Source organism: Arvicola amphibius, chromosome 3 (assembly GCF_903992535.2).
Source record: "Arvicola amphibius chromosome 3, mArvAmp1.2, whole genome shotgun sequence".
NCBI lineage: Eukaryota > Metazoa > Chordata > Mammalia > Rodentia > Cricetidae > Arvicola > Arvicola amphibius.
The window spans coordinates 153,226,407-153,370,585 of NC_052049.1; the positions used below are offsets into that span (position 1 = coordinate 153,226,407).

At 39.3% G+C, this 144,179-nt stretch overlaps 1 long non-coding RNA gene across 1 annotated transcript; it reads right to left on the minus strand.

Moving 5' to 3' along the window:
* Nucleotides 1-42,626: 42,626 nt before the first annotated feature.
* On the minus strand, nucleotides 42,627-100,253 carry LOC119809949. The gene is made up of 3 exons (XR_005284702.1): nucleotides 100,141-100,253; nucleotides 44,226-44,400; nucleotides 42,627-43,073 (listed from the first exon to the last, which is right to left on the minus strand). It is a non-coding gene; the product is annotated as an uncharacterized LOC119809949 (long non-coding RNA).
* Nucleotides 100,254-144,179: the final 43,926 nt, after the last annotated feature.

Sequence of the window (144,179 nt, forward strand, 5' to 3'; positions counted from 1 at the left end):
TCATCGTGGTCACAAGGGCAGGGGGCGTGGGCTGTGGGGTAGAGGGCATTTGGAATTCTAGGTCACCTAGTCAAACACACCGGGTAGAGTCAACTTAGTAAAAAAAAAAAAAAAATCGACCCATGGCCTTTGGTATGTGGCAAATGCCAGGCCCAACCTGCTACAACAGTGCTTAGCATATCAACACTTGGGGCTGAGGGTGTAATTCAGGTTAAAAAGGGCTGCCTTGCATGCACAAGGCCCTGGGTCCTATCTCTAGCATCAGATAAAGTGGACATGGCAGTACAATACTGTAAGGTCGATACTGGAGGGGTACAGGCAGAGGGATAAGAAGTTCAAGGCCATCTTCAACTATATAGTTGGTTTGAGGTCTGTTTGGGCTCCAGGGGACTGTTTCAGAAGTAAAGCTGTACCAAGCATGTTCAAGGGACTGTGCTCATCTGTGGGAGCACACAAAAGCACTCCACCTTTCAGAGGACTTCCCATGCATTTGAAGAACAGGGTCAAATCATGTCAAAAGATGAACGCTGTAGTTCCCAACATCGCAGCAAGGCTGCAGGTCCAAATGATGGTGAATGCATAGGCTTCAAGGCAAGGCAGGCTGCCAGGATGTAGGCTGGTTAATTAGACTACTCAGACATGAACTTACACTCCAGCTAAACAGAGTTCAGAAGGCCATGCTGTCAAGATTCTGAAAAGAGAAGAAAAAAAAGGGAAGAACTTGGGAGGCAGTGACCTGTCTGTGATAGCACAATGACTAATGGTTCCTCAGAGGGACTCAGGACTTGGACTCTGCCTCCTCCATGTGACTGGCAAGTTATTTAATCTCTCTGCACCCAGTTCGACCAAGAATAGAATAGGAATGGTGATAATCAGCATAGACTCTTGGGAGAATCCAGCCACGCTCTTCTTTCTTTCTCTCTGACATGCCAGTAAGCTTTTCAACACACAACCTCAAAGGGCAACCATTCATATATAATTATCCATGTATGCATAATTAAGGAAGTTTTATGTTTTGATGGCAAAGATCTACAGACAAATATATTTCCTAGCTTCAACTCTATCATAATTTTTTTCTTTTCTTTAAGTGAGAATTTCAAACATGCTTATAATGCATGCTGATTGACCTCTCTACTCTCCCATCCAATTTATAAACAGATTTTTTTTAACTCTATCATTCTTTTTATAAATCTTTCTTATGTTTTCTAAAGATTTACTTGTATTCTTTTTAAGGGTGTTTGTGTGTTTTTTTTTTTGTGTGTGTGTGGTATGCGTTTATGTGTGTGTTCATCTATTTGTGTGTGTCTATCTGTGGGTGGGTATGTACACAGAAGCACAGGCTCCTGTGGAGATGAGAGGCATTGGATCTCTATGGAGCTGGAGTTATAGGAGGTTGTAAGGTACCTAATCTAAATACTGGCGACCAAACTCGGGTCTTCTGCAAGTGCAGCATCCACTCTTAACTATTGAGCCATCTCTCAATCCCAAGGTTATATTTCGTTTTGGCTTTGTTTTGCTTTATTGTGAAGTTTTACTAGATCATTGCCATTGGTTCATACCAATTCCACAGAGGAGGTTTCAAACTGACACTTGTTTCTCATTTTCCCTGATCCACAGTGTGTTTTAAGGATGCAGTGTGGCAAACTCTGAGGTAGAAAGACTGTCTTGCAAAGATTGACTGCAAGACCACCTTCCTTCCTGGGTTTTCCTTTTGAACACAAAGAACTATTAAAATTACCTCCAGTTGCATTCATTACTCCTTCCCAGCCTTTAGCTGCTTTTTACTTACTGAACCAAGAAAATCTAGGAGTTCTTAATGTTAACTGTGAAGATAACTTGAGGATTTAGTTCTTTTAGACCTAACGTAGAGGTCTCTACCACCATAGCACTAAGACAAATTGGAAGTTAGCTAGCACTTTTGTTCAGGCCAAGGCATGCCCATCCCATGAACCAAACTAGATACGCCTGTAACAGTATGACCTACGAAGGAAGAGATCTACCTACACAGCCACTTCCACAAAGAGGCCACCACTCTAGAGTCTTGGCTCAGTGAAGTAGTATTGCCATACTTTAGGAGGCAGGAATAAAATGTTTCTAATTTGGCATGATTAACAATATGGTGTAAAAAGGGGGGAGGGGTACAAAGAGTTGAAGCTGAATGTGCCCACTCTGTATGTTTCCAAAGTAATGTTTGCAACGCAGGAATCCCAGATCCCAGAAACAGGAAGACAACCGGATGGGGGATGGGAGCAGGCCTAGATGATAGTGCCTCTAGACTAGTTAATGGGAAGATTATGCCTTGTGTCTCTCTTAATGAGACAGGAAATTGAAAGAGCCTGGTGATGAAGTGCCGATGAGGTGCCCTGCTACAGATCGTTACTTACCGCCTTTCATTCACTAAAGTATAAATAATCAAAATGATACATAAATTTAATTGCCAGTGTCATGTAGTTATTTTTGAGGAACAGCCACAAATCTGAGATGTAGTATTTAACACACAGCTCAGGCTGCCTTCTCAGACTAAACACATAGTGTGTTCTCCAGGCTGTAATTTTATAAAAACAAAATGTCTTTAGAGAGAGGACGAGCTAGTACTGTTGCTTTAAAAGTCCCTTTAAAGAAAGCTGCCTTACTCTGAAACCGAATTAAGACATGGGGCATCTAATGTGTTCTGCTGGCTAGCCTTGATTTGCCCCAAGATGCGTGTTATGATCATCATTCCATTGTCCTCTTACAGGAACTTGTGGCTTCTACTCAACTGACTCTCTGACAACAGAAGTATGCAGACATTTGAAGCCTGGAACCTTTTATATTCTTTCAAATTAACCAAACGCTAAAGGCCAAAGGCCCTTTTGCACTATCTATTGAAGCTTACTGTACCAGCACTTAAGCATATCTGTATAAGAGCTCCTTTAAAAGATAAAGCAAAAATAAAATTTAGGAAGCAAGCATTATTTTACATATTTACAGATCTCTGGAGTGTCTGGATTACTAAGAGGGACTAGACTCTCTGATCCACATTCTGTCCATCCTACTGTGATGTGTTGTATTTTCTACTTGATGTATATGGAGCATATCCAACCTCACACAAATAGGAAAGGAACAAAGGGCAAAGTTTTCAATGCTTTTCTCAGGAACTTATGGGTGATGTTCTGCCATTCTACCAGAGCCCAGCAAGTGGTCGCCTCTGTAAGATTAGTTACAATGAGGAATCTGAATTACCTTTAATGAAGGTTTTGGACTCTTTCTTATCCTAAAATTCATTGGTCTGTCATGTATTTTAAGTGAATCTTTTGCCCATGATTTTAATAAGACTATGCATGTAGAATTTGTACTTGTTCTGTAATATCCAAAAAGTTCATACAGATCTGAGGCTACAGCATCACTGTAAGGTCTTAACATACAGGGAGCTTTTGAGCTACTGGAGATGGCTGCAAATTTTCAAAACTTATGGCCTTCTCTTTAAGCATGCATTCTTACACTGATAATTAATATGATGGGTTATTTTCATTGCAGAGACTGGTTCACTTTTCATTTTTTGAGAAAATGAGTAAAGTATTAATGTCCATGGTTTGATAATCAGGTAGTTTTCCAGATAAAAATGGAATTATGTGAAAAAATGGGGCTAGTAAGATGACAATCTAGAACTTCCCACAGGAAATAACTACCATACCCTGGTACAGCACAAGAGAGGTTTATATGCCCAAGGAAAAGAGGATAAAAGTGATGAACACACATGGGTGAAGGAAATAAATGTAGTAACTATTTTGTCACTTGACCAAAGTTACGAGGAGATTTAGCCATTTTATTTTTGTCTATGTATCTATTGTGTATTTTATTATATTGAGTAGTAAACTACAGTCTGGAACTACTGCCTGAGCTGTGGCCAAGGTGCCGGTAATTTCCAACCATGTATGCAGCTTTTGCTTTCCTGGGAGAAAGTGAAGCAGTGTGGAATTTAGGATATGCAGAGAGTTAGAGCTTGAAATTACCAAGGAAATGTGTCAGGATACCACAGCAGTCCAAGAACAGCTTGAGACTGCTCGTTATAGAATATTTCCATAAAATTTTCAAGCTAAAATGTTTTGAAAATTAAATATAAAGAGCAAGAATATCTAGATGTGTACCAGCAACTAAGAGCTTTTTTTTTTCACTTGAATATACTTTTATTTAGATCAACACTTACAGCATGATAGACTTTCACAAATTACTACCATGAAGCACATAATATTTAAAATATGTTGCTGTTCACAACTTGAGTATAGCATTATTACTGTTTGATACTAGGCTCAAAGACGACATTTTGATTCCTCAGCTTTGGGATGTTTACTGACGTCAATGTGATTGTCTAGTCATGCAGAGGAGAGAAATTCAAAAGCAGTTTCCTTTTCTTCTGCCAGTTCCTTTGCAGTCAGGTCCATTAAATCTCAGATTGCTCTTAAACTCGGTGTAACTGCTGATGATGTAAAGAATGTCATTATCTGGGGAAATCACTCATCAACTCAGTATCCAGATGTCAATCATGCCAAGATGAAGTTGCAAGGAAAGGAAGTTGGTGTGTATGAAGCCCTGAAAGATGACAGCTGGCTCAAGGGAGAGTTCATCACAACTAAGAGCTTTTTATCACTGTTTTGTAGTGCTAACATGTACCACAAAGCATTTCAGTCAATGGTAGACCACACTGAAGTTAGTTGTCCCTGAAGCTCATAGTGATGGTTAAAAACTCCTATTGCCCAGTGACATCATAGCCATCTTACTGTCTTACTGGGATGCTTCCCTTGCATCCTCATGATGCTAGTGTAGACTGGCACCATACCATACTGGCATACCTACCATACTGGCAGACATATGAAAATATATCACTCACAGTTATTTATATAACACTCAGTGGGTGGAGTGGTTTGCATATTTATTGTATTATTCCCATTTATCATTATTCCTACTTATTTTTAATAAGCTAAGTTAAACTTACAGCAGCCTCATAACCTCCTTGTCAATTGTACCCCTGGATGTCATCAAGAAGTCACAGTGAATGGCTGCTTATACAGGGCCTGCACAGGTATAATCCAGATGGGGTCCAGGTGCTAAGAAGGGGAAATGAATACAAGCCCCCATCTCTAACCCAGAATGTCTCTACCGTGAACAACTGCTTACAAAGGAAAAATTAGTTTTCTCCAATAGTGTCTGTCTTAGGGTTTCTATTGCTGTGAAGAGATACCATGATGATAAAAACTCTTCTAAAGGAAAACATTTTATTAGAGCTGACTTACAATTCAGAAATTTAGTCCATTATCATCATGGTGGGAAACATGGTGGCACACAGGCAGACATGGTGCTGGAGAGGTAGCTGAGAGTTCTACATCCAGATGAGCAGGCAGCAAGATGAGCAAGACAGTGGGCCTGGCTTGAGCACTTGAAGCTTCAAGGCCCCCCCCCCCACTTCAACAAGGCCACACCTCCTAATAGAGTCACTTGTGATGAGCCTATGAGGGCCATTTTCAGTCAAATCACCAAAGTCTCACTGGGTATTCAAACCATACATAAGAATAGGCTCCATAGCCATCAGTAAATGGGCAACACAAAATGAACTCAGTGATATTTTTGTAATTTTTTGTCTCATATTGCTTTGGACATTTTTTTAATCTTATGACTCTTTTGCTTGTATATTATGAGGGTTTTTGATGTAGTATTTTTATGGATTTTGTTTAGTGTGTGTGTGTTTCTTATACTTTTCCTTTTGTTTTTGTTGTTATTCTACATACAAAAAACATACCTTAACATCAAAGATAGACATTACCTCAGGTCAAAGGGTTGGAAAAAGATATTCTAAACAAATGAACCAAGAAGCAAGCTTGTCTGGCCATTTTGAAATCCCCAAATGGACTTCAAACCAAAATTAATCAAAATATATGAGAATGACATGACATATTTATCAAAAGAAAAGCATTCACCAAGATGACATTTCAATTCTTAACATCTATGCCCCAAACATAAGGGCAGCCACTTGACTACTGTATCTTAAATCACATATTGATTCTTTCACACTGATAGTGGGAGACTTTAATACTCCAAGTTCACCAACAGAAAGGTGATCCAGAACAAAGCTAAACAGAGAAATGTTGAAACTAACAGACGTTATAAACTAAAGGGATCTAACAGATATTTACCAAACATTTTACCCAAATACAAAAGAATATACCGTCTTCTTATCACTTCATGGAACTTTCTCCAAAATTGACCACATAATCAGACACAAGGCAAGTCCCAACAGATAAAAGAAAACTGAAATAACTCTCTACATCCTATCAGATCATCACTGGTTAAAGCTGAATCATCAACAGTGACAGAAAGTTTACAAACTCATGGAAACTTAATAGCTCTCTACATGATGGAAAATGGGTCAAGACAGAAATAAAGAAGGAAATTAAAGTCTTTCTTGAATTCAATGAAAATGAATACACAGCATACCAAATGGGACACAATGACAGTGGCACTAAGAGGAAGTTCATAGCACTAAGTGCCTACATTAAAAACAAGTTTAGATATTCTCATACTAACAACTTAACAGCATACCTGAAAGTTCTGGAACAAAATAGTAAAGTCAATAGGAGTAGACAGCAGTAAATAATCAACCTGAGGGCTGAAATAAACAAAATAGAAAGAATAATACAAATAATCAATAAAACAAAGAGTTGGTTATTTGAGAAAATCAACAAGATAGGCAAGCTCTTACCAAACTAACTAAAATGTGGAGAAAGAAATACAAATTTATAAAATGAAAAGGGGATCATCACAAGACACCAAGGAAATTCAGAGAATTATAAGGATACACTTTAAAAACCTATATCTCACCCAGTTAGAAAAGTTAAAATAAATGAATAATTTTCTTCATGGGTACCATTGACAAAAGTTAATTCAAGATCAAGTAAACAATTTAAATAGACCTATAACCCCTAGTTAAAAAGAAACCATTAAAAATATTCCAGTTCCTCCAACAAAGTCCAGGGCCAGATGGTTTTAGCACAGAATTCTATCTGACTTTCAGACTTTCAAAAATGAGCTAAGTCCAATACTCCTCAAATTATTCCACAAAACAGAAACAGAAGGAATATTGCCCAATTTATTTTATGAGGCCACAGTTACCTGATTCTAAACTACATAAAGACTCAACAAAAAAGAGAATTACAGACCAATTTCCCTTATGAATATAGATGTGAAAATACTCAATAAAATACTTGCACACTGAATTCAAGAGCAAATCTAAAAGTTTAACCATCATGATGTAGTAGACTTCATCTTAGAGATTCAGGGATAGTTTGAGATACAAAATCAGTAAATGTGACAGGCAGTGGTGACACAAGCCTTTAATTCCAGCACTTTGGGAGGCAGAGGTAGGTGGATCTCAACAAGTTTGAGGCAAACATAGTCAACAAAGCAAGTTCTAGGACAGCCAGAAGTATTACACAGAGAAACCCTGCCTCAAAAAACCAGCTCCCCTAAAAATATCAGTAAATGTAATCAACCACATAAATAAACTGAATTAAAAAAAAACCCCACTATCATGTCATTAGATGCTGAACAAGCCTTTGACAAAATCCAAGACCCCTTCATGATAAAAATCCTGGAGATATTAGGGATACTAGGGACATGCTTAAGCATAATGAAGGGAATTTACTCTAGGACTATAGCCAACATCAAATTAAATGAAGGGAAACTCAAACCAATTCCACTAAAATTAGGAACAAGACAAGATTTTTCACTGTCTTAATATTTATTCATTATAGTACTTGAATTTCTACCTAGAGCAATAAGGCAACTGATGGAGACTGGTGGATACAAATTGGAAAGGAAGAAATAAAAGCATTGTTATTTGTAAAAGTTATGACAGTATACATAAACAGCTGTTGATGTGAGACATGATTGCTCCTGGTAACACCAATCTACTCCCTGAGAAGGTGTTGGGCATCAGAGACAGTCCATATGGAACTTTTCCTCTTCTTGGCAAAATGGCCTGTTGGGCAAAGAACTGCCCCTGTCTCAGCTGCTGACAGCAAACACGTTGTCCATTCTGGATGAGCAGGGCACAGGAAAAGCAATTGCTGAACCTTGCCAAGACAGGGTAGGACAGTCTTTCAAAAGTTTCTGCTTCTGAAAATGGTTTGCCAAATATTCTAGGCTTGTAGCCAAAAGTGGATGCCCAACATTGCAGAAAAACATTGGGTAACTATCTGGGAAGTCTTCTGTCTTTGTCACTTCTTGCATTTACTCAGGTAATATTATTTTCCTTCTCAGGTCTTTGATGGGGTTAAAAACTAGATTATCATTTTTACTATCCTCTCATATCTTAACTAAGAGCATATCAGGTACTAGATTCAGATTCTTCAGGATAGGAAAGATATAATTTGCCATTCACCTATGACCTGGATATTTATTGTGTGTTTCTTACTTGACATTGCTGTTGTTGGTTGTAGTTCCAATTTTGCTTATATAATTATCCTTTCTTTCTCCTAGACAATACTTGATGGTCATTCTTACTGAACACAGTTTTGTATTAGGTTTACAACCTTCTTATTTAGACAAAAAGGGGAAGTGTAGTGGGTATTTGCTCTATCTATGACCTTGGGTTATCTATCCTGATAGAGGTGGTTTTCTTGTCTGCCTACATGACCTCTTATAAGGAAGAAGGAAGATGGTCTTTCTTCTTTGGTGGTGACGACAGGGTCAAGCGGTGTGAAGCAGCATGTGATTGGTCCCCAACTTTTCAAGGACGCTGCAACTGGATGTATTTACCATATCCTGTATTCAAGAATGTAATTCCCCCTTTCATATCTTAATAAATGCTTGACACCCCCTTAAACAGATGCATGTGAATTTCTCATAACAAATTGCCCCAAAAGGTCTAGTAGGTAACTCTAACAACTGATAATCACCTTTAACAAAGTGGCTAGATACAATAATAACTCAAAAAATTCACTAGCCTTCTTATGTATAAATGCCTATATAATGGCAAGTGGACTGAAAAAAAATATAGGAAGCAACACCATTCAAAATAGCCTCAAATAATATAAAATATTTTGGAGTGATTCTTATCAATCAATGAAAGACTTATATAATGAAAACTTCCAAGACTTTGAATAAAGAAGGTGAAGAAGTTATCAGAATATGGAAAGATATCTCATGCTTATAGACCTGTCAGGTTAGCATAGTAAAAATGGTCATTCTACAAAAAAACAATCTATAGATTCAATGCAATACCCACTAAAATTCCAAAAAAAAAAAAAAAATCTTTACAGACGTTGAAAGAGCAATTCTCAACTTTGTATGGAAAAACAAAAAATTCAGTACAGCTAAAACAATCCTGAACAATATAAAAACCTGCTGGAAGTATCACCAACCCCAATTTTAAGTTATACTACAGAGCTATAGAAATAAAAAAATATATATGGTATTAACATAAAAATAGACATGTTGATCAATGGAATCAAATTGAAGACCCACATATAAATTTACTTGATGGACATCTGATTCTTCATAAAGAAGTCAGACATTTACTCTGGAAAAAGAAAGAAAGCATCTTCAAAGAATGGTGCTGGTCAAACTGAATGTCTGTATGTAGAAGGATGCAAATATATATGATTTGGGAAGTCCTTCTGTATATGTGTTACATTTGTTGATGATGAATAAAACTGTTTTGGTCAGTGGCTTAGCAGAGTAAACCTAGGTGTGATATCCAAACAGAAATATAGAAAGAGAGTAGGCAGAGTCAGGTAGATGCCATGTGACTGCTGAAGGAGAAAGACATGAGAACCTAACCAGTAAGCCACAGCCTCATGGCAATATACAAATTAATAGAAATAGGTTAATTTAAGATGTAAGAACTAGCTAGACATACTCCTGAGCCTTCAGGTAAACAGTGTCGTAATTAATATAGTTTCTATGTGATTATTCAGTCTGGGCAGTCAGAAAACGAATGTGAAACCTCCATCTACAAAATGGTGTGCAAGCATTTGGACTAACTCACATGGCCTGCCACCTACTTTAATACGGGTGTTTGTATGCCTACTCAGGGTCAGGGGGAACATAGCTGAGAAGATGGCAGTGCGGCTCAGCACTCCTAGCCTGGGAAAGCAGAGGGATTGAGTCTGCTAGGCATGCGTGGATTCCCACTGCCATACACAGAGTTATTTCCAGGCTGCACAATGTGTTACATGGCAGATTTAGCTTTTACTCAGACCAGTAAGCCATGACATCATGGCAATACACAAATTAATAGATATGGGTTAATTTAAGATGCAAGAGCTAGAAAGACATATCCTGAGCCATCAGAAAAACAGTGTTGTAATTAATATAGTTTCTGTGTGATTATTCAGCCTGGATGGCCAGGAAACCAATACACAGTGTCCATTTACATATATCTACATATTACCCTGCACAAAAATCAAGTCCAAGTGTCAAAGGCTTCAACGTAAAATCAGACACACTGATAAAAGAGAAAGTGGAGAAAATCCTTGAGCACATTAGCATAGGAGACAACATTGTGAACAGAATGCCAATAGTGCAGGCACTAAGATCAAGAATTAATAAATGGGACCTCATGCTTCTATAAGGCAAAGGATGCTATCAATTAAACAAAGTCACAGCCTACAGAATTGGAGACAGTTTTTTAACAATTCCACATCTGATAGATTTTTTAATAACTCCACATATATATATATATATATATATATATATATATATATATCCAAAATATATAAAGAACTCAAGAAATTAGAAATCAAAGAAACCCAAATAATCCAATTTAAAAATGGAGTATAGATCTAAACAAATAATTCTCAATAGAGGAATCTCAAAAATCTGAGAAACCCTTAAAGAAATGGTCAACATCCTTAGTCATCAGAGAAATTCAAATCAAAACTACTTTCAGGTTCCATCTTACACTTGTCAGAATGACTAAGATCATTAATTCAAGTGAAAGCTCATGCTGGCAGGATGTAGAGCAAGAGAAACATTCCTCCATTGCTAGTGGAAGTGCATTTATAGAAATCAATATGGTGGTTCCTCAGTACTCAAGATAGGTGTCTTATCTAGTCATCATCAAAGAGGCTTCCTCTGGAAGAAGATAGAAGCAGATGTAGAGACCCACAGCCAGAAATTATGTGGGGAGAGTCTAAATAAAGGTCTCCATCAAATCAGATCAGGAAAACCCCTGTAGAGGGAAAGGAAAGACAGTAGTGCTCAGAGGTGTTGAAGGGCACAAGGAGAACATGGTGCACTGAGTCTACTACGCAGGCCTCATACAGTCTCACAGAGTCTGAAGCAGCAAGCATACATCCTGCTTGGATGTGCATCAGGTCCTCTTAGCATATATTATGGCTGTTTTCTTGGCGGTTTTGTTTGACTCATAACAGTGGGAACCAGTGTGTCTCTGAATCTTTTTGTTTGTTCTTAGGACTCGTTTTCTTCAATTGGGTTGCCTTGTTCAGCCTCAATATGAGAACTTTTACCTAATATTATTGTTTCTTATTTTATTGTGTTCAATTGTTGTCTCTTCAAGGCCTGCTCCTTTCTCAATAGAAATAGAGAAGGAATGGGTCTGGGGGGAAGGGGAGTTGTGGGGTAGTTGGGAGGAATAGAGGGTGGGGTAACTGTGGTCAATATGTATTGTATGAGAGAACAATCTGTTTTCAATAGAAAAAAGAGAAAGAACAAAATCAGTATTTTTTTAAAAAGACGTTACAGTGAATGGTACATCATTTACATAAACTACTCAAGTTTATGCAAATATGTCATGACACTCACACAGTTATTAAGTAACTCACACTATAAATCCAACAAAAATATCTAGATACAGAAATGACATATTCCCAAACTAAAGCCTTGTCTTCTTGCCTCAGACCTTGCAACTGTACGATGGAAATAGTAACTACATGTAAAACATCTCATTTTTCCACCATTGCAAGCTTTCGCTGAGAACGTTTATGACTAATTCATGTGAAGGTAATTATTATGCTTTTTGTGTTAAAAATACAACTGCCCAGGGTGTGGTGGGGTACGCCTATAACAAGAGACTGAGACAGGAAGATTGTGATGCTGTTAGTTCAAGACCAGACTGCAGCACATGGAGAATTCTAATAAGTTTGGGTTAAAGAGTGGAACTCCTCAAAAATAGTTATATCTTAGTATTTCATGTATGTATTTTATATGTAGATGTATATATGTATTTATGCAAATGCACATAAATGTATCTTTTTTTTAATGTCCTACCATTGCAAAGCAGTCTGATAGTTTCTTTTTTGAAAGACGTTTTAAAAGAAAGTTGATTGTGGCAGAGCAAGATTTGAAATGAAATGTGAAAAGCCTTAAAATTAACACCTGCTACATTTTTATCTGTAGACAAAGGACAGGGCCAGCTCCTGGAATTTGTTCAGGGTGATTGACTGTCTCGGGATGATGAAAGTCACCAAGAAGAAGGCTGGGAGTTTCATTATGTGACTTAAGACTTTAATGATTGAATCACATAAGGTGTTGCTCTTGACATGCTTTGACATTTTCCTTTATTAGAAATATTTTCAAAGAGCAGAGGAACACTAGCATTAGCAAAAATATTTAATTTTGCCAAATATTACTCTGAGTGTCAGCTGGCACGGGATGAGCCACTGCTCAGTGTGAATTCCTAACCCTGAATGCAGGCTTTGAGATAGAGCCAAGTTTCACAGACTTCAAAAAAGGGTTGCCTTTCTTCTGGCGTGAACTTTAAGAAATGCCTCTGCCGGTGTTTACCCAGTTTTAGAGGGGCTCCATGGTTTATGATCAGGTTAGCCTCATTTCCTCCCAGGGCCTGACTCCCAAGTCCACATGTGGAAATGGTCTCCGTTCCAGAGCAGCAAGTGTGAAGCACTGCTTCGGGAGAAAGAAGTCAGACCCTAATGAAAGACAGCCAAGCTAAGGGAAACCAGGTTCCAAATGAAATCCTATTGAGCATGTTTAGTGATTTTAAAAAAAGATATGAGTTATTATATTTTAGCGATATTTGAAAATAAATTCTCCCATGCCCACTCACCTGAACCTAAGAAAACATCAATATGAGCTTCAGGCAACGATGTCATATTAAAAATGAAAACGTAGGATGCAGAGAGATGTGAAAACAATGGCCACATCACCTTCTATTTTTCTGCTGTGTACTTCTGAGATGCCATTCATCTTGAAATTGATACAAAAGAAAGGACTGACAAAACTCTCAGGAGCTGAAAAGAACCATATCAGGAACAGGGAATGTGGCTCACCTGATAGAGTATTTATCCAGTATACATACGAACTGGTGTTTCATCCTTAGCACTGCATAAAATTGGGTACACTGCACAGCTGGCAATACCAGGACACTTGAAGAAGAAACAGGGAAATCAAAAAGACAAGATCAGTTTTCGGTACAAGTTCAAGGCCAACCAGGCCTACATAAGACCTTGTCTCAAAGCAAAACCAAATACAAAAAAAAGAAGAAAAAAGCCACCAAGAATGGGAACATGAACATGGAAGATGACCTGTGCTTTATCTAATTAGATTATGGATGCTGACCTAATGGCATTTAAGTTGGACAGAACAATATGATGAAGACATGTGTGCTATGATTACCATTGGCCAGAAAAACTGGTAAGAATGGATCTGTTTCAACCCAAGCTATCCACCAAGGAGTCTTACTATGTGTTTATCACATGCCTGCTGCTGTGTCAGCATCTAAGCCTGGGTGACAATATTCATCCTGACAATGTTATAATTTATGCAATAAAAACAGAGTACACACAGAGGATGACATCCTAGGAAACAAGGTCAGCAGCAGCCAGGAGTTTCTTGGCTGTGGCAAGGGAAGATTATGAAGCAATTGCTATGCACCTGAGCATCATCAGCAACTGTGGATCTTCAAATTCACACACAAAGGCAAGTTAAGGAAGGTGTCAGTGAGCAGAGAGAGCTCAGGATTGAGAGTCATTGATTAGGAGAAAGTTCAGAGGACTGCAACCTGCCTCGTGCTGAAAGAGGTGATGCCATTCTTGCTTAGACTCTACAGTCCCTTTGAGTCCAAGTTGACCCTGGTAGAAAGGGACAGCTGGAAGCAGTATTTCACTTTTCTGACTTTCAGAACATTTCTTGCAGTCTAGTATCTGGGGTGCTGCCCATGTTTGTTTTTGCACCTCCTTGTGCTTCACAGCAACCCTGCATTCTGTAGGCCAAGGCCAGAGAAAGCATGAGAGGCAAGTTCCAATGGCTGACAGTGCCAGACTCTGGATATAAAGAGACATCGCTCTTGTCCCCTCTCTTTCTATCTTGGCAACAAGGAAAGAAATTTCTCTGCAATGTCATATTTGAAATTCTGCCTAGCTTTCACTAAAGATAAGAGAGTTTCCAGTCCTAGAAGCTTTGGGAGGACACAATATCTGAGAACACAAGGCACGCTGGGTGGCTAGTTCATCATCTATTTATGTGGTTCTCGTAAGTGCTAACCCCTCACTATCATTTTTCCTCCACTGTTGGGCCTCTGCACATTCCAATCGTGGCTGTATTTAAAAGAAGTAAAAGGAAGAAGAAAAAATAAACCTTGAGATTAGTTGGTCAAGTAAGAGAAATGGTTAGGCTTTCCAGTAAATGAGAAAAAAAGAAGATATTGGGAAAAAAGACTATTTGAACACATCTGTCTTCATGTTCCACATCAGAGATGTGACGTTATTACAGAAAACCACAAACCCTTTGCAGGGGTCTTTGCGAGCTGGGCTTCAGCAGTCTAGTGTTGTTACCTACCACATAAGCCCTGCTGTAGTTCTTGAGACATTGTGCATACTGTCTCCTGAACCTGGACTTGATTCACCTGGAAAAACTAAAACAAAAGCAGTCTTATTGTTGCTCTTGAAGAACAATTTTGTAAAAGTCAAAATGAATATGATAGCAAAAAGGTTTCCTTAGAACTAAAATGTGGGATGTCAACATCTATATCGTCAAATATGTTGATAGCTATCTCTACAAGGTCCTTAATATCTCTGCTGTTAGTATATTATGCCGTGTGTGTGTGTGTGTGTGTGTGTGTGTGTGTGTGTGTGTGTGTGTGTGATGCAAGTTACCTGGAGAATAGAGAAAAAAGAACAACAGAACTATGGGTAATCCAAAGCCTCAGTCCTATAACTCCTAATCCATCCACATCCGTTTTCAGCCACTGCTGAGAAACTTCAAATACCTACCATTCTAGCCCTTAAGAAGATGTTATCATCTCTTAGAGGTCTCACAAATGCCCTTCAGTTAAAAGCAAATCTCATAGTCACAGCTGTCCAGACCCACGGCTGTAACATTCATCTGACATTTATTGTATACTGAGTACATGATCAGACATTATTCAAATGTGGAGAAAGTAAAGGTGAAATATGAACTTATAGTGTTGAACAAAACCATTTTGAAAATAAAATGATACCTACATGGCCTTCCACTGATAGGTCTCACTGGCACTATAAGAGTTTGGTGGCAAGACCCCTGATACCTAGAGCTGAAAAGTTTGGAAGCTTTTCTTGAAAAAGAAATAATCCTTCTTTAAGAATTGTTGGTGGTTTTGTTGTTGAGATTTTTTGTTTTTTTTGTCTTTGTTTTTTGGGTTTGTGTGTGTGTGTGTGTGTGTGTGTGTGTGTTTGGATTTTTTTGTCAGATGAATCGAGTCCAGGTTCAAGAGACAGCATATACAATACACAAGGTTATATGAGTACAGCAAAATATGTACGGCATGTTACAAGACCATACTGTTGAGAAAGCATAGCTTCCTAAGACCTCTGAGAAGAGACTGGAACTCTGCTGTAATAAGGTCACATCTGTGACTTTATGCCATTGAGTACATAGATGGAAATATTCCATTCTTTGTGTTTTATAAAGATCTTTGCAAAAATTCTATGCAGAATAATTGCTGGAGGAAGGAGAATATAGAGGTGATTTGAGGAAGCCAGAAGGTAAATGAGACTTGGACTATGACATCCATGATCAAGAGATACAGATATGAGAAGATGAGACTTAGGACAGAATTGTAGGGTCATGTCACACTCTGGATTGAGGCACCAAGACTGAGGGTGAGGGAAAGCTTACATGACACCCAGTAAATGATTTTGTGAGTTTGGAGAACCACCAATTCTAGAAAGTCTCTTGTAGACTTGTTTCTTTTTAGAATTGCTTTCTATAACCAAATCTCTATTGTGGAGCTGGTACCTAGTAAGGGGCACCCACTGGAAACTAATTAGCACTTTAATTGCATGCATACTAATTAAAAACATGGAGTGAATGAGACAGTTTGGACTTTAAACCTCAAACATATGATCAGTGATGTAGGTGGTGTAGGAAAGAGTGGGGTCACAAAAGTCAAGGGAGAAAGGAGGGTTAAGAAGGCAGACATGCAAGCCAGGGGGTGGTGGTGCACGCCTTTAATCCCAACACTTGGGAGGCAGAGGCAGGTAGATTTCAGTGAGTTTGAGGCCAGCCTGGTCTGCAAGAGCTAGTTCCAGGACAGACTCCAAACCTACAGAGAAACCCTGTCTCAAAAACACAAAAAAAAGAAAAACAAAAAAGAAAAAGAAGAAGAAAAGAAGGCAAACATGCTCAACAGTGTTCCATGCAGAAGGTGTGCAGTCAGAAGATAAAATCTGGAATCTCTACACAATAGTCTCATTGGAATGATAATGGCAGAAGTCAGCATGTGAGTTTACAAAAAATGATTGAAAGACCAGGCATACTATAAATGTGAGTATAGCATCTATCTCCTCTATGCGAACAGCTCTCACATTTTAGTGATTTAACCCAATCCAGATTTAATCTTAATTGTGCAACATGGCCCAGCGCTCATGAGAATGACTGCTGATTACAGTCCTGAAGGGTCCCAAGCCAATGAAGAATCATTTTAGCAAACCACTTTGCAGCTGCTTCAGTAAGAGAAAGAAATTGTTGTGCACTTCACAGTGCCTGCCTAGTCACTATCATTTTCCTAGTCAAGGCAAGTCCACCTTAAAACTGCTCAAGATTGTTCCATACACCAAGCTGGCCCCTGATTAAACTATTTGCCTACATGAGTCCATTATATTTAAGTAAATATAAACTATTTTCCAATATGTGAAGGGGTACACTGCAGTACCCCCAGCATATGCCCCAAACTGGATAGTACTGAACCCTGCATGTATCCTATCCTTTTTCTCCACATACACAAATTTACAGTAAAGTTTATTTTTAATTAAGCACAGTAAAGTTAGTAACAATAAAACAAAAAGATTACAATAAAATACAGTAGTAAGCTGTATACATCTAGCATCTCTTTCAAAATATCTTAAATGGTGGATTCACCCTTCCTATGAGATAATATAGGTCAGACAAAATGAGATGAAATTGGGACAAAGGCATTGGGACATAGCACTAAGCTGCTAATGCTGTATATTCAAGTGCCACTCAAAGACAAGCGTGCACTATCCCAACAGTCAACCTGACAGCTTCAAAGTGACTGGTGGGTGCGTAATGCATACCATGTGGACTTGCTGCTGAAGGAGTGATTCACATACAAGGAAAATTGGAACGAGATGCTGTAAGAATTTCTTAACACTACTCAAAATGGCACGCAACTTAAAACTTTTGAATTATTTCTGGAATCTTCCATTTAGTATTTCTTGACTGTGGTCTGCCATGAGATAGAAACCACAGCAAGTGAACTATGGATAATAGAAAACAAGTGGATTTACTCATGTTTCCATTATTGGCTGAGTTTTGTGTGATCTGTCCTTGATTCTAAAGGGCAGGAACATCCCCACCTGTGTCCTTTCTTTATGGGGTCAGCTGGCAGTAAGGATGGGCAGTAAGCCCATGATGCTCACAGAGCAGTTGGTGTCTCTGAGAAAAGACATTTCAGCCAAAGTTTTAGGGGGCTCAACACCCTATCCCCCAAGCACACAGAGTGATTTGTATGAGGGTTTATAAAGAGAATTTCAAACTGTGTCTTCCCCCCAGGACTAAAATGACAGAAGTTGAGCAGCAGTGGCCCTGCTCTTATGGAAACGTCACTCCTTTACAGACACCATGGTAATGGTGATTATTTGCTTTCTGGGACTTGCCCAAGCCTGCCAAGTTCTCACTTTGAAAGCTTGTAGAAGAATCCACCACAGATTTGTACACTCATTTCCATATGTAGAGAAGTTGCTACTGAGAGTTAAAGCCTCCTCAAGGAAGCTCTTGACAGATGTGTTTATCATGCCTGCTTCTCAGTTTTGCCTTTCATTCTCTTGTCCGGCCCTCCAGTACCTTCACCATTCGCAAGCATGTAGCCTCACTTGGTTCACGCCACAGTGTGCTCTGTAGGATACGTGTGCTAGCTGGTGCCCATGTTAGAAACAGAAAACTGGGTCCATTCCATCTGATCTACAAAGCTGAGCAGCCACAGATATGCAGACTCTGGATGAGTCTGAAAGGAAAACAGGTGTGCATGCATTCTGGTAAGGATTTCCATTATGCTCATAGCTGAAAATTTAGATTCAGTCATTAAATTTTTGAGCCAGGCGGAGTCACAAAACCACCCACACACAAAATAAATAGGTCAGACAAACCGGGGGGGGGGGGACTTTTTGAATAAAAAGGAGACTTTGTCAAGAGAAGTGTTTAATGAGACCATGAGTGGGACAGAAAAGACAGTTTAGGATTAGGGAAAAGCTAAGCCACTGCCCTTTGGGTGTGTCCTGAGTCAAAGTGTCTTTGCTTCTGACCCACTGAATCTACTAAATCTTTTTCATTCAGGTATGAAAACGCAGTTTTGTGTCCTGTAAGTTTAAACTCTGGATTCGGGGTAGAAGCTTCACAGCCAAATGGTTATCATAAATAATTTCCCTCTGGTGTTGCTTCCAGTTAACACTTACCCATTTAGAGTCAGCACAATGATCCGGCATGTGGTAAGCTACAAAAGAGGGGAAGTAGAGTGGGCCCTCGTGATCAGAAAGCCTGCTTTCACTCAAGAATTGTCATCTGTGACTCTTTAGTAACCATATGCAGCCAATAATATCAGCTCCCTGGCTTGAGGTGATCCTACTGCAGAACAGTATGGAATGTGGCTGAAGGCAACAGGCTCTATGCCCTTCCTGGGCGCAGGCTGGGCTCAGTAAATTCCTGACAATGAGTTCTGCTTTTCCCCATCCTTTTCTTAATTTTTCTCCCTACTTCTTGCTTTCACATTTTCTTACCTTTCCTTTCGCTCTGACAAGCTTTAGTTCTGTTAATGAGTTTCAGAACTCCTAGGTTGTCAATAGACCCAGCTACTATCATTGGATTTTGGAGAAGATGATCTGAAGTGGAGAACCTATGAGGGCAGATACCAGGGGTACCTTTCCTGACCTACCCTGACCTTCCCTGACCTTCCGAAAAGATGATAGGAAATGGAGAACCCATGCGAGCAAATATCAAGGGTAGCTTGGCAGAACAAAGCACTCAATAAATGTGACAAGAAGTGTTTAATATATTGTCTATAGTTACAAACATCTCTCAAGTTTTCAGGTGAAATCGTTTATGAACATTGCCAAGGTACTCTGATCTCCCTCCCCATCTAGCCCCCTTCTCCCAACCTTCCTCAAGCACATGAGAATTCTGCTTGTGGAGTATCATGACTCAGACTATTTCCAACTACTGGTCCACTCAATGAAACCAAAGGAAAGAAGTAGAAATAGAACCAGGAAATTGTTTGGATGTCCCAAACTCACTCAAAACAGATTAAACAAGCTGTCGCTTGTTGTTTTTCCGACATTTTCCACAGAAGCTCGAAAATCGCAGGACTGAGAGAAAGAGGCAGAAACATGCAATCAGAAATCTGTGGGAAAGAGGAATGTGAGTTCGCATTACTGCACTACTGCTCAGAACTGTTGTGAGAGAGTGGGTCCAAAGAGCGACAGGAGGAGGCTCTCGGACACTGTTCTGTAAGATGCGGTAGATATTTCCTAATTCTGCCTGATGTTCTGAGGTATCACTCCAAGTTCCAGTGGCCAGTAGCCCACTCAAGGCAAGTTAATAGCTACTCACAAAGCCCTACTGTGACTAATAAAGCCCTCGGACCCATTATTCAATTTGTTTGTTCCATGACGTATTTTGACTTTAGACACTGACATACAAAATAACCTACTATGAACTCAGACTGCTATTTTAAATTTGAGGCTACTTTTGCCAAAGCCGCAGGATTATAGAGAAAACTCATCATTAGAAGAAGAAGCATGCCACACTTCAAGTCACTTGAGACACCCAGTCTTCTACTACCTTGAAGCTCTGCACAAACAGAAATAGGAGCTGTATTTCCGGGTAGGGTCCTCAGAAATGCATGCTACCCTCCCACTTGAATCAACACGAAAGCCAACCACATAGGACACACACCTGCAATGTCTTAACATCCTAACCTGTAAAACTGTATCTCATTCTGTTTACAAAAAAAAAAAAAAAAAAAATGGAGTGGCCTACACCTTTAATCTCAGCACTCAGAGGCAGAGGTAGGTGGGATATCTGTAAAATGGAGCCAGCATGATCTACAGAGTGAGTTCCAGGAAAGCCAGGGCTACACAGAAAAACCTTGTCTCAATAAATAAATAAATAAGAATTTAACTTACCATTACAATCCCAATTTGTGTTTTGTGAAATACTTTTGTTTGATTGTTTTTACTGTTTTACCACTGCATATTAACACTGGTAGTCAAGACATTTTTCCCCCCAGTTCCTGTATTAGCGCAAGAGTAGCCATGAGATCCTGCCCTTAAGAAGTTAGTATTTTACAAGGAAAGAGAGTTCAGAAAGAGAATACTGTAAATGGTTGATCCAAGACCAATGTAACCCTCCTATTCAACTTTAGATAGACCTTTTAAATCCAGGAGTGGCAAAATTTCCTCACTCATTAGCACACGCAGAAATCTCAAAATACCAATAGACAACAAGACAAGAAGTAATTATGAAGACAAAAACTGGAAACCAAATTTAATGTTCTTCTCGTAACCATAATTTAATAAGAAAAAATTTTAAAGGAATAAAATAATCTGTAGATTAAAATGCCAAATATCTCCTATATTATCAGTTCTTATACAAATAAATGTGTTCTAAAACAAAAAATAATTTTTAGAAAACACATGAGCTGATTGATCTTCTCTGTCATCCAAACTACTTAGTGGGAAAAGAGCATGAATGGTTACTTTCTGCCTTCCTGCAGTTTGCTTTTTAAGGGAGTTTCCTGGTTTTGTTGATGTGAAAAATCCCAAGTTTTCTCTCCTAAGTCAATGTTTATTTTTTTGGAAGTTTCAAAAGCTAATGATTTTGTTGTTGAAACTATTTATGTTTATAACTTAGTAGAGAAAAAAGATCATGAGAAATTTCCCATCTCATTAAGGCACCGAGTAAACAAGGGGAATTAGTAATAGTCGAAGGGGTATAATTATCTAAACAAGGGCCTAATTTAATCCTGAAACAAACTTTAAAATACATATTATTATCTTCATGTAGAATAGCAGAAAATGACCTTTTCATGGACATAAACTAATGTGCCATGGGCTCCCAGCAAGTGGTCAGTGGGGCCTGAACGTGGATGCCCTGCTCACCACCCTATACAGCCTTATCAGGCTAAATCTGCATTTTCCCATGGTGCTGAATTACTGATCCCCACCCCCAAGAGACAAATAGTTATGTTAGCAGTAAGGAGGTGCCTCAGAAGAGCTAAGTGAAGTTTCTTACAGATCCGAAGACTCAGATTTGCATATGTGAGTCATAAAGTCTGTCAGAAGCAAAACTGTGGAGCTGGCAGACACCGTCTTGACAGCCTCCACCCTGTTTCCCCCTGAGGCGCTCTGACAGCCTGTAGATGCCTGGCTCCTTCAGCAGCCCAAGTCGCTCCTGCCTTCCTTTGCCTCCTGTACAACAGACTACTTTGTATCATAATTACCTGTGTGTCCTCACCAAAACTTCCAGGAGACTAGAAGTGTAAGATATTGAGAGTCTCACTTCCATCTTCCTTGTTGTACTGAGCTCAAAAGAACATGCTCAGCTAAGAGTTAGAGAATAAATTTGTGAACACTGACTGCACCTAGCTCACTCTCTTCCCCTAACTAAAATATCTAAGCCCTGCATTTTTTGCTATACAGTTCTCTGAGATTTGCTTCTTAATGTGACAAATTAACAACACATTCTGTTAGCTCATAAGGAGATGGTTGGCTGACCCTTTCAGATCTTATAAAGCAGTATTATTGTGTATGTGAAGAAGTACACTCAAGACTAAGTACCCAATCTTGCCTTGTGCCCACCGGGCTACTTTACTTGTGGGTAGAATATTGATAAAAATGAATATGAAACAAAAAAAATCCTTCTGGGCAATCCAACACATCAGTACACACTGAGCACTGGTTAACAGCACTAAAAGGAGGGAACTCGAGGTTACACCCTTAGTTGTCATTTTGTTTAGCTCTCAAAGTGAACCTTGAGTCAGGTGTTATTTTTCTGAAAAGGAAGGGGTGCAGAGATATGTTACCCCACTGACAGACATGAACCAATGATCCAGAAGGATTCTACTTCGGCCTGGCAGCAACTTTCTTATTGCCTGAGCTCTCCCCGGCTCAAGGTTGTTGTCTAGACAGCAGCTGGAGGACTGGAGACTTATTACAAGGAAAGTTGGCCGCAAATTAGCGCTGTGAACTTTCTCAAGGTGACAGAAAGGAAGAACCTTGAGATAGAAGAGAAACAAAACTCATGTGGGAAACAATTGCAAAAGCTTTGGCTACGATCCCATTTGCTACCTCATCAGGAACACCCTTCCCCGTGCCATAGAGAGCCTTCACCAGGGTTCCAGGATGGTCCTCGAACCTACACCCGCTGCAGAAATGCAGACACGGATGGCCCTATAGCAGTAACTTCAGGAACGACCGCATTTGGTAAAGTCACATCAAGGTATTTGGATTCTGGTTTAAAATTGCAATACAAGCATCCAAAGCCAAAAGAAGCTTGATTGGTTGTGTAGGGGTAGAAAGACAGACCATAGAAGAGAGGAGAAGCCTCCTGTCTAAAAATAACCATGTTACTCTGGTAGCTCTTTAATCAGTTTCTCAGATTTCTCGGTGTCTAAGGTTGTCATGATGACGATGATTGCGGGAGAATTATATGGGACGATGTATATAAATCACACAGCAGTGGTTCCGTGAATTACCGCTCCCTTTTTGAATACTGACAATCAGTTCCACGCTCACTAAGAGGCATTCACACTGAACAGCCTCAGTTATTTTCTGGTACCCAAATACTGAAAGCTGGACTCGGTGTGGAAGGAAGTTCAATCTCCTGTGATTACCTTGTGGGTATGAAGACCAGAGAGCTCTGAACACAGTCAGGGCGACTAGGAGCTGTTTAATCACAGGCTGAGAAGCTGCTGGGTATCAGCCTGGCAGTGAAAGTCCAGTGCTTTGGCAAGGCCCGGCTCACTTTTTGGAAATACATTATTTCCTTTATGACTGAAAATAATAATGTGTTCTTTTTCCATAATCTGGAAAATATTTTTCAACCTTTTTTATGTATTCGTTTACATATTTAGTCCTGTATTTGGGAATATAGAATGCAGGAACTCGCACATACTAGGCAAAGGCTCCACCACTCGGCTAAAGTTCCACCCTTCATACCACTTCTCTTTCTTTTTTTATTTTTTATTTTGAGACAGTTTCTAAATTTTCCAAACAGGGTTTAAACTCATGTTCCTCTTGCTTCAGCATCCTGAGTAGCCAGAATAATAGAACTGTACCATTGGATCCTACTTCTTTCTTTTATAATTAGTGTATTGATCTCAAACAAATGAATTTTGCTATGATACTTTCATGCAAGTACCAGGATGCACTAGAATGATGTTTGAATGATCTTTAAAAAAATAAAAATAAAGAAGACTGAAAATTATTCCAAATCCCAATATTAACACTGGGTTTGTGCCCTAATCTTTCTCTCGTGTCCTGGGATCTCAGTGCATGTATGTGCTTATAAATATAGAGCACATCCAATTTTTTCTGTGTATCATGCATAAAAATGTTATAGCATGCAAGTTACATAAACACTTTTGACAATTAAACATTTAAAAGTTTTATGAAGCAACGTTTGAATTTATTTTAAGATTTCAGCATTGGTATTAAAAAGAGGAGAGGGACAGCCTGAGCAAGCATAAGCTTCTCAAGATAGACGTCCAGACATTCTTCCGAACTATGACTTCCAAGTGTTGTCTCCTGTTATTTTTATGACTTTGTCATTTCAGTAAATGAAACATTAAATGGAACTTAATTGTCTTTAATGTGATTTAAATAACAGCAATTAATGCCCTTTGCATAAGATTTTATGCATAATTCTGATAATTCTCTAAAATAACTTCATTTCCTATGACATTTTTTTTAATTTGCTGAAAAAATACAATATGCAAGTTCATAGATTTGGTACATATTTTAATATTATCTTTTAACATACCAATTTTGATTACTTTACTCCAATCTACAGCTAAGTGTTATCATAAATACTTTATTATCATAAAGGTCTACTAGCTTACTATGTTGAAAGGAAATCTCTGCTAAATTAATACTGCTGTATGCTTCTTTTCTCATATATGACTTCAAGTGTCTTCATGTATGTTTTGAAATTTTTAAAATCTTTTACATTTTAGAGCACTCTCTAAGCTCATGATTTTTCCGTGATTCAACTGGTCTTTACCAAAAAATACCAAATGCTTTGGAAGAGTTCTGGAGACATATAAGGCATAAATCATTTTCCATTACACACATTGTAAAACGTTCCTTATTTATCAAACTTTAAGACTTTTTCTTATAGGATTTTAATATTTAACATACATATATTGAGACTTTTTTTTTGGTCAGATTGACCAACCTTTCAAACACTAAAAGAAAAAAATAATATTTACTCAAAATAAATAACTTTAAAAGGTACAATGTTGAAGGAGAGGCGGGGCTGTGTCCTGCCACCCAGCTAGCTTTACACCTGAAATAATTACATGGAAACTGTATTCATTTAAACACTGCCTGGCCCATTAGTTTCAGCCTCTTATTGGTTAATTCTCACATCTTGCTTTAACCCATATTTAGTAATCTATGTAGCATTACGAGGTGGTCGCTTACCAGGAGAGATCTTAACCTGCCTCCTTCTTGGAGAGGAGAAGCACAGCGACTGGCTATGGCTACTGCCTGAAGCGTCTGCCTCACTTGCCTCTTCCCAGCATTCTGTTCTGTCTACTCCACCCACCTATGTTCTAACCTATCGGGCCAAGCAGTTTCTTTATTAATTAACCAATGAAATCATCAGATATATAGAAGACACACCTACATCAGTACAAAAGCATGCACTTCAGTGACTGTAAGATGTAGATGAAACACCCTCATCCCACATGACTAAAAATTGTATCTAACTTCATCGAGGATAGTCTTCAAGATGCTATCTTCTGAAGTATGGCCATCAAGATACTTTCTTCTGAGGTACAGTCTGAATGGTCACAAAGAAATATATCTGTGGCCGGGCGGTGGTGGCGCACGCCTTTAATCCCAGCACTCGGGAGGCAGAGGCAGGCGGATCTCTGTGAGTTCGAGACCAGCCTGGTCTACAAGAGCTAGTTCCAGGACAGGCTCCAAAGCCGCAGAGAAACCCTGTCTCGAAAAACCAAAAAAAAAAAAAAAAAAAAAAAGAAAGAAAGAAATATATCTGTGGAAGGAAAATAATAAATATTTACAGTTCTGGTATAAGAAAATTAAAGGTGAGGGCAAAATTAAAAAAAAAAATTAGATGACTAGCACATTCTTATAGCGAGGGTACATTTTACCAGAATGACAGAAGCAAAAGTACAAGTTGAAGGGTCGAAGGTTAAAAACTGCTCCAGGGTAGACAGAGCTGTCACCTGGGGCCATGGAGACATCCCAGCCTGCACCAGCCACTGGCCATGTTGGGAATCCATGTCCCTACCATAGTCAGAGACTGTGTTGATGTTCTTGGTTCCTGTTACCATTGTGCTGTGCAGAAACCAGGGTTCTGGACTGAAACCTGAGGCCATGCTGGTATCCAAAAATCATGCTGTTGCCATGACCATGCAGAACTGAGTATCCTGTGGAACAACCCAGGGCTTTGATGACAACCAAACCTGAGGTTCAGCCTGAGGCCATATCTGGGTCCATGGCCCTGTTGTAGCCATGGTCTGTGTTGATACCATAGACCATCAGAGACCTGGCAGAAGCCCAAAATCTGGGCCACCAAATGGACTCATGCTGTTGTCGAAGGGACACCTTGTAGCTGGGATAACCAGAGTGAACAACTGGGATAATTTTAGCCTGAGAGACATGTGCCATCACCTGGTGCCATGGTGACATTCAGGCCCAGGATGCTCTTAAGGACCATGTCTGGGCCTGTGTTTCTACTATAACGTGGCCATGATATCCATGGCCCACATTGCCATGAAAGACCACAAGAACCAACCTCTGCTTTCCCATCCCTAACTCTGGACCACCATCTGTGGCCATGCAAGACAAGTCGCTGCTGGGACCATGCCAACCTCAGTAGCCTGCTCTGCCACCTGTGGTCATTGTGTTGTCCAGGCCCAAACTTCTGCTGAGGGCCATATCTGGGTCTGTGGTTCCATTGCAGTCATGGTCTGCAACGATGTCCAAGCCCCAGGTTACCACTTGTAGTGAGAAACGACAGGGCTGTGTCCCACCACCCGCCGGCCGCTGGCTAGCTTTACACCCGAAATAATTACACGGAAACTGTATTCATTTAAACACTGCCTGGCCCATAGTTTCAGCCTCTTATTGGTTAATTCTCACATCTTCCTTTAACCCATATTTAGTAATCTGGGTAGCACCACGAGGTGTGGCTTACCAGGAGAGATCTTAACCTGCGTCCATCTCGGAGAGGAGCAGCATGGAGACTCACTATGGCGAATGCCTGAAGCGTCTCCCCAACTCTACTTCCTTGTTCCCACAATTCTGTTCTGTCTACTCCACCTACCTAATTTTCTCTTAAAGGGCCAAGGCAGTTTTCTTTATTAATAATGAAAGTAACACATAAACACTCCTCCATCAACCACTGAAGGCAACATAGATGCTCAGATCTGGGTCCCAGCCCAGGAAAGCTGGTCCTGCCCCAATAAGTAAGCTATTCTCCCATACTTTGGAAAGCTTGCCCCCCCCCAGTAACCATGGGGAACAGAGGGCAAGCTCCACCCCTTATCTGAGAAAACTAATAAGGTACGAGAGGCCTGAACCAACCAACTCAGCTGCCACCCAGGAACCAATCCAGGGCTTGGAGTTGGCACTTGTCAATATCTACACCATCTACAAACAGCTGGGGTGCTTGAAGGGACTGCGGAACTACAGCCTAACTCTGAGCAACAGCCTGATATTGGAGAAGAATGTCAGTGGGGGTTCAGTTTTGATGGTGTCTCAAAACCAGAGGTCTTGAACCTGACCAATAACTCATTAAACAATGAACCTTTGTAAATTATGCTATTTGGACAAAAGGATGTACTGCATGGCACAGTAGCTTTCAGTTCCACTAAGATGAATGAAGAAGCAGTGGAGAGGTGGGGAAGATGGAGAAGTAAAGTGGCTTTCCTTCCTTTTCTTTTTAAAATTGTTGCTTATCTTTATCTTATTTTTATTCTTTTTAACTTTCATTTTGCTGGGCACTACAAGAATGAAGGGCAGATACAGCGAGACTTGTAGGTAAGTGGGAGGTGCATTATGTGAAATTGCCAAAGAATCGATTTTAAAAAGTGATCAAAAATATATAAATACATATGCAAGCAAAAAAATCAAAACAAAATCAACAGGACCATAATATTGAAGTACAGAAATCAGCACTTTGTCTGACAGCTCAGGTGAGCAAACAAGAGAACAAAAGCACAATTGACCAAATTTATTAGCCATAAGAAATGTATTAATTCTGCAACCAAAGAAATAAACAAATCCATTGTCTTCATATAACCATCCTTTCTGTGTGTGCGTTTGTGTGTGTGTGTGTGTGTGTGTGTGTGTGTACATGTGCTAGGGTTAAGACTAGTATTAACACTAGGATTGTAAGTAAGATTTGCTGTAGGATTAGGGTAAGGTTAGAGCCAGAGCTACATAGAGAGACCCTATTTTTTTAACTTTCAAAGAAAGCATTGTTACAAATTGTGTAGTTCTTAACATCATATAAAAATAACAAAATAACACAAAAAGTGTTTGGATTTTTTAAATCAAATGCATTTATAACAACCCATACCAAAACCAAATATAAAATCAAAGCTTGATTTATAAGTTAGATCAAATTATTGCACAAGTAAAAATTGTAGATGTTAAATATTTTAATTGATAGCTTATTGTAGTAACCAATAGACAAATTTTAATATTGACTTTGTGCCTCAAATGATAATTTGGGGAGGTTTTATATGTTCATAAGTTCAGTAAATATCTACACTGTCAAAGTTGGTGGAGAAAGCAACAAACAGGATTAGACTATACTCATGGGCATGGAATGCCAAGGGGAAAGCTATCAGTGGTTTCTATTCTGTTCTGTATAGTGTGTACTTCCATCCACAACAGGAATGGATGACAACACATAGATTAGTAAATGAAAAGGAGGAAATAGTTAAAAGATTTTAAGAGCAAAAAAATTTTCTTGTTTTCTTCTTTCTACACCATTCCCAGGGTCAGGACAATATTAGATATATAGTGAATGGGATAAAGGTTGGGTCTTTCTTCATCCCTCACTGTCTCCTGGATAGTGTTATTGTGATGAAATGCCTTGAAGGTTAGGGGATGTCTTTTTAGGAAATAACAGAGAAGCCCAACATGATAGAGAGCTGGGCAAGGCCACAGGGAGCAGCTAGCTACTTACGGAAGCCTCGTGAACGTGTCTTCACAGGTGACAGGGAAAGGTGTGCTCACATTCCTTTCTAACTAGTTTTTGACAGCATACAGGGTAGGAAGCCATTCAAGGGGAACCATAATTAAAGAAGAAAGAAAGTACATTCAACTTAGATGGAGTTAAGATGAGTTTTCTGGTTACTTTGGAAATCCAGAAAGGATTCAGACAGATAGTAAAAGTAGCATCAATTGGTGCAACCATGCCACAGAACTGTATGCAGGGCTGGGTGCCATCTTATAAATCAGAGGGGGGAACCTAGGAATGAGGAGGGTTTCGGAACTCATTCTACATGGAAAAGTTAATGTTTTGCCTATAGAAAAAATAAAATAAAGATAACTCTGGTCTGAGGACTTGGTATCTGTGAATGTTTGAGAGGTGTCCATAACTTTATTACTTAATGAAAGCAAACAAGGAAGAAAATGGTGCAATTTAAAATTACAGGGTGACTGAGTTTCCTTCCAAAGTAAGGAATATTCTAGTAACTCTACAGTCAGAGGGTCACTTTGGGGAACCAACGAGATCCCGTCACTAGAAGAACCCAAGCAGAAACTGGTAAAGATTATCTAATTTTCTATAAGAAACTTTTTTTTCATGTCATCTCTTCTTTCACATACTGAATCTTTCATTTTCAAATTTTATTGAAGATATGGTAGATCCAGATCTATCTTAGGGACTCGGAAGAGAAAGAATAAAATACGACCTGGTGACATGGAGATGGTAAAGACTGTCTGCTAGAAGAACAAACACAAAGTCAACCTTGTCCCAAATTAGATAGCTTGGCATCAGAAACAACGCTGAGAGAAGGGAAATTGGAATTATACTCAAGGATTCTCACACCAGACTCACAGAACCTAGCTTTCCTCTGCACTGCACAGACCACAGAGACTTTCAGTGAAGGACCAAGCCAAGAAAGAACGCTATGTTCAGGAAGTATTTCTGACAAATTTTCAGCACTGGGATCTTTGGTAAGGTATCCTCCTGAGCCCCATAGTATCAGCATATCAATAAATACCCAAGCATTTAAATGCTGGTAGCCATGGAAGAGGCTGAAACAAATGTATAGACAGACTTTCAGAAGATGTGAAGATGGCCATGGAGCTTATACTCATAACTGGGTACCTTAATAACAACATTTGTATGGGTGCAAATGGAAAACATTCTTCATGGATGGTTATCCATGGAGTAGTATGAGGAAGGTGTTCTATATGTTCCAGCATTTACTGCATAAAAATAACTGGGACAGAAAGAAAATAACTTTGTTTCAGTTATTGACTAAAATATTGGGCCAATGATAGACAGTTATATGTCAGTGTGGCATAAGTTAAAGTCATTGATGAGGAGGGAACCTCAAATAAGAAAGTGCCTCCCTAAGATCAGGTTGTAGGCAACTTTGTAACACATTTTCTTAATGGTCTATGGACAAGTGCAGAGCCCAGTGTGGGTAGTGCCATCCTAGGGCTAGTGGTACTGGGTTCTATAAGACAGCAGTCTGAGTAAGCCAGGAATCAGCACTCCTCCAAGGCTTCTTCATCAGCTCCTTCCTCTAGATTCCTGCCTTACTTGGGTTCCTGTCCTTTCTTCAGTGATGAAGAGGGAGAAATAATATGTAAACCAAATAAATCCTTCCTCCTCAACTTGCTTTTATTTTGGTGTTTCATCCCAAGAATAGTAACCCTAACAAAGACAAGTGGGTGCCAGGAGTGGCATATTACTGTGACATACCTGACTATGTTGTTTTGGGGAGGATTATGGAAGGACTTTGGAACTTTGGACTAGAAAAACCATTAAATATTGAGAGCTCAGTGAGTTATTCTTTAGGAGCTTGGAATATAAGATTGTTGCAAGGCATGCAGATGATGGAAGTTGGGTTATGAAGTTTCAGAGGGAAGCCAATACCCTACTGGCCCACTTGTGTGACCAATTTGTGCTGTCTAGTCAGCCAGAGCTGAAGAATCAACTCTGGTTAGCAAGAGACCAGAACCACTTTGTCTTACTGGGACATTTGATGCTGGTCAGTTTGAGTTGAGAAATTAGTGGTGATTAAGAAGAGACTAGCATCACTGAGGTGAAATCTGGGAAGTACTTCTAGAGAGTCAGCACACAAAAGCTATGTTCCAGAAGTGGTCAAGGTGTACCTCACACTGGTGGTGGGACTTGGTAGTGTAGAAGTCATCCAGGTGGTACTGGTTTTGAAAGCATGATGGGGTGATGAAGAGAAGATGAGGCTTGGCACTGTACGAGATCAGGAGAAGTCACTAGTTAAGGTTCAGCCTCAGTAGCAGGTCCAGGACTGAAGGGGCCACGCAGAGAAGTTTTGACTTGGCAGCACAAAGAGAATCTAAAAGAGGCTATTGGTGAAAAGGCAGCCCAGTTATAGCAGAGACCCCAGCATTTTGGAAATGACATTACCAGGCCTTGACCACCATGAGCAGTATCAGTGGTGCATGAGAGCTTGTCGGAGCTTAGAAGACAAATTCTGCAGAGATCAGAGCTAGAGAAGTAACCCAAGCTCTTTGGATAAGCCCAGAAGATCATGAGTAGATCCCAGATGTTGGACATTGTGTTATTTACATTGTTGGAGTTGTGGTTTTGCTTTGATCTGACTGTTACTGTGCCCTTGTTCTTCTTTCTTGAAGTAAAAAAAGTAATTAATTTATTTCTTATTTTATAGGATCCCATAGTTGAGAGATGTTTAACTTTTAAAAAAAAAATAGGTGAGATGCTATAGTTTTACAGAGAATTTGGATTTCAAAAAGAGACTGGATGTTTTTGAAGAGACAACTTTCAATGTGATTGAACTTGTAAAGAATGTGGGACTTTTAAAATCATTTCAGTTTTTAATGTGAGATATTGAGGGTGAATGAGAAAGGAAAGTTTAAGGCTTAACAGTGGTGTTTGTGTGTCAAATTGACAAGGGGACCTCGTGCTGGACAGTTTTATGTCAACTTGACACCAGCTAAAGTCATCTGTGATGAGGAAACCTCAATTAAGAAAATGCCTCTCTAAGATTGTGCTGTAGCAAGCGTGTAAGGCACTTTCTTAATTGGTGATTGGTGGGGGGAGGGCTCAGCCCATTGTGGGTGGGCTAACTCCTGAGTCACTGATCCTGGGTTATATAAAAAAGCAGGCTGAGCAAGCCATGAAGAGCAAGTCAGTAAGCAGCACTCCTCCATGGCTTCTGCATCAGCTCCTTCCTCTAGATTCCTGCCATGTTTGAGTTCCTGTCCTGACTTTTTGTGATGATGAACTGTGATTGGGAAGTATAAGATAAATAAATCCTTTTCTTCTCAACTTGCTTTTGGTCATGGTGTCCCATGACAGCAATAATTAGTCTAACTAAAGCAGATGCTGACATGGTATCAGTGCACTTCAGAGGGATGTTAGAAGATGGAATGAGAATTGTGTTGACCAAAGAGTAGCTGTTCATGCAAGGCCTGTTCCCTTCTCCCAGAGTGTTCTATACATCACTTTTCTCCCAAGTAAGGTAATATAATCACATTGCTGGAGTTGTGACCATTCTCCAAGGATCCAAGGATATGATTCATGTTTGGTTGATGACAAAAATGAACCCCTTCCTTCTGAGTACCTATTCTCTTCCATCACATATTCCCAAGCCTACCTGTACTGTTCCTTGAGAACCCTGATAATCAGTTCTCAAATAATGTTTATTCCTTTCTTTCCCCATTCTTCTGCCTGTAAAAGTAACACTGTAGCTCTTCTATTTAGCTCACTTCATTGGATTCTACCCTGAAAACACTTGCTGTCTTTATGCAGTACAGAGTTCTGATGCCTGAAGTCAGTCACACAATACACATCTATGGAGGTGTTAGGCAGCTAATCAAAGCTTGAGCCCACCAATAAGGATCAGGGGCTTCCTGTATATGGCCCTCACCACAACTGCACCTCAGACCCCAACTCAAGTGCTGACCTTCCTTCTTGTAAACATACGGGCTCCTGCCTGCATGTTCAGAAAGCGTTCTTGCTTTCATCATAGTTCCAGATTTGAAGGGAACAGCATGTTACCAACTTTGGAAGACATATTAGTCCAGTTTGCTGAGGCTATGATTAATTTTATCTGGTATCAATTATTGGGCAACTACCACATTAAGATGCAGGCACATCTTTTCCTGTAAGTACTGGGTGTGACTGAAGACATAAGCCTGAATTATTTCTAAACATGACTAGCATTTTGGAAGCTTGTTCTTGATTACAAAAATTATCAGCTCAAGGAAGAGTCTTGCCAGGTTGGCACCTGTTCTACTGACTAGACTATTCTTCCCTCACCCCCCCAATAGCTTTTAATTTAGGCTTCACACCACACCTTTCATTTCATAATGATTTGAAACAATGATGATATCATTAGGAGAGTGAAAGAAAGAAAGCTGTCTGCGGTAGTCCCGACTTTTCAAAAGCAGAAAGAACGAAGAAATTTTTACTCAACCTCTAGGAAAGTGGAAAGGCAAGATGTCCACTCAGGCAGACTTGGTCTTCTTGCTAGATCACCAGCTTCTCATTCCTGCAAAATGTTTTCCAAGAAGGTTTATCTCCTGTCTCTTGAGCATGACATCTCTGCTTGTTGGAGGAGAGCTGTGACATAGTAATTCAGAGACGTTCTACTCTTAATGCCCAGGGCTCAGGATGTATCAGATGCCTGACACTATGCTGGGTGATTTACACGAATTATCCCACATGACATAGCTGATATCATTATGTTTATTTTACACGTAGGAAAACTACAGTCTAGAAAGATGACATCACTGATAAAATACAGAGCAAGGATCATGAGGTCACCCTGAATTGAGAGTTACCTTCTTAATTGTGGTCCTCAGCTTTGATGGATAGAAGTGATTTTTTGCAAGCCAGAATTGCTAAGCACCTTATGGTCTGCTTAGTATGCAATCCTTCTTCTCCTTCTGTTAAAATCTAGGCTAGAATATGTCGACAAACAGAGTATATTGTGTTTATAGTTCACCTTGTAGACTCCCCAGACAGAAAGTTCTCATGAATCCATACAAATATACAGATTTTAGACAGCTCTGTCTTTGGGGGGCAAATGTAGATCAACACATGGCCTCACAACATTACTTGTACATATGAGTTAATGTAATTGCCAACATTTTGCTATTTTTAATAATTCCAGTAAATTTTTCTGCCTTCTCAAAAGGTATCAGATACTGGTGCTCAAAAATATGCTGCATGAAGCCCATTCTTGGAATGAATGAATGTTGCCCTTTCTATGGTACCCCTCTTTTAAAGCACAGTTATCTCCAGCACAGTAACACATTGAGTCATGAATAGTTTTAAGCAAGTAGTTTTATCATAGTTTTCCGTTCCCATGAACTAAGAAACCCTTGAGGAATGCATGAATCTCTCATTCCAGAACAAAAACATCCAATATGTGAGTAGAACTTGTTTCTGACCAGGGAATGAGGATCTACACTGAACGTCATGCATAGGGTAACAATGCTTCTGGTTTAGGGCACAGACAATGGTTTCTATGTGCTAACACAAAAACTATATTCTTGATGTAATTTTAATATACGAGTAAATTTATAAAGGGTGGTCTTAGATTCTACTCCTTATGGTTGTTTTTTTTGTAATAGAACATACCAGGGTATTACTTAAGCTTTCCTGGTGAATACAATGACAGAACTAGGCTGCTGCTTCTGGAGATGTGGAGTAGATCCACTGTCCCCCGACCCTTTCACTGAGTACAATGAAAGCATTGACATTATATATGTAAATATATGTATAACAAATCTGGAAAGTGGAAGTGGGAAGTCAGAATGGTAGAAAAAATTAGGTTCAAAAAGCAACACAGCATTGCACTTCTCAATTTCCTTTTTGATTTGTATATCCCAAAATAGAAGCTAAAAAAAGAGTGAGCTGCATAGGAATTCTAATGGGTGGGAAGAACACCAGTCTTTATCTCTAGCCAGAAGACCAGGAACTATAGCCTAGATAGAGAAATTTCTTTCACGCAATGTTTGCTCTCTTCCAGGCTATGTTGCAGTCTCCCAAGTCCCTCCCCGATGATGGCATCAGAGATGGCTGGCTAGGTACTTTCATTCCCAATGGAAGTAATGAGCCTCTAAGCCCACAAAGGATCTCTAGTGACTTCCTTGGAAGCAAAGTTGACATTTCCTTTAACTCTCCAAGATGCTCCCCCAGCCATTGGCAGGGGTCAGAGAAAGCAGGTAGAGAGTCAATTATTTCACCTTGTCCACAGTCAGTGAGGCTGGCACTACAGAGTCCCTGGAGACCTCATGAAGAGCACAAGGCTACATCTCCCCGTGGTGATGGGAACCATACTAAGTACCAATACCTGATGACTGTGACATATGAAATTGCACTGCCACCTGATAACATAAAATGTGATTTTCCTCATGGAACAGTATCAGAAATGAGAGAAAAGATACAAGATTCAGAGTATTGCAACAATTCTGAAAAGGACCAGCTCTCAATGGAACATTTTTTTTCATTATACCAGCAACTGAAGAGATAGCTAATGAAATGAAAGATGCAGTTACTAGATTCATCCTAAAGAAAACAAGTACCCAAGCAAACAGCAAGACAGAAAGTGATGAGAGACATCCAAGATGAGCAAGCAAGAAATTAGAAACACTGGGCAGCAGAAGACATCGGGAGCTGTGGCTCTAAAACACAAAGGAGCACTGGTGTCCCTAGAGTTGTGGAAGGGACAGGTGTGAGTGGGGCCTCAGAAAAAGCACTTGGAATAACTATGGCTGAAAGATTCTCAAATTAGACAAGAGCCACAATGTGAAGATTTGGAAATTGATCAAAATCGTGAGCAAAATAAAGCCAACGAAATCCACATCAAGACATACCATAGCCTTTTGAAAACTAAATACAAAAGGCTCAGGGGAAAATGTCACCATTGATGAGAAAAGAAATTCAAATGCTTATGGATTTATTTTTTTCAGAAATCAGAAAGGCCAGAAATAAGCACAATGTCCAAAATCTCTTAAAGAAAATAAATCATCGTTTTGAGTTGTATGCTGTTATCTTTTCCTGTGGAGATATAAACAAATACCTGTTCATCCGAAACTAGCACCAGTGACAGAACAAAGAACATTCTCACCGAAGTTCAACTGGGTGAGAACACTAAATCCATTTGGCTCTTTTCTTTGTGTGGGTGTGCACACATGTGCATGCTTGTGTGTGTGTGTTGTATGTTTGTGTGTTGTGTGTGTTTGTGTGTTGTGTGTGTTTGTGTGTGTGTGTGTGTTCAGAGAACAGTTACTGAGTTAACTGGAGCCAGCTAACTCAGATCACCAGGCTTGTGCTGCACATACCTTTACCATCTCATAGGTTCTTATTGGGTTTTCTTACAGAGCATGGTAAGGAATGTTTAGGTCAATGCAAAATTGCAACTCTAACCTCAAGGGAACCAAAGAAAGTTTTTTTCATGGCCCAAGAACACAGATTTGGGTCACCCCAAATTCCATGTTACAATGTGGCGATAGTTTCATGAACTATTTAAAGTAACAGAATGAGGAAAGTCATAAATCATGGAACATTACAAATCCATTTGCAGTATCAGGTGTGTTCTTACAGCAAAGTATAGAACTCTCAGCTATAGGCCTCAGATGCTCTGATGACATCCTTAGTCTTTGGTTAGTGGAAGCTCATGTTACATGCCAAGGACTTCACCAGTTAGTCACAAGGATATTAGGACAGACACAGAAGTGGGCAAGGAATGACTATTGAGGGGGCTAAAGCTAAGCCAAGATAAACTGAAACGAAGTTCTTAGATGTGCATCCTTCCAACCTTAGTGTCATCATGATACTCATTAGCTTTAAAGAATGCTCAGTGGAAAGTGATATCTCTTTAAGGATAAATATCCCACTAATGTCATCATTCTGCCAGTCAGTGATAGATCATAGATCTGCCCCACCCTCATCAAACTTTTTTAATTAAAATATAATTTCATCATTTTCCATCCCTTGCCCATTTAAGACACTTGTCACTCTAAGAGTCTAGATCCCCCACAGCCTGAAGAAATCCAGACCATAACTCCCTGCAGCATTCTCTGGTGGCAGATTTAAGAAGTCACAACATGCTGTGCTTTAACAGTTCAGTGTCTGGCTCCTCCATGCTCTTTGTCATGTAGGCTATGCTATGCTGAGCTAAATGAGATGGTGTGGAACTTCTACCACTCTCTGAAAGGTTCTAAATGCCAAATATTTTTCATTGTTTTGGAGATGCCCCTAAGGGCTCTTCTCTGGGTCTCAGCCAGCAGTCCTCTCCATGGTGACTTCCTTTCTTTTATTTCCACCTATCTATTTTTTATTTTTTCCCATTTTTTTATTAAAAATTTCCATCTCCTCCCCTCCTCCGCCCACTTCCCTCCCCTCCCTTCCACCCATACCCCCACTCTGCCCCTCTCCAAGCCAAAGAGCCATCAGGGTTCCCTTCACTATGTTACGTCCAAGGTCCTCCCAGCTCCCCCTAAGTCCAGAAAGGTGAGCAACCAAACTGACAAGGCTCACAGTGAGCCCGTCCATGCTGTAGAGTTCATGCTCATCACCGTTGTCCTTGGTTTCTCAGTCCTCCTCCACCGTCAGCCTCATTCAGAGAGTCCGGTTTGGTCCCCTGTTCCATCAGTCCCATGCCAACTGGACCTGGTGGTCTCCCGTTAGATCTGTCCCACCGTCTCAATGGGTACACGCACTCCTCACGGTCCTGACTTCCTTGCTCATGATCTCCCTCCTTGGCTTAAAAGCAGGAATACAGTGGTAGCTATGTCTACAGTAATGTTAATGGAGCTTTCGATACTCCCTTGTAGATAGAGGAAGGAAGGAAGAGAGACCATCGCCTGATGTTCTACCTACTGTCTCTGCCCCATCCCTCAGACGCGAATGCTCTTGGCAAATGAAATAGTACAAATGAAGCAAAGGGTTAACTGAAAGAGGGACTCCATGATGAGTTTCCGTGAGGTTGTCATCCACGAAGGGATGAAGTTTTGAAATGTTGCAGCAGTTTGGGGGTCACCAAAACTCCTGTAAGTGTGAACAAAAACTCTTTTAGGTGGGGGACTGCACCTTACAGTGAACCTTCTAACTGATTGGAACCTCAGTGATGGTGGGAAGCTATGGCTGTTACACAGAGAAACCCTATCTCGAAAAAAAAAAAAAACAAAACAAAGAAACAGAACCCAAACATAAAAGAAACTGAATTTAACTTTTATTTAATTTCTAAAAGAAAGAAAATCCAAATCAAGACTTTGTGCTGGAGAATTTTATAAATTAGGTTTCAATTCTACAACTCCTTCCTAGAAAACATGACCGTCCTCATCACCTCCCTTCTATGAGAGAGTATAAGTAGGCAACAGACAGTTGTGATCTTTGTGAACAGGCACAACAGAACTCCTGAAAAATGGTGGCAGTTTGACTTGGAGAATAGTCGGCAAATCCATTGAGCTCCTTTTTGTTGGAAAAGAGTGGTTGGCAAAAAAAAAAAAAACCCAAAAAACAAAAAACCATGTTCATCATGAATCCTAGAGCAGAAGTCACAGCCTAGATTTCTTGTCACTGCTATTCTTGACAGTGAGTTTTGGCTACAAGTCTTGTCTGTGTTGTCTCTGGTGGGATAAGAGTTACAGAGTCTAGACTTTTCAAAATAACATTTGTAGTAGTTTTCCTCAAATTCTAGGGTTTTAAAGCTGCTAATTTCCCAGGCCCTGTTTCTGGCTGTGCCTTTGTAAATGGCTGGGCCATACAGCTTGTTATTTCGCTGATGGAGCACACTTACCATTTCCTGACCTCCCCACACACTCGATGCAGTGCATTGTTCGGGAATTGTTTCTCTTTGCTTGCGTTGCAAGGATTAAGAGCATTATAGCTTAATCCCTTTGATGCACCCAAACCATTCTTAAATCAAATGTTTTCCTATTAAATTTCTTACTGGGGATCAATTCGTTGACACTGTAGCAACAGAAGCAGGAAATTCTGATTAATTACAGAACTTTTGACTCCATGAATCTTTAAAATATCTAATAACAAAAGGCACTTATACAAATCTGCAAGGTTATTAAACATTTCATGTAATTTGAAATAAGTAACTTCAAAGCTTTTGGGTAGAAATAGTGAAGGGAAGGACATGAGCACTACAGACCGGAGGAGCCAGTGTTTGAGAATTCATGTGGATGAAAGGCTCAAATCACAAGCACTTTTCTAACTCAAAAACCAATTCCTATTAGAAAATCAGCACACACTTGGTCGCCTATGATTCTTGAAATGGAGAATATGAGTTTATAAATTTAATTATGCATTCAAGTCAGAAGCACCAATGTTGCCACCAGGTTTACAGCTTCGACTTACAGAGGCCAAAATATAATAAACTGTCGAAGAGGGAGGCTGTCTGTTCATCATATCTGCTTTTACTAGGTGGGTTACACTGATCAGTCTCTGGGTAACCATAGAGATGAGAGAGGGCTTCCCTTTTGTTCCCCTTTGTTCCCAGTGCTCATGAAGACACCCACATCAGACATATATAACACAGACAAATGAATGACATTTTTCTCTTTATGTTCTACAAAGAATGGCTTAAATCAGAGCAAGGCTAACTGCCAACATCTCAGTTAGTCTTGTACACACTGGGAATTGTGTGTCTCGTGAATATTACAGCAACAAGTAGTAACATAAGAATTAGAATCACACGAAGTCCACAAGAAGGAATTTGTGTTTCTACATTTGAAAACCAGAATTTGTTCACTTGTAAACCTCATAACCTACTTGTGTTGTTTTTCTCACTGTAATCTTGTTATAATATCATTTCATTTCTGAAAAGGATTGGTTTTACTTACGATGACTTTTTATTTTATGAGCTTCTTTTCTTACACTCTGGGAGCAGGTTGATTTCACCAGACTTGTTTTATAGTCCGATCTAAAGAAGAGCAGCCAAGCTGGAGCCTTTATAGCTGCTTTAGTACAAAGCCCTATGTTAAATGAAATGAGAATGTTCCATCATTCCAGGACACAAAGTCACAGTCCTTAGAAATAAATTCAGCTAGGCAAGACTTAGCTCCACTTCCATGTATGCAGTAAGATAGAACTCTGAAATTTGAGAAGACGAAATTGCTCCAAAAGACACCACCTGTCAATCCGGTATAAAAATCGCCATTTCTGCCTCTCTGTGTCCCCCACAGACAGACTCTACTCAAGATTATCTAGGCATTCAAACATAGTAAAACTCATTTCTCTGTTTACTTGAAAATTTTGAAAATTTTATCCATAAATATACTGTATTTTTATCATTTTCATTTCTTCAACTCTTCCCATGTCCCTCCACTCTCTCTAAAAGTAAGTCTCTTCTTTTATTACTATTATTGTAACACATACATACATACATACAACCTATTAAGTCTATTACTGTTGTTCATAGGTACATATGTTTAAGGCTGACCATTAGTGATGAGAAAATTTATCAGACAGCTTGTTTTTGGGAAAAAGTTTTGGCTCTCCTTCCTCGACAGCAATTGATGAGTACCTACCCTCATTGTCTGGGGAGTGGAGTGTTTCTGAAATTTCCCCTGTCTGAATTGGCTTGCTACCTGGTATAGATATTGTGCAGATCTTGTTTAGAAAAGCATACTTTTGAGATTTCATGAATGCAGTGCCTTTGTCATGTCTAAAAGGCACTGTCTTACAGCAGGTGTTCTGGCCCTCTGATGTTTTAACCCTTTTGCACCTCTTTGATAATGCTTCCTGAGCCTTAGATACAGGGGTTGTGTTGTAGGTATACCAGTTTGGGCTGAGCACTCCACAGTCACCTACTCTGCATTTTGACCAACTATGGATCTCTATGACAAACTCTGTCTGCCACAAAAGAAGCTTCTTTCATGAAGGATGCAAGCTATACTTTAACTGTTGGTGTGAGGATAAAGATTTAAATACAGTTAGAAGCTATATATAAGTAGGAAAATAGCAGTATTACATTGTCCATTAGTGTCTTCTGATCTTTTCAGGGATACATAATTGGCTAGGTTTACAGTACTAAGGTATGACAACCACTCTCCTATTGAGTGGTCCTTAGGTTTAATTAGACAGCAGTTGGTTATCCCCGAGGTGTAAGTGCCACTATTGCACCCTTGGGAATATCTTGCTGAGTTGGTCATTGTTGGTGTTTGTTGAGTGGGGAACTATTGTTACTTTTCTCCTTAGTCAGCTTGTATATCATATTCAGATACTATGAGAGCTAGCCCCCAGGGAGGAGGATTCTAGAATATTACCAGCTCAAATCCTTCCAGGAGTGTATCCAATGTGTATGTTGTCTTCAAAAATATAGTTTTACCTTCACGCTCTGACTGATACTGGCCAAAATTCCCATTACTTTGACCATAGATTTCTTAGGACTGAAGCTGTACACACCCTTAAAATAAGGCACATATATGGAAGCTTAAGAATATTTCTTTAGGAAGTCTAAATAATCGGGCTTTTCATCCTTATTTCTTAAGAGTTTTCCCTGGTTCTGCTTGCTGTATTTAAAATGGGAAAGAAGCATTTCATCATTTGCTTCTTTGAAACTGTTGCAATTTCCTTATAATGTATAACAGAAATCATGAATTTGCGGACAAGGAGACAGGTAAATAGGTAAATACTTGTAAACCTGTGAAATCTTCTTTATCAGATGATAACTAACATGTGTCTATGTGAAGATAGGCCCTGTCGAAAGAAATGTTACTTCCAGGAAAACAAAGACAACTGCTTGCATATCCCCACACAAAGCCTGTCTGACTAGCGTATTAAATTAAGTGATAAGCAGTGTCACCACCGTGTGACTGTTGTGCCTCGCAGTTCATTGTTAATGCGCCCTCCATACCTCATCCGACTACCATCAACACTCTCGTCCGTGGTTAGCTTACATGAAAACTAACAGGCGGCACTCCAGTTATCCTCAGAGAATTGTGTTGCCTTCGTCCACCACTTGTTTTATCTTTGCATTCTCTGCGCCTACATAATTGGCATTATGCTGAAAGAAACCACATCAGACAAACAGAAAGAATAAATGCCGAACACGGAGCTCAAGTTTATTGACAGGTGCTGTAGCAAGGTTTCTCTTCTGCTTGCTTCACCTGTTCCTTTCAGCTAGCCTATTACATCAATAACACCATGATGCCAATTTTACAGATAAGAGAACTGAGGTCGGAGTTGCATAGTGCTGAAGCAGGAGATTCCATGACTCCAAAGTCCATGTTTTTAAACCAAACATCTATACTTACAGTAGCACAAGTGAGTCAGGGACTTGAGGGTTCTTCGATAGGGAGAGGTACTGGAGGCAGGTAATGATTAACATGGGAAAACAGATCTTAGGCCCTCAGCAAGGCTCTGAACAGCCATCCTAGGAAAGGTGGTGGGGAAGCCTAGGGCTGGGGAAGCCTAGGGTTTGTGTGAAGGGCCATCTGATAAGCAGTGTGACAGCATTCAGGCTGCTGCTCTGCCACGACTCCTTTCTCTTTCTTTCTTCCTTCCTTACTCCTCTGGTTCCTACACAAGTTCCAACTAGGAACATGCAACATGAATGTGGGAAAAAGTTTTTTGCATATATTTTATTTATTTGAAAAAGGTGTGATTTTTCTCTACCTCTCACCCCAATCTGGAGTGTCTAGACTCTATCAAGTTGGGAATAAAAAAAAAAAAAAAAAAAAAAAAAAAAGGCCTGCAAACTTCAGTCACAAGAAGAAAAGAAGAAAAGGACTTATCTGCTTAGTGCCACAACATGCACACATTCTTGCAGGTGTGTCTAACCTGCAGCTCATGGGTCACGCGCATCCCAACACAGCTGTTGTACATTGATAGATTATGTTGGATCAATATCAGAAGTTTGGACAAAACTGTGCCTTGAGTCAAAGAGGTGAGGGCCCCGTATGGTAGGACTTTCTCTCTGAAGGAAAAGACTTGTCAAATGGGTAAGTTGCTGTATGGTGAGGGGTGGGTGTGTTACATGGTAAGGGGTGGGTGTGTCATATGGTGAGGGGTGGGTGTTTTTTATGATGAGGCTTTCTCTCTGAAGAAAGAGGCTGAGCAAATCCAAGGATGAAGCCCAGCTCCACAGTACTTCAAAATCCAGAGCAGGGCACTTCTGGTATCATCTTGACTTGAAACTTGTGGGAAATCTGTTTTGCCCATGCCTTCAATAAAAGCAAAAAAAAACAAAAACAAAAACCTTTATTCATTTTATTCATGTATTTTACGTTTATGAGTGTTCTGTCTTCATGCACACCAGAAAAAGGAATCTGATCCCATTACAGACAGTTGTGAGCCACCACGTGGTTGTTGGGAAATGAACTCAGGACCTCTAGAAGAGTAGTCAAGTGCTCTTAGCAATTGAGTCATCTCTCAAGCCCCCAGAGGACATTTCCTAATGTCACTCTATGATAAGGAATTTATGTATCAATATACATTAGTTTGGCTTAGTTTGGCTAAGCCATGCAAAATAGATATTTGTATAAGCCTGATCCTGGAAGGGCAATGTTTTGGATGACAGTAACACTTTAATCAAGAGATTTTCAGCAATGCAGATTACTTTCCATTTGAGAAAACCTCGGCAGAAAAGAGAGACCTTTTATGAGGAATGAAGTCTTCTTTCAGGATGTCTATGGTCTTGCACTGCAGCTCTTGTGTGGGTCTCTGGGATCTCAGACCCATCTTGCTGATTTTGGACCTCCACAGTTGTAGTAGGGGGCCATTTGTTCATTTCCCAGCTACCTAGACTCCCAAAATAATCACACAGAAACTATATTATTTAAATCACTGCTTGGCCAATCACTTAACTGTATTGATGTCAGCTAGCTCTTACATCAAGTATTTGCCCATTTCCAGTATTTTATAATTTACGAGCCTCATGGCCTGCCAGCAAGGTTCCAGCATGTCTGCCTCTGGCAGTGGCTCCATGGCTTCCCTCTAACTCTGCCTCCTTTCTCTCAGCATTCAGTTTAGTTTTCTCCACCTACCTCTATTCTGCTCTGCACAGGCCCAAGACAGTTTCTTTATTAACCAATGGTATTCACAGCATCAGAGGGAAATCCCACATCACACAGTCACAATGACCATTGAAATTGTGGGATATTAAACAATCTCCAACTATGTTTCTCTCTCTCTCTTTTTCTGTACTGGGGAAGGTGGCAGGCATGAGCCATCTTTTCTGTATATAGAGTATTTGAATTTGGTTGGCTTCAAACAGCATGGGTTTGATGCCACTTTTCTGAATGCTGGTTTTGCCGCAGACAGAGTAACTTTTGAACCATGACTTGTCTTATCTGCAGTTGTATTTGTTTGTTTACTTTTGCAGGTGAACATTAAGGCTTGAAGACACCTTCGGAAAGAAACAGGCACGAATATTGTCAGAGACAGAAGCTGTCACCCATCGTCTTCCTTGTCAGCTGTATGGTACTAGTCTCAATGCCTTGTGTTTGGAGGGTACTGGGTCATGTTTGTTGAGAGACTCCCAAAGAAGGGCTAGGGCGAAAGCATACACTATTTTTGACTTTCGATATAAAATCTAATAAATCTTATTGTATGACAAATAATAAATATACAAACAATCAATTTCTTAATAAATATACAAATAATAAATAAATATATAAATAATAAATACAAATGAATAAATATACAAATTATTAATTTATTTGTATACAAATAATCATTAAAGTATAATCACTTTTTAACCCTAAAAGTTCAATATTTCCGTTGTTTCCATTGCATTATTTTTGCTCCAATCTGATTCCTTTATAAAAATCTTTATTTAAGTAAATAAATACCTGCAACAAATGAGTAGAAATAAAGACACTTTAGTCAAATTGGAAAACTTAGGTCAAGTTTGTACTGCTTTGAATTTCACAAAGGAAAATAGATGCTGATATGTACATTTTTAAGAGATTAAAAAACATAAATACATATCTTGATGTCAAAATTCTTTCTCACCCCCCGCCATTCCCTTCACTTTCCATGACTTCTTCACTGCCAGCTATCTTTTTTCATTTTTTATTTTTTGGAAAATGAGTGGATGACTTATCCAATGGGGAGTTGACTCTGGATAACACGTTACTTTAGGAGGCAGATGAAATAAATTGGAAGACTAAAAGACTACATAATCACATCAGTGTACAAAAGTGCTCTTCCTACAGATGCCAGAATGACCCTTTAGATTATGCAGTTCCTAGAAGCATCAATTCAACATTCATACATATGGTTCCGCATGAAATCTTGGTAGCCATTTTGCATGTATTCACTGGACCTCCGTGGTTGTTTTCAGATAAATGATCAGCAGATTATAGTGCCATTTCACTGGAGAATCACAAATAATAGCTGGAAGAATGAATGTATCAAAACCAAACTTGAGAAACAGTGAGAAAAAAGGCCTAGCCAAACCAGAACTGGTGGTTCTCAACCTTCCTAATGCTGTAAACCTTTTTAATACAGTTTCTCATACTGTGGTAACCCCAACCATAAAATTATTTCATTGCTATGACTACAGCATAGCTGTAATTTTGCTACTTTTATGAATCATAATGTAAATACCTGATATGCAGGATATCTGATATGTGACCCCAAACTGAGAACCACTTAGAATTGCCTTAGAATGTAAGGGAAATGGGAAAGGAATGCAGAATGAAAGAGAAGGCAAGAAAGTAGAAGTGTGGCTGGGTAGTTGGATTTCAACCAGATAAGCTCGAAAGCTTAAACTCAAACATCAACTAAGTTTAAGAAGCTGAAATCAAATTATTCATTGTTTCAGGTGAATCATGTAACCAGTACTCTCAGCCAGAGGATGTCCTAGACGGTTGGCCTGTGTCACCAAAGAAAACAGAAATCTGTGATCTCTTAAATACTGTAATCCACTAAGGAAAGGTACAGCAAACAATTAATGAAATCAATCAGTTAATTACACAGTTATAGACTAATTCAGATTTAAGGTAGGAGGATTATACCAGAGAAGATTCTTCAGTCATGTTATCCAGTTATGCTGGGGCATGGCCTTAAAAATGAAGATTACCTAAATATCAATAATGCACTAGAAATTAGATGAAGCAAAGCAGTGAACAGAAGCTATTTTGCAGCAACTCACTAAAGGAATTGTATTGGCACTGTGCAAAAAGAACTGCTCACATTTCTCATCTAAATTAAATAAAATATTTGCTCTGCATATAGTGCCAGGGAAGTAACATTTCAGAGAATGGATTGCCTTTGTGTTTCTTTACCAAACATTACTACTAAGACTATAAAGATATAAGAATTCCACTTGGGGGCAAAAGCAAGGTCAAAGTCCTCTAGAAACAGCCCTCTCTCATCATCAGCCACGTGACTGGTACTATTATCCATATTTTACAGGTGGGGACATTTAAGTCCAAAGAATGTTTATGACTGAACAGTGAGTCAGCGTTGGGAATTACAGAAAAATGCTTGTGCTGGGCAGCGTGCAGAATGACTTCATCTTCTGTGGGTTTGGCCATGGAAGAAGTTAAATTCTCTAAGAGATTTTGTGAACTTGACTTTCTTTATTATTATCCCTCTTCCTGTCTATCTTTTCCCCAAAGACCTGGTTACTGAGAAAATTCCTGTAGCTCCCAGGATGACTGCAGAGACTGTGGAAACACTCGATGGTATGTGTAATGTTCCAGGATGCAACTTCCTCGTTAAGGGATCCAGGAAAAGACTGCAAGTTGCTGAAGAGTGAGCGCTGTTTCACCTCCTAAGGCCTTTACAGTAAGTCCCTAATGTTGTTTCGCTTTCCAGTTCCAAGTATCTGTGCTAATCTATGTTTGGCAAGTGCCAGAGATGTTGGTAACAAGGAGTGGTCCTTTAACTTTGGAATTCAAGATGAAGTTGGAAAATTTTTATCAAAGAAGGGCAAAGTTCTTTGGGTCATCCTGTGACAAACTTTAGAAGTTGTGGCCCAAAGAGTGCAGCCGAGTGTTTACTTTATATTACTTAACCATTTTTGAAAATCTTCCAAGTTCCTTCATACTGAACTTCAGCAGGATATTGTGTTAATCAGCTCCTAAATGTTAATGTGGCCCTGCCAAACTGGTTTCCTAGAAACTTGCATTTGTGTTACCTAGCTAGTTTTTCGTGTAAGAGATAAAGATAAATGTGCACAGCTGTTAACCCACTTTGTCTCATGGACTATTAAGTTCACACATTTACACAAACACACACACACACACACACACACACACACACACACACGATCGCATGTCACAGCCTAATTGCCCAAGGACAAAGTTCACTCTGTATTCAAATGTTCTTCACTCTCCAACTTTTTAATTTTTCCACTAGTCTTTCCACGAACTAGCTCTCCTTCTCTTGACAGGTGTCAAAATCAGAGCTAAAACAAACTGAAAACCAGGAACTCAAGAAAAGCAACAAAGCCTATTTCCTATCTCTGTCATCTTTGTCTCTTTGTCTCTGACCTGAATCCTAAAAGCAAATCCACAGCATCATCAGAGGAAATCAAGTTCGCTTGGGCTGGGGCCAGTTTTGATGAATGCTTGGGTGTGCATTCTTAGGTGAGAAGAGCTCCAGAGAAAGGCCACAAACTCGAGGTGACCTGAGCGCTAGATCATCTAGTTGGAGACTAAAAACATGTGCTCGGCGGTGGCTGTGGAGAATGTGGCTGCCTCATTTCTCAGTTGGATGGCAGTGAGGTGCCCTACATACCGGTCTTCAGGACAGCGGTGCAAGGTCACCAGAAAGAAACTTTAGCTGGTGAGACAGCTGGAGCTCAGTCTGTCCAGGAAACTGGTAACAGGGTGACATCAGCTGGACTCTGGGAGCACTGAGGGCTCCCATTTGGCGCCCAGAAACACTTTCAAGGTGTTAATTGTGATTTATGATGCCGTCTGTGTTTTGGATGTGGGTTACCTTAGAAATCGGTTATAGCTAGAGTTCCCGAATTTCCACTCGAGACACCGAGAAGCAACCCCCTCCCATGTGGAGCCGAGGTGACAGGAACTGAAGGCTGCCTTAATCTGACAGAATCTTACTTGGTAAGCGAGAACTTTTCCCTTTCTGGCTCCCCATACTGAACAGAAGAAAATGCAAATGTGCAAAGAAACCTTGTAAAAATGTCAGCGCTGGTGTTTGAAACCTGTAGGTGCTGAGACAGTTGAAAGTCCAGTTTTGAAAAGTATGGCTATGAATTCTTCAATGTGTTTGTGTAAGACTCCTGTTTATGACCCACATGCTGCGCAGTTTCATATATCTTAGCTCATACAGTCAAGCCATTTTTATTTTACTGGCACCTTCCCAGAAGCTATACAACACGTGAATAAGGTGCCCACGCCAGTAAGTGCACTGTGTTTCAGACATGCCTGCTATTCACACCAGGGTTTGAAGAATAATTTGGCTAATTTTGTTCTTAACTCCTCAGTGGCACTGACTTAACTAAAAAGCATTCTTGTGTCTCTCTGCTCTATCCAAATGACTCATTTATTACTTCGATTTTTTTTCCAAAACCTTCTGAAACAGTTGGTGTCTTGCACTCCTTAGAACTGACAGCATCTTCTGAGTTCAGTGCCCTGCCTTTCAGTGCTCGAGGATGTTTGGAAACTGTTCTACAACATTTCTTCCACCTGAAAAATTGTTTCCCTAACTTTTTTTCTCCTCCACCAAAAGGAAGCAACTGCTGAGTGTTTAAGCAGCTTGGCCAAGACCACTGAACAAAGCAATTACAGAGGCCAGACCAGTAGAGGCTTTTTTTTGTATGTACCTCTCTACCAACCAATTACCCTACATCTTACTTGCAAAAGATGCTAACCTCAGGAGATAAACTAACTTGTCATTCCTGTTCAAACATGTTGCTGGAGCACATGTATGAGGAGACCATATGAAAGAACAAGAAACCAAGAGCAAAAGCCAATTCCAGATGAAGTCCAAGTTAAAGTACGTGGCTGCTTCTCATCAGGCGGTTACTGACAGCCTCCGATGATTCTGCCCTGTTATTAAAGGCAGTAAACTGCTGTGCTCGTGCACCACGAAGAGCAGCAGTTACTTGTCCCCTTTCATAAGCGCCTCAGGAGAGTCACCAGCATGAAAAGTAAAGTTTGTCAGCAAGACCTAACCACTTAATTGCCCAAGTAACCGTCCGTCTCCCATCTAGGCCTCATTGGTGAAGATGGAGGAAGTGGCTCACCAAGAGGACTGTAATCTGTAAGCTACCATCACTAAGCATGTTGATGTGTTGTAACACCAAGAGAGGATAAGGGCCAAGATACAGACGTGGGGAAACGCATTTAATAAGGGCTGTGTTAGACACTGCCTTTGTCTTTCTGTAAAATGACTCAGACTTATTTATAACATTGGGTATGTATTTGGAGAAAGGAGATGGGGATCTGGGGGAAGAAGAAAAAGAAAAAAGAAAGAAAAAGAAAGTAGGGCCAAGGATGTTTAATTCCATTAGATTGATTGACATTATTTGCATAGTCTTGACCACAGGACTATGAATCTGTTACACAGACATACACACACCACCACCACCACCACCCCACACATGAGTAATTAAACCCATGCTCCAGGTATCAAGACAGCTGCTGTAGCTTCACATCTGGCCTCTGTGAGGCACCTACAGTGGAGCATACGGGGGAGACTCCACAGCCCACACTGGAAACTGATCACTAGAATTATGCAAAAATTAAGCTAGTGTGAAATGGCACATGGTTGTACATCAGCCAGTCTGACTGCCAGCTGTGGCCCCAACAGCTTTTCGTTGCCAGTGTTAAACTCTGGAGCATATAAGTGTGAGCTTTTATGAGTAAGTCAATTTTGAAAACAACAACAACAACAACAAAAAGAAACCCTTAACTGCTATGCCACTTAATCTTGTTCGTAATTATGAAAACTTGGCCTTAGTTCAGGCTTGTTTCCAACTTGCTCTTATAACTTAAAGTAACCCATTACTTAAATTAAATAGATTACTTAAAGTAATCTGTTGTGTGTCATGTGCCACCCACCTTGCTTCTTTTGTGTCTCCGTGTCTCTCTCGAGCACCCAGATTCCTCCTGTCAGTTTCTCCTCCAGAAGTTCCACCTATACCTCCTGCCTAGCTTTCGGTCATTCAGATTTTTGTTATACCAATCACAGAAATACATCTTCACAGAGTGTACAAATGTCCCTCAACCTTTCCCCCTTTCTGTCTAAATAAGAAAGAAAGGTTTTCCTTGGAAGGGGGAATAGAAAAAAATCTCCTGAGAAAACTGAGAGCATGGGGGTAGGAGAGAAGGGACAGCAAGGAAGGAAGAAGGGGAGGGGGGAGAACTTGAGGCAATGGGATAGTCAAGACGGGGGAAGGACAGAGACAGGGAGCAAGGATAGAAATATCTTGATTGAGGAAGCCATTATGGTCTAGCAAGAAATATGACACTAGAGAAATTCCCAGGAATTCACAAGGATGATGCCAGCTAAGACCCTAAGCAATAGTGGAAAGAATGTCTGAACTGGCCTTGCCCTGTAGTCAGATTCATGAATATCGTAAATGTCACCATAGAATCTTCATCCAGCAATTGATGGAAGCAGAGGCAGAGACCCGCAGTGGAGAACTGAACTGGGCTGAGCTCTCAAAGTCTAGTGGAAGAGTGGAAGGAGTGAGAATATGAGCAGAGAGGCCAAGACCATGATGGAGATATTCACTGGAACAGCTTACAGGAGCTAATGGGAGCTCACCAACTCCAGCCTGACAGGGAAGGAACCAGCATAGGACCAAACAAGGCCCTCTGAATGTGGGTGACAGTTGTATGTCTGGGGCAGACTGTGGGGTCACTGGCTGTGGGACCAGGATTTATCCCTACTGCTTGTTCTGACTTTTTGGAACCCATTGTCTTTGGAGGGATAGCTTGTTCAGTCTAGATATAGTTGGGAGGGCCTTGGTCCTTCCTCAAAGCAATATGCTAGACTTTGTTGACTTACCATGGGAAGCCTTACCTTCTCTGAAGAGTAGATGGGAGATGGGTGAGGGAAGATAGAGGGGGGAGGAGGGGAGGAAGTGGGAACTTGGTATGTAAAATAAGACAAGGTTGTTTTTAAAAAACAAAAATAAAAAAGGAAAGGTTTTAACTCCAATATAGTAAAACTACATACAATAAGAACAATTTCTAGGTTAGAATTACATTCACAATATTTAGTCTGTATGTATTTGGCAAATTTTGAGAAAGTACTATATAATCTGTTCTTTCTTAGTGAGTCCAAGCTACTTAAAATCTTAATACCCAGGTATCATTCCAGAAAATTCTTTAACTCTTTTCTAGTCTGTACTATAGGAGGTCAACTATCCAACTATGCTGGGACCCTTCATGATGCTAACCAGAGAGATCAAAGAAATCTATGGCTAGGAATATTAAAAGTAACTAACTCTTCCAACACAAACTGGGGACTAGCTTATATAGTACAAGCTTAAAATTAAGTTTTCATAGGAAGGCATTTTCTTTTTGTGAGTAAATTAAGAAATAAATCAATTGTTTCATGTTATCAGTTGTTTTGATTCATCAAATGATTTTACTGTTTCCAATATGAACAACTGGTCCAGGGAATCTCTCAAATGATGTAAGTTAGGAGAACCTACATGGTGTCACATGGATGCTTACTTCTTGAAATAATTCTGTGCATATTCACCGAATCCTAGTAAATGAGATTTAAATTGGTTTTTACCTACCTGACCACTTACTGTGAACGAAACAAGGTGATAGATTGAGAAGAATTTGAATAAATCACAAAACACACAGATCATCTTTGAGTTTAGTAATCTAAATATGTACCTTTTTTATTTTGATAATAAATGTTTCCCAAATTGTTAAAAAAATGTTTTCAAGGAATCCTATCATCCATCACCAAAATTCACAGGAGGAAAGGTAGTAGGAAAAAAAATCATATTTTAAACAGTTGTTTTTGCAGAAACTTTTTCTAAGAAATATTGCATAGTAAAGGGGTTTCAAAACCTGAGTGGAGAGGGGAAGTATGATATGTGGATTGGTTATTTGAGCAAAGCAGCTTCAGGCTGCTCACTTCTATTCGAAGTGTGAGTGGAAATAACTTCCTTTGCACATTGACAGTATTCATGGGCATAGTAACTACTTTATAAAATGTTATTTGACAATGTGCTTCATGATTGTGATGCCAAAAGGCTATCTTAAACCCCATATAGTCTTTTTTTTTTTAGTGTTTCTTGTTTTTATTTGGGGTGGGAGGCAGGATATATATAGTCTTTTTTGACTTAAAATCAGTTTTATTCATTTCCAGAGAAATTTTATCAAAAATACAGTAGTATTGTTTATATACTGCCTAGGAGAAATGAGTGAAGGCCAGGGAAATTTTGTTTATCCCAAAGAATGTGTTTTTCCTTTCCAGAAGTGATATTGAAAGTTTCACAAAGTAGATGAACACCCAAAAGACTTTTAAAGAATTAGAAAGCTTATCAATACAATTAAACATAAATATTTAGGCATTGTCAATATTTACCACAGGAGGAAAACCATTTCTTGTCATATTTTACCTCATTACCTTTATCAAATGCAATTCAACAGATATTTTTGAAGAGCTGTAAACTGATAATATTGTGTATTTTCTGATTAAGTGCAGTCAGGGTTTAAAAGTTATCTCTAACTTACCTTATTCGTAGGACATTATCTCGTACTCTCATACCATTTGGCCTTTGTGCACACTGTTTCCCAGCTAGCCAGACATGAGCTCATAAATCAAAGAGAAGAGTGCTATGAGACAAGAGATAGTATGTTTGAACTTTTTTGTTCAAGCTGGGCTTGAATGCAGGACCTTGCCCGTGATAGGCAACTGTCCTATCACTAACCTGTATCCCCAGACTGAGCATTTACTTCTGTTCAAGCATTTGGAGACCAGTTATTGATTTTTCCATATAATATTACCCTGCACACCAGCTGGTTAACTCTTTTCTCTTGGTGTCTACACATAATAATTTTGAACTAAGAACCCCTGGTCTAGCTTCGTTTCTCGATTTAGTGACATACTCCCTATAGTGCTTGAGATTTGGGAGCAGAAAACCTGAATCTATGTTCCAGCTCCACTATGTGCCAACCAGTATACCAAATTTACTTGTTCAAACATCTGAAACTTAGAGTTTTGTTTATGAAGCTTGTCACATGGAGCACTCTCACAAGCTATCACAGACTTCTAAGAAGGCTTCAGTGAGTTAATCTCCACAGGGCTAGGCACAGGGTCTGATACACAGAAGTCCAGGTATGATCAACCCTGTTAGTGAAACACCCTGAAGAAACTGTCTCCTGCTGAGCTGTTGACTGCTTCCAAAGATGAACCCTGTTTCATCTCTGCAGTTTCTCAGAAGATGCCGGACATCCAAACAACATGGCTATGCCTAGTCTCTTCAATATACCTCCTCATAAAGACTTCCCCCAAAATTTTCCAAACTCACTTCTTACCAGATAATTCAATGATAATGAATTCTCCTTTATCCTTTATGATAATTAATTCTCCTTTATTTCTATGTTATATGACTATATTTTCCTGAATTTATACCACCTCATTGTTTGACAGTTTATGAGGTCACAGCTTTAAACATCTCAAATCAGAAAGCAAATTTTAAGGTTAAAGACTGTCTTAGTTAGGGTTTCTATTGCTGTGATGAAACACCATGACCAAAACACCTTGAGGAGGAAATGATTTGGTTTACACTTCTTATGCCACTGGCCACTGTTCCTTACTGAAGGAAGTTAGGACAGGAACTCAAACAGGGCAGGAACCTGGAGGCAGGAACTGAGGCAGAACCACAAAAGAGTGATGCTTATGGTTTTCCTCGTGGCTTGCTCATTCTGCTTTCTTAAGGAATCTGGAATCACACACACATTGCCTAGCATTCCACGAATACAGACTTAAAGCTTTCCAAATGATGCATTTTATTGAGACTCATTCATTGCATGGAGTGCAGCATTTCATAAGGATGTGTTCATTCAAGTGAATCACGTACTTTGACCACAGCCACACCCCCAATCCTCTCTTTTCTTCACCTCAATTTTCCTTTCCTAAAAAGTATCATTTCTACTTTTATGTCATGTATGTCATACATATACATACACACATATACTTACATATACACATATATACATATATACATACACACATACATTAACTCTAGGATATATATGGGAGAAAATGTATAATATTTGATATTTGTCCTATGTCTTATTTTACTTAATATTACGATGTTCACTTATGTCCATTTATTGCTTAACGTTAAATTTAACATTTTTGAAGATAAAATGATGATAAAGACATGAGAGTCTGAAAGTTAAACAACTGCCAAAGCATAACTATTGTCTTATCTTGGGGTACGGTAGATAGAGATTGCATTGGCTATTTTGTCGGGGTTTTTGTTGTTATTGTGGTTGGTGGTAGTGTCTTTTTTTTGTCTCTTTTTGTCATTAGCTTGGTAATTCAAGGTCCAATTTTTAAAATCTCCCATCAATCAGCAATGTAACTCTTGAAAAACTTGCATTTATTCTTAAGTTATGAGCTACTATTTGTTCTTAAGCACCTCCAGTTTAGGAGGCAACTCCAGTCCCACAGTAATGATACCCTGCATCAAAGAATGGCAATATGGAAAACAAAGAAGACAAAGGATGGGTTGTTAGTAAAACCTTGGTTTGCATGTGACATAATCTTCCACAGGAAAAGTTCTTCTGAAGGCAGAAATATCATACACCTCTGAAGAGGAAAACACCACACCACAGCAAACTCAGAAGCTGAAGGAAAGCCCAGTGATGCATCAAACACTCAGGAGAAGACGATCATAAGACCATTGCAACCTCATATTATACTGTAAGGATAATATATTATGAGAACTTCATCTCCTATCACAGGAAAAACAGGCAGCTCTTGCCATGGAAGTCACTGCTATCAACCACTTTAACCAGGAAATCTAAATTGGAGCTGGTCTCCAGGACAACAGACAGCCTTAGAGGTATTGGTCCTCTGCACTGAGCCAAGCTTGACTGTATTTCTTCCCATTTGAAACTTCCAGGATTTTGGACCCTGGAAAGTCCTGTGTGCTGCCTCCCAAGTCTGTGTATCTTAGGCTCTCCTCTTTAAACTAAAGACAGACTACCTCTCAACTGGATCCTGCTCTGATAAAGTGAAGACAAACAGATATTAAGACGTATTAGTATTTTGATGAGATGTCTTACCTGGATGTTAATGAATGAATTAAAGGTATTTTGGGACAAGAAGTGTGCATCTCTGAAACAGGTTTTGTGATAACAACATTCTAAGCATTTGCCTTCTGTGGGATCAGGAGGACCCACCCACTCACATTCTAAATGAGGAGCATATCCACTACAGGATATCTAAATAGAGACCCAAGATTATGGTGCTTTCTAAGGCAAAGCAGCAAGGGAAAACATCCCAACTAAAAAGGCAGTTTACTCAGTAAACAGTAATTTTCAATTGACATTTGACTTCAGATAAGTTGAAACATCTGAGCCTGAATCCCACACCAAATTAAAATACACATATAAACCACCCCCTTGGGGCTGTGATGCTTTCAGAGATGGAGTGCTAGCACAAGCATTCTTTGAAATGACCCATGTAGCCATGATTGCGACACTTCGATTGTTCCCTGCTACACTGGAGAAGTCCAGGGTGTATTTGAAATAACTCCACTTCTGTTTCCTGTTTACCTTAAAGTTGCTGCCCTGAATATTGTCTTTATTATTATCTGTATCCCTTAGTATGTCTTGTCTTCCCATGATCTTCCTTCCAGACTCCACGCAAATGCTCTGGACCCAAAGCTCTTGATAGTTCCTATGTATCTGTTGGTTTCAGCTTGGATCTTTTTCTGGGACACCTTTCTGGATTCTGAGTCACAGTTAGATGCTCCCCAGTCTCTTAAACCATAAGGTACTTTCCTAAGGTAACACTGAAAACAATATTTTTAAAAGTATCATTTCCTTGTCTCAAGGCAAGGACTCTGTTCACTTGATTAATGCTGAATCCTCAGCACGCGGCTTGCATAATCAGTTGTCAATGATCCCATGTTTGCTAGTTGAACAGATTAAGCTCCTATAATAGTGCTCAATTATTTCAAAGGGTATGCAGATTTACATATGTATACTGACTTAATTTCCTTCAGGTATATGCCCAGGTGTGGTAGCATATGTTGAATTTGATTGTGGTTCTATGCTGAATTTTTGGAGAAACATCTGTACTGCTTTCAACAACTCCTGGACTAATTTATACTTGTACACTATACTTCCTTTTCCCCCACATCTGTACCATGTTTGTTACTTTGGGTTTGTTGTCATTTGTTGATAGTTACCATTCTCACTAAATATCTGAAAACCTCAGTATAATTTTAGACTTGCATTTGCCTGCTGGCTAAGAATGTGGAACATTTTTCATACATTTACTCACCACTTTTATTTCTTTGAAAAATCATCTATTCGTGTCATCTGTTTGAATGTTCATTTGGTTACTTGTCTTCATATGTTATATATATTCTAGGTAATGGCCATCTGATAGACCAAGATGTTCTTCCATTCTGGAGGAGGCCTCCTCAGCTTAGTCTATTATTTCCTTTCCTGTGCAGAAATTTTAGACAAATGTCTCTGGTTACTGGCCTTTAAGGGGATATTGGAGCATGCACTATTTCTCTTGTCTGTTTTCAACCCATCCATGAAGCAAACATTTTGTTCTTCCATATTCCCTGCCATGATATATTAGGTGCAAAGTAGTTGAGATATCTGACCATGAACCTCAAAAACTATGTGTCAAAATAAATTCTTTCTCTTCGTGGGTAGAGCATGCCAGGTGATTATTAACCTAACAGAAAGATAACACAACTCCCAACCAATAAAAGCATTTCCTGTCCTACAAATCCAAATGGAATTGTGTTTCTGTGTTCCTCAGGGGGACAACAAAAAGTCGAAGGCAGGCCGGGTGGTGGTGGCGCACGCCTTTAATCCCAGCACTCGGGAGACAGAGGCAGGCGGATCTCTGAGTTCGAGGCCAGCCTGGTCTACAAGAGCTAGTTCCAGGACAGGCTCTAGAAACTACAGGGAAACCCTGTCTCGAAAAACCAAAAAAAAAAAAAAAAAAAAAAAAAAACGAAGGCATTCTGGACCTCACCAAGAGGACTTTAGGAAAAAAATAAGGGATGATCTGGTTCAATACCCAACACAGAAATAAATGGTTTCAAGGATAGTTTAGTCACAATACTTTATTAGTCTACAACCAATATTTAAATACTTTTCTTTAAAAATAGCTATTCCTCTAAATATACACATCACTTATAGAATTACTACTTCTGTGTCTTGTAGGAAAAATCTAATACCTAATGTAAATAGTAAAAATGCTGTATGGTTAAGAGAACAAAATTCTGTGTGTATAAGTTCACGTTCATCACATTAGAGTAGAATCAAAGGTATCACCCTCCACTCCTTGTGCCTATCTCAGTGGTTTCAGTAAGGCAATAATCATTATATATGCTTGGGTCAAGAAAATGCCTTGGATCTAACTATATACTGTGCTACAAATTATATTGCTATGAAAATATACCCTAATTTATTTTTAATAAGGAGAAATAAGCAAAGTTATAAGGATTCAATCACTTTGGACCTGGCTTCTCACTATTATCAAATAGGAATGTGACTATACCCAAATTTATTTCATATTGCCTTCTTTAGTAAATATGACCATCTGTCACTTCTATAGCTCCCTTTTTGAACCTGACTTCCATAAACTTCATTTTCTGAGTCTAAAATCATCCATCAACAGCCAACAGGTAACATCAGAGGTGTGGCGTGTAGCTCTGACTTACCAGAAACAGTCCTCTACAGGGGGACATGGAGACATTACAACTGAAAACTCATAGCTGGTGGCTCTTAGAAAGTGTCTTTCCACTTAAATACCAAGAGGCTGACCTCAAACTCATAGAGATCCACCTGCCTCTGCCTCCCAAGTGCTGGGATTAAAGGCGTGAGCCGCCACCACCACCAGCTTCTAGGCATTTTAATTAGGTTTCAAAAGAAAAGTTGCAAGTAAAATCTGGTGAGCGGTTTACCTTCGTCTTCTCTGGTGACTACGTGCTCTACAGTGAGTCCGCTCTCAAACAGCAGACTTTCCTTTCTCACAGGTTGGAAGCCGGGCTATCCAATATTACTGACTGCAGAGACCTAGTCTGATGGTTACCCACTTCCTCTTGTGTCGTCACATGATATAAGGGATTAACAAGGCTTCCCTTACACAATGTCTGGCTAATTCCATTCACAAAGGCAAAGCACTCATGATCTATTTGCTAAAGTCTCCAGCTTATAATTTCTAGACCTTCGGCTTTGACATATTGGCTGATCACAGGTATTAAGACAGTAAGATCATAACAATGTTTCTGACTTCCCGACTTGTATAAGTAGGGGTTCTTTATAGCAGGAGAACCAAAGGAAAGAATATACATACATGTCAGGAAGCCAGACTTAACTATACACCTAGAGAAAACTGAAAGACAAGAATAAGTCATGGTCTTAGACCCCGGAGAACCTGGGAGAGAAGAAAAGTAGCTAAAAGATGGCCTTGAAGACAAGAGTTTATGCTGTCACAGTCTCTGTGACTTCACTATGTACATTGGCCTTGCTGTGATTGGAAGGCTTGTCTCCTTGTGCAGAGGTCTGTATTAAATGGGGTTCTAGAGCTGAAAGGAAACATAGACATGCCCCCATCTCAATATATCTCCAGAAATATCTCCAACTGATAGTCTTGCAAATGAAGAACTAGTTTTCTCCAAGGGAGTCTCACTGGGAAAGCAAACTGCTCTTAAAGGTAGGCGCCGCGCCCAGCAGAGATGCAAACACAAAACAAACTCGACAGCATCTTTGCAGGATCTTTGTCTCATAATGTTTTGTCGGGGAAATTTTTTATCCTTACCGATCCTTTGCATATGTATTTTGGCTTCCAGTTTTGTGTTTTCATGGGATTCCGGTGTGTGCAAACGTGCATGTCTGGGCATCTATATGTGTTTCTTATGTTTTTCTTTGTTTTTTTTGTGTTTCTTATGTTTTTATCTTCTGTTTGTTTTATTCTATTACCATTTGTTTGGGTTTTGTTTTGTTTTATTTTATTTTATTATTATTCCTCAGATGTCTGTTTGTTTTTTAATGGGAGGCAGAAAGGTTTGGATCCAGGTGGGAGGAGAGCTGGAGAAGAACTAGAAAGAGTTGGGGGAGGTGAAACCTTGATCAATATATGATATGAAAGAAAAAGTCCAGTTTTCAATAAAACCAAAAGTACGTAACAGAAAGAAAAAAAGACCAGTAGGACTGGACATAATTTACTGGTAATAAAAACCCCTGGCTCAGAAAATAGAGTCGTACCTTTACTTTAATTTACCAACTCCTTGATCTCTCATCACATAGAGCATAGAACATGCACACAGAGCATGGGTATCATTTGCTCTCCTACAGATTCACATAAAATAAAAAATAGATTTTTTATGGGTATGCATACTCTTTGTTATGGATTTTTAAAGCATTTAAGAATGTTTTCTCCTCCAAAACTAAATCTTCAACTCAGAAGAGCCACCATTAGAATCTTTTACATGTGTGGTTTTTCTATTCTTTGGTGGTGTGGTTACAGATAAGTTACACCGGCTCTACTCACTAACCTCCCATCCATGCAGAATGAGAAACTCCTATTAAATTCCCTGAGCCACACACAAAAAGATGACCTAGAGGTAGAAGGGAAGCTTCTTGAGCAAGGTTCTAGACAGAAAGAGCAGAAAGAGGGAGGGGAATGCAGGAGTGAATGTGACTGAATTTAGGGCATACATGTATGATATTGTAATTAAAACAAATGAATAAATGTATGAAATTTTAAAAAGATTCAGGTGTGAATAGGTTTGAAGCTGAATCAAGGTCAGTACTGGACAACTGTTGACTGGATATTCAGCCACAGGGTGTCTTCTAATTGTTACTGAAGATGCTGGAACAGGCTGTACTTAGCCTCTAGATAGATTGCAACATACCAAATTTGTCAAGGATTGGAAGTAGACACTGGTAATTATCTGGACCTTTCTCTAATCTGGCCATATCCATCATAATTGCCTGCCTAGCCTCAAGGCTTTACTTTCGGCAAAAATTAACACCTACTGTTTATATAAATCTTAGCTAAGCATTGGTCCTTTCCTAAGTCTATGTAGATTTTTTTGAAGTCAAGTGGAGGCAAATAGAACAAAAGAAAATGTTTAAGCTTTTCATAACTTTTATCTCATAGCAGTGGAAGCTGGGTTGAAACCAGAAACTTCAGGAAGATACACAGCACAATGGAGAGAATTTTTGACTGAATGTGCTTAGGACAATGATGGATCCCACTTCTTAACCTTTTGATTCGGCTGTTCTTAGCAGTAACAATGCCTTGTCAACATTAACAGATTTCGAGGGTCTCTTAGTCAATCTCATAACAGTTGATCTTCCCAACTCCAAGTCTTAAACATATTTCACAGTCATTGTGATATTCTTTACTCTTCTATGCCATGTACATTTAATGGCTCATGTATCCCATCAAGTTAAGCTCATATATTTTGTTCTGCTTAAAGAATTTTTCTGGCATTACCACCCAATAATAAAAACAGCGAGTAAGTCATATCAAAAGCCTCTTTTGGTTGTTTATCCATTCTAGTGATGTCTACTGAAGCTCAACATAGTCAGGATTTTCAGGCTTTACCAAACCATATCATTGATTCAGAGGGAAATCTTCATAGCAGTGTTTGTTTTGTTTCCTTATCAATAGTTTTCTAAGTAACTGAGAACAACACAAAGTTCAAGTGGGGCTAATTGTTCAAGTCTCCTAACTTGGGTTCTATACTGTCTGTACTCTGTCTATAGATGGATAGAAGTGTGTTCTGACTTCTGTCCGTGGAATACTGAGAGGAATAACATTGCACATGGCTCTAAAAACAAACAAGTACTGCCTCCAAGGCCCAGTCTTGCTGGGGCTTTCCATTTGAAGTGAAAGCAATACAGTTCTTTTTTTTTTTTTTCATGACCTCTTTAAGAGAAGTCTGAATCTGAAACTCAACATCCAGAAGTTGGCACAAGAAGAGCTGGTACTTCTTCGCCTAGGCAGCACATCCCCACCAAGCCTGGAAAGAGACTTGGTTCTTCCTGGGCTTAAGATATTTCAAGACTTATTTTTAAAATTTTTATTTCATTTTCTTCTCTGTAGTATGTTTCAAAGCTGGTTTTTAAGGCTGAGGTCAACACTTAAATTTGAATAGTTAGGGACTGAAGAGATGCTTCAGCAGTCAAGAACACATACGGCTCTTGCAGAGGAACCAGGTTTGGTTCCCAACACTCACATGGCAAATTACAACTTGTAACTCTGTCTCCATGGGGATTCAACATCCTCTTTGGGATGCTGCAGGCTTCCTGCATACACATGGTGCACATAAACTCACATAGGCACATACATATAAATATACTAAACTATATTTTTAAATGTTCATAATTAATCATATATCTATTTTAAAAGTAAGCAATGAAACTTAACTGTTATTGCCTGCCATCTGCCATAGAAATATGAGCACAACTTAGACATAATATACTAAAACTGTGTTTCAGCATGGCTATATAAACACAAAAAAGCATGAAATGGAGTATCTGATGCCAAAAGCTATGGATTAGCTTTGCAGACTAGGACTTTACTAGTGTACCTATGTGCACTAGGATGGCTACCTGTCTCTCCAAAGCCCAGCCATAGGCACTGACACCCTCCCATGGATGACCTTATTCAAGACAATGTCACATACACCAGGGCTTATGAATAAATGAAGTAATAAATCTTCTAAAATGGATTTTTAAACCAAAATCGCATTTTAAGGCTAGAATGGTGATCCGATGGATAAAACTCTTATCATCATGCATGATAGTTTGTATTGGAATCCCTAGTACCCATATAAAAGTCAGACACATCAGGGAGGAAGAAACAAGTAGATCCTTAAGGCTTACTGACCAACTGACCAGTAATCTTGCTAGTTGGCAATAGCCATGTTCCTAATGTCTCAAAAAAGGTATAAAGCAATATTGGAACACACCAGCATCAACTGCTGGCCCTACATGCATTTATACACACACAAGAACATTTGTGCAAGCATATCACACATACATACATACATACATACATACATACATACATACATACATATGAGAGAGAAAGAGAGAGAGAGAGAGAGGCAGGCAGAGACAGAGAGACCAACAAAGAGAAAATTGAAAACAAAAATGCTTCCTTCCTTTCGTTCATTGCAAGGGTCAAACACAGTCTGAGGTCACCTATAAGCCTTGGCATATAATAAGAGCATTTCTTCTAAACAAAGACAATTTCAGATTTTACCATTTATTTCCTTTCACGTGTCATTTCACTCTGCCCATTCTGCTACTTTTTTCTCTCCACCATTATAATCTGCATGGGAGCCTCATTTAGTTAAACACTCTCCACCCAGTTTGTTAGGAGGGCAGAGGTTGCTTCTGTCTTTGGGGTTTGCTTTTCCCATAAGTATGTTGTTAAAAACTATATTCTTCTCTCATATCAAAACCAGTCCATTTTTTTTTTCTAATTTTAGTTTCCCTCTGCGAAGAGCAACCTGCAATCAAAATTTTGGCATATAATATATTATAGGGCTTTTCATTTTATGAATGTGGCTGCTAAGCTTGGGCATATAATGTGGGAAGCTCTTAACATTTTCATAGCAACATCACTTTCTTCTTCGTCCTCTTTCTTCCCATCACACAGTAAGTCCATTCTATTCCTGTATACACCAATTCCTGTGTGTTCCCTATGATGTTTTATGCTTCTTGGGAGGAGATGAAGTTTAGTATACTACTTCATTCAAAACACATTTGCTGGCTGGCAGCTGTGAACCAAACACTAAACTATTACTTGGAGATATAAAAAAGGATATATGGAACCAAGTTTCACTTCTGCTCTTTAAATCATGTAGTCTATACAGGTATGTTGAACAAGAACAATATCAATAGGCAATTCCTCATCTTGAAGGTGTGGAGGATTTTGTCTCATTATATTACTAAAGAAGATAACTTCTCATTATTCCCTTGATGCATGTACCCCTTATAGGTGAGCTGAACTAAAACACATGACTAGATAATGCCTCATCTTAAAAGTGATGAAGGGATTTTTGCCTAGTTGTATCATTAAAGAGGATAACTTCTCATTATTTCCTTCTGAGTCTCCAACAGGGAAAACTGCAAAACATCCTGCCTACAAATCTGGCAGCCAATAAGTGGGGGAAATCTCTACCCAAGCTGTACTGAAGGGAAGAGCTGCAAAAGGAATAGGCAACATAATGTGACCATGCCCTCAGCTTCGTTGTCTATGACAGAGCAGCTACGTTGACCTTGGATTGCCCTGCTTTAGGAGTGTTTTTATCTTCATGGCATTGAATAAACTCAGTAGGCAAAAGTGGCTAGAGATGAACTTAATCATTCAAAATTTCCATAAAAGTATCAACTAAAGTACTTCATTTGTGTCTTTACACAGTGACCTATGAGAAGATTATCACAGACAAAGTGATCTACTGACAGAGGTCAAGAAATTGTGTAAGTGGTTAAGTCCCTGGCCAAAATAATCTATTAGGAAGAAAACTTAAAATCTTAACAGGCAACTTGGAAATTTGTTTTTACTCCTGGTTTTATCATTTTAACCAAACTAATTCCTCCACGAATTTCTAAGTTCTTCATGTACAGCAAATATTTTCATTATACACAAAAGTAGCTGACATTTTAGGACAGACTCTATGTTGAGTGTGGCCTGTTGTAATTTCAATAAAGCTCCAAGAGGATGGGATGCAAACGTGGTAGAGCTGTGATTTTAAAGACAGATAGTGCAAGGAATGTGTTCCACAGATGTAAAAGACAAAATCCAGATTGGCAGGAAGAGCAGAGCAGATCTGCAATGTCTAAATAAGGCTGGGTAGGGTTGGGAGGAATCATGGAGAGAGGTATGCTAAGAGCTGAGATCTCTCATCCTCAGCTTTGTCTCAAATCCGCAGAATCCAGAGCCTGGAATGACACACACTTTGTCAATCCCACTGCACGAGAGAATAAAACAAGAGGAAGATTGCTATGAGTCTGAGACCAATTAGAGATACAGAGTAAAACCATGTCTCAAAAATACATAGTAAAATAAAAATTACATATAAACATCCTGGAATTTCTAAGCAATTATACTGTTTTGTTTTCGTTCTCATGGGAAAACAGGGTGTTGTTTTCATGAACTGTATTTAAAATATAACTTTTCTTACAGAAAATTTTAATGTATGTTACATATGTGTTGTTTGCAGTGGCTATAAGCTTGTTAGTCCCTTCTTTTATAAGGTAATGAAATAAATGTATTTTACTTCCTTCCTTTCCTTAGACAGCACTGAGTAGAATATTCTAGACTACAGGTTAGTACTGGCTGGTTTCGTGTCAACTTGACAAAAGCCAGAGTCATCAGAGAAGGAGTCTCCTTGAGGAAATGCTTCCATAAGATCAAACTGTAAAGCATTTTCTCAATTACTAATCAATGGGAGAGGGCCCAGGACATTGGTGGTGGTGCCATCCCTAGTTGGTGGTCCTTGGTTCTATAAGAAAGAAAGCTGAGCAAGCCAGCAAAAGCAAGCCAGTAAGCAGCACTCCTCCATGGCCTCTGCATCAGCTCCTGCCTCTATGTGCCTACCCTGCTTGAGTTCCTGTCCTGACTTTCTTTTGTTGATAAAGAGCATTGTAGAAATGTAAGCTAAATTTGCTTTTTGAACATAGCGTTTTGTTACAAAAATAGAAACCCTAACTAAGACAAGGTAGGGCAACTTGAAATGCCATACCATATACAAGTTGTTTCTTGGACCACCAACAAGAAAAGAATAGATGGATGAAGATGAATGGACAAGTACATAGAGCACTTTGATGGGAGAGCCACTACATTGGGCTCTTTGTCCGAGTCCAGATATCACTTCAAAATAAGAAGTTATCATAACTCACATTTTAGAAACTCACAGTGGTTAATTAATTGCTTAATGTGGTAGTTTGAAAGAAAACAGCTCCAAAGGAACTGGCATTATTAAGATGTGTGGCTTTGTCGGTGTAGGTGATGGAGGAAGGTCATCTGTATATTTGTTGTTTCATTGGTTAATTAAGAAAGAAAACTGCTTGGCCTGATAGGTCAGAATATAGGTAGGTGGAGTAGACAGAACAGAATTGTGGGAGAAAGAAAGCAGAGTCAGGCAGATGCTTCGGGCAGTCGCCATAGGCAGTCGTCATGCCTCTCCTCTCTGAGTCGGACTCAGGTTAAGATCTCTCCTGGTAAGCCACCACCTCATGGTGCTACACAGATTACTAAATATGGGTTAGTCAAGATATGAAAATTAGCCAATAATTTTCTGAAACTAATGGGCCAAGCAGTGTTTAAATGAACACAGTTTCTGTGTAATTATTTCGGGTGTAAAGCTAGCCAGGTGGCAGGACACAGCCCCACCACTCAATCTACATGTAGGTGCAACCTTGATGGAGAACATATGTCACTGCTGGGATAGGCTTTGAGGTCTCATTTGCTAAAGCTTCACTCAGTGTGAAACTCACTTCACTTTCTGTTGCTGCAGTCAAGATGGAGAACACTTGGCTACTTCTCCAGCACCGTGTCCACCTGCATGCCACCATGTTGCACCACGACAATAATGGACTAAACCTCTGAAAATTCAAGCCAGCCCAATTAAATTTTTTTCTTTATAAGAGTTGACATGATCATGGTGTCTCTTCACAGCAATAGAAATCCTAACTAAGACACCTAAGTTCACACAACTAGCAAACAACATGATAGGGATTCAAATAAGGAAATAAATTACAGAGCTGATTTCTTTTTTTTAATGCTTATGGTTTATTTATTTTAATTTTTCATGGTACATATAGGTCTGAATCCCTTTTCTTCTTTTTTCTTTTATTTAAAACAATCTTTTTTTCATTTTACATACCAATCCCAATTCTTACTCCCTCTCCTCCTCCAGTTCCCTCCACCTTCTGCCCCAACCCACCGCCCATCCATGTTGGGACCAATTGGAGTCCTGGCTTTCAGCTGCTCTTCCCTGTCTAGAGCCCTCTAATTTGAGTTACTAAAAGCTGTGCCTTCCCTAGAGAATCAGAGGATGGGATTTTCACCTGTTGGCTATTGATTGCTGGATATTTAAGCCTCCATGGTGCTATTAAAGAGGGGCTTTGTACCAGTGATTGGAGGTCCGTGTGTCTGTTTGTCACTGTGTGTATTTCTCAACCTCCAGCCCCTTGCCCGAAGCTCGCGAACTGGATTCTAGCGCATAGAGCACAGACGGGGGTGGGGGGAGGGGCGCAGTGCGCGACACATCCACTCCTCAGAAAGGGTAAGGCACATTGCTTTTAGGAAGGACCAAGGCCCTTCTACTATATCTAGGCTGAGCAAAGTATCCCTTCAAAGATAATAGGTTCCAAAAAACTCATACAAGCAGTACAAGTAGTAGGGACAAATAATGGTCCTACTGCCAGTGCCTCCATAGTAGGCCCCAGCTATACAACTGTCACCCACATTCAGAGGGCCTAGTTTGGTCCTATGCTGGTTCCTTCCCAGTCCAGCTGGAGTCGGTGAGCTCCCATTAGCTCAGGAAAGCTGTTTCAGTGGGTATGCCCATCATGGTCTTAACCTCTTTGCTCATATTCTCATTCCTCCCACTCTTGACTGGGCTTTGGGAACTCAGCCCAGTGCACTGCTGTGGGTCTCTGCCTCTGCTTCCATCAGTTGCTGAATGGAGGTTTTATGGTGACATTTAAGCCAATCATCAATCTGACTACAGGGCAAGGCCTGTTCAGGCACCCCCTCCATTATTGCTTAGGGTCTTAGCTAGGGTCATCCTTGTGGATTTGTGGGAATTTCTCTAGTGCCAGGTTCTTGATGAACCATGATGGCTCTCTCAATCAAGATATCTCTTTTCTTGCTCTCTGTCTCTGTCATTCACCCATCTCGACTATCCCATTCCCTCAAATTTTCCTTCTCCCCTCCTCCTCCCTTTCCACCCTCCCTGCTAACTCACCCCCATGCTCCCAATTTTCTCAGGAGATCTTGTTTATTTCCCCTTCCCAGGGGCATCTAAGTTTCTCTTAGGGTTCTCCTTCTTCTCTGTGGTTGTGGACTCTAGGTTCATTAGACTTTCCTTTACAGCTAGTATCCACTTATGAGTGAGTACATACCATCAGAGATGATTTCTAAACACAGGGATACACTGCCTACTCCGTAATGTTACACAATGAAGTCTGTGTGTCCCGTCCTCCACATTTGTGCTCAGTGGCATGTGTGTCAGGTATACATTAAGCCAAAGGACATATGATGCAACCATTCATTAGAAAGTCAAATATACTCAATTACCTTTCAGGTAATTTTACTGGGATGGTAAAATGTTAAAAAAAAATCTCCTAGGAAAAAATAAAGATGTATTATGAGTTGATAAGCAAAATCTTGTGAATTTTAGAGGCAAATAAAGAGATTTTCAGAATGACATGTTATGACCATTGTTTTTGCTTAGCCTCTCTTTATTCCAGGCTTATTTGTTTAGTAGACTCATTGATATATTTTTGAAATAGAGTTTCAGGCAAGAGAGTCTGCAGTGTTTCAAAAGGTACAAGGGGAGTTGCATTAAGTTAATTTTTTTATTGATAAGAAAATACAAAGAGGAAATCTAGCTTCACAGGTAGCATAGACACTGAGCCTTCTTAGACGGAATGAGTTTACAGAGCCTGTAGCTATGCTTCTGAGGTCAGTATATGTAAGGTCAGTGTATGTGGGACAGTGTATGTGTGGAGAACCTGTGAGAGAACTCCAGCAAACAAGCCTTATTGTATTACAGAGTTCAGAATGGCATTTCCATAGTACAGTGTTTTGTAGAGCATAGAAGTATGAAAGCTATTTATTTAATGAGTAACATGAAAAAGGACAATACTAACTGTAATAGAAAGAGAATATTCTGCATTATTGTATGTATATATAAAATTCATAAACACTATATTTTATACATATTATAGTAGGTAGGTAGATAGATAAATATATAGGTATATTGATAGATAGATGATAGATAGATAGATAGATAGATAGATAGATAGATAGATAGATAGATAGAGATAGATGGATGGATGGATGGACGGACAGACAGACAGACAGACAGACAGACAGATAGATGATAGATAGATAGATAGATAGATAGATAGATAGATAGATAGATAGATGATAGATGGATAGATGATAGATAGATGATAGATAGATAGATAGATAGATAGATAGATAGATAGATAGATAGATAAATAGAGATAGATAGATAGATAGATAGATAGATAGATAGATAGATAGATAGATAGATAGATAGATAGATACTTTTCCAAAAAGTAAAAATTTCACGGTCTTTTTAAGACCATGGAGTTTCCTTGTACTCTTACAGCATTAAAGAAGAAAGTTTTGTATTTAAACATAGAATTATAAATATTTCTATGATGTATGATTGTTAAAAGTAAATGTTTATATAATACTTTAAATAAGTCTTTCTGCCAAAGTAAAGTATTCTTTCCTTGCTGTTCTCTAATAGAAATTACTTTGGCTGTCAGGCTGTCATAGCCACACTTTTGACAAAGTGATATATGCACACATGCATACAAATTCTCACACAGTGTAGATATGTATACGTCTGAACTCTCCAGCTGTGTCTTCAGAGGTCGTTAAGAGTTTGAGGGAAATGTTGTTGCTGTAAGCCTCAGTTCTCACTTTATGACTCACTTTCTGGGAATCAATTTTCTCAAAGCAGTGTCCACTTCGTTTAACTGACCATGATAACTTTGAAATAAACTCATATATGCCCGTAGAATCTACTTTAGAAACTATTATTGACTTTGATTTTTCCAATGAATTCCACTTTAATGTTCAAAGTGGATTTTACAGTGTTTGCTTCCTTTAAAGGTGTCTTTATTGTGGCAATAAAATTTTATTTTGCACTAAACTTATCATAAAAGAAGTCAATATGATATGACTGAACACTGGTACTGTTAAGTCTTACAGGTTTTAGTTTGCCTTCATAACAGTTGTCAAGTAGGTATGTGCAGCGAGAGAACATGAACCAGTCTATCAGGATTTCCCCTCAGAGCCGCCAAATTCATTTTGCCAGTGTTCAAGGTTTTTTCTCCTGACTCACCCTCTAATCGTCCCCTTATTTTTGGTGTTTTTAATGAAAGACCTTTGTTCCTCAATTCCCCTGGCCTTTCCTCCAAACATATCCCATCTTTGTCTTCTGTCTTTTACTAACTCCTCCCTCTAGCACTGGTCATTGCTCTTCAAGAAGCTCAAGTGGAGAAGATGGCTTTCAATGCCTTTGGTATCTCAGAATAAGAAAGTATAGCTCAGACCCTCTTTACCTAGTGCTTCTGGTCAGCCTTATCACTCCTATACTCCTGGGATACCCCTGTCCTTCTAGAGACTCATATTCACAATTCTTATAGCGTCTGTGGTCCCTTGTATGGAGAATTGCTCTGCATTAGCATGTATTTCTCAATACATGTTCTTTGTGCTCTCTGGGTTCTCCAACCCCTGATGATTCTTCTTTTTTTTTTCTTAATCCTACCTTGCTCTTTTCACTTCCTTCTCTATCCACACAGGAATCCACACTTTAATACATCAATGTTTCTTCCCAATGTCTCTGCAATCTATTGTCCTTTCCAATTGTTCTAAACTAGCCAAACCCAAATCTTGAACAATCTATACATACATTCTATCAATCGTCTAAGGATTTAAAATACAACCTATAAAAAATCTTGAAAGTATACCTACTAATCTCATGCAAATAAATGGTCTTCAACCCCAATTAGATCTATGGAACTGTCCAACAATTATCCTATATTCTTTCAACCAATTATCTCTTTTATCTTCCATGGTGTAATTCAAATCTTCTCTGTTCACCTAAAGTCTCCGATTTCTCCCTCTACATGCATCCAGTCACACTAAGCAGATTATCTTACTACCACTTCAAAGAGAAAACAAAAGCCCTCATTCAAGTAAACTTTGAACTTCTTACTCAAAACTCTATAATTATTGTGTATTTCTAACCCTTTCAACCTCCTTCTATCTCTCTAGAAGATGGCCCATTCTCCCTATAAAGTTGACAACTTCACCTAGATTTGCAATTCCATTCCTCTTCCACCTATACAACCATGTTCTATCAATTATTGTCTTCCTTTTATTTTTTAATTTAAATTTTTAACTAATTTAAAAAATAATAAATTTCTTTTTCACATTCTTCCCTCCAATCTTTACCACATGCACTCAAATCCATGGCCTCTTTTTTTTGCTATATATACATACATAAACATCTGAATACAACCTGCTGAGTCTACCCAGTATTGCTTGTATCATATGATTTCAGGACTGAGCACTTGAGACTGGATAACCAATTAGGGATCTCGTTCCTGGGGAAGTCTAATTTTGCAGCTGTCAACATTCCTTGGATGTCTATAGTTCTTTGTTGGGGTGGTGTCACCAAGAAATTTATCCCTTTTGTATTTGCATGGCTATTGCTGTTATCTTTGTTTAGGTTTTGTTTAGGAAGCCATATTGTTGAGGTATCATGGATGAAGCTTCCCTGTCATGTCTAGGAGACATATCTCATAGCAGGTTTCCTGGTCCTCTGGCTCTTAACAACCTTTTCTTGTCAACTGGCTTCTTCTCGTCTGTATATTCAAATCTTTCATAACTGAAGGAAAGGATTTTGTTCACAGGTTTAATGTTCCCTTCCAATTTAATCAGAATTTTTCTTTGCCTTTCCCTACTCCATACTTGTATGTTCAACTATGGTTCTTCCCAATAATAAAACAACAAAATGTTTAATCATTTGTGCTATCCTACAACATACACAACTTGCTTTTAATTACTATAGTCTTGTTACTATAAACATTCTTGCCATGTGAAACTTAATATCCCATTGCTGCTCTTGTTGTTTACATATCTAATTATATAAAATCCTGAATAAAGCATGGAATCATTTATGTAAATCATTTTGTATTGTGTAGATGTGTGACAGTTTATCTTCATTATCAACTTGACTAGAATTGCCTAGGAGACACCTCAGATATGTCTGTGAAGATGTCTTCAGAGAGTTTACCTGAAGAGGAAAGGCACCCCCTGAATGTGAGCAACAGCGTCCTATGGAATGGGGTTCTGACCTGAAGAAAAAGGAAAGGAGAAGGCTGATGACCAACATCACTCATCTCTCTGTGCTTCTTGAATATGGATGCCATGTGACCAGCCATGTGACCTTCCCTGCTAAGATAGACTTGATCCCTTTGAGACCTGATATAACACAAGCCCTTCTTCCCTGAGTGGCGTTTGTCAGATATCTGATCACAGTCACAACAATGAGAAAAGTAACTCATACAGGTTGTACTAGCATTTTTACAAAAGACACTAGGATACTTGAATTCAGGATTTTTTTCTTTGTTTTATTAGGTATTATTTTATTTTTACACATGTGTAAATATTTTTGTTTTGTTTCTTGGATAGGACCTCACTATGTCGCCTGGTAAGCTTTGCAGTCCAGCTGGCCTTAAGTCTGTCACCTTGCTACCTCAGCCTTCCAAGGAATGAGATTACAAGTTGTGAATCATCAACCGACCTACACATACACAAACTTCCAAGGATCAAAACTAAACTTTCTACCCTTTTATTTAAAGGTATTTTTTTTGCTTCAAAATTGGCTTACTATATACCTTGCTGTCAAAAAAAATTATGATTTCAATTTAATTTCCTTCTCATTTTGACCAGATCATTTTCTCTGTGTAGATTCAGGTTCTGTATTTCTGATATTTTTTTAAATTATAATAAAATTAGATTTCTGTTCCATCACTTCATTCTTTTTTTGTATTCTTCTCTCAAAAAACACATTCTGAGAGCAGTTTCCTCTCCCTCTGCTCCTCCTAGTCCTCCTCCCACTTCCTCCTTCTGCTCTTCCCAATCCTCCTTCCACTTCCTCCCTCTGCTCCTCCCAATCCTCCTCCCACTTCCTCCCTCTGCTCCTCCCAGTCCTCCTACTACTACTACTTCCCCTATCCCTCAGACTCACTCCTCATTTGTTTCTCTTCAGGAAAGTGCAGGCCTCCAATGTATAACAACCAAACAGATTTAACAAGATACAGTAAGACAAGACACAAACTCTCATATCAGGGTTGTGGAGGCAATTCAGTAGGAAGAAAAGAGTGCCAAGAAGAGGCAGAAGAGTTGGAGATACCCCCACCCACTGCTACTGTTAGGAGTCCCACAATAACACCAAGCTAACAACCATAATAAATACTTCCCAGTTACATGTGTGTGGAATTATCTTTGTCTATCTTCTGAAACTACTACTTTCTTCCTGATTACTTTATTCTTTTCATTTATTTTATTGGTAATATCTATTTTAATTCTCTTCCTTGATGTCCCTAATTACAATTCCTCTTGAGACTTCTCTCAGTCATCTAGTAGTTTTGTCTTCATTCCTGAGATAATTCTTTCTCCTCTCTTCTTTCTGAATCTTACTTAGTTCTCACATTCTCTGTCTCTCTTTTTCTGAATTTTCGACTTCCTAATTGGAATATTTTATAAATATAGTGCAAATGTTTTCTAATGACTTTTTATTTGCTTTTCTTATTTTGTCTGTGTTTTAAAAGAATTTTCATTGGTAATTTTTTATTGTTTTGTTCTTTCATCATTTAACTTTAATGGCTTTAGCTATTTCCTGACATTTAAGTAGTATAAATGTTTTTATTAAAACCCCCAAAACCTCTCTGTGATAACTATGAGATAGTTAATGACTTATCAGTTTTCTTATCTGAAGAGCATCCTCTTCTGTTGACATAATTATGTGTAATCTATCTAATAAATAGTGACATTTGCAAAAAGATATCATTTTTTGACAGCTAGTAATTAGTACTTGTCTTTCGTTTATTTGTTGCTTTATTTTCCATTGTTTCCCCATATTTTCTTGACTAGTACATCCCTTCAATTCTACACAATGGGAACTTTGCGAGTTTCCATTAGGCTCTGGGCTCCTCCACACATTTTGCTTGGCTTGTAGGAGCCAGTCTTCCTGCTAGACCAGGCAGTCTGTTTTTATAACCTTCCCTCCATCCTCCACATCCACTGAGTGCCACTGAACTGCTTTTCCAGTATAGTTCCCATTTAATTTCTATTTTAGGGTATACTTTGGAGTTGTCTTTGTCAGGTAAGAATTTATAGTATTCTTTATTATTTCGTATGCTGCTTTTCTTCATACAATTTTTAGAAGCTTTATGTAGAACTGGCATTATATGTGATTAATAATATCTCTCTAAAATATCACCTATTCTAGAACATTTTTCATTTTTCATAAACTCTTTTTAAAGTTCATTAATAAAATATCAGAGACTGGTGACTATCAAAGTTTGTATCTTATTATTGAATTCATCTCTTTTGTTAATGTTGGTGAACTTTATATTACTTTTTTAAAAAACAAACTGAGATATGCAAGGTATAAAAAAATCTATTTTGTCTCCCAATTTTATATTTTCCAGTAAATGATAAGTAGACTCAATTGTTTTCTGCCTGTGGGGAAAAATCATTCTATACAATGAACCAAGGAACACAGATGAAGAGGTAGCAGCCAGGGTCCCACAACCTCCATTAAAATTATATATAGATATAGATATAGATATATAATTATATATATATATATATATATATATATATATATATATCTTCCAGCCTGGCTATATTTTGTTAAGCCCATGGCCCAAAGCAGCTTCTTTGTTAACCGTTGGCAACAAAACATATTCACAGCTTACAGAAGGGAATTCCACATCATATATAAAAGATAGATAATAGATAGATGGATAGATATATAGCTAGAACCTATTTAGTTTTGCTTGTACATACATATGTATAAACTCTGAGTAACCTCAACTCATTTTGTTTCCTTACAGATTGAAACATATTTTGCATTATTGCCTTGTTCTGTCTTATATTAGTGACCAAGAGTGTATCTCAAGACTTGAGATAAACAAAGCTAAATTATCTTTTGCTCTGTACCCAATACTACGCTTACCCTTTTTCCTATGATCCTTATCATGGTAAACAAAATGACATCACCATTCCCAACACATCTTGCCATGGTCACTGAAAATACAAGTCTCCCTATGACCGCCTTCTCATCCCATAAGTACAAATTATTCACCTCTGAAACATCCCCAACCTGTTTTCAGCCCTTCATGAATTCTGTAGTTCATGGTGGCAATCTTTCTTGGCTAAGCTCCAATAGCATCTTCATACATACAGTCCTGCTTCCACCTTTCATCCCTTCTATTCCTATGCACATCATTTTGATGACTTTGAATTTTGTTGAAGTTGTTCCCTTTCTACTGCAGCATTGTCCTCTTAATATAATATAATTCTGTTAGAATGAACTAGGTGATACATAATCTAATGCTTGCTCATCTGTCCAGACATCTCTCTCACCAGACTCTGGCACTTTTTTCCCCTGGTTAAACACAAAACAGGAACAAAAACCTCAAGTGATCTCAAACAATGGCATTGTTTCTAGTCCCATATTCTGTTCTAGAAGCATGATGTTCCCCACTCAGAGAAGTCTAATTGCCCTCCTCTTGAACATGGTAAACATACTGATTCATTTCTAATGAATCTGATGTTGTGTTCTATCACTTCTATGCAAAGCCATAATGTTAGTACACCTTCTATGTGGTATCTTCTCTCAGTCTGTTTGTCTCTGTCTCTGTCTCTGTCTCTGTCTCTCTCTCTCTGTCTCTCTCTCATGATGTCTCTCTGTGTGTCTCTGTGTCCTTCTCTGTCTCTGTTTTGTATGTTTCTCTTTCTCTGCCCTCCAACCATACAGGAGAATGCTGAAACCCTGTAAAGCTAGGAGGAGGTAGTCAATAATTCATGGCTTGCTCATCTACAACAGTTTAAGCTTTCCTTCTTTAGGCTCCAAACATGTGAAGAACAGTCTTCAGGTGATCCTAGCTCTGTATCCTACTTTGAATTCAGAATAATGAACAAAGCAAGTACAACTCAAGGTTTGCACTTTGAACTAGAACAAAAATACTTTAAGTTTGTAGATAATTTTTGGCCTTGCCATATCTTGTGCTTGGAAATTTCCCACTTGTTCTTTTACCCATTAACTATTGAGCTACATTCTTTTTGCTTTTACTTTACAATTCATTATAGAAATTTCTTATTAAACCTATTCTAAATCTTCCCAGATTGTTTTAGATCTTTCCATGTGACCTTGCCTATGCTTGCCTCACACATTAACCATGACAGTTTGCTTGTAATTATTTATTTTAAATATATATGTCTTCTTAAATCAGAAATGTACCCATATTTCTGAATAGGTAAATGAAGCTAGATGAGAACTGAGCTTAAAAAATTCAAATCATACTTGTCTTGAAACCAAAAGGGAAACTATCATATACAACCAATGTCTTTAAAGAAATATTGACTACATACCAACTACTATGGAAAACCCTTCATATGTACCACCTTATGTAAATAGCATTTTGACCTTATAAGACAGAGTTACAAAGGCATTCTTGGTTATTCTTTTTTAAATCCCAGTTTTTCTCAACTAGTTTAGCTGTGAAGAATTTGTGAAGTAAGCTTGCCTTTCTCAGTTTCTATTTTTCTCTTCAAAAATAAGTATAAAATAATTTGTGAAATGATATATGTTGTGCCTACTACGTAATAGGTATTTCAGAAACTCTATGACTCATTTTTTATATGAAGAGCTTGAAATGTATTAGAAAGTTAAATAACTTTCCCAAGGTCATGTTGGTAGAATATATTTGTGATTCTGCCTCAAGTCTGGCAGTCCGCTAAGCCCTGATGCGAAGCTAGTAGGTCATGTCCTTTGCCAATTTCTGGCTTTGATATCTGCCTATGATGTCTGGTGATAGATTCACCAGACTTTTAAGAAAATTGAGCCAATTCATTTACTGAATGAGGGCTTACAAAAGAAAATATTGTATTATTAGTGTCTGTTAGTTGAATAGTGTTTGTATGCTATAATAATTTAAACATTGATTTAATATGAGCATGATTCTGATACTAAAATGCTGAGGAGAGATGGGCTAAGGAAAATGAAAAGAATTTGTCTACCACCACAGTACACCAACAGATAAGGTCTAAAACTGAAGATAAGGAGTCACCCACAAGATAAAAACAAGCGGAGTTCAGCTTCTCAAAGGTGGATGCACGTAACTGACAGAACTTGGAGGAGAGTTAGAGAGAGGCGACTAAAGGACTAATGTTTCCATGACAAACTTCTTAGAAACATTTGACTTTACGAAATGGATATGTGTTTGATTAAAATTATTTTTAACCCATCTGGAATTCATTTTGGGTCATACTGTATGATAGAGATCTAATGTCATAGTTTCCCAATTACCTCTCCAGTTGCTAGCTAGGCCGATTTTAATTACAGCTCTCATGTATTTGTTGTTTGAAGGAGTACCAAAAAAAGCAGAAATGTGAAGTCATATACACACTCAGATCTTCTTTTTTTCAATTTAAGGCTACACCATTGGGTAATTTGTACCTCCGTTTGTTCCTGGTACACATGGACTCACCAGGGAGATCACAAAATTCAATATAGCACAAAAAGTAAAAAATCAGATGAAGGGAGAGGACTATTTTTACAAGAATCCTTCCTGGGGTCTAGGACAGAGGCATCCTCCACTATTAGTCACTGGGAAGAAGGCAAATTAAAACCACAATGAGATATCCAAAGTACAGAGTAACGTGATAAAGACCTACCGTACTAAATGGTACTGAGAATTTGGAGCAACTGCAGTTCTCATAAGCTGACATGGGAATAGAGAATATTGGGAACAGAGAGAATTACAACCACATTGAGCAATTTGGGGGAAGCTTCTTATGAAATTAAGTAAATATCTCCAATGAGCTGTTTCATGTCTAGACACTTAACAAGGATAAAAGAACACACATCTTGACAAAAAGATAGCATAGTAATATTCAAATCACTTTGTGCATGATAACATACCCAGAAACAACCAAAGTGTCTGTTAGTAGAAAAGCTTTCATTGTGTGTTTCTACATGCTTGTATGTGTGTATAGATTTTTATATTGCCAACTAGTATTTCATTATATATACTGAAATAAACATATAGTGTATCTTTCATGTTTCTTTTTCAAATTATATATAAATATATATATGTATATATGTATGTATATATACATATATATATATAATAAAATTCTAGCAGGCAATGAAAAAAACAAATTATAAAGCCAACAGTGGGATAATAGAGAGCTGGTGATTCATCACTGTGAACATGCATGGGAGATCTGATCCCTCCCCTCATCTGCTGTTTGGTAACATGGGTAATAGAGATGCCCTCCCCATTCCCCCTCCTTGTGCTGCCTGCTGGTCTTATCAACTACAGCACTCCACTTGAGAGAACAGGTTCCCAAACCTTGCCTGGACAAAACAGTAGAACTGGCCCTGGTGGTGTGGGTGCCTATGGGCAGGCCCTGAGGGCCTGAGAGCAGTAGAACTGGCCCTGCTCCTTGCTGTCTGCTGCATGGGGTGAGCTAGCCCTGGAGGTGACAATGAGGAAAAGCTGGCAGGTTACCAAGCCAGCTACCACCCAGATCCAAGGCTATGAGTTAGTACACCCCAATGAGTTAGTCATCTCATCAATGACTGCTGGCGCATGGGAAAGGACCGGACTTGCAGATGCAAAGTTACAACAGGATATCTAGGAGGATTCCCAGTGGGGTCCAGTATTGATAGTGTAGCAGAACTCAGAGGCTTCAAACCAGACCAATGATTCATTGCAATGAACACTTCCAAGTAAAGATGTATGAACTAAATACACTATACTATGTGGCTCACCAGCCACACTACAGCTTCCACACCAAGATTCTTTTTGTTTGATTTTTGTTTTGCCTTTGTTTGTTGTGGTTTGTTTTTGGTTTGATTGGGTTTGGTTTTTTGTTTGTTTGTTTTTGTTTTTCTCTTAATATTCTCTTATGTAATTTTAGAGGGGACATTGCAAGGACAAACGGTGAATATGAAGGGAAGGGGAAATGAATGGGATTGAGATACATAATGTGAAACCCACAAAGAATCAATAAAAAAATTTCTAAAAAATATTTTAATCATTAAAAAACTATTATAGATAAAATTATGTTTAGACCCCCAAATTTCATGAATTTCTAATCGCAAATCCTTCAGAATATCCATAACTGAAGACATCACCCTTAAAGAAGTTGTAGATAAAATAAAGTCATAAGGATTGGCCTTAACCCGATATCCTGTATCTTTAAACAATGGATATCAACATAAGAACATGTACTTCTAGGATCATCATCTGAGTCCATAGCCCTAAGAGCTATCAAATTCATTTTGCCTTAAGTCACTCAGTGACTCAAAGCTTTTGTCTGTCTCTTAAAGATAATCCTGAATGGAAGCCTTAGTAACAAATAACAACAGCTAGAAAAAATATTTTGGTAAACATTAATCTGTGCTAAGATTGGAAGAGATGATAGAAATATAAATATCTATTGAAAGCTACACCACCCTAAGATGTCATAGCCTGTGCATTGACACGAGCAGTAATCAGGAAATCCCCGCATAACCAGTCATTATCTGCCAAATAATTAGCCTGAAGTAGCTTATGTAAATAAGATAAATATATGACAATAAAATTCTCTCATTATATTAGATACTCCAAAATTCCCAAAGTTTCATTGATTTGGGAATTCAAGGCATGAAGGGGATTTTATTCCACTTTTGTTGCTTTATAATATGAGTTCCCTCTGTATCACAGATTACAGAAAGTCTTTCAAATGAGGAGGGAGTATCTATAAATATAAAAGCAATTTCATAAAATAAAACTATTCCCAGGAAAGGACTCTATGTTATGTCCTTGGCCAGCAACTGCCCAACAAGATTGAGTGACACACTCACAAGCCAGATCAAACAACTAATGCTAAATTAGACTGTCGATACATTTTTTCTGCCTAGTAACCAAAAGTGAACTCCTTTATCATCTCACACTTAAGAACAGTCAATGTGTGAGTATTACTTTAAGGTAGAGTTCCAAGATTTTAATTTTTTCATATAATAAGCATAAACTTATAAAAGAGAGCACATATATATGGTAAAAACGAAGATCATTGCCTCTGCATGTGAGGAAATTTTGGCTAACTATAAAACAATGGGGCTTGTTTTAGAAACAAGCATTTGTTTCATCCAAGCTTTACTTCCTTTAAAAAAATATGAGCCTGTTCCCCAGGCTATGGGAACACAAGTGACTTTGAAATACACACCATTTCTGTGTTCCAGTTTAGAAAGACAGTTTCTTTTTGTTTAACTAGAGAATGAGCTAGGCTTCTCCATCAATGGTTTACCAAATTTGTGAATAGGCCAAAATATGAATTTTGCTACTGATAAATTATTGTTTTTTGATAAATGAACATAACAGGAAGGAAGACATTGCAAAATATATATGTTTGTCTTACGCCAACAGAGACCCATTCCATAACTGAATTGGGTGACATATTTTGCATATTATGTGATCATTTTGCTAGATATCTGAAAGCCTACAGACGCCAAGTGCAGAGAAAGCAGTTCACAAACCTGCTGAGGAGAGACCAACCCCTTGAGGTCTGAAAAAATAAATAAACATTGAAAAATAATTATGACTAAAAAAAAGAAACTTTTGAAAGCTGTGTAGAGTCCTTTAAAAAGAGACATGGTTTTTATGATAAAAGAAAGACAAGGTTGTCCGCTCTCTCCATATCTATTCAATACAGTTCTTGAGGTCCTAGCTAGAAAAATAAGACACCAAAAGGAGATAAAGGAGATACAAGTTGGAAAAGAAGAAGTCAAACACTCACTGTTTGTTGACAATATGACAGTTTACATAAGAGACACCAGAAATTCTACCAAGGTACTTCTACAACTCATAAACACTTACAGTAATGTTAGCAGGATACAAGATTAACTAAAAAAAAAAATCAGTAGCCTTCATGTACGCAGATGATAAAAGGGCTGGGGAGGAAATCAGAGAATCAACACCCTTCACAATAGCCACAAACAGCATAAAATATCTAGGAGTAACTCTAACCAAACAAATGGAAGACTTGTATGACAAGAACTTTAAATCTTTTTTTAAATTTATTTCTTCTTAATTAAAAATTTCCACCTCCTCCCCTCCTCCCATTTCCCTCCCCCTCCCCTCATCCCCTTCTCCCTCCCTCTCCAGTCCAAAGAGCAGTCAAGGTTTCCTGCCCTGTGGGAAGTCCAAGGTCCTCCCCACTCCATCCAGGTCTAGGAAGGTGAGCATCCAAACAGACTAGGCTCCCACAAAGCTAGTACATGCAGTAGGATCAAAACCCAGTGCCATTGTCCTTGGCTTCTCAGTCAGTTCTCCTTGTCTGCCACGTTCAGAGAGTCCCGTTTGATCACATGCTGTATCAGTCCCAGTTTAGCTGGCCTTGGTGAGCTCCCAGTAGATCAGCCCCACCGTCTCAGTGAGTGGGCACAACCCTCGTGGTCCTGACTTCCTTGCTCATGTTCCCCCTCCTTCTGCTCCTCGTTTGGACCTTGGGAGCTCAGTCCAGTGCTCCAATGTTGGTCTCTGTCTCTAGCTTCATTCATCGCCAGATGAAGGTTCTATGGTGATATGCAAGATATTCATCAGTATGGCTATAGGATAGAGCCATTTCAGGCTCCCTCTCCTCAGCTGCCCAAGGATCTAGCTAGGGACATCTCAGTGGACACCTGGGAACACCTCTAGAGTCAAGACTCTTGCCAACCCTAAAATGGCTCCCTTAATTAAGATATAAGAACTTTAAATCTTTGAAGAAGACATCAGAAAGTAGAAAGATCTTCCATGCTCTTGGGTATGAAGAATTAACAGTAAAAATGGCAATCTTACCAAAAGCAATCTACAGATTTAATTCAATGCCCAGCAAATTTCTTCACAGATCTCAAAAGAATGGTACTCAATTTCATATGGGAAAAAAAACCAAAATAGCCAAAATAATCCTGTACAATAAAAGAACTTCCAGAGGCATTGCAATTCCTGACTTCAAACTCTATTACAGAGCTACAGTACTAAAATCAGCCTGGTATTGGCATAAAAACAGACAGGAGGACCAATGGAACCCAATAAAAGACCCGGATATTATTCCACACACCTTCGAATACCTGATTTTTAACAAAGAAGCAAAAAAAAAAATCAAATGAAAAAAAAGGAAAGCATATTTAACAAATAGTGCCAGCATAACTGGATATCAACGTGTAGAGGGATGAAAATAGACCCATATCTATCACCATGCACAAAACTCAAGTCCAAATGGATCAAAGACCTCAACATAAAGCCAGCCACACTGAACCTTATAGAAGAGAAAATTGGAAGTACACTTGAATGCATTGGCACAGGAGACCACTTTTTAAATACAACCCCAGTAGCACAGACACTGAAAGAGACAATGGGACCTCCTGAAACTGAAAAGTTTCTGTAAAGCAAAGGACAAAGTCAACAAGACAAAATGACAGACTACAGAATGGGAAAAGATCTTCACTAACCTCACATCAGACAGAGGGCTGATCGCCAAAATATACAAAGAACTCAAGAAATTCATTATCAAAAGAACAAATAATCCAATAAAAATGGAGTACAGACCTAAACAGAGAATTCTCAACAGAGGAATCTAAAATGTCTGAAAGACACTTAAGGAAATGTTCAACATCCTTAGTCATCAGAAAAATACAAATCAAAACAACTCTGAAATTTCATCTTACACCTGTAAGAATGGCCAAGAAAAAAACATTGATGACAACTTATACTGAAGAGGTTGTTGGGTAAAGGCAACACTCCTGCATTGCTGGTAAGAATGTAAGCTGGAACAGCCCCTTTGGATATCAGTGTGGTGATTTCTCAAAAAATTAGGAAACAACCTTCCTCAAGACCCAGTAATACCACTTTTGGGTATATATCCAAAGGATGCTCAATCATAGCACAAGGACATGTGCTCAACTCTGTTCATAGCAGCATTGTTTTTCATATCCAGAACCTGGAAACAACCTAAATTCCCCTTGACTGGAGAATGGATAAGGAAAATATGGTACATTTATACAATGGAGTACTACACAGCAGAAAAAAATGACATCTTGAATTATGCAGGAAAATGGATGGAGCTAGAAAACATTATTTTGAGTGAGGTAACCCAGACACAGAAAGACAATTATCACATGTACTCACTCATGAGTGAGTGGTTTTAAACATAAAGCAAAGAAAACCATCCTACAAACCACAATCTCAGAGAACCTAGACCACAATGAGGACACTAAGAGAGACTTACATAGATCTAATATACATGGAAAGTAGAAAAAGACAAGAACTCCTGAGTAAATTGGGAACATGGGTCCTCGGGAGAGAGTTGAAGGGGGTATGGAAGAGGCAGGGAGGGGAGCAGAGAAAAATGTAGAGCTCAATAAAAATCACCAAAAAAAGGAAAATCAAGAATGGAGGCTGGAAAGATGGCTCAGGGGTTAAGAGTACCTGTTGCTCTTCCCAAGAACCTGTGTTTGATTCTTAGCACCCACATGGTGGCTAACAACCATCTGTCACCCCAGTTCTAGAGGGGCCAAGTCCTCTTCTGGTCTCTGAAGACACTGGGCATACACATGAAGGGTGAAAGCTAACTTAAAAAAATCTAAAACAGAAAATGAATTATTCTGAAACCTCCAAGAGGGCACTTATGTATGAGCCTGCAATACCAACTACATGATAGACTGAGGCAAGAAGGTGACTGAGTCTAGGAGTTCTAAGCCAGCCAAGGCAATATAGTGAAAGCTTATTTTAATTTCATTTACAATGTAAAATGTAAAATTTCCCTATCGCTTTAAATTTTACAATAATATGAAAACGGTCCAAAGGAAAAGAGTGGGGGCATAAAAGAGCAAATAAAGAAATAACAAAACAAAATGAAATGAGCACCAACATTCGAATTAGAACTTATTAAAATTATAGCAGTTGAGAACTAAAGCATATTTTTAAAAGATATATCTTATTTGTAAGAGTTATCTCTCATTTACACCTATGAATCTATTGTATAAAAAGAATAAAAAACAAATTTTCTGAAACCATACAACTATTGTGAGATAATTGTCATGTCAAATTTTTTTTTCTTTTTTAAATTTTATTTATTTATCTATTTTGGGATTTTGAGACAGGCTTTCTCTGTGTAACAGCCCTGGCTGTCCTAGAACTAGCTCTTGTAGACCAGGCTAGCCTCAAACTCACAGAGATCCACCTGCCTCTGCCTCCCAAGTCCTGGGATTAAAGTCATGGGCCACCACCACCCAGAAAATTATGTCAACATTTTTCAAAGTGTCAAAATGTATCTCGAGAAGCAATACTTTAGAAAACAGGGGTTAAAACAAAGACAGAGACAAGATATATGGCCTAATTTGTCTATAAAAGCAATCTTCAAGATTTTATTTAAAATAATACAGAGTAACACAGAAGCTAAAGGCCTGGGAAAAAAAGAAAACCAAGGATAGTTCAAATAATTCTCTAAAGTGGAAAAGATTACAAGATGATTTTAAAACTTTTAAAGTAGGTTCATCATACAAAATAACAATCTACAAGCAATTTGGGATCACTGTTGAATGTACAATACAATTTCATAAGCATTGGATGAAGCCAGTGCATACCCATCATCAATATTTTTACAAAGTGTAACAGTGGAAAACACAAAGGGACAGGGACATACACTTTTTTTTCCAGTTTATTTATTTTTTATTAAAAATTGCCATCTTCTCCCCTCCTCCTCCCCTTCCCTCCCCTCCCCTCCACCCACACCCCCACTCCCTCCCTCTTGAGGCCAAACAGCCATCAGGGTTCTCTACACTATGTTGAGTCCAAGGTCCTCCCAACTCCCCCCAGGTCCAGGAAGGTGAGCAACCAAACTAACAAGGCTCACACAGAGCCCGAGGGACATACACTTTTGCTTATAAACTTTGGTAGGGGTGAGAGGATCTCAGAACAAAGCCAAATAACCCAAATAAATAACCCAAATTGTTCATATAAGCCCAAGTATCCAAGGGCTCATGATGAAACTCTAAAGGGACTAGTAGAAAATTTAGAAACACATCCGTAGAATTTTAAAGAGAACCATGTTCATGATCTCCCTCATTTTGCTCCTCATCAGGACCTTGGGAGCTCAGTCCGGTGCTCCTATGTGGGGCTCTGTCATTTTCTCCATCCAATGCCAGGTGAAGGTTCTATGGTGATATGCAAGATATTCATGAGTATGGCAATAGGATCTGGACATTTCTGGCACCTCTCCTCAGCTGCCCAAGGAACTAGCTGGGGGCATCTACCTGGACACCTGGGAACCCCTCTAGAGTCAAGTCACTGCCAACCCTAGAATGGCTCCCTTAATTAAGATATATAATTCCTTGTTCCCATATCCACCCTTCCTATATCCCAACCATACTATTCCCCCAAGATCTTCCCATCCTCCACTTCACACTTTTCTCTCCCCACCCCCCAACCCCCCCCATTCTGCCCCACCCCCAAGTTCCCATTTTTTGTCCAGCAACCTTGTCTACTTCCAATATCCAGGAGGATAACTATATGTTTTTCTTTGGATTCACCTTCTTATATAGCTTCTCTAGTATTTTTTACGAATTATAGGCTCGAGCAATTCAAGCAGAGTAACAAAGATAATACACAGAACCAACATTTCATCCTTTTGTTCATATTGTTCTTCTGCACTATTGAAAGTCTGGAGGAACAACTGCATTTTCCTTAGTAAAAATGATCACTTTAAGATGCCATCACCTGTTGGCATACAGACTCTGAGTATTATCACTGTCCTAGCTTAATTTTTCCTTTGTACTCTGAATCTGAAAGAAGGGTATTACAAGCAAAAAGGGAAAGAACAAAACCACAATAGAAAAGACCAGGCCAAAAAAAAAAAAAAAAAACCCCTAAAACTCCTAAAGCATTAAATTAGAAATAAAATAATTTTATGAAGATACATGTAACAATAGCAAAATGAAAGTATCTTTAAGATAAAAAACCACAAATTTCCTAACTACTGAGATACACTTAAATTACAACTTATTCATGTATTACTAGTCAGAATAATTTCCATATAGAAATGGACATGATTTACTATTAAGTAGAGGAAAAGTCATAAAACTATAAGCTGTACATGGATGATATGTGTTTCGTGTTAACACATCTTCATGATGCATATGTTTATATTCAAATGTCTATGCTTGTACTTATTCATTGTGGGCAACATGTCAAACAGAATAATTTTGAGATTTATTTTATATATGTGACTATTCTGTCTGCATGGATGTCTGAGCCATGTACATTCTTGGCCCCTAGGGAGGTCAGAAAAGAGTCCTTGGAATTGGAGTTACAGAAGCTTGTATGCCATATGAGACTAGGAATTAAACCCAAGTCCTCTGCAAGGCCACCTAGTGCTTCAATCCACTGTGCCATCTCTCCAACCCCTCAAACAAAACATCAAGCACAGTGTGAATAATTTAAAATCAGTTTGATTTAATCATAACTTTGTTTTTTAAATCTATCCATATAGATTCCTTTGTAAATTTAATAAAACACCTTAAAGGAAGCAATTAGCTACATGATAATCACTATCTCCCATGCTCACATAAAAACCTCTTCCCTGAGATGCAGTTCAATGTTTCAGAGTTTATAGAGAGCAGCTCAGAAGGAGATCTGGGGAACACTACTCAACACCACCCCTAAACTGTCACCTGTTCCTCCAAGTCACTGAGATAAGACTCTACAGAACAAAATTTCAGTAGATCTTGACCCCTGGAGCAAGAAATGGGCTATTTTTAATATAACTATGAAATTACATAAAAACAAAATTTCATCTTTGTTTGACCACTAGGAAACATAGAGCAAAAGCAAGTATCAATGATCAATGCCCAGTTGCAGAAGGATCCATTCTGCCTTCCAGCCATGTGTTCCTTATCTGTTCTTTTGGGTAGTTGCTGTTCCATTCTTTTTACTCACCCAATTGTAACTTCTACACTGACACAATCTCATACTGCACATTGAGTTCACTCTGAACGAGGTGGAACATAAACTATACGTCAGTAAAATGCAACAGAGGAGCTGGGGAGAGTGAGCCATCTGCTTTGAGTCAGACTCAGCATCATAGCCTCATCTAAACTCAAGCATCTGAAAACTGTCACATCTATGTCTCAGAGCCTCCAGAAAGGTGACAAATTGGAGAAAGGCCAAAACTCATGAAATTCATGAAGTCTTCGTTTAATTTTTGCATTATACACAGTGCCTGTATTAGTAGTCAGTTCTTCTGATTGAAAATATCATACCCATGCCTTGAACATCCAGTGCCAGCAGTAAAGGTCCACACAGGTTTCGGGAAGAAGCATGGACGATGAAGTGGTTACCTACACACAAACACATCCACACCACACTCAACACTTATTGTTAAGCACTCACCATGTGGGGTGAGTCTCTGGGCAGTGGAAGATCTGGAGACTAGCCCAGACACTGACCAGCATTACAGAGCAGCTGTCTGATCCATGGTTGGCACAGGGAACTTTTGTTTAATTCTATTCCTCCATGGCTTCCTCTCTGTACTCCAGTGATGACTAAATTCTAAATCTAAAAGCGGTCAGATTTCATATAGTTCCCCGAAATGCAACCCGTCAACCTTGCAGCAAAAGCAACTAAAGGAGTCAGGGAACTAAAATGTTCCTTTTACTTCATTAGCGGAGCAGTATGACATTCTTTGGACAAAATGCAAAACCAACACAGGATGATTTTGTTTCCACTCAAAATTATTTTTGTACTAAAATGTTTTAAAATGCCCGTAGTCGAGTAGTGCAGACCAGTGGCCTTGAATCTTTACTGCTCCTTTATTTTTAAACACAGTCTGGTTCAGCTGCAACTCTGTCATAATGCCTCCTCCATGGCCACCGCTTTCCACCGCTGTCCTCTAGGACTGCATTGAGGCTCCTGTCTTTTTGCAAATCTTAGAGCTCTTACCATACTCATCCTGTAGTAGTCTATGAACCCCAAGGGGAGAGTGTTTTCTCATTCTTTTCCCTTCCTCTTGTGACTGTGCTGACCTTTTCAGCCTGTTTGCAAGACACAGATTTCTCACAAGACTAGACCTTTTTTGACCCCACTCTCTAGTGTTTTCAACACAATATCTGACTGTCCAGCCAAGACTGGCTTCAAGATTGCAATGTTAACCCTCAGCCTACTAATGCACTTTCCTATCCAGCAATCCCCATCCTTAAATACTCATTCTTCCTCTTTTGGAGAATGCATTCATTGCTATGGATTCTTCAGCCATCTTTTATACAAGAATGATCCTCAAACCTTTAGCAATCAAAGGCAAAGCCCCACATCACCACAGTCTTCCAGTAGATGGTTTCTGTGGATAGCGCACCATTGCTTCTTACTTCAGAACCTGTTTCAGACCTCAGTTGGAAGGCTGGCCATGCAAAAACATACGTTTGAGTCTTTTTTTTTTTTTTTTTTTTGTAAAAGCATTGCTCATATCTTGCTGGTTCAAAAGTTAACACCAGACAGGGGTTGCAATGCCTTGTTGAAGTAGGAGTTCATCAGCCTCCCACTTCTCAGACCTGTTTTGCCTCTGCCATAAAATCCATTGGCAGCTGCATCTCAAAGAGCAGGGGCATTTCCAGCCTGATGTATATATGATCTAATCAAGCTTTTGCTAGCTGCGATGAACTGAACTGTGTGGAATTGCAGCCACACATCGTAGTAGGAGTCACAGAAGCTTGGGTTTCATTCCTCTATACACAAGAGTGTTTCCAAACTCAGTCAAACAGCAATGCTGCAAGCTCTACGCTTTCTTTCTTAAGGAAATTTTCACCCAAAGGAAAAACACAGACACTAAATTAGAGCCCACGCACTGTCCAGCATGGCAATTACAACAGAAGGGGAAAATACGTGCATGTCAAACAGTGCGGCCTTTCGGCTGTCTAGTCTCTAGGAAGACAATTTCTCAGTTGGATGTGAATGGATAAAATTGCTGTAATACCCACGAAAGTATTTTAATTACCAATTTCCCAACAGATCTTACTCATAGTTCTATCTTTATTCCTCTGAATACTGGCACATTTAATGTGCTAAGATTTAACGGAATATAAATGAATGAGTGTTAAGTATCAGCCAGGCACATCTGAGCTCAACAGAGCTGGACAACTCTTCAGTTACATGCAAATGCCCCAGGCCAGAGCCATCAAATGTACATGTCTGAGGCCAAAGGCTTCTACGTGTTTATCAGCTTAAGTGTCTCCTTAATTTCTCTGTCTGGAATAATCACCTCCAGGGATGCGGCTGAGACGGTGTCTGTTCTCTCGGGACTTCTTTTTATCATCTAATACTAAACTGCCAATGCCAGATGCTGAAGGGCAATGCCTTTGCCTGTCTTCCCATCCTATTGCAGAAGAGCTAAGATTAGAGAATTTCAAAAGGAAAGAAAAGTATTTATGCTGTGCTTTGGAGGCTGGAAGTTCAAGACTGAGTCCCTACATTAGTGAGAACCTTGAGACCTTGTGCTGTGAACAGTATGAAAAGGGAACAACAACGCAGTGTGTGAGAAAGAGAAAATCCTGAGGGTCAGCTGTCTGCAGGAGCTCACCCTTCAGAGAATAAGCCCACTCACATTAGAAAGGCATCAACAAGCATGGGTCCTGACAGCCTTGTCTTCTCTTAAAATACCATGATCTCTCAATACTGCTGCCCTGGAAATTCGTTATCCAGAATATGGGTTATAAAAAGAAATTCAAACCGCAGTAGGAGACAGCTATGAAAAGTGTATACTCCTAAATAATATGCCTCTGTTAGATTTACTGTACTGCAGTCTCAACCTACTAGGGCTCAATGGCCATAAACAATGAAAATTTATTGTCTCAGTATATAGAGGGTGAAACATTTACAGCAAGGTGTCAGCAGGGTCATTCTTCCTTGAAAAACACTAGAGGAAAATGAGTTCCAGAACTTTCTACAGATTTCATAGAGAATGGTAACATGACTCCAGTCTGCACTTGACATTTCTTCTGTACACACATGTACAGGTACATACACACGTGCACACACACATGTATATTTATGTATGTATATACATATATATGTGTGTGTATGTATCTATATTTCCCTTTTTCATAAAGATACAGCCTTCATCTTGTTTCATCTATAAGAATTCTGTTTCCATAAAGCAAAGAAAACCAGCCTACAAATCACAACCCCAGAGAACCTAGACAACAATGAGGACCCTAAGAGAGACATACATGGATCTAATCTACATGGGAAGTAGGAGAAAAACAAGATCTTCTGAGTAAATTGGGAGCATGGGGACCATGGGAAAAGAAAGGTTGAAGGAGGGGGGAGAGGCAGGGAGGAAAGCAGAGAAAAATGTAGAGCTCAATAAAATAATTTTTTTAAAAAAATCTGTTTCCAAATAAGTTTATCTGCACTGGTCTTACCCAAAAGACTTTACCGCAGTTTGAAAAATCATGAACCAAACCATGAGTGGTCACATATGTTTACTGTAGTTAATATCAACAGATGAAGGAAACCAACAGAAATTGATCTTAGCCATAAAGACAGCCAGCAAACCTTGTTATTTGAAGCCACAGACATCTTAATATTTTTTGTATAATAATATCTTTAAATAATAATGACCCACATAGGATCATACATTTGAATGGTTAGTAGTCATAGGTGAGTGGTTTTAAAAGGATTACAACAATTAAGAGGTATGGCTTTTGGGGGGGATGTGTCAATGAAGGTTAGCTTTGAGGCCTCCAAATCCCATGCCAGGTACAGGCTCTTTCTCGTCTGCAGCCTGAAGATCAGGATGTAGAGAGCTCTCAGTTGCTTTGTCAGCATTGTGTCTGTTCGTCATGATGGTAATGGACTAAACCTTTGAAACTGTAAAGATGTCCCCAACAAAATGCTTTATTTAAGAAAAGTTGCCTAGCCGGGCGGTGGTGGCGCACGCCTTTAATCCCAGCACTTGGGAGGCAGAGGCAGGCGGATCTCTGTGAGTTCGAGGCCAGCCTGGTCTACAAGAGCTAGTTCCAGGACAGGCTCTAAAAAAAACAAAAAGAAAAGTTGCCTTGGTCATGTTACATCTTCACATTAATAGAACACTGACAAAGATAGTTCTCCACAATTCTAGATACTAATTCACATTTATATTTGATTTTGCTTGATTTTCCCCCAAGAAAACAAAATCAGTTAAGAATGAATAAGTGATAGTTCTTAGATAGTAACATAAACCAGTTTTTCCCAAATGTACATAAGAAGGATAAAGGTTATTGGAGTGGGTGTGATGGGGCACACCTTTCACACTTAGGAGGCAGAGACGGGTAAATCTCTGAGTTACAGTCTAGCCTCATCTACATAGCAAGTTCTAGGTCAGCCAGGGTTACATCGTAAGCCCTTATCTTAAAAAAAATAAAACAAAAAATGATAAAAGTTATTGGACGTCTATCTTATAAGAATTAAAATAAGGACTTTAAGAGATAGTGGGAGAGGGGGCTCCAGCTTACATACTCCACAGCACTGGGCAGTTCCCCATAGGGAAGAATACTTTGTAGGTAATTTAGAGTCTGACTAAGGCTTCAGCATCCCCAGCAGAACACAAACTACAGAAGGAGATACAGAAAAGGTCAGTCATGGAGAGTGCTAAGCCATGTTCAAATTCCTTTAAGAGCTTTTGTTCCATAGTCCAAAGGATGCTTTATTTGGATATTTTCATATTACCTAATGCATGCCCCAACACCTCCCTTATATCCACTCCCATGAATGATAAGTGAATTGTATATACTACATGTATATGGCCTTATTTCTCAGAGACAAAACATGGATGTTAGTTGCCAGCATTATTCTGTTGGTTCAGAAGAAGGTTTTAGGACAGTGACTTAGAGAAAATTATTCACAACATCAAGCCTGAATTTGGGGGATCAAAAGAAAATACATAGTCCCAAGTGGATTGTGGGTATCCATGGAAAAAGGCTTAAAGAACCCCAGAATTCTGGAAGAGCTCATTTCTGAAGATGTTTTTCTCATAAACCAGTTAATAAATTCTGCAAATATGCAACATAAATATGCAAAAATAGTGACATGAAACTTCAAGAAACATGAAGAATCAAAGAAATAATCAAACCAACAAAATAACAAAAAGTTCTCTGGCAGAACACAAAGAAAAGATGATATACAAAGCACCCGGCAAAGAATTCAGAATAAGCATCTTCAAAGTTCCCATTGAACTATAGAAAACAGTCAATCTGGAAAAACAATATATGAATTATATTAGAGATTTATCAAAGAAACAGAAACCTTGACAATGAACCAAAACCTTTACACACTTTTGTTGTTTTGTGACCCACTGAGCTTATTAAGGGTTTCATGAATGTGGGTGGGAAATTACTAACTGAATCATGAGCAATTTATCAGTGGTTACACCAGTAAAGAAAGTGTTTTCCCTCCCTCAGCAGCTATTAACAACCAATGGCTCCTTGGGGAGGGGCGGGGCCTCATGAGCTTCTCCCTGATTCATAACAGAACGTTGGCAGGCTTATTTTATGCGGGTCTTCATGGACAATCACAGGTTGATGTGAGTTCCTAAGCACAACAGGCATGTCATGTTTGGAATACTGTTCCCCATAGCACTCACTTTTATCCTGTAACTCTTCCATTCCTTCTGTCCCCTCTTCAACAATGTTCATTGAATTTTAAAGGGTGTGACACACATTACTTTTCTGGTGCTTTGGTGAAACAGCAGGACCGTAAATAACTTCAGGGGAAAGGGGTTTACTTTAGCTTACATTTCCAGAGGGGATACAATCACTTGGGACCAGAAAGGCATCCTTGTCAAAGAAGCTTCTTTTTGCTGCAAATGTTGCTGAAAGGAAAGAACTTTATGACTGGTAACGGTGCTAAGAGCAAGTGACTGCCCATGCTGAGCCTTAACCAAAATACACTTACCATCCCCTCTAAGGCTCAAGGAACACCGCAGAAGGAGTAGAAAGCAGTGTAAGAGCAAAGATGATGGGGAGGAAGGGCTTGAGAGAAGTGCTTTATGAACAAGGCTGTGGGATCAATGAACTCACAGAAGCGGTGGTTTTCTTTGTAGGATCTGTTCAAGCCTGAGCCCATAAACACTCAAGCCATAGGTGGGGAAAAGGTTCATGGGGTCCAACTTTGCCTGAGGGAATGACTGAAAGCTGAAGGTTTCTGGGAGGGAAGAAATCACGGTCTTCAGTGATGTTGCCATGGGTGAGTCACTCATGTCCCGGTGGATAGCTCCACACCCATGCCCACACGGTTGTCCCTGGTTAATCCCAGTGGGTCTCAAAGCAAAAACAAAAATAAAAGTAAAATGCATAAAATTGTGGGATGGTAGATAGGAGAGTGAGGGGGAAAGGAAAGCACAGAAGGGTGATGTGGCCAGAATGTATTATATACATATATGAAATGGTATAGAAGGAATGCACATTATATATGACAAACCCAGAACTAATGTCATACTCAGCGATACAAAACTGAAATCATTTTCCTAAACAATCAGGAACGATAAGAGAGTGTCTTCTCTGGAAACTTTTATTCAATATAATCCTGAAATTTTTAATCAGGACAATTAGTTAAAAAGAAAATTATAGAAATCCATTCAAGTTCCAAATAATATAAACAAATTTGCTTCTGCCCATGACATGAAGTTCATGGGAAACCTTAAAGGTGCCTCTAAAACTGGAAGTTGTTGAACTACACAATGTATATGGTAAAGTTAAAGGGCACCAAATAAACTGTGTGTCAATGCAGCAACAAAAAGTATCCAAAAAATTAGCAAAACAATTTGATTTATTATAGCATCTTGCTGGCTAGATTTTTGTTACTGTTTTCTCCTCTCAACTTGATATAACATAGGGCATCTGGAAAGCAGAAAACTCAATTTAGAAAATTTCCCATCAGATTCACCTGTAGGCAAGCCTGTGGGGAAATTTCTTGGATAATGACCTATGAGAGAGAGCCAGTCCACTATTCAGAGTGCCATCCCTAGGCAGATAGTCCTGGATTGTATACAACAGCAGACTGAGCAAGCCCTAGAAAGTCAGCCAATAAGGATGGTCTCCCATGACTCTCCATCAGTTCCTGTCCTTCTTTAGTTCCTGCTATGAAATCCCTCAGGAATGGACTGTGATCCAAGAATAGTATACATAAGTCAAATAAGCCTTTTCTCCCCAAGTTGCCTTTGCTCATAGTCTTTATCACAGCAATAGAAACCAAACTAAGACCACAATACAAATAACAGAATAAAAATAAAAATAACAAAGTAAATAATTTATACGCCAAATATTAGAATCCCATCGGACACAGCCATGCCACTGCTGAGTGTGCACCCAAGGAGCCATCAGTATACTATAAGGAATTATTTATCAGCATAAAACAAGATATGTTTAGCATCACAGAAGTATTTGTAATTGCCAGGTTCTGGAAATTGACCATGATGAAATGGATAAAATGAAGTGTTACATACACACGCACACACACGCGCACACACACACACACACGCACACACACACACACACACACACACACGCACACACACACACGCACACACACACACACACACACACACACACACATGAGTGTTGCTTACTCATGAAGAATTAAGTTTAGTCTTCCAGAACATGTTTGTAATTGAAGAGTGTCATGTGAACTAAGATGAGCTAGACAAAAAAAAAAACTAATACCACATTTTCCATCATATGTGGGATCTAGGGAAAACCACAAGATATAAGGAAACTACTACTAATAAAAGGGAAGTAAAGAAGAAGAAGGGATAGGAATGGAAAGGGAGTAAACATGATCAAACATGTTATAGGCATGCACAAAACCATGAATTATTTTGTACAGTGGTTTCATGCTAATGAAATTTTAAAAAGACAGAGAGGAGAGAAAGAAAACAAAGACGCTATACGAAGAGGATGAAATACCAAGGAGTCCAATTAACCCAGCTTTACTGCAGCCTATGAAAAGGCAGAGTGATTTCTTCGATGAAGACCTCTTTATGGTAGAATCAAAAGTAATATAATTTATGAGAACAGAGAGAAGAAAGGTGGTTGGTAGATTGTGCCAGGGCCTCTATTTAACATCTTCATGTGGATTTTAAAATAAAGCCTTTCCTCAATCCCCATCCCCAAAACGTGAATTTATTGTTGCCCAATGAGACTCATGAACATCACCAGTCCAGTCTGGAAAAATAGGAATGTAGGCAGCTGACCCCACTGGCATCGTTAAGTGATTGCCCCAGGGGGGTGATAAGCATTTATCTCGTCATTATTTTTCTTGGCCAAAATGAAGCCCACTTTCAATTCACCACATTTAATGATAATTCTAGGAGGACATTGTCTCAGGAGACACCCTTCATTAGTGGGATGCAGAAGAGAGTTCAGCCTCTCTGGTTATTCAATGCCAAATCAATTCTGATTCAAGACCAAAGTTAATATTAGAAGGAAAAAAAGTTTTCAAGTGTTTGTTTACTTTAAAAGGACAAAATCTACTCTAGGGAATAGTGGAAAGTGGAATCCTTCTTCCCACAGGGGTGTGGTGAGAGGTATTACCTGAGGCCAGGCCTCAGAGAGAAGACAAGGAATGGGCTTTTTCTCCTCTCACATTTTCAGACTAGCCATCTGTGACTTAAAAATAAAAAAAGTTTTTTTTTAAAGTCTTGGAGAATCTTTCCCTCTTGCCAATATCTTTAAGAGTTCACTTTCTGTTCAAAATGTGAAAGGGACATAATTATTTCCATGTCTGACTAATATGTGCTTGTTTGCAAAGGGCCCTAATCCCATAACCCATCTGGATCATGGTCTTGGTGTGTATTGAAACTCAAAAAATAAGAGCTGTTTTTACCCTAATGACTGAGTCACCATGTCCTTGGGCAAGTTGTTTCCTCTGTATGTAGCCGATTTAAAAACACAGAGTTAATAGTGTCTCTGACCCCCTTACCTCACTGGGAAGCTGTCAGCACTAACAAATAACAACCCCATATTTTTAGAGTAGAAAAGGAAAGCTTAAAATTTTAGTAATATTTTTCAGTCTCTCAGATCTACTTTGTACACCCTAAAATTTCAAAATGGATCATAGTGAACAACAGAGAGTCAGAGTTCTCACCAAGACACAAGAGTCATGGCTGACTTGGTGAGACAAATCCTATGAACGTCACAAAAGCCAATGATAACAGTTTATTCGAGAAAGAAATGGCTGGCTTTTTACAGAAAGAAAATTACTGAACAAATAAAAGCTTGTAAAGTAAGCCTTAATTTAAAAAAAATCACACTATAGTAAACATGCATTGAACTAGAATGGAGGGAAATTCTGAGTCTCTATCTTGATTTCTAATCTATGTCATTTGGCTTCTATAGGTGTCTGTTTATTAATTAGAAAAGAAATGAAAGTCTATAACAATAGTTGTAATTGAGTCTGCTGTACCAAGTTGAACAACATTCCATTGAAATGATACGGAAACTATTCCTTAGATTTATAAAGCCCTGTGCCCGCCAGAGGTTGAGTGGCTAAGCTGAGCTAACTCCCGTTTCTCTGGTCACCATAGCATTGCCTTCTTTGCTTTAAGGACAGTGGTTACACCAGTTTTCTTGGACAGGAAGACAGTGCTCAGCATGTTCCACATAATTAGAATTCCCACCCAGCCATTTTTCACTTTGACAGGCAAAAGAGAGAGAGAAAGAAGAAGAAAAAGGGCTTGTGTTCTATGTTTAGTCTGGCCTTTGATTTGAATGTGAAGTAAAAACCTTGAATCTGAGGAATTGGGAAATGGACTGTCGTCTTTTAAGAAGCCTTAATTTTCTTCTGGCCCAGGGGTGTGTTGGTGTTACGGGAGTCAGCATTCCATAAAGTAGCTTTGGAGTGTTGTCAACCCATTATAAAAGAATCAAGGAAAGTGTTTGTGGCAGAAGATTATCAGTATTTTTAAATATAGGATGAAAAGAAAGCAGTTTCTCTAGAAAACATCTAGGGTTTCCTTTGATACCCAGGCTGAGAATACGGATCCTGGGAAAACCAGAAGAACAATTGGGGGCACACAAAGTGACTTTGTTTCCTGTTTGATATCTGACCAATCTGACTCAGATCAGAAAACAGCCCACCTGCATTTTCAATCTTTGCGAATTTGTCAGCATGCACACACCACTCCAGCTTATCTTTATGGCTTATTTTTCTCTCAATCATAACCACCACCTGTGTTTTACCCTTAAGAGTCTGTTTCACCGTGTGTGTGTGTGTGTGTGTGTGTGTGTGTGTGTGTGTGTGTGTGTGTGTGCATGTGTCCTAGAAATCACTTTGTAGACCAGGATAACCTCAGACTCACAGATCCGCCTATCTCTGTCTCCCAAGTGCTGGGATTAAAGGAGTGCACCACCAATGCCCAACCTATATATTTTTTATTCTCTCAATATCTCCCTTAACAACCTGATTTTCAAGCCTTCGGGGAAAAACAAAAACACGATTCTATATTTTCATTTCATGTTGTTATTTAATTCCACCATGCTTATGCTTGGGCATGGGACTAAGCACACCTTGCAGGGCGCTTGGCATGCCCTTGCCTTTGCTTCACTGGCCCTTGGATATCACTCATGAACATCATGCTTGAGAGCCTTTGGCTGCTTTGCTCCTCGTTTCCCTTCCTCCTGACTCTGTGTTGTGTTTTCGGGTCATCTTGGTGAATGTCCCATATGAAGTGAGCCCTCAGATGCTAGGTCTGTCTATGAGGAGGTTATGCCTAAAAGTAACCAGCGTAGGAAAAATTTGCAAGAACAACTTAATGATTACAAATAAATATTAGAAATATGCATGGAAGAGAGGGAGGGAGGGAGGGAGGGAGGGACGGACGGACGGACAGACAGACAGAGACAGAGAGACAGAGAGAGAATCATTCCTCAAAACTGAACATTAGATGAAAGTGATTTATTTCAGCTACGTTACACCAGTAAGTACAGAAGACTTAGAAATTTGTTATTACTCCCATAATTCCCTTACCAATTTCTAAACTTGTTTTCCCCTTTCCACCTTATTTTTATTAATTCTTTAGAATTTCATACAATGTCTTTAGATAATTTTCAGTCTTCACACCACTCCCCTAGATCCTTGTCCCTTTCCCTACCCACTTAACTTGCTACCCTTTTTTTCAATCACGTGCAGTTTGTGTTACCCATATACTCTTGGGTGTGTGGCCTTCTACTGGAGTATGGTCCACATACCAGGAGCCACACCCTTAAAGACTTTCCTCTCTCAGAAACCCTCAGTCTCCAATAGCTCCTCAGCTAGGAGTCGTACTTTGGCCTCTTTCTCCTGTGCATGTGTGGATTTTGTCTGATTTGAGATTGTGCAGGTCATAAGTGTGCTGTCACAACTGTTACGAATTAATATATTCCACTGCTCTGCTGTGTCTGTAAAACACCTTATCCTCCTAGTCGTGTACTGCCTCTGGCTCTGACAGTCTTTCCACACTCTCTCCCCAACAACCCCTGAGTATCAGGAGAAGGAGATGTGATACAGACAGATGTGCTATTTTTAAGACTGAGCATTCTGCAGTCACTTCTTCCCTTCACATTTATCGGTTGTGTTTCTGTGAATCATCACCTACTGAAACAAAGAAGTGTCACTGATAAAAGAAGTGTCACTGATGAGGGTTGGAAAATTCAATAACCTATGGCAGCGGTTCTCAACGTGTGGGTCACTGCCCCTCTAGTGCTCTAACAACCCTTTTACAAGGGTCGCATATCATATAACCCTGCATAACAGGTACTAACATCATACTTCATAACAGTAGCAAAATTACAATTATGAAGTAGCGACAAAATAACTTTATGGGCCGGGCGGTGGTGGCGCACGCCTTTAATCCCAGCACTCGGGAGGCAGAGACCATCCTGGTCTACAAGAGCTAGTTCCAGGACAGGCTCCAAAGCCACAGAGAAACCCTGTCTCGAAAAACCAAAAAAATAAATAAATAAATAAATAAATAACTTTATGGTTGAGGGGTCACCAAATGAGGAACTGTATTAAAGGGTCAAAGCATTAGGAAGATTGAGAACCACTGATCTATGCTCTAATGTTAAGTAATAGGAGCCAATTTCCTACTATGTTCAGTTAGCACCATAACAATATAAGGTTCTCCTCTAGGGCCTATAACCTGCCGAGCCACACGTTATTGACACTGATAATGATGCCAGGTATAGGTTTCAGCTTCTGGAGTGGTCCTTAAATCCTATCAGGAAATCATAGATTATTCCCAAGATGTTCATTCTGTTATTGCATGTGTCCCACCTATAATTATTGTAGTTAGCAGGGTCAGCAGCTGGGGAGAATTGCTGGTTACTCTCCTCCCCTGGTAGCAAACATAGCACATTGTAGCACATCTAATAAATGGACAGTGAAAATATGGTACATTTATACAACGCAAAATCATTCAGCTGTTAATAAGAAATTATGAAATTTGCAAGTAAATGGATATATTTAAAAACCAATCATTCTGAGTAGGTTAAGTAAGGCCCAAGAAAGACGAACATCAAAAGTTGTCTCTTGTTTGTGGATACTAGCTTCAAATTTTCAGATATGTGTGTGTTTCAATTGGAATACTCAGGGGTCAGAAATTAGTAAGGGGTTATAGGGATACATTCCAAGGAGGGGAAGTAAATGCAATGGTATAGAAGGTTAAAGGGGAATACAGGAACTATAGGCTAAATGGGGCAAGGAATGGGGAGAGTGTAGAGGAAAGAATATGGGGATGGATATGTGACAGGAAAGGCCTTCTGAATGAGCTATAGAGATATCTAAGTAGTTCAGAACACTGGTAGCTCTCCCAGGACACTGGTTCCATACCAAGCACCCAGTAGGTGTTTCACAACCATCTGTAATTTCAGTTCCAGAGAATCCAGTGCTTTCTTCTGGCCTCTGATGGCACCAAGAACATAAGTGGTACACAGGCGTATATGCAGGCAAAGCACCCACAAACATAAAATAAAAAATAAAATGATATGTTTTTAAACAATCAAAAGACCTCCAAGAAAGCCTTATGCAAAATTAGTACTGTAACTTAATGAAACACATGTGCATGCACATGTGTGCATGCCCTTGCACATGCATGCACATGCACACACACTCACAGTGTAAATGGAGTTACCATATAATGGAGAAATAATGCCTCTAGTATGATATAGGAGGTTCTTCTGTCTATGTGTTGCTTTTATTGGTTAATAAAGAAAGAAACTGCCTTGGCCTGTTGATAGGGCAGAACCTAAGTAGGCGGGGAAGATGGAACTGAATGCTGGGAGAAAGAAGGGTGGAATCAGGGAGACACCATGAAGCCCCCAGAGACAGATGCTGGAAATTTTACCCAATAAGCCACAGTCTTCTGGAAATACACAGATTAATGGAAATGAGCCAAATTAATATAATAGTTAGCCAATAAGAAGCTAGAGTTAATGGGCAAGCAGTGATTTAAATGATATAGTTGCTGTGTGATTATTTTGGGTCTAAGCTAGCCGGGTGGCCAAGAACCAAACAAGGGATCTCCTACTACACTAGTAGACACCATAGGCTAATAAAAGTCAAGAATGGGTTACATTCTGTTGTATGCCAGGTAGGTTCCATAGACACCCAAACATTACCAACTAGTGCTAATGCTTATGGTGACCTCCAGAAATTGATAATTAGTTCATATTGTTGAAAGTACCACATATTTGAGCAATAGAACATGGAAAAATCAAGCTGCTACTGACCTTGCTTCATTCTCTTTATAGAAAGCAGAAAATAAAATCTGGTTAAAATTATTAGTAGAGAGGTGGACGGTAGGCTTTAAAAAAAATGCCGGAAAGATCAGAAATTTGGACCCATGCAGAGAACTGTGTGTGATTGTTAGCTTTGTCAGTATGTCAGGATCTAGAATCTTTTTGGAAGAAAATCTCAGGGAATGATTGTCTAGATCAGGTTGACCTATGGGCATTTCCACAGAGAACTGTTACAATATATTAACTGAGGTAAGAAGACCTACCTATTATGGGTGACACCATCGTCTCAGCTGTGGCTGCAGTGAGTCATTATTTTAAGTTCCTGCCATATTGACTCTTGCTGTGATGATCTGCAAGCTAAAATTGTGAGCCAAAGCAAACCCTGTCTCCCCTCAGCTGATTTTTGCCAGGCTATTTCATCATAGCAACAGAAATGAAACTAGGGCAGCTTATCTTCCTTTCAACTGGTGTCGGGAAAGCAGTTACTACAAGACATAAAAAAGCAATCATTTCAACACCTTAGATGGAATGTAGTGGATGAAGAGGCCACGCTAATCACCATGTCAAGGATGTTGGTACCCAGATTAAGGATTGATTCTGACAAGCATGTAGTCCCTACGTATTCAGAACTCCTCCACCCAAATCCTTTGCAATCTCCTTTTGCAGGAACTCTTTTTACTAGTTGACATCTATGTTCCTTCTTCTCAGGTCTGGACCTGCTTTGTCATTTTCTGTGGCCAATTAAAGACCATAGAAGTGATGACCTGTCATTTAGGAGGGTTTGCATAGCATACATCTCTTTGGAAACCAGCGAGAAACATGTAAATAAGTCTGAAACGTGCCTCCTGGACAAGAAAAAATGATGGCCCAATATTCCACAGCTCCCAGTTCCAGACAGTCATGTGAGTGAGACCAGCCCATTCCTGACAAACTCAACAACAGACATAGGCTGTATCTGTTGACTTAACAGAACTGGACAGAGATAAGCTAAGCAAGAACCAGACATAGAGATAACTGACCCATAGACATGTGAGCAATAATACATGCAGAAGGAAATGATTGACAGTCATTTTGTCAACTGTTTGCCAGGTACTTACACAAATCCAGAAACATCAGGTGAAGCCAGTAGTTTTCAGAGCTCATGCTGCAACCAGGAGTATCTGGAATTCAGAATGAGCTGTTCTGTGAAACAGATTTAAAGAGATCTTTTCTAACAATCATAATCTTATATACTCTTAAATGACATCTGTAAAATGCTCATTGCGGAGTCATTGTTTTCTCTGATTTCTGCCCAGGAGATATTTTATCTAGTTTGCATCTGAGAGCCTGTGGATAAGAGACGTTAGGTAGGTACCAAGAACTGTTAGAGACTTTGCACTCGTCTGAACACTACACAAAAGTGTCTCCCTAAAAACATATTGCTATTGTCACAGCTGACCACTAAGACACAAGCTTCTATGGTGGAAATGGTATTGGGGTAACTAACGAAGCATATCTCAGGAAAAGGAGACAAAGGGCAGCTGGAGAGAGGACAGTTACATAACACCTGCTGCTGTGTCAGTACAGCAAACAAGTCCAGCAAACCTTGCATCCTCCTGAGAACATTTGTCTCCATGGAAAAAATCGTGGAAACCCAGGCAAGTGTCAGGCGAAGCTGGGAGGAGAGAAGGCTCGGGGTCACGGGGGCTCAGCAGACTACTGTCTGGTCTCTGCCCTCTGTCACCGTCCCAGTCATGTGCAGTGCTCCCAGGTCCAATGTATCCCAATAGGTGTAAGAAAGGGCAGACAAAGCAGAAAGTCTCCCATCATGGTCAGATTATTGGATTTGAAATAAAATGTTTTCAATCTATTCTGTGAGTATGGCAAAATATTGTTTTTTCACTCTGTGTATAAGATAAACTACTCAATCTTCATGAACATTACCTCATGGAATGCTCTCGAAACATCTAATTTTGTAGAATTAAATTATACTTAATCCTCATGTATAGAGTTAACAGTAAAAACACTTTTCTCACCATTACTCTATGGTTCACATATTAATAGTGCTGTTTTACAGATATAAAAATTGAAGTTTTAAAAGGGATAAACTACTTGCCAGAATTCACAAAGCTGACTCCAATCAAACTTGGCTTTGCAACTTGGAACCCATGTATTTAATTATGCATTACACTCTACTACATCATGTCATTCACAGATAGAAAATAGATAGAAAAAAAGAAAGAAAGACAGACAGACAGACAGACAGACAGACAGACAGACAGACAGACAGAAAGAAAGAAAGAAAGAAAGAAAGAAAGAAAGAAAGAAAGAAAGAAAGAAAGAAAATATATAGATATGGTAGCTAAAAGTAGGGATATATATGACATATATATATATATATCATATGTACATTCATTCAAGAAGTTTTCTAAATGTTATAATTTGTATTTGAACCCTTACTTATCTTTAACAACTTGGTCATTTTAAATATGGGCATCTTGAGAATTCATTGTCTTGCAAAGTTATTGCCTATGAAGATTCCTTAGAATAAATTATAACTCTGCTGAAACCCAGTGGTATATTATCAGACTTTTCTTTAGGTGCTGATATCATTTGGTTCTTGATAGGACCACATATTAAAGATTTAGCCCCCAGAGCTGCTCTATTGGAAGAAGGTGAAACCTTTTGGAAATGGGAAAGAGTAGGCCTGTTGGAACAAACCCTTGAAGTGGATTGAAGTGGAGTGTGGTATAGCAGCTCCTTTGCCTCTCCTCTACTTCCTGGCAATGAGGTTGGTGGTTTTCTTCCATCACGAACCTGCATCTCAATAGTCTGTCTTATAAGCCCAAAGTAATCAGACTAATTAGTCTAAACATCTGAAACAGTGAGCCAGATTGAAACTTTTCCTTTTCTGTGGAATGTCGGGTATTTGTTGAAGTGACAGAGAACTAAGTAAAATACATGTTTATAGATAACTTTTTATGAAGCAAGTACAGGGCTGTAGATGTGGCTCAGCAAGTAAAGTATTTGCTGCAGTGTGTAAGAGCCAGAGATCAGATCTCCAGCATCCTCACAAGTGCTGGGTGAACTTGATCACTTGCATGCTGTCCCATGGGATATGGAGACAAGTCATCCCTGGAGTGAGCTAACTAGCCTATCTTTCTGAACTGGCCATTTCTAGGTTCCTGCCTCGGTATGGAAGACAATCAAGAAAATCATCTTTCTGTGAGTTCTTATGTTTATCAGGCCTTGTGTCTGGAAGATAATGAATGTTTCCTTGGAGTGGAGTCACCCACCCCTCTTACAATCTTCCTGCCTCCTCTTTCACATAGACTCTTGAGCCTTAATAGGAGTTTGATAGAGACATGCCACCAAGGATTGAGTGTTCCAAAGTCTCCATGTCTCTACACATTATCCAGTTGCAGTGCTTTATGTTAATTACCATCCACTAAAAGAAGATTTGTTTTTCTAGTTGTCAGGATTTCATAAATGTAAATGGAGATTGTGATTTTGTTTCCGGGCCACCCACACCCAAATAATTACACTAAAACTATATTAATTACAACACTGTTTGGCCAATAGATTAGGCATATTCCTAGCTAGCTCTTATATCTTAAATTAACCCATTTATATTATTTTACATTTTGCCATGAGGCTCGTGGTTTGTTACCTCACATCTTGCTTCTTGAGCAGCTACACATGGTGTCTGCCTGACCCTGCCTTCTTTATCCCTGCCTTCCATTTAGTTTTTCCACCTAGCCATATTCTACTATGCCATAGGCCAAAGTAGCTTCTTTATTAACCAATGGTAATAAAACATATTCACAGCATACAGAGGGGATCCCACATCACATAGATGCAGTTTCCCTATCATCTGTAGAAGACTCACAGCTTTGATTTTCAATAGATTGAGATGAAATCCCACAAAAGAGTCAAACTTCAGAAAACTACTGAGCATCAGGGGCCCAACCCCAGCTAACACAGCTACAGCATAACCCCTACACTGTAGTCTCAGGGAACATCAAGGAAGAGGGAAATAAAGATTGCAACAACTAGAGGAAGATCCATAGTCACATCTAGCATGTATTTATTTCCTGATCTCTGTTCCTGATTACAGCTGTGATGTGATCTAACACAGCTCCCAGCTGAATTAGACTTCAGCCTTAAACTCTGAGCTTAAGGGAATTCTTTCTAACTTAAATTGCGTTTGTCAGAGGATTTCATTGAAACAACAGAAAATAAATTAAGAAACATATATAATATGACTGCTTAAACAGTAGAGGCAGGAAGGCAGAATTGCAAGTTCAAGGCCAACCTGGAATACAGAGTGAATACCCATCTTTAAAAAAAAATAGGAAAATAAAAAATTTGCTTATGAAATATCTTCATTGTTAAATGTAACAAAAGAAGTAAAAATGTAAAACAGTCCAGGAAAAGATGATAAATGCATCCCTTAGGACAACCAAGTTTACTAAGGAAAGGGGGGGGGGGTCTTGAGGGTACTGTTGGGCCTTAAGGTGAGAGAAAGAGGATTAAATAGAAACAATACAATATATGGCAATCTAAACATGAGATGGTGCTTAGAGTGAAGGGGGCTTCACTAATGAGAGATGCTTCATTAAGACTAAATTGGGGGGTAGGAGCTATGCCCTATGAAAGGAATGGAGAAGGGCTTTGTAGAAAGCAGCCTTTAGAATACTTTCCTGGACAAATCTCCCTGAGGTCTTCCTATACCAATCCCAATACAAGGTAAAAGTTGACTTTTTATAATCTTTTAAGGGTGGAAGTAAGTTTCAACTCAAAGAGCATGAAGAAGTCTGGTATCAAAAATTGTGAGCTGTCAAGTCGCAGCACAGATCACTTCTTTTTGTTTGTTTGTCTTGTTCTGTTTTTAAAAAGAAAAAAAGCTCCCTTTTTTCATTTTATATACCAATCCCAGTTCCCACTCCCTCCCCTCTTCCCACCCCAACACCACCCCCATCCACTCCCCAGAAAGGTTAAGGCACATTGCTTTGGGGAAGGTCCAATATTCTCCCTACTATATCTAGGCTGAGCAAGGTATCCATCCAAAGAAAATGGGTGACCAAAAGGCAATACAAGCAATAGGGATAAATCCTGGTGCCACTGCCAGCGGCCCCTCAGTCTGCCCCAACCATACAACTGTCACCCACATTCAGAGCGCTCAGACTACTTCTTAATTCTGCCCTAGGGAGCTTCATGGAAACGTGGTCTGATTCAAGGTCTGGGATCTGGCCTGAAGGTTCAGTCTTGTATTCTAAAGCCTAAATGCTGCTCATGAACATTTAATCTTCTATAAGGTCAAGTAACACTCCCTACCTTCTACAACTTTTTCTTCTTTTATGTCCATGATCACTTTGAGTCAGCAAGCTTCTTTGCCTTTTATCCCTCGGTCAAACTTGCAACAGTGTTCTCTGGCATCTGTCTTCCTTGCATGCCCACTTTTTCTCATGTTATGGTTTTCTTATGAGGTTCCAATGACTTCTCTCACAACTGGAAGCTGCTAACTCTACTCCTTAGTCTGAACCTCCACCCTGAATTCTCTTTCTGTATTCTACAACTCTGCCATATATGTCTCACTGCACTTCAATTCTCTCAGAAAATTCATTTAAATAGCCTCTTTACAAGCATGCTTCACCACCCCCCCACATACTTAATGTTCATCACCAGCAACCTTATCCACAATCAACCAAGTAAGTCCTGACTTTTCTACCTGAACTAGCCCCTGACACAGTCCACCTCTGCAACAACAGCAATCACACATAAAGAGCTTATTCCTTTGCTCCTGTCTCTCTCCTCTTCAGTCCTTCTTCTGTACGATTTTCTTGATTATACTCCTACAACAAAGGAAGAGACAAGTATATATGATCACATCACTCCTCCCTGTGACTGCTTGATTGCTCAGGCACTTGTTGGTTTGGGGAATGGGCAGTCTAAGATGTAACAAACACATTGTCTTTCTCTCTCTGGAACTGTACCTTTACTTCCTAAATCCACTCCCAGCTGCTCCCCTCACAGTAGCCCACTCCCATAGCAAACACCCTTGCAATCTCCCTTCCAGCCACGGTAAACTTCTTACCTGGCCTTCTATTTAGACACGGTCTGTAATAACTATATGTGCATAGGCTGCTTCTTTTCATGGGTAGCTGACCTGGCTCAATCTACTGACCTCTTACTTGCCCTTCCAAATCCAATGCCAATGTTATATCTTCTGCGAGACATGTCCTGACTTACTGAACTAGCTACAAACTCCTTTCTGCATACTGGGGGGTGGTTAAACATAGAATTGCTCATCAGGCCCCATAAACACCAGATACTGCTCGGTAATGGAGATACTGTGGTTGGAAAGATAGGACTCTCTTCACTCTGTGTTATGTGTGTGCTGATTAAAGCAACTCAGTAGGGAATACAATATGGGACTATGCTGTTGTGGCTCTGTGTTTTGCAGAGATACACAGCCAAAGCAATGCCATTCAGTAGATGGTTTTATGTCTGTGAAATGCTCTGTCTCGATAGTTTAATTTCTACAGTCATTTTCCCCTGCTAGTCACACATCTCTTCAGCTCGTTCCAACTTAACCATGTCTAGGAGGCTGCAGAGATGGCTCAGTGGTTTAGAGCACTTCTCACTCTTCCAGAGGACCAGGTTCAATTCCCAGCACCAACATGATGGCTCACAAACATTTGTAACTCCACCTCCAGGGAATTCAATACTCTCTTCTGCACTGTACTCCTACTAAGCACATGTGTGGTGGCTGCTGGAATCTCATCGACTTATATTTAATTCATGGATTAGAACTTAGTTATCTGTGGTTTATATAATTCCTGATTAAGTATGTTTGAATTTCATCTCCTCAGCCAGAATGCAAGTTTTCCAGGGTGAAACAGTTGTCACCTCCCTGTCCCGAATTCTGGATATCCCAGCATGGCTACAGGGTGTACCCTATAGCCATGACAACTATCTTCTAGTTTATTCATTAATACAGTAAGGGACTGATCATTCCAGGCACTGAGATGAAGACAAACCAGGGGGAAAGAAGAGCAGGAGGTGCCTGAATGAAGGCTGCTTAAGTTTCTCAGGGTGACCCATTGCACAGGAAAGTCCTGTTTGTGAGCAGAAGAGGAGAGATTTTCTTGACTACTTGAACTCTGAAGTAGTTATCATTCATGGATGGATGGGTTAGACTTACTCTGACACTGGGTAAGCTCCACAGGCAGTACACGCATGAGGTATACAAACATACATTCAAGCCAGATACCCATACACATAAAATAAAAATGAAGGGAAAATAACTCAACACAACGACTTCCTAAACAAGATTTGAACAATCACTCTGATACCCATGCTCACAGAGGTAAAGCTCACAGGAGCCCACCCTAGACAAGAAACTCTAGGAAACTTCTGGCTTCTGACAGAGGGAATTACACTTCCCAGGGATGAGTATCCTATTAGGTTATTCAATGCCAAGTGGTCAGCTCTGAAATCATATACATACAAAAAACACTAAATGAACTCAACAGGTTATAAATATTTATGCATTTATGTGCATGTATGTATGTGTGTGTATAATAATAATATAATAATAAACAAAAGAGACCTTGAATTTAGGAAGGAGGTCATGGGAGGAATTGAAGGGAGCAAAGGAAAGGGAGGAAATGATATAATTATGTTTTAATTACAATTTTAAATATATGCATATATATTTACACACATATAAATATATTATGAGTATATTTATATAAATTTATTTAATATATTTATAATTATTAAAATTATATAAATGCATAAATTTCTATTATCTATGCATCTATTTATAAAATGAAACCAGCAAATACTTCTGCATCCTCTGACCCCAGTGCAGGAAATGACAAGTCTTGAACAACGTAGCAGGCAAGTGGTAGAGTCAGATTCCCCAGAAGCCTTGCTGGTTTCTGAGGCATAGGGTCTTCCACCCCAGTTTCTGTAGTAGGGAGAGAATTCTATAGACAAGTCAGTTGGAGCTACCAAGGTTCAGTCTCCATTCCTCCGCACTAATTTCCTTCTCCAACCACACAGGACCTAGTGCCATCAGCTGTTTTCCCAGTACTGACTAGTTTCCTCATGCATGTGCCCTCCTGACCTGACCTGAAAACCTAAAGTGAAAACAGCAATCCACTGTCTCCATTCCTACTCCACATAAGTGGGGGGAGTTACAATCAGTTCATAAAGTTCCGCTTCTCACTTCCCCTGCCCTTAGCAGAAAAACATCCCTTTCACTTCCTCCTGTTCAGCCCATTTATGGGTCCTTCAGCAGCCCTCCAAAGCTTGAGTCTTCTCCTGGGTTGCCTGTGGCCTCACCTCCTGCTTTTATACTCAATCTTCTATTGGGTGAGCTGAGTCACTTACATTCCTGCTTGTCCTCCATTCTACCATCTTCCTATCGACTTCTTCAGGAACTTAATGAATCACCTTACTCCTTCTGCTAAAGAACAGATTTCCTCATTTTCCCCCTTGGCTTCTCTGTGGCCCAAAGACATCCTCAAATCATTCTGTGCACTTGATAAACATCATTGATTCTGCTCTATCCCTGCAGCTTTCACTTAGTCTCTTTTCCCCAGAGTTATGCTTCTTTCGACATCCTTCATGTAGTTTCAGAAGTGGCCAATTATGCCATTTCCCCAGTAGCACATTAAAAACTCATGATTCCAACTCTTTGTATCCCGAGGCTAAGAAGAAAATTTGACCTATCATAATATACAATAGTCTTCTAACATTTTCAAGTACTTCACTTTATAGAGAAATAAAAACATGCTAACAATTTGTCACGATCATTTTAAGGATACAGTCTGGGCATTTATTACTTTTATAGTGTTATATAACCATGATCACTGTCCATTTACAGAACTTTGTCATTATCACAAATAGAAATTCCACTCACCTTTTAACAACTCCCTGATTTCTTCTCCTTTCACCTCATAGTACCTATTCTTTCCTGTACTATCTATCTCACAAAATTTGACTAATCAAAGTAACTTATATAAGTGAAATCCTGCCATATTTCTGTTGACCAAGTTTTCTGTCCTACCTGGACCCACATCCGTTTAGTCCCAAATAAACACACAGAGGTTTACATTAATTATAAAGTGGTTGGCCTAGTCATTCAGGCTTCTTATTAACTCTTATAACTTGTATTACCCCATAACACTTGTCTGTGCTAGCCACATGGCTTGGTACCTTTTTTGGAAAGGCAGTCACACCTTGATTGCTCTGTGTCTGGCTTCCTCTGCCAGAGCAATGGGCAAGAGCTTTCTCGCCTAATCATCTGTGATCATAGAGCAGTCACACTGAACGGTCTTCCCCCAGATCACAATGTCTAAATGGAGCACCCTTCCTTCCATCCTTCTCAATCTATACAATTTAGTCCTCCTGCAAGGCCTACAGGCCACATTCAATTAGGGCAGAATTGCATACAACAGACTGGGAGTAGTGACTCAGATTAAGAGTCCAACAACGCTGGCTATCTCCTCTTTCTATGAAGGAACTTCAACAATCATCAAGCCCCTGCAAGAATCTTGGGCAAGCAGTCACAATGGTCTCATAAAGATGACAATTGTTCTTTATGATGATGGTGCTGTGCAACACCATAGTGTAAAATGGTACCTCATTCAGTTGTGATTTGTGTTTCCCTAATGATTAACGGTGCTGTGTGTCTTAGTTAGGTTTTCCTATTATCTGTGTGTCTGTGAAGCGACACTTTTGCCACAGCAACTCTTATAAGGAAACATTTAATTGGGGGGATTCGCTTATGGTTTCAGAGGTTTAGTCCATTATCATCATGGTAGGGAGTATGGTGGCTTGCAGGCAGACATGGTATTGGAGCTGAGAGTCCTATATCTTGACACAGAGACAACAGGAAATAGACCGACGGTTAAACTGCTGACATTTGAGAAAAGAGACCTCAAAGCCCGCCCTCACAGTGACACACTTCCTCCGACAAGACCACAGTTCTTAAAAGTGCCACTCCCTTTGGGGACCATTTTCTTTCAAACCACCACACTGTGGCATCATTCTCTGTTCTAAAGAGAGTAATTCTCCTCTTACAGTATAAGACTCCATTCATGCCGCCATTCTCATCTTTCCCTGCTAATATGGAATTATCTACCCAGCTTAATATTTATTAGGTGCTTCACATGTGTCAAACATGTTTACTCAGAGGTCTCTCTTCCTGTGTTTCAAATGACATGTTAGCTAAAATTATTCTCAATAATCTTCCACTGTTATAAGAGTGGAACTCACAGGGTTTATCTGTTCACTAAAATAGTTAAGCTGCATTTAAATGCAGGAAACCGAGTCTCGTGTGCATGATCTTAAGATTAACCTACCTGGTCCGATGATATTAACCACTAAATGTTGTGGGAGCTCCTTCTGCCGCTCACATCACTACAACTAAATCAAACTAATATACCCTGGATCAGTAAGTTATACAATTAAATTAATGGTCAAAGATAATGAAAACTGGAGCCAAATGAATTTGTGGTAATCATATAAAGTGATTGTGATAACCAAAGGGAAACATAAAAACTGAGTTTAGAAATAAGTTCTACATGAATTGTAGTGCCAATCTTACAGGAACCAATAATGTTCTCACTAGGACTTGCCACTTGAATGAATGTGATGAACATTATTTTAGATAGTCAAATTAATTTTGGAAGTCAAACATTGTATTTGTCTCGGTGCAACTTAGCATTGGTAGTCCACTGTGCCTTCCTGGATCAGAAAAGCCTTATTTTCCAGTTACTGCCAATCTCCCCCTCCTTCCTCATCGGGCACAAATGTATTTCCAGAGGTTCCCATTAGTGCTTTTCCACTCCTCCAAGTTTCTGGACACCACCTGTTCACATGACCTCAGCTCCACTGTCTATCTAAACAGCTTTGATCCAACTAAGCCCTCACCAGTAAAGGTAGCTTTTAGAGATCACGAGACTAGAGAAAGAAAGCAGAAAGTGAGTGGAAATGCTCCCATTGACCATAAATAGGAAACGCACAGGCTCAGCAGCAGAAACATCCTTGAATTTATCTATGTTTATGAAAATGGAAGGCTTTTTAAAGTGTATTGGTCTCTCTAAAAGTATGTTTTTCTTCTTTTTAATGGGAAATCCATATTTGATTGAAAAGATAGAACACAGAATTTTCATTTTAAATGTTTACCAGAGAAGCTTCTCATTCACTGTACTACATGCTTAATATAAGTTCAAAAAACATATTTTAGAGCACTTAGGTCCAATATGCAAGATGCATTTCATGAGTCAAAGCAAACTATGCAAGATTTTAAAAGCTCCAAGTGATTGATGGTATTTTAGAGAGTGGTATTATTACGGGTTATTCTCCATTAAGGTAAACCTGGAGCTAGTTTATAGAATATAATATAGAGACAAGAGAAAGAGGACTCTGAGGAGATAGTCAGAAAAGCTAATAAGTCTCTCTATTTCAAAACATCCAGGCTCTGCATGTGTAGCATCTCTCTGTTCAATTTACTGATTAGGCATTTTCTTTCTCTCTGTAGACTTTAGCTTGCCTGGTAGACTGTGGCTTGTCCTCCTACCTAAACTCTCTCCTGGATTTATTGCTGTCTCTATCCCTCTGAATTTGTTCAGCAAGAATACCAGTCTCCAGTTCTCTCCAATTTTCATCTTTCTGTTATAGTTAACAGCCGAAGCTGGCAGTGTATCAAAGGGACAACAAAGAGCTGTGGAAATGAATCAGTATATAAAGTTCCATGTGGGCATAAGGACTTGTGATTAAACTGCTAGAACACATCTAAAACTGGACACAGCAGTTGGCATCTGTCTTCCAAGCATTCCTGTTATGAGATGGGAGGTGGAGACAGGTGAACCCCCAACAAGTAGCCTGGCATAGTCAGCAATGAATAACAAGATACCCTGTATCAAGCAAGGTAGCAAAGAAGGACCGACATCCAAGGGGATCCTCTGGCTTCCACACATGTATAAATACACATACCCACTCACACACGGAAACACACACACACACATACACACGTGAGCATGCATGCACAGGACTACAGCAAAAGTGCAGTGTTGAAGGAGGAAAAACATGTGAAATCCATTCAAAGGTGCTGAGAATGAGAACTCCCAAGGTAAGAACAAAATTAAATTGCAACACCATGGAAAGTTAACATTTCTAGATAAAAATACACAAACTTGTTGTCTGTAGAAATGAGTAAAGGGCACCTGGGGATCATCACATTTTGTGCACAATAAATCTTCTTTAATAATTATACTACAGTGTGAACATTTGCCCAAGGCATGATGGAGATCATACTCCAATCCTATCCTGTCACATAAAAGTAAACAATTAATTGTTTCTTGTATGAGTAAATGAAGCAATGAATTGGTAGTTACTCCATATCTCCTTCCAGGGAAAAATGTTTTTAATTATGCGGTAAGGGAGGAAGTAAAAAGTGAGCAATAAAAAATAGATGGAATCAAAAGCAAACAAATTGTCTGATAGGAAACTGGAAAATAACTCACTTTCTATAAGTTTTCAGAGGGAGATGGTTTATGCAAATAATGGTTGATCTTGTTTTCTCTTTTTGCCTCATTTTTTTCGATATAAGGGAAATCTGATCCCCTTATAGGTTGTAAAGAAAGGAAAACTGAAGAATGATAAAGGTGGGAACATGGATCATGGAACAAACATCCAGAGAGGATCAGAGAACATTGTAATAGATCAGAGGGTACAGCAAGAATAAGTACTCACAAAAGAAAAGTCTTATTTCTCATTAGAGGAAGAAAAAAGGAGCCACATATTATAGAAGAAGACTCAATAGGTCATCTTTTGAGCTTAAATCTCAGGCTACCTCCAGAGAAATTCTGAGCTGAAGAATTGTGTTGATCTTGACCACTGAAGAAAGAGAGGGAAGAGATGCTACAGGGTGAAAGTTTTATGGTTAAGAAGAGTACAACAGGTTATGAAGGCTGCCTTGGCAGTGCACTTAAGAGATACAGTACCAAGTGATGGCAGAACATCCCATGAATTAAAGGAGCCTCGTTCACCATCAGTTCAGGACTTTGTCACACACATTCAAACAAAGGTCATAGAGAGCAGTCAATGAGAAAGCCTCATTGGTGATAAACAAAACACAGTATTTCTCATAACTTATTTTTTACATTTATTTTTACAGGGCTAACAGACCCTCTCAAGTGGAAGTTTTATGACATCAGAATGCAACATTTAGCCTAACTGCATTGTTTACCCTTAGCAAACAGCTGCCAATGAATCGACAAAAGAGAGAGAGAGAGAGATGGGGGAACTCTCTCAGGGAGTTTAAACAAGTGACTATGTCATCCTTAAGTTTCTTTAAAAGTGTTGTGAAAGGATAGACACCACACATTTGAAGGGGGAGAGTAGTGAGCTCTGAATTAGCTTCAAGTCTCTCACTTTATGAGAAGATGCTGAAGCCATGGTGAATGCGCTCTGAAGATGCTGAAGCCATGGTGAATGTATGTTAACTTGAGCAAAACCATAAAAAGCAGTCAGTCAGGAGGTTCCAACCTCATGAAAATATGGAGAGCATTTCTGACAAGGACATCAGGTCTCTAAAAAGGTCTGCCAGCAAGACTGAGAGGACAATGACACGATTTTCTCATACTATTCAGGTTACGTGTAAACATAACATCTCCCTTTGTGTAGAGGAGGGCTACTGATTTTTTTTTTTTTGAGTTGATCTTGTAACCTGCCACATCAGTGAAGTTATTTATCAGCTGTAGGAGTTCTTTGGTAGAGTTTTTGGGGTCACTAATGTACACTATCATATCACCTGCAAATAATGAAAGTTTGACTTCTTCCTTTCTGATTCGAATCCCCTTGATCTCCTTATGTTGTCTTATTGCTATTGCTAGAACTTCAAGAACTATGTTGAAGAGATATGGTGAGAGTGGACAGCCTTGTCTTGCCCCTGATTTTAGTGGAATGGCTTTGAGTTTCTCTCCATTTAATTTGACATTAGCTGTTGGCTTGCTATATATTGCTTTTATTATATTTAGGTATGATCCTTGTATACCTAACCTCTCCAAAACCTTGGATATTGGAAGTAGACAAGATTACCAGACAAAAATTGGGAGCTTGGGGGTGGGGGTAGGGTGAGGGTAAGGGGAGATGGGGAGAGAGAAGTGAGAAGGGGAGGATGGGGAGAGCTTGGGGGAATGGGATGGTTGGGATGGAGGAAGGGTAGATGTGGGAGCAGGGAAGTATATATCTTAATTAAGGGAGCCATTTTAGGGTTTAGACTTGACTCTAGAGGGGTCCCCAAGTGTCCAAGGAGATGTCCCCAGCTTGTTCCTTGAGCAGCTGAGGAGAGGACGCCTGAACTGGCTCTATTTTATAGTCACACTGATGAATATCTTGCATATCACCATAGAACCTTCATCTGGCGATGAATGGAGATAGAGACAGAGACCCACATTGGAGCACTGGACTGAGCTCCCAAGGTCCAAATGAGGAGCAGAAGGAGGGAGAACATGAGCAAGGAAGTCAGGACCATGAGGGGTGCGCCCACCCACTCAGACGGTGGGGCTGATCTAATGGGAGCTCACCAAGGCCAGCTGGACTGGGACTGAAAAAGCATGGGATAAAACTGGACTCCCTGAACATGGCGGACAAGGAGGGCTAACTGAGAAGCCAAGGACAATGGCACTAGGTTTTGATTCTACTCCATGTACTGGCTTTGTGGGAGCCTAGTCTGTTTGGATGCTCACCTTCCTAGACCTGGATGGAGTGGGGAGGACCTTGGACTTCCCACAGGACAGGGAACCCTGACTGCTCTTTGAACTGGAGAAGGAGGGGGAGAGGGGGAGGGGAAGGGAAATGGGAGGAGGGCAGGAGGTGGAAATTTTTAATAAATAAATAAATAAATAAATAAATAAATAAATAAAATATCTCCCTAGAGTCTTAAGAACTACATTATGGGGCTAGCAAGTTTTATCCTAGATGAAGTATAGTTTCGCTTATTGTTGGTCTCAAGTAATCCTTTGGAGGAAAGTGGTTCTAGTTATTCAAATGATAGACCACTCTACACAAAGAAACAGTGCAGAGGGTATATACTCTTTTATGAAACATACTTTTAGCCAAGTTTGTGACAATAAGAAAAAAATTTAAAAGATGTTATGTTAATGTTTGAAACCTGGTCCAGGCCAGGAGACTTTCCTAATTAGGAAAAGGGTCTAGAAGTAAAAATGACTATAGAACCGGGGACAAGATGGACAGATTTTGAGTCGTTTTCTCAAGATTTCCATCTTCCAGAATTTTCTAAAGGCACATGTGGTTTATTTTGAACAAGTTAAGTCCTAGGATCTCTCTGGCAACATTTGTGCAGTGTGTAGCTCTGGAGGATAACTTCTTCAGTCTTCCAGCACACTCCAGTGCTAACTGACGTGATAAAAACATCAAAAGTAATTAATGGTAACTTAGAAAAGGCACCAACAGGCTTGACCTTCCCTTAGCTCCCAGATTACGGAGTACAGAAACTTGATCCTGCTTATCTTCTCGACACTCCTTGTGGACCGTGGTTCCATGTAATCAGACAAGTTTTGAATCGTAAGTCCTCACCCAGTGCTCTAACAATCGAATTCAGTATAAGATAAGCAAAACCCTGACCCCTCAGTGCCTACTGCCTCTCTGCATGTCTAACAGAGACATTATCTGATAAACTGCTCTGCCCATGTTTATCATGGGATATAATCCAGATCATATTCTCATAATTTTGCCCAGCCCCTGAAGTCTCTCATGATGACTACTTCAAAAGCATCTACTCTGAAATTCCCTGGGATCCCTAACTTCACTGGACGGCCTTTGTTCCTCCCTTCGCCTTTGAGATTGCTGGAAAGGGTCCTTGCATCTACACGCAGCCCAGTGCCTGGTTGTATATTACCTACCTAGGTTGCCAACACTCAGGACATTATTTGTCATGGATCAACTGCCTAATAAATATTGGAAATGGAACTGAAACATGTTGTGATCTCAGTTCCCTGATACCAGCACCAAGTGTGGGAGCCCCTGACAGACCTACTCAGCTGCTGATCCATTGCCAGACAGAATGCCACCCAATGCAGGGGTCTAGAGTGGCTCTTAATCTACGAATAGCTGTATCTTTATAGGTAACACGCTAGCCTGGCCAAAAATTCCCAAACTATGGTAAATACAATTTATTCCTTGGTCTAGTACCTTTTACAGGAGCCTTAATATTAACAAGGACTCTATTTTTTAACTTGATTTCCTCAGTCAAAACAAATTCTATATGGTTCTCTTAAACCACAGAATCCTTTATGTTTCATATTATAAATGAAATTTATTTTCTCATTTAGATATATATGACATCATGTACAGTTTATATGTCAGTATTGACTTATACTCTGACATCTTCTAGAGCTATCTAATCCAAGTGTAATGGGCTCTTCTAGAACATTCTGAAATTTTATCAAATGATCACCAACTGTTATCTCTTGGCAAGAGATATTTATAAATATTCAGTTACTGACCTTCATGTCAAGGAAAAGGTTAAGCAGAAGGCACGTGTGATAATAGCAGCTCCCCATTCCCTGCGTGGATTGTATTCAGAAAGATTCTTATCAGTCCACAATGTCAAAATGTTAAGAATAAATTACTATCAGATGTTTACATGTGCATTGGACTGCAGTTAACTTGTGCTTTCATCTTCTCTGTCCAGAACAATCTTCAGCTTGGAAAGGTCAGAACAAAAAAAAAATGATAAGACAAAACTGAATCCCAAGATAAGCACAGGGATTGAAAGAATAGCTCTAAAAAAAGCATAAATCTCACAATCTGGACAAAAGAAATGTGAATATTTTGGAGGTGAAAAGAGAGTTGTTTGAAAGGAGCCAGAGAACACAAAAGATATGCCACTGTGGTTCACATTTCCAAAGACCAATGACAGAGTCTTTGAATTATAAATCAGAAAATGTGATGGTTTTGGTCAGATTATCAACTGATTAATTAAAGATTTGATTGATAGTGTGTAAAAAGAAAGTGCTCAAATAAGAAACTAATCATTGTTAATTAAAATAAATTTGAAGTTTCTATTAATGATTTAGCAAGAAATAATACTATGAATACAGCCTATGGTGGATACAGAAAGATGTTAAGCAGATTTACAGTGTTTTGTTCCATATTGATGGAAGAATTTTTAGTTAAATTCTAGAATTAGTTATATATAAATTGGCTGAACATTTGTGACAAAAAAAAGCAGTGTCAAGCTAAATGTAGCTTGCTCCCGGAGTGTCCACCTCATCCCACCAAGGATGGTAACCTGTCAGAATTCTCAACAGTGTGGACAATGATTGACAGCAAATACCTACATAGGAAGAAGAGGGAATGAAAGGCTTTAACTGACTTCAAAAATGAACCAAGTAGAAAAAAAACAATATTTAGAAGAAATAAAAAATGTCTTCTCGTGTGGGCTATGAGAACCAGAGCATTACGGTGAGACTGGAAAAATAAAAAATACAGAGTAAGTCTCACAAAACTGAATTTTGAATTTTGGTGGAAAAAAATGGGGATGGGTTGGTTTGTTAGGGCTCACACCACAAAATACCAAAAACTAGATGGCTGAAAAGAACATAAATGTATTATCTCATAGTTCTGATAAATGTCTAACATCAAGGTATTAGACACAAGGCTATGCTTCGTCTACTGTGACGCCTCCATGGTACTCCTCACTTCTGTTATTTGCTAACATTCCTTGGCCGCCCGATGAACCATTCCAGTCACATGGTCACCTTCTCTGTGTACATGTCTATCTGTGTATCTTAATTTCCTGTTTTCATAAGGGTAGCAGACATACTGGATTAGGGCCTGGTTACCTTTATAAAGAAACTATGTTTGAATAAATTCATGTTTTGAAGTACTGGGAATTAGAACTTCAGAATCATTTTTCAGTGGGTCATAATAAACAACTTATTGTGAATTAACAATAAGGTGCCTAGCAGGAGAGTTAAGAATGCATGAATATGGAATAAGTGGACAGTTTTGCCTCTCTGGACAGAATATGGCTGGGGAGTTACAGCTATGTCTGGCCATTTAATGGGCACACTCAGAAGAAAGAATCAGGATGGGAAGAGAATGAATGTAAAACCAAGGTCCTAGAACATGGTTCGAAGGAAATGGGCATGTTTAGCCTGAGGAAGAATAGACTTGGGGGAAATGAAAGTTGCCTCAAGTGTATGACCAGCTGGCTAAAAGCAGAACTTGGCTTGTTTTTCTTGATTCTGAGGCTGGAATTATACGACTGAGAGAGATTGATTCAACTGGATGAAAGACGATTCTAGAAGGTAATGAGTCTAGAGGCAGCTGAAATTCATGGGAAGTACTGAAATCTCTGTCTTCGGATGTCTTCAAGCATAGGTTTAACAGAGAGAGGTAGGCATATCAAAGCTGACTTAAATCTAGAGCCATCTGACCACAATGGTCAAGAATTTATGTAAGAAGCATGCTTTTAAGTAAAGAGTATTTACATTCAGTTGCAGTAATCTACAATACCTTGTGAGGAAGTGAAATACGCAAACCAGCATTTAGGATTGTTTCTTGTTACACAGAATAAGGCAGGAAGAACACTAAGAGGAATTACATAATTAATCCTAGTGTATATTAAACTCTAAATAAAAGTAGATATTAACTGTTCTAAATAAATATAGAACATAGAAAACCCCCAAGACCAAATAAAAGAAATAAAAACCTTATCCAGTCACAGGAATTTTAAAATAAAGTAGCATTTCAACTTTCAGCAAGGCTATGCAAAAGATGAAATCTAGACTAATCTAGGAAATAAAATATTTAACGGGGAAAAACAATCTCCAATACCCAGGAGCATAGAAAAATAAAACAGGAAGGCAGATGCTGATCTGGAGACAACAAATTTCTCTGAAGGAGATTTGGAGCAGGAAAGAGGTCCGGTAAGGATGAACCAGAAGAAAGGGCACTGGGTTGGGAGTAAGTCGGAGACCAGCTGGGTTTGGCCCTGCCACCAGCCAGCTGCATTGATTTCACAAAGCACACCCCTATTCCTCTGTTTTCTCTGTTATTTAAGGGAAAGGAAAAGGAACCAGATGATGTTTTAACAATTTCCCCCAGCTGTGCAACCGTGATGCTGCTCAGGGTCTACAACCAGAGAATAAAGATGCACTTCAACCCTCGCAAGCCATAGAAAAACTCAACTTTAAAGACCCATAGCAAGAAATCAGAAAGTAATTGCTTTTTATTTATTTATAACTGTAAATGGGGATATACTAATACACAAAGTAACTGTACTCAAAGATTGTTTTATAGAAAAATTCAAAGAAAAGTCATTTAAAATGCTGGAGAGATTTGCTCAGTGGGTAAGGCATATGTTGGGCAAACCCGAGGGCCTGAGTTCAAATTCCCAGAGCTCAAGTACATCTGGGTATGGAAGTTGTTACTGTAATTCCATGTCAAGATGGAGAGGCAGACAGAAGACATCGCAGAAGCTCACAGCACAGCTAGGCTGGACATACACAGCAGTGACCAACAACAGCAAAGAGACCCTTCCTGTCTCAAAAAAGGTGGAAGATGAGAGCTGATTCCCAAGGTTGTTCTCTGATCCATCCAGCATACACACAAAATAAAAGTCATTAATATATACACACACACATATATGTGTGTGTATGTGTGTGTGTGTCAAATGCTAAAATAATAGGCATCTTGCAAGTAATAAATCATAAAAGTGCTGCTAAACAAGTCATATTCAATATGAGGCTTGATAGGGTCAGAGGTATAATATCCTAAACCTTCACCTGTGTGCTTCATTTCCCATCAGTTCTAAATATGTCACTATCTAGGAGACTGAGAGCGACTTAGAGTTAAGTCCCCAGGTACTTTCTCTTCGATTAGGGCTTTAAAAATCTGCCATATTGAATTTGACACATATTTAGCAATTTGTATAAATTCTACCACATATTTTTTTTTCAGTCTGAAGAGGCTAGAAATCTAAAGAAATGGCTAACAACTATTCCTAACGCAGAATAATGTGTGCAATGAAATAACATGATTCAACACACCAGAACGACTTAAGGAAGCGGTGGTGCTCAGACAGACTTTGAAAGGATGTGAAAACTTATTCAACACAAAATATGGAGAAGTATTTCCAGCACAATGTTCTAAGGTACGTATGTAAGAATCAAATTGAGAGATTTGGGGAATTACAATTGGTTGCATATTTCTGAAACGAAAGTGCTAAGATGAAATGAAATGGAGGAAAATTTTTCTCACCAAGGGCTTCTAGGTCACTGCACCACCAAAGGCCTTTCTTTTCCTTTCTTTCTTAAATAATTTGAGAATTCATATAAAGTCCCATGTTTACATCGTTTCTTCCCCTCCCTTGCCTCTTTCCCCTCCCTCCAACCTCTTCCTATCCCTCATCCCACTCCCTCGCACATTCATGACCACTTTTTCTTTATTATTACATAATAATTAACTGTTAAGACCACTTAGTGTTGCTCATATTTGTGTGTTTTTAGGACTGGCCACTTGGTATGGGATGACCAATTAAGGGAATCATTCCTGGGGAAGATTGAAGCTTTGCATCTCAGCAGACATTAATTGCCTTGTAGATTTCCCCTGTCCACTCTGGCATACCACCTGGTATCAGGTCTTGTTTAGGCAGTCATATTGTTGCTGTGTTATGGTGCATTGTTCCTATCATATAGAGAGGACATAATCTTGCAGCAGGCATCTTGGTCTTCTGCCTCTAACATCTTTCTGCCTTCTCTGTTGAGATGCTCCTTGAGCCGTATGCATAGGGGTTCTTCTTAATCAAATTTTTTTTTCTTTTTTTTCCAGTTTATTTATTTTTTATTAAAAATTGCCATCTCCTCCCCTCCTCCTCCCCCTTCCCTCCCCTCCCCTCCACCCATACCCCCACTCCCTCCCTCTCCAGGCCAAAGAGCCATCAGGATTCTCTACACTATGTTGATTGTGGAGGCTGACCGAGGAGCCAAGGACAATGGCGATGGGCTTGGTCTCTACGACATGGACGGGCTCTGTGTGAGCCTTGTCAGTTTGGTTGCTCACCTTCCTGGACCTGGAGGGAGTTGGGAGGACCTTGGACTCAACTTAATCAAATTTTTTAAGGTCATGAAAGGAGCTATATTTTTTTCTCATGGTAAAATCCAGCACAGCATAATGCTCTAAGTATGGATTCCTAAATTACCTACTGAAAGTACTGTGAAAGATAGCATCCAATCAGAGAGTTTATTGATGGAAAGTAACTGAATGTTACACCTGGATGAGCAAAGTTCACAGAATGGGACTGCAAAAGATCCACATAATATCAAAGTCCAGAGTTGTTATCTGAACTCGTAAGGTGTCTAGAGTGTCTATGGTGTGTTTTTACACATACTCCCAAACTATGCATGCATGTGTGTGTGTGTGGTGCTAGCATTGCCTTCTCTGGTGTGCTGGTGTGACCTGGCCACTTAGCTCTTAGGCTACCCTTGTTATAGACTGAAGAATGGAGGGAATAAGCAGAACTTGGTTTTCAAAAAGTCAGAGGATGGAAGATCAAATTTGCATTCTCCTTCATTCTCCAGCCAGACTCGAGAAAACAATGAAACCTAACACTGTTTAACATCTTGTAGTTGAGAAGGCAACAGAGTTGAGAAGGCAACAGAGTTGCTGTGTGTGTGTGTAAGTATGCCCAATGAGAAAAGCAGACAGCTCAGAGAGTATTTCCAAAAGTCACACATTGGCAGGCTGACTGAGGCTAACACATTTGTATAGCACTAGCCAATCCAAAGCTGTCTTTCATAATTAATAGATTTGGTAGCCTTGAAAGGAACTTTTTCCATGAAGAGCTTGCTTTGAAAGCAGACTTCTCTTGCCAGGTCTCCTGGGAGATTCCTTTTTTTTTCCCATTCACACTATCACTATCTCTGACTTGACCCTGGAATTGAAGGAAAAACACTGCTATAAATTTGAGAGGGCATGTGAGGGAAATATCTGGGTGTCCCCAAGTGTTGCCACTTATTGAAGTGCCCTATAGCCTTGCTAACACTCATATTTAATGACCCCAATTAAATAGATTCTGGGCTAGTTTCTGAAATGGGGAAATAGGTGATCCATATGAGCAGCCTGCTAATCAAAGACAGTGTTTCATAGAACTTATGGAGGTACACACAGTCATCCTTGGAAGTAATGATTTATTCTTAGAAGAGGAACTCAAGAAAATGTTCTGAGCATTGGGGAATGGGGATGGGTAATGAGAAGAGGAAGAACTATATAGACACTTTAAGATATGACTAGAAAATGCCAAATAAGCTTGAGCGGTCCTTGCAAGCCTCAGAGTCACTCAATTAGCTGATGATAAGACAGACAGACAGACAGACAGACAGACAGACAGACAGACAGACAGATGATAGACAGATAGACAGACAGACAGACAGACAGACAGACAGACAGATAGATACTGTCAAGAAGAATGGACTTTCATTTGGTTTTGAATGAGTGCATTTGGAGAAAACAAACATATTCTAGTTCTGATGTAATAAAATGTGGCATTTCAATTTCCCATTTTATTCTTTCAAGTTATCTTTAATTTATTCTTAGCACCATTAGCTCAAAGTGTGGGTAGATGGGATGAAGAGGAACAGAAGGTGGGAATCATTTTGTTTAGTTTGTAAAATACAACTCACAGGAATTTCAGTGACCTAACACTGAGAAATAAATTCTTGGGATCCTGATCAGGCTGTTGGCTGAGAACTGTTCTCATCTCTAAAGTGTACAGGGAGAAATAGAGTGGTCTATAACTGGTAGAGTCTAACAAGTGAGCCTGCCAGAAGACTGGCCAGCTAGGCAGCCCACCTTCTTGTTGACCACACAGCCCATCATCACTGCCTCAGAAAACTCTGTTACCAGGAGTGAAGCAGCTTTGGCACTAGGTAACTTCTACTGAATAAAAAAAAATAAGTGGCTTCTCCTGTGGGGCCTGAGATTTTCAGACTTTTTTCTGCTTTTTTTTTCCTGCCAACACGTTTTACTGTTCTATAAACAGCCTCTTATGGCCCTAGTTTTATTTTAATTACATGTATCTGTCTTTATTTTCCTCCTACTAAACCTGGGAAGTAAAGTATTATACATCTAAAAGAAACCACATATGGAAAGAACTACATTCTTGAAAGGAAACACCCTGGAATAGCATGTCCGTTTCTTTGGATGATGCTCACAGATTCCACATGCATGGATCTGGGATACTAGACAGCTTTGAGAGCACTAGGAACTGAGCCTGTCTTTCTTCTGCAGAATGTCATGGGCTTTTGATCTATTTATTTACTGCCTATGAGCCAAGCAGGTGTCATGAAATGTTCTTGGAGTTCTGGTCTACCTCTTCACAATGTAAAGGATTCTGGTGTCAAATTTTCAAGTCATCCTAGGAAGATTCATATTGGAAGCCAAGATTTCAATTATGGAAGAGAAGACACTTTTCACTTGAATTAAATTTCATATAGGAAAATTTAATTCATGTGTAAATTATGTAAATTAAACTCTTTACTTCTTCAAAGGCAACTATAAAATTATTTGAAGGACATCATCCTATGGAATGAGCACGTGATCACAGCACAATACTGAATTGAGTCATGACTCTATCAAACACTTACTGGGGCAAAAAAAAAAAACCTCTATAGAATGTATCATAAAAGAATATAGTAACCCCAAAAGAACAAGAACTCCCGTACAAAACAAAGTAGCAGTGACTTGCAACTCAAGGAAGTTTCACATTCCTAAGTGGCCTAGAGAGAACATACAACTTCAAGCTGCAACATTGGTGCCCTCCTGGAGAAAAGCCACTTCTAAGTGATAGCCATGGCCCTCCCACAGGAGACAGGCTGTGTCTCCCAGGCCACCACAATTATGACTGGCCTACCCTGGCCTCTGCCCACAGCATGGGTCAAAACGCCACTGCCTACTTAAAGTACTCTCTCGTTTAGAGTCCCAAAGCTGTTGAATACCACATTATGTGAATTTTGGGGAAATGCACTAAAAATAAAGTATGATTCAGAAATAATAAAACAATAAAGGCCAATATTTTTCATGTTTTATATATATGACCAACCCACAGAAACAAAACTATCTATTCAAATATCAAAATCTTTCTAACCCGGATTTGTTTGTTGAAGGAAAACCTAAAGCAGTGTGGTACTTTCTTTCTCAATTTCTAAGCAAAACTTTACCATTACTAATAAATAAGCATCGTCATTTTCTACTGCAAGAACAGGATCTGCTGCCATGACTTCTTATCTTTATCCTAACCTCATTTGTTTTGAAAGAGACAATGGCCCAGGTTGCTTCAGGATCCCTTTGTTTTAGCACTCACCATGGTGGCTTAGGCAGCTTTGTTGACAGAGCTACTCTCACTCCTCCTCTGGTCTTGCCTTCACATGCCAGGCTCCTATCTTTTTTGGACAGTCTGTCTCCTCTGAACCCCTCATCATCCAGAAACAGCATTTCTTTACATAGATGTTAATTTTTAAATTTTCATTTTGACATGCATCACTCTTGGGCTGTGTTCCTTTCATACTTACTTGTGCATGCGAGTTGTTAGTATCAGCAGTCATGGGTTATATACTACAATTTTATCCTATTTTAACTTTACGATCCCTGGGTTATCAAGATAGTTTCATAGCAATTAATTTTTAAGTATCCATTAAATTAATCTATAATAAAAGTCCTGGTTAGCTCAAACAAAATCTGATACAGTTGGCAGACAAAACAGAGTAAATCCCATCTCCCATCTCTCCAAGGCTCCTGCAATAATCAATCATGAAATCACTAAATAAAAACAGTTAAATTATGTCCAGCTTTGGATTCGGTGTCTTGTTTCTGTCATATGGACTGGAAACTGCTTGTAGAAGTTGTCCAGTAAATAAACGAACTATGTTCTGTGATAGATTTAGTCAAATTTTAGTTTACCTTGGCTCGCCTAACATAGCATATCTTCTTTTCTTAGGTCATCCTGCGGTCACAGTGCCAGAAGTGAGGACCACCGTGATGGGAAAGAACGAGGAGCTGAAGTTGGCAGGCCACTGTATCATTTCTCCACAGTCACTATGGCAGGTTTCTGAGACTTCGCTGGTCAATTAATGGAGATTAGTTTGTGAGAAAGGGCAGGAATGATGGATACTCTCAAGCTTATGGTATGCCTGGAATCACCCAGGGATCAAGAATGATCCTACAGCTCTTTGCTCATGGTTCACAGAAGACACATCTCAGCATATCCTACAAAAAATTAAGTTGTCACTACCTATTGCTTTGCCCAAGAGTCAGTGTAGAACTCCTGGACTGTTTCTGCTGCTATAACAAAATACTGGAGGGCAAGAAATTTATTTAAAAAACAAACATAAAAAAAGCCAGCCCACAAGTCACAATCCCAGAGAACCTAGACAACAATGAAGACACTAAAAGAGACATACACAGATCTAATCTACATGGAAAGTAGAAAAATTCAAGATCTCCTGAGTAAGTTGGGAGCATGGGGACCTTGGGAGAGGGTTGAAGAAAAGGGGAGAGGTAGGGAGGGGAACAGAGAAAAATGTAGAGCTGAATAAAAGTAAATTAAAAAAACAGACATATCTCTCTATGGTCTAAAGTCAACGATATGAAGGGCAAGACACTAATGACCAGGTTGAGCGTCTGCAGAGGGCTGCTTGGTCAAGGCCATCTTTTAATGACAGCATCTTCATGTGGCATACAGAATCTTATCTCAAGCCCCCAGCACTTTGAGAAGTTGCTCAGCCCTCACAGCACATTAACCTTGTAAGAGACACACGAGAAAGAAGTTTTAACATAATTTTTTGAAGGAATGTTACTATTCAAATACAAAGGAACCACTTGAGAAAAGAACAAAAGGCTGGACTTTCAGAAAGTATTACCCCCTACTAAACCTTAATATTTTAGTAAATCTTAATAGAAAATACTTTGAATTTAAAGAATGTCAAAGTGAAAGAGGCACTTAGGATCCAGCCAGACTGAAGCATTTATTTTGCTGATAGGAAACCTTGCAGTCCTTTCAGTTATTAGCCAAACAGAGGCTGGATGCCAGGCTTACTGGTGTCCAGGTCATCACTTTCTCTGTCATACAAGAAACAAAGCATGATATGGCATCAGTTTTACATTGAGCCAAACATCAGCAATGGCAGAAATCTGGCTTGAAGAAAAGTCCAGTTTATGCCATTCAGCACTAATGGTTCCTGATTAAATTAGTTTATTGCCTTCCATTCCTATTCTAAGAAATTTAAAACTATATAATGCCTCAAGACTTTTATTATTTCTTTAATAAGACCCATTGCAAAAATCACACTTTGTTTGAACTACCAGCTCTGAATCACATGGATTCTGAAGTATTTTTATTTCTGTGACACTACTTTTAAATATGAAAGGAAAAAAAATTGATACACAGTCACAGAAGGATAAAAGTAGCTGGAAAATTTCACCTAGCAGCTAAAATTCTAATTAGAAACTGCCCGTGTGTGTGTGTGTGTGTGTGTGTGTGTGTGTGTGTGTGTGTGGTGTGTGTGTTAAAACAGACATGTACTAAGAGCCAACATCCTGGAGCTGTAAGCTTTAAGAATAAAAATCACATTAACTTTCTTAAAGGTAGCCCAAGCAACAGGAAATTGCAGCATGGAGGACTTCATAGACAGACTGAGTCTTGAAGGAGTGGGGCAGCAATGGGCTAGCCTCGGCATCAGGAAATGTCAATATGGAGGACTTCCTAAAGGAACTGAGTTTTAAGGGAGAGGGACTGTGCTAGAGCTAGCCTGGGCATCCGAGAAAGAACAGTCGTTATCCCCATGAGGTTTAGAGTGAAGGGCACTAGTACTGGAGACGAGCAAAGTGCAGCAGTCTTTTAGGGACAGAGGGAAGCTCAGTGAGCCTAGAATGATGATTGTGCAGAAGAGACAAGGTGGCCAATGGGATGGACATAGAGAACGGGGCTCTCGGGATATTAAAGTCCTGTTTTCCATCTGTCCAACTGATCAAAAGGTTGAGTGATGGAGAAACATTTGTTCACTTTCCTTCTTACAGGAATCATGCCAATTTGGAAGTAAACAGTAAAATGGCACACATATCTTTGACTTTGCCATTCTAGTTTTACCCCTTGATTAGGATCACACCCATGTTGAGTGACATATGTATAGCTTTATTCACTGCAGCAAATGTCATAGACAGTCAAATGACCCAAGAAGCACACTGGCTATGAATTTTGTTGGCTCAGTATGAAGAACAACTTGTACATTAAAAAAAAAGGAACTTCCTTGTATAAAAGGTCACCAAGATACAGTGGACATACAAAGTAAGTGTGTGCACATGCCACCCTTGTGCAAGAAAGGAAAACAGTAATATTTTTCTAAATCTATAAAATATTTTCTGTAATAATACACACATTCCATTACATGAGAGGGAACCTTAGAGCTGAGAAGTTGGGATTATAGTGTCCTCTGACATTTTTGTCCAAAGCAGCTTGTAGAGTGAGTTAAGCAGGCTCTAACTGGTGCCAGATTAAGTCTTGAGTGGTCTAAAACATGAAATGCATAAGCCACATTCTAGAAGTCTGTTGATGGACTGGAGAGTGTAGGGCAGGGCTTACAGTGGGGGTGAGGGAAGAAAGTTATGTCAAAAGTCTCTTTAGTTTAAGAAATAGATTTGAACTTCTTTTCCAATACAGTTAAATATGAAAGACACTTTACAAAATATAAGGAGATATTGCTGAAGTAAGGCAAGGAGATATGGGAATATTATTAACTTTTAAATAAGATTCAAAAGTGTAAGTCTGGGTATATAGATTTTTCTTTTCCTTTCTTTTCTTTCTTTACTTTTCTTTCCTATATATTCACCATTGTGTTTAGAATACTCTTTCTAAATAGGATTAGAATTTCTAAATTGTATTTAGAATTTGCTTACTTACTCCCTGATATCGGGGTGTGTGAATTTGTGCTTTGAGTTATGTTCTGCCGTTAATTATGAACTGCCACCCAGCATATCTGAAAAGATGTATTATGGATATAGAGTATTCATGCTTCACTGTGCGTACATATCAAAACTCAAGTAAGGTGAAATGCAACAAACTCTGTAGAGAGTGTGTATGTAAGAATTCCAGCCACCGCACTTCCCCCACCATCCACAGATGGGTGAGAAGTGTTGTTCTATGTCCTTCTGGTGTGCCCTGTCCAGATCCTGGCAGCAGGTGGATCCTCCACCACGCATACACACTCAGTAAAAGAGTCAGGACAAAATCCTACCAACTTCCTTCTAAATTGTTAGTGTTTTCTGTACCCTAGCCTGTCAGTCCCCAACTCTGGCCTTTTCTAAGTGCAGCAATATGCCTCATGCTCCCCCTAGCGCCAGGCCCCAAGAATGCCTTTAAATGACTCAAAGTACTTATTGATAGCAAAGATCATTACCTATAACACTGACAATTATGGGAATTAGAGGAACAAGTATATCTGTGTCCCTAATGCCCCACCTGAAGCATGGGCTTCTGTGGCCACTTTTATTGCAAAGAAGCATGTTCATGCCAAGTATCTAAGAATTTATAATGACGGGAATAGGTGTCAGTTCCAATGTAACAAAAAAGGTCACCAGTTTTCTCTTGCATTGGGAGGAGGGAAGTGTTAAAAGCATAAACACTCCAGGACAAGACAGGAACATAGAATATGATACTCACCAGATAGGGACACTGGTAGCCCCAAGCTGAGGCGGGCAAGCATTGCCACACTGAGGAAGAGTCATGAGATTAAAAAATGCCTCTGAGAAGGTGAGATGACAGTGATCAAATAACCCAATGAGGTCCCGGCCATGGAAGATGCTTCGCTGTTCAGAACAACCCCAGATCAGTGATTCGGAGATATGGTAATCAGGTTGAGCACTGAAGGAACTATGAAATTTCTGCCAAAAAAAAAAAAAAATCATGTACTTTCATATCCACCCCCAAAAAATCACATAACAATTCAGTGAGTAATAAACAAAAAAAAGCTCCCAATCAGTTTTGTAAAATTCAGACCATTGTTTGGACAAGTCTCATTAGTGCTACCCATACATCCATGGGCATGGGGCCATCCACTGGAGTATAGGAAGCAAACCTGTGGAAACGCACTCAAGAAAGAATGATTCTCCCTCCCATGAATAGTGTAAGTTGCAAAATGTTCCTGTAGTTGGGAAGGCACATGTTTGAGGAGTATGGGAGGAGTCAGAAAGGAAAAGGGGGTAGATAATTCTAACTTTCTGTATACATAAATGAAATTATCAAGAATTTTTAATATATAGATGCATATTTTTAAAACATTAATTTCAGCTTTCCCTTTTAAGTATTCTGCTCAAAACTGAAGCCTCTGGCAATCCTGCAGGACTATTGTTGAGCTGGCTAACAAACTATTAAAACTATAACATCAGAAAAGGAAAAAAGATCTGAATGTCCCCCACGAAGTCTTGCTACCTAGTCTTTCTAGGGCTATGGATACAGCAGAACTATCTTTTTCATTATGTCTAATATCCACTTATGAATAAGTGATATCTGTTCAGAAATTTGTCCAGAGGCTTGAGGCAGCAAACTCTACAGGAGCGGGTACAAGGGAGCAACCACTAAGGGAGCAGGCCTAAACCAGAGACTCTGCAGGACCAGGCATGAATCATCTACCTCTGAAGTAGCAGGCCTGAGCCAGCGACCTTCACTGGAGCAGACACAAACCAGTGACCTCCACCAGAGCAGGCCTGAGCCAGCAACCTCTGCCAGAACAGGCCCAAGACAGCAAACACAGCAAAAACAACCCCAAGCAAGCAACCCCCATGGGAGCATGCCTGAATGACCCCCGGTATTGCAGAGTGACCCCCAGGAGCACTAAGCAACCTCCAGGAACACAGACTGAATTATGGCAATCACTGATCATTAATATCCCTTAATATAAATAGACTCAACTCACCTATAGAAAGATACAGGCTAACAGAGTAGATATGAAAACAGAATCCATTCTTCTGCTGCATACAAGAAACACACCTCAACCTCAGAGACAGACACTGCCTCAGAGGAAAAGGTTGGGAAAACATTTTCCAATCAAATGGCCCTACAAAACAAGCTGGTGTAGCTATCCTAATATCTAACAAAATAGGCTTCAAGCTAAAATCAATCAAAAAAGACAAAGAAGAACATTTTATATTACTCACAGGAAAAATCCATCAAGAAGAAATCTCAATACTGAACATCTATTCCCCAAATACAAGAGCACCCTCCTATGTAAAAGGAACACTACTAATGCTTAAATCATATATTAAACCCCACACACTAAGAGAGGGAGGCTTCAACACCCCACTCTCACCACTGGATGGGTCAGCCAGATAGAAGGTTAACAGTGAAATAAAGGAACTAACAGATGTTATGATTCAAATGGACTTAACAGACATCTATAGAACATTACATGCAAACATAAAAGAATATACCTTCTCAACACCTCAGGGAACCTTCTCAAAAAATTGACCACATACTAGATAACAAAGAAAACCTCAACAAATACAAAAACATGGAATAACCCCATGTATCCTATCAGATCTCCACTGTTTAAAACTAGAAGTCAACAGCAATACTAATTCCAGAAATCCCACAAACACATGGATATTAAACAGTGCTCACCTGAATCATCAATGGGTAAAGAAAGAAATAAAGGGAAAATTAAAGACTTCCTAAAATTCAATGAAAATGACCACACAACATACCCAAATTTATGGGACACAATGAAAGCAGTGTTAAGAGGAAAGTGCATAATATTAAATGCCTTCATAAAGAAGCTGGAAATATCACACACTAGTGAATTAACAGAACATTTGAAAACTTTAGAACAAAAAGAAGCAAACTCACACAAGAGAACTAGATGGTAGGAAATCATTAAATTGAGAACTGTAATCAACAAAATAGAAACAAAGAAAACAATAAAAAGAATCAATGAGACAAAGAGTTGATTCTTCGAGAAAACCAACAAAATCAACAAGCGTTTATCCAAACTAACCAAAAAGCAGAGAGAGAATATCCAAATTAACAAAATCAGAAATGAAAAGGGGGACATAACAACAGACACAGATGAAGTACAGAGAATCATCAGGTTATATTTCATAAACCTGTACCCCACAAAATTGGAAAACTTAAAATATAAAGGACAACTTTCTGGATAAATATCACTTACCAAAATTAAATCAAGACCAGATAAGCAAATTAAATAAATCTATAACTGCTAAAGAAATAGAAACAGTCATCAAAAGTCTGTCAACCATGAAAATCCCAGGACCAGATGGTTTCAGCTCATAATTCTACAATATTTTTAAAGAAGAACTAATACCAATATTCCTCAAATTATTTCACACAATAGGAACAGAAACAACATCGTCAAACACTTTTTATGAGGCTACAATTACCCTGATACCCAATCCACAGAAAGACATTATTAAGAAACAAAATTACAGACCAATCTCAATCATGAACATTGATGCAAAAATACTAAATAAAATACTGGCAACTTGAATCCAAGAACACATCAGAAAAATCATCCACCATGATCAAGCCTGCTTCATCCCAGAGATACAGGGATGGTTCTACAAAGGAAAATCTGTCGATGTAAACCACCATATAAACAAACTGAAAAAATAATAACCACATGATCATCTCATTCTAATGAAATCTATGATGAAAAAGTCTTCAACAAAATAGACCATCCCTTCATGATAGAGGTCTTGGAGAGAACAGGAATAGAAGGATCATACCTAAACATAATAAACGCAATATACAGCAAGCCAACAGCCAACATCAAACTCAATGGAGAGAAACTCTAAGAGATCCAAATGAAATCAGGAGAAGACAAGGTTGTCTACTCTTTCCATATCTATTCAATATAGTTTTTGAGGTTCTAGCTAGAGCAGTAAGATAGCAAAGGAAAATCAAGGAGATACAAATCAGAAAAAAAATCAAATGCTCACTATTTGCTAATGATATGATAGTTCACATAAGCGACACCAAAAATTCCACAAAGGAACTTCTACAACTCATAAACACTTTCAGTGATGTAGCAGGATACAAGATTAACTAAAAAAAAATCAGGTGCCCTCCTTTACACAAATGATAAAGGGACTGAGACAGAAATCAGAGAAACATCACCCTTCACAATAGCTACAAATAGCATAAAATACCTCATAGTAACTCTAACCAAACAAGTGGAAGACCTGTATCACAGGAACTTTAAATCTTTAAAGAAAGAAAGTGAAGAGGACACCAGAAAATGGAAAGATTTCCCTTGCCCTTGGTTAGGTAGAATTAACATAGTAAAAATGGCAATCTTACCAAAAGCAATCTACAGATTCAATGCAATGTGCAGCAAAATTCCATCAAAATTCTTCACAGACCTCAAAAGAACAGTACTCAACTTCATAGGGAAGGGCAAAAAACCCAAGATAGTCAAAACTATTCTATATAGTAAAGGAACTTCTGGAGGCACTGCAATCCCAGACTTCAAAGTCTACTACAAAGCTAAAATACCTGAAAACAGCCTGATATTGGCATAAAAACATACAGGAGGATCAATGGAATCAAACCAAAGACCCAAACATTAATTCACACACCTATGAACACCTGATTTTTAACAAAGAAGAAAAAATATAGAATGAAAAAGATAAATTATATTCAACAAATGACGCTGGCATAACTGGATATCAACATGTAGAAGAATGAAAATAAACCTATATATATCACCATGCACAAAACTCAAGTCCAAATGGATCAAATACCTCAACATAAAGCCAGCCACACTGAACCTCATAGAAGAGAAACTGGGAAGTACACTTGAATGCATTGGCACAGAGACCACTTACTAAATATAACCCCAGTAGCACAGACACTGAGAGAAATAATTCATAAATGGGACCTCCTGAAACTGAGAAACTTCTATAAAGCAAAGGACACGGTCAACAAGACAAAATGGCAGCTTACAGAATGAGAAAAGATCTTTATCAATCCCACATAAGACAGAGGGCTGATCTCCAAAATATAAAAAGAACTCAAGAAACTGGTCATCAAAAGAACAAATAATCCAATTAAATGGGGTATAGACCTAAACAGAGAACTCTCAACAGAGGAATCTAAAATGGCTGAAAGACACTTAAGGAAATGCTCAACATCCTTAGCCATCAGAGAAATGCAATCAAAACAACTCTGAGATTCCATCTTACACCTGTAAGAATGGCCAAGATCAAAAACACTGATGACAACTTATGCTGGAGAAAGTGAAGGGTAAAGGGAACACTCCTGCACTGCTAGTGGGAGTGAAAAGTGGTACATCCCCTTTGGATATCAGTGTGGAGATTTCTCAGAAAATTAGGAAACAACCTTCCTCAAGACCAAGCAATACCACTTTTGGATATATATCCAAAGAATACTCAATCATATCACAAGGATATGTGCTCAACTATGTTCATAACAGCGTTGTTTGTCATAGCCAGAACCTGGAAAACACCTACATGCCCCTCAACCAAAAATGGATAAGGAAAATGTGGTACATTTACACAATAGAGTACTACACAGCAGAAAAAAATAATGACATCTTGAGATTTGCAGGCAAATGAATGAATCTAGAAAACTCAGACCCAAAAAGACAAACATCATATGCACTCACACAAACATGGCTTTTAGACATAAAGCAAAGAAAACCAGCCTATAATTCACAATCTCAGAGAACCTAGACAATAATGAGGAGCAAAAGAGAGACATACATGCATCTAATCTACATGGGATGTAGAAAAAGACAAGATCTCCTGAATAAATTGTGAGCATGGGGACCATGGGAGATGGTAGAAGGGGAGGGGAGAGGCAGAGAGAGGAGCAGAGAAAAATATATACCTCAATAAAATCAATAAAAAAATTAATTCAGGCCAAAACTAAAGAGACATTTTATCTGTTTTTATTTGTCACTTTAGAAAAGAACAAGATATTTAACACTGTAAAGAAAGCACTATGACGAGCGTAGATTAACAGATATTCCTACATTATGAATGCATTAGAAACTGGTGCACATATAGAGCATGACCTTCCCTCAGGCATAGCTTCACTCCCAAGTCTAAGTTCTTTCATTTACAGGATCTGGTTCACACCTCTAAGTTTTAAATGCAAATAAATAGACATAATCATCATTCAACTATTACACCTACTCTACAAACTCTGTTCAACCAGAACTCAACCTTCACCCCTTGGTCACCTAGGAGTACTCCCTACCTCACTTACAGGGCATCTATGAGGCTGTGCTGACCAGGAATTCTCAAGACATCTTGACATTTCCCTTTAAATATTTCTTCCCATTTCCAATGATGCCACACAAGGAATCTCCTAAATGAGATACTAATGTCCACTCTATGCTGGGATGGTTATCCTCAGTGCAGTCGGATTCTTCTTTCCAAATTTATGTCTAAGTGTGCTACATTCCCTGCTTAAAGTCCTGAACTGTGTCTAAGTTAAAGAGAGAAATCCTAGATGCAGCTTACAGACCATACAGAGACCTCCCATCTACATCTCTTGGTACAGGACCCCATTCTTTCTGTCAGTCTCTCATGACAGCACTCTGGAATCTTTCTCTTGCTTTACAGCTATTGTTTGCTCCATATCCCTGGAACTTTTTCTGTTTTCTGGCTGAAGTGATTTTTCCCCCCTTCCTTTGTCTGTGAAATTCTACTTGGGACCTAATCTCAGGGCTCTGAAGGAACCATTCTTATCATCTTGGCTCCGTTTTCTTTTGCAACTTTGTCTGAAAGACAGAGTCATGTCTTTTCCTTCACAGGATTCTCCTTAAGTTTCAAAGGTGTTCTGATCTTTGTAACTACTTTAGTTCAGTCTTTCCTGATAGTCCTATGTGATAATATTGACCATATGTTTCCCAATACATACTATAATGTTTTGAAATAAGATTCAGGCACTGTGTATGTGTTAGAAATATAAAGAAAAAATATACAGAAATATTAACAGTGATTATCTTAAAGTAATATCTTTTCCACATTCATATTGCTTTTATATTGTACATATTTTATGTAATTGTAAGCATTTATATGTAAGGCATATTCAAAGTGTTATACTATTAATAGTCTAAATGACTCAATAGCAGATGAAATCAAAATTCTCAGGAATGCCTGTAACAAATACGATCACATCACAAGAGACTACTAAAAATGGTGAACAAACACTATCAAAAAGAATATTTGGTAAAATTATAAAGCAACTAACCCTAAAGTCAGTAACAAAAGAGTGACTTCTTGAAAGCATCTGAATTAGTATCTTTTGGGACATTGGTGTTTATCATAAATGAAATAGCTATAAGGGGTGGGGGGCTAAAGAGGATAGAGAGGTGGTTAAAGAGTCAAAAGTGCTTACTGCTCTTGAGGAGACCCAGGTTCAGTGCCCAGTACCCACACGAGGTGGCTCACAATCTCCAGTAACTCCAGTTCCAGGGGATAGAACACCCTCTGACCTCCAGAAGGAACCTGCATTGGTACACATAAACTCAGATAGACACACAAACAAGATATAAAATTAAAAATGGGAGGTAAAGCTAAGGACAAGGAGATTTAGCTGATGAAAATCTGCTGAGGTTAAAAGATGATAACTAGTGAACTTCGTGGTGAAATATCCACAGGCAAGGGTGGTGAACATGAAGGTAAATCAAGGCAGTCTCTCAAAACAGGAAGACAGAAGCGACTGAAAGAATGAGGGAAGTTAGATGACATAAAAGGTGGCAGAATTTGACAAAGAAACTGGAGAAATCATACAGGACAAGAGGAGAAAAAAAACACAGAAACAAACACAATATATAGTAGAAGAAATTGTCTCAGACTTAGAGACAAAAGCAAGTGTTCAGACATTAAGTGCCTGCCAACAGCCCAGCAGCCTGAGGAGCAGCAGGGGAGAATTTAAGACATAAGCTAGATGCACATTCTAGAAACTCGGCTAATTAAGGATGTAAAGAAAATCCCACTGCTTCCAATAAGGATGCACTATGAAAGAAGGGTACCAGGCTTGGGGGGCTGGGGGGGTAGTGATAGGTGTTGTCCTCTCTCTCTCTCTCTCTCTCTCTCTCTCTCTCTCTCTCTCTCTCTCTCTCTCTCTCTCTCCTCCTCCTCCTCCTCCTCCTCCTCCTCCTCTTCTTCTTTCCCCTCCATATACATTTAACATGTTTTGTGTGTCCATGTCTCTGTCTTCCAGGCCGCCGCTTGGGTGACTTTTCCCAGGACCCAGCACGAGCTGTGTCTGCTCCTTGCTGCTGGGAATCTGCACCGCTCTGGAAGCAGTCTCTGCTGGGCTGGTGGCTGCTCCGCGAGCATTTTAGGAATCAAAATAGGAAGATCCAGAGTTCAAGGTCAGCCTTGAGCTGTCTATTGACTTCACAGTTCAGCTTTAGTAGTATCAGCACCTTGTGTCGAAAAAAAAAAAAAAAAACACAAAACAACGAAAAAATTCAAAGTGAAAGAATGGTCATAAATAGTCAAGTCATACCTCAAAATTATTGCAAGTTATCCTGTTCTGTAGTGAGGGGCTGCGGGCTGCATTCCTGCCGCCCTGCTCCTGATCGCCGGCTAGCTTAAAATCCGAAATAACATCACACAAATTGTATTCTTTTAAACACTGCCTGGCCCATTATTTTCAGTCTCTTACTCACATCTTGATTAACCCATATCTAATAATCTGTGTAGCACCATGAAGTGGTGTCTTACCCGGAAGTTTCTAGCTTACGTCCATCTTGGGCTGAAGCTTCATCGCGTCTGGCTTCTCTCTGAGGAGAGGCACGGCGGCGGTCTGTCTAACTTAGGAGAGGCGTAGCATCTGACTGAGCCATCTACCTCACTTCCTTCTTCCTGTTCTGTCTACTCCGCCCACCTAAGGGCTGGCCAATCAAATGGGCCAGGCAGTTTCTTTATTAGCCAATGGGAATCCTCCATCAATCCTGAACTGAAAATTTGTGATCAATTTGTCAGTGTATATTTTAGAACAAAATAAAGATCTTTTAAACATTAATACCTAAACTTTTTTTTTGGTTTTTCGAGACAGGGTTTCTCTGTGGCTTTGTAGCCTGTCCCGAAACTAGCTCTTGTAGCCCAGGCTGGCCTTGAACTCACAAAGATCCTCCTGTCTCTGCCTCCCGAGTGCTGGGATTAAAGGCGTGCGCCACCACCGCCCAGATAATACCTAAACTTTTATAAGAAAAAATTTCAAGAATGTATGTCAATATGAATGTTTCAAAATGAAGCAAGAAATTAGGGGAAGGAGACAAACTAAAAGGTATCTTTGTTTTTCCAGTCTATGTTTTCTTTTGTTTTTTAATTAAGAACCACTCTAGGGGCTGGTGAAATGGCTTAGCAAGCAAAGTAGCCTTTTACCAAGACTCACAAACTAAATTCATTTGTCATAATCCACATGGAAGAAGGAGAGAACTGACTCATCAAGGTGTCCTCTGACCTTCACACACCCACATCCTCTCTGACACCTGAGCACTTCTCTACACACTTACACACAAAAATAAATAAAACAGCAACAAAAAATTAAAAAGAACAACGACATACAAAAAGGCCGAAAGTAGACGCTAGAGGCAGTGAATAAAGATTCATCATTATTGTTTCTTACTGAGAGAGGAAATAAAATGCAGTGTTTCTATGGGGCAGGAAGAAAAGCCAGAAAGGATTTTGTTAAGTTATAGAGACAATGGCACTTTGAAGGTTGGTAGAAAAACCCAGTGGAGAAGAGGAAATTAGATCTATGTTGAGCAAACTAGAAGGGTTTCCCTCTGAAATGATGTCTTCACTCAGCAAAGGTGACAAGATTAGGGCAGAATGGGTGGCTAGCAGCAGTGTGCTAGGAAGGGCACAGCAGAAGGTTGAGCCTCTGTCACACTAAGGATTTGCAAGGGTGTCACTAGAGTCTCATTGCCACCTTCTTTAAAAGTGGGGTTGGAACTGAGTACAGAAGTGGAAGCAATGTATAGGTTGAAAGAACAAAAAGGCATAAAAAAGCTCAACCAAACCTTCATGCCTAAAGTTCTTTGATAAACTCAATTGAGAGGATGTCATTGGTTTAAAATGCTCTGCTTCCATTTCTATGAGTTTAATGATACTTATTGCTTCCCTAGTACTGCTAGTTGTAGTAGTTAGGGTTTCTATTGCTGCAACACCGTGGCCAAAAAGCAAGTTGTGGGGGGAAAGGGTTTATTTGGCTCACACTTCCACAGCACTGTTCCTCACTGAAGCAAGTCAGGACAGGAACTCACTAGAGAAAGGATCCTGGAGGCAGGAGCTGGTGTAGAGGCCATAGAGGGGAACTGCTTACTGGCTTGCTTCCCATGGCTTGCCCAGCCTGCTTTCTTAGAGAAGCGAGAACCACCAGCCCACAAAAGGCACCACCTACCGTGGTCTGGGCCCTCCCCAACTGATCACTAATTGAGAAAATACCTTACATCTGGATCTTGTGGAGGCATTTTCTCAGCTGAGACTCCTTCCCCTCTGATGACTCTAGCTTGTGTCAAATTGACACAGAAAATCAGCCAGTATACTTAGTCATAAATGGTAAGATCAAATATATAAAATAAAATATATGCAATTTAGTGTCTATTAAATACTATTCATTACTTTCTGCAGTTAGAAGCCATATTTTTTTAAAGTTAGGTTAAATGTGATTAAGAACTGTACTAGACACTATGTCTATGTTGTCGAATCATAGACAACAAAATGCCAGCATATAGGAGACTTTACTGTTAGTGAGTGAAAATAGACTTCCCTTTCCCCAGAAGCTGTCTCTTCATGGGAACTCTAGATGGTTTCTGACTGGGGTAAGGAAATAGAACACATTATATGGGTATGCCAGTAGCAGGCACTGCTACCATATAAGGGTGAAGGATACCTATCTATGTGTTTTCCCTCATACACTCCTCTCTTTGAGGTGAGCATGTGTCCTCTGCATTGTCTGTCTTAGCGAGAGTGAGATGTGTATTCTGCCTGTAGCTCCTGTTTCCTTGGTGACAGTTTTCTATATATGCTACGTCAGTTATATAGACCAACAAGAAGATGTCTGCAAAAGACAACGAATTATCAAAAGCCCTGTATGCAAAGAAACTATGGAATGCTGCGAAGATGTTTTATACAGTCCAAAAATTACCATATGATTCGCCATGAGTTCACCTTGGTGTCTGATTCAGCTACAAGCCAGAGACACACTGTTAATTCCTGCCTCAATGAAACAAGTCATGGTAATGGGCCCATACTTACAGCCCATGGTCCAATGTGGACTCCCCTATTTGAATACAGAATACAGAATACACAGTAACCTCTTTATTATTATTTTTGGAAGGGAGGGGAGAGGGACTTGTGGAGGTCAGAGGTCTTTCTCGCGTGCTCTCTATCTTAGTTTTGGATACGGGATCCCTTCTCTAAAGCTGAAGCTCAGCATTTGGCTAGGCTGATTGGCCAGTGGTTCCTGGGATCTGTTTGTCTTTGCTGCCTACCTCTTGGTTCACAGAGGCTTGCTACCATGCCTGGCTCTTTCCATAGGTTCTAGGATCTGAACTCAGAGCCTCGTGTTCTCATTGTAAGCCATTTGCCCACTGAGCTATCATCCCTGGCCCAGTTCTTGCCTTTGTTCTGTTGTTAGGAGTCGCAGTTAGTGAAGCAGACATGGTTACTCAGCATTGTAGGCCAGCGTTTCTTCTGAGGTTTTTAATAGGTTGGGGAAGACTCATACGAGAGACTTCACAGAAGGATTCAAGTCATTTAAAAAAAATCACACAGAACAATGCTATATAAGGTCATAGAACATCTTGACTAGACAGACCACCATGGTCTGAATGACTCATCAGACTATAAGGGGCATGGGTGTCTGATGCCACAATATTCATTCATCTTAATAGCAGCCTAGTCCTTTGGTAGAGGCATGGGGCACCACGCAAGGCAGAGGAGGTCTGGGCTCAGCTCAGTGAGGGAAGGAGATTGAAGACTGCCAGGTCAAACACAAACATCTCCACCTGTGTTCATAAAAACAATACCATGCCCATCCTTCCTTGTGGTTTTTTTTTCTATTTCCTTCCAGTTTTCCTTTTATCTATTGAGAAATTTCATGGTTTAAAATATTCAAAACTTGAAGATGTTATATAAGTGATAAATCAGAAAAGTATATGAAATCCACTTAGTAAAAGAATCCTTTTTATCTCAAAAGTAAAGGTCATAATGTTTTTTAATGTGGCTATGTGACATCTTAAGGCTACCTAGAATGCAGTTATCATTTCATCTTGGGGTGCCCAATAAGGATGCTGTAATTAGTTATGCAAAATCTCTAGCCTAAGGTCTTTACTAGAATATCCTTACTCCCACACTGGATGCTGGGAGATATCCCGCAGCAAAGGGCATTCCTGTCCTTCAGTGGTTCAAAGCTCAGCAAAGGTTAAAATCCTATTAGGAAAATAAGGCATTACCACAAAGTGACTACAATCCCTAGTAACATGATCTGTTTTCATTCTCAGTGTGTGTTCCACAAGAGCTTCAGGACACTGCACAATCAGTTGTCTGGAGAGGCTTCCTGGAAAAAAAATAATAAGAACTCAGCCAGTGGGACCACACAATTACCCAAGACAGATGGAAGAAATGGAAGGTATGCAAATTGAGAACAGGTATAGAAAATAACAAGCCAGTCAGCAGACTGAAAACCTTGCTTCCACAATACAGTGTGTGTGTTTCTTTTTAAACAGTGAGTCATATTTCATAGTCTAAATAGACTCAAGCATTTCTTTGGCATTCCCTCCTGTCTCTGCTTCCTCCAGTAGTGCTAAAGGCATACGAATAAAATCAAACTCCAGCACACAATTGACCCATAACGATTGCTACTGTTGCTGACCAGGCAGGGGCATAAAGTCACCTCCCTTTTCATCTGTTATTGTGTTCTTTCTCTTCCAAGATCTAAAGACCACTCCCCTCCAGTTTCCTGGTGACAGTTCACCATGATTAACTTCAGTGATAGAGAAAAAACTTTTTAATCTGATTGCGTGGGAGACACGATTTAAAAGACAGTGGATTTGAAAATCCAGAAAGCTGTTTCCTCATTATCTATGACAAAGGAAACTAAAGCTTCTTGGAGCCCCAGTCCTCGGTGTTCTAGATTATAAGAGGTAAGGAGGGCATGGTGACCCTGAACTCAGGAATATGAAAGTACAAAAGCCAAGCCAATAGAAGACAAGGAAGACAGAGTCACAGGACAATTTCAGCCTCGCTTTCTGCCTCTTCTCTTCCCACCCTTCTTCCTACCCTCATTCACTCACCTATTAGTTAAGTGGCCACATTATTGCTAATCAAACAAAGATGACCTTGATGTTCTTGAATTTGCAAAATTCCCAGTCACTCGCCTTCGAGAGGGAACAAAAGGAACACCACAAAACGTTCACAAAAGTCATCTTAACAGTATTCAGTTGTCCCCAGGCACAGCCTGAATGACTCACCAGGGCCAGCTTTAAATCTCCAGTTCAGTAGCTTTTGGAATTATGAACCCATGTAAGATAGAAATACAATCTTGACCATTAATGTATCCTTGCACTATTGTTTCTGTCCTGAAATACCTGCTCTTTTGGTTCCTATAATTCTTATTTGGGTCATACAAAAGAAACAAGTGGGAAGCTTTCTTTCTTTTTTCTTTTTTCTTTTTTCGTTTTTTTTTTTTAATAAATGTCCAAGACTGTACCCCATGCCAGAACTCTTGCATTCTGATCTGAGATTAGAGCCAGGCACTGTGGGACACTGCCCCCTGATGGTTATTTCAAGTTATGACAGGTGTTGATAATCCAGAGCAGTTAGCGGAGCCCGCTTGGCCTCAATGAGAATCCCTTTGGTTGGTTAAAGTGAATCTAAAAGGCCTTTGTTTAGTAATTAGACAGGAAGTTGGTACAGAATACCCGATAAGGGTATGATTGTGATTGGTCCTGAAAGAATGTAGAGACGAATAACCATCCGATCATATTCCTGGAACATGTATTTGGGACTGATAGCGCCGCTGGTATTTCTACAGCAGACATTACAGAGTTGCCCCTTCTTGCCAATTTATCCTGCCAGCTGTTCTCATTATGAACTGGTAGAGCCTCACTTCATTTAATGAGATATAATCTGCCGTCATCTCCATTGTGTTGGGCTTGGCTCCAGCTGGGTCCTGGGTCTTCTTTTAATCCTGAGTACTGTCCTACTTGGGTTCTACTAGGCCGATGTTCTAGAATCTAAAACACCTAGACTCAGACTGGCCAACTTCCCTAGAGTTACACTTCATAATAAAAATCTGGCATATTTCTCTCTTCTTTGAAAAACCTTGCTGAGACTCATTTGCTCTTTAATCTCTAGACTCACAAACCGGATGATAAAATAAGACGTAAGCTTTACAGGGAGCTCAGATGGAGGGACAGGGCTATGCTGCTACTGTCCAAAGCCTTGGACTGCACAAGAAAGCACAAGTGTGAGCAATTGTTGCTATTTCTGAAATTGAACTTTGCAATGCTAACAAGTGTGAGAACAGAAGGACTTTTCTAGTTACCCAAGGAGTGGGGTTTCATCTCTCTGCTGACTTGAGATTACAAATAAGTGAACAAAATGTTATTTTTTGGGGGACCAGTGGAGTCACCATGTTATTATAATCAATAACTTGAAGTGTGCCTCTTCAAGACATGTATGTCAGTGTATGTTTGTTTATGTGTGTGTGAGTATACATGTATATGTGTGTGCACATGTGCACACCATGCATGTGTTCAGGGGCCTTTGCTAGTATTTTTGGTACCTGTGCTTGCTAGTCTTATGTCAACTTGACACACAAACTAGATTATCTGAAAGGCAGAAACTTCAATTGAAAAAAATAAGATCCAGTTGTAAGACATTTTTAATTAATTAACTTTGCATCCTGACCACACTTTTTCCCTCCTCTCCTCCCAGTCCCTTCTACCCACCCCTACCACCCATCTCCAATCTACTCCTCCTCTAGGCCTCCAAAAAAATCAAGGCATATCAAGTGTCAGTAAGACTAAGCACCTCCCCTTGTATTAAGGCTGGGCAAGGCTACCCCTTATGAGGGATGTGGTTCCAAAAGCCAACAAGAGTCAGAGACAGCCCCTACTCCCACTGTTAGAAGCCCCACCAGCCTACACAACTGTCCCACAGATGCAGAGGGCCTTTGTCAGTCCCATGTAGGCTCCCTAACCAGTTGATTCAGTCTGTGAGCTCCTATGATCCTAGGTTAGTTGATTCTGTGGATTTTCTTGTGATGTCCTTGACCCCTCTGGTTCCTATAATCCTCCTTCTCTTCAGCAGAATTTCCCAAGCTTGAGCCCTCAGTCTGGCTGAGGGTCTCTGTCTCTGTTTCCATCATTTGCTAGATGAAGCCTCTCTGATGACAATTGGGCTGGGCACCAATCTATGAGGAGAGCAGAATATTGTTAGGGATCATTACATTGACAATATTTTTTTTCAATTCATGATTGGTTCTTTCTTAGTCTCTGGGTCATTCAGCCTGTGGATCCTGGAGCTCCAGGCAGTATCAGGGGTGGGCTTACTTTTGTGGTATCGGTCTTAGGTTGGACCAGTCATTGGTTGGTCACTCCCTCAATCTCTAGGCCACCCGTACCCCAGAACATCCCATAGGCAGGACAGACTAGATTGAAGGTTATATGCCTCTGTTGGAGTCCCAGTCACTACCCTGGAAGTCTTGCCTGGTCACAGGAGATGGCCAGTTCAGGCTAGGTATCTGCTATTGCTGAGAATCTTAGCTTGTGCCATCCTTATATATCCCTGGGAGAGTCCCTTGTGCCAGATTTCTATCTGACCCCAAAATGCACCCCTCCTTTCCAGTAGTCTCTTTCAGTACTCTCCCCCTCCATCCCTCCCCAAGCTGATCACTCATGTTCTCATCCCCACCCACTTTCAGTCCACTTATAAAATCTCCTCTATTTCCCCTTCCCAGGGAGAGCTGATCATTCCCCCTTAAACCTTCCTTGTTATCTAGTTTCTCTGGGTCTGTGGATTGTAGCATAGTTATCCTTTTTTTTATAGTTAATATCCACTTATGAGTGAGTACATGCCATGTTTGTCTTTCTGGGGCACAGATCTAAACAGTGAATTCTCAATAGAAGAAGCTTAACAGGCCGAGAAACACTTAAAAAATGTTCAACATCCTTAACTATCAGAAAAAAATGCAAATCAAAACAACACTAAGATT